This window comes from Vitis riparia, chromosome 19 (assembly GCF_004353265.1).
Source record: "Vitis riparia cultivar Riparia Gloire de Montpellier isolate 1030 chromosome 19, EGFV_Vit.rip_1.0, whole genome shotgun sequence".
Classification (NCBI taxonomy): Eukaryota; Viridiplantae; Streptophyta; class Magnoliopsida; order Vitales; family Vitaceae; genus Vitis; species Vitis riparia.
Window position 1 is genome coordinate 10,484,634 of NC_048449.1, and position 144,179 is coordinate 10,628,812.

Here is a 144,179-nt window from a genome sequence, read left to right on the forward strand (position 1 = left end):
TTTAGGTGGGAGCTATGTGCATATATATATATATATATATATATATATATATATATATATATATATATATATATATATATATATATATATATTCATAAATATTAATTGAAAAGCAAACCATTTACCTAATTCTAGAAATTAAACATGTTTTTGAAAATAATATTATATATATATATATATATAATATTATTTATAAAAAGGATTTTTTACTAATTAAGAGTTTGAGACACTTTCCAATAGTTATCATTGAAGTATGATAGATTATTAATAAAAGATCCCACTTGTTGTGAATCCATGAATCAAGAGCAAGCATAACTCAAAAATTCTAACTTTTAAAAATTTAATTCACTCTTTTAACAATTTCAAGTTCAGACCTTAGTTGAAAAAACTGCCTATGGGAGGATTGAATAAATAGTCCTCATTTTTATGGTCCAATTATTTTTTTCTTTTATAGGTTCTTTGATCAATATTAATATTCAACTAATTTTCTATATTTTGGATATTTTTGGACCACAAATGAATAGGTAGACGTAGACCAACATGGACAAGCAAAACTCATCATAGTCATAGTTATCCATATTTTTGGAGTGTTGTTTGTGAGTGTGTAGACCCCCTTAAGAGAGCAAAGACGATTAGTTTGTTTTTAAGGGATTTTTGTTGGCATGGGAAAGATAATGTCTCGCCACCTGGAGGAGCTGGCGACACCTCGGATGAGTGAGTGGAGGGGCCCCTTTTCTGCTGTGAGGAGACTACATCAGACGAGACAAGAGACGTGGGTAGCCAGGAGAGTGGTTGCAAGCCCATGTTTGCTGATGTGATGAACAGGAAATGGAGGGTTGGCTTGCTAAAGAAGACACCAATAGGGGAAGAAAAGGAAAACCAGGAGGTGAGGGATCGGGTTTTTAGAGAGTTTTGCAGGAGAGAGAGAGCTGGAAGGGAAAGTTTCATTGAGGGGGAAGCGGATGCTGGACCTACAGAGGAGTATATAAGGTTTTCTTCTGATAGTTTGGAGAGAAGAACCTCGAAAGAGCACTTTCCAGGTATGCTACTCATTTATCTCCATTATTCTTCTGTTATTCGCTCCCCTCGGTTCTTAGCTAGGTGTTATTTAGCAGTTTGCGTGTGGATATCATGTGGTTGCTCTCGTTGATTTCTATGGTTGCGTGTGGATATTTGTCTCATTTTTCTTTCAAAAGACTTTTATTATTATTATTATTATGGAAATTGATAAAATATGCTTTCTATTCATTGTTTCTTTCAAAATTGTCGGCATATTCCTCCTCTTTATCTCTTCACAGACTGATTATTTTATTAGTTGACACATTTCATTGCCTAGAAGAAGAGAAATAGGTCTGAGTTTGGAACAGTAAGGTTGTTTGATATCCTACTCCGATGGTGAGAGCAACCAAAGTTAAGAGAAGCACAACGACTGTAAAAAGAGCAAGAGCAAATCAAAAGCAAATTGAAGGCCAATCTCCAGAATGGGTGATCAACATCAATAAGCGTTGTAAAGAAGGGCCTCAGTATGACTGCGGAAAATGGTTGACAATCTATCGAGTCCCAAAGAACATAAGAGAAGTTCATAAAAATGCTTTTGCCCCAAAAATTATATCCATTGGTCCCTTACATTATGGGGACCCAGGGCTAAGGTTCATGGAAGAACACAAGATGCGGTATCTTTTACGCCTTTTAGGATCCAGGACCCCTGAAAATGCAGAACAGGCAGAAGACTTGGTGCCACAAGTTCATCAGGCTATTCTCTTGGAGGATCTTGAAGGAGCCATGAGGGAGTTGGAGCAGAAGACAAGGCAGTGCTACGCAGGAGCTTTTGATATTGACAGCAATGATTTTGTTCAAATGATGGTCATCGATGGTTGCTTTGTGCTTGAACTATTGCGCCTTTACAACAGGTTTGAAAGGGAGGTATGTTTAAATATCAGCACACGATTGATAGTATTGGTTGAAGATTGAGTTTTCCTCTCATCTTTATCATTCTGGGAGAAAACTACTTGTTCGTTGGAAGGCAAGATGGTTGACCCAGCTTGCTTCTCCACAAGGAATTGGATGGATTATTTGACTACGGTGGTGTTTGTTTTTTTTGGTTTTTTACTTAAAGTAATTTGTTTTCAGAATTTAGGTTATTTGTTTTTCTACTTTTTCATGACTTATTATAAACTTTTTACTAAATAGAAAAAACCAAAATATGTAGCTTTTTCTAAATAGAAAAAATAACACATTAGTTTACTTTTTAATACTTAATAGAAATAAAATACTACATAAACAAACGACCTAATATTTAATACTATTAAGTATTAAAGTTTTATTTAGAATTAAGTAAAAAAACAAACACCACCTACTTTCATGTTTATGAATACATTTTCCAATCAATTAAAAACATTTTAATCGATTTCCAGTCCAGGACCCAAATTATCCATCATTCGATTCCTTTGAGGGTAGGAATGGGATGGTCTGATCAAATACCCGGCAGGCAGCAGCATTAAATTGAACCTTTACCCATAGAACTGGGGCCAAACTAACCTTTTTCTTGGTCCATGAGAAAACCACCTTGCTTACAAGAGAATAGGACTTATCCGGAAAATGAATGGATGGAATCAGATTGCAACTAGGTATATCAAGAATGAATTTGAATAACTATTTCATTTGATAGATTGAGGTTTTCCTTAGGGTCATAAGAATACCAAGTCAAATTCATGTTTACCATTAAACATAAAAAATTTCAGAATTTATGCATTTACCAATATATGAATCCATGTATAAAAGAACACAGTTTCATCTGCTTGTATTCTTCTATATATCCAGTCTGCTTGAATGAAGCAATATGAAAAATTCAGTTATCCTCTGTGGAAACTCCAATTTAAAATTGCTAGAGGCTTTGGCTTGGCAGGAGCAGGCTAGTTCATAATTGAATTATTTGGCAGCTCTAGTCTTTAATTTGGAGCAATGAAAATAGAATAAGACGATAGATCGAACTTTTAAATCTTTTGATTCTTATGAGTGTTGTCCATGAGAGAGAACTCCAAAGCTTTGAAAATTAATTTGATATACCTGATTTAGTTCTAGCTTTGAATGCAGAGTGGCAGGATACTAATATCTATTCCCTATTGTATGCCCTATCCTACAGAAAAATGTAGATGACCCCATCTTCACCATCCGCTGGATGCTGCGGACACTTCAGCGTGATTTATTGAAGCTCGAGAATCAGCTGCCTTTCTTTGTTCTTAAAAAGCTATTTGAGCTAACTAGCTTGGCTGAGGATCCACCACTGATTGATCTTGTACTCACATTCTTTGATCCCTTACTGCCAAGGAAAAATATTAAAGGGAATCTGAACCCTGAAGGTGAATTCGATCATATGCTTGAGGTGTTTCGTTCAACCTTCCTTTCATCTGTCAACCAAGATATTACATCTGGATGTGAGCAACTGAAAATCTCTGTCAACGTTCCCCTTGTTCAAGAGAGACAGCTAATTCATAGTGTAACAGAGCCTGAGAAGGCAGGAGTTAAGCTAAAAAAGAGAAAGGACTGTGATTTGCTAGACATCAATTTTCAAGCTGGGGTGTTGAAAATCCCTCCTCTGTACATTGATGATAACACTGCTGTTCTCTTCCTAAACTTTGTGGCCTATGAGCAGTGTGAAGACACTAAACCTTTTTTCACCAATTACTTAATGTTCTTTGACAGCTTAATCAATTCTTCAGCCGACGTCGGGATTCTTCACAAAAATGGGATCATCAATCATGTTTTGGGAAGTGATCAGGATGTAGCCGATCTTTTCAATAAGCTGGGTCGTGAGGTTGTCTATGATTTGGATGAGTGCTACTTGTCTCAACAAATAAAGAGAGTTAATAACTACTGCAAGACATACTATGCTAGCAAATGGCGTGTTTGGTTTACAAACTTGAAACATGACTATTTCAGTAATCCATGGACATTTTTCTCACTTCTTGCGGCCATTGCCCTTTTGTTACTCACCACTGCTCAAACTTATTATACTGTGTATGGTTACTATAGTCCTTCATAGGCACTGCCGTGCAGACTTTTATATCACTTGGGCTTTATTCATTCATTTTTCATGTTTTTCCTTCTACATTTCTTCGCATCTTTTCCTGTTTGGACATTCCATCAATTTCTACTACTTAATTTTGAGAGATCAGTCCATCCAATGAAAATTCCTGGGGAAAACTGTCAGTCCCAATTTTAATAACAAAATCAAATTTAAGAAGAATTAAAGAAAATTCATGTGACTTGGCTGTGCACTTCTGCTCACAATGAAGAGAAGGATTCACTGTTTCTCTAGGAATTGGGTGAAGAAGTTCTACATTTTAACAGGTCAAGAAGCTTCCCCTGCCTCATATCTCTTGTTCAACTGAATTTTTGCTGCTTCTAAGAGTAAATAATATCCTCACCAATATGGTAAGGCCTTTGGCAACTAGGATGTTTGTGTAGCTCTATGAGGTCGCTCCCTCTCTCTCACTATCTTTACTTGCCTGTCTAAGGAATCCTAAAAGACCAATAATTTTGTGGAACTACCACTAAAATGTGTTAAGATGTGTGGAGCCTAATTATTATCCCAGTAGTGTTCACCCTGACACGAATTGACCCTACATAGAGACAGCAAGTGGGTTGCACATGGATTGCATGCGGATTGACGAAATTTTATAAGGGCATTTTAATTTAGGGTATTTTGAAGATTTTACACATGTAATTTGGTTACCCTAATTTTTTTATGTTTAGGGTAGTAGACTAGGAGAGATTGATACAACTAAAAAAGATAGAAAAAAAATAGAGAGAAAAACCTGAAGGGTGAAATGTTTGTGATTCTCTTGTAATTTTCATTTCATTATAGTGAAAATCTATAGTGGATGCAACTGGATGTAGCTCTCACATTGAGAGTGAATCACAATAAATCTCCTATGTTCTTGTGCTTTAATTTTTATATTCATTTATTGTCACTTTCAAAAAATAGGATTAGGGTGTTTAAATCCTAAAAAAATGATCCTTTAGTCATAAACGTCAATCTAGATGACCTTAAAAAAATTCATTACAAGAAATTATAGCATTAAAGACAAACTATTTCATCTTCAAAACTATTAATTTTGTGGCAAAATATCTTTAAGGACCAAAAACTTCGTCTTAGAAATTGTCCCTATAGATATGTCATCCTACATAGTAGGAGACAAAACATTCAAATTTGTTAGGAAAATTCTTTTATGATAAAAAAAAAAACAAAATTGTGGCCAAATATATTCTTCAACAAAAAATTTTATGGTCTAAAGTAATAACTTTCATTGTAAAATAAATTAGTAAATATGGTGTTTAACTATTTGGAGATGTAAGAATTCATTAGGAGACAAAATCATTTTTTCCTTACACTTTTCATGGAGAAAAAAAAAAAAAAAAAAACTTCAACTAGGAAGGACTTTTGTTGCTATTTAAGATTTTCTCAAAAATAAAAAATAAAAAATGAAAACTATTTTTAAAAATGAAAATTGAAAACCTTTTTTACTATTTTTTTATATGAAAATAATTAAAAGAATTAAGTTTCATTTATTGATTATTCTTTTTTAATTTTTTCATTAGTTCTTTTAATAATAAAATAAAAAATATAATATGCTCACAATTAAACAAAGGAATTTCCTAATTGTGTGTGTGTTTTTTTTTATGTGTTGCTATATTTTAATAAATAATTAAATAACTAAATTATATATAAACATATATTACTCTTTTTAATTTTATTTTCTCTATTAGTTCTTTTTTTGTATAGTAGAAAATTCTAATACATCCATAATTAACTAAGTAATAGATTAATTGTGCACGTTTTGATCTATTAAAATAAATTAATTTTTAATTTAAATATGAGATATTATTGCTAAAAAAGAAATAGGATATAATACTGTAATATCAATAGTAAATATTAAAATTTCTTGATGACACACTCATCCCATGCATTTTTTTAATATCGTACATGTTTATTTGATTATCTACCCCACTAATGATGAATAGAAATATAAATTGGGTTCAATTTTCCCCTTTTCCTTGAGCCATGACAATGGAAACATGGTTAACCCACCTATATGCACACATTACATTCTAGGCCTATGGAATTTGTGCATGTGTACATTGTATTTACAATAAGTGTACAAGCTAAATGTACTAACTGTACAAGGGTGTACAAGGTTACCTTCCTTGAAGGAATTCCGTTGATTTTCAAAAACTCGCTCGCTCATTTCCCTTTGCTAAGGATAAGAGACATTCCACAAACACATTTCTTGATGGCACACTCATCCCATGCATTTATTTTTTACCTTATACTTGTTCATTCGATTACCTACCCCACTAATGATTAATAGGAACATAAATTAGGTTCAATTTTTCCTCTTTTCCTTGAGCCATGACAATGGCAACATAGTTAATCCATCCATATGCACACATTGCATTCTAAGTCTATGAAATTTGTGCAAGTTTATAAGGTATTTACACTAAGTGTATAAGGTAAATGTACTAATTGTACAAGGGTGTACAAGGCTACCTTCCTTAAAGGAATTCAGTTGATTTTAAAAAACTCTCTTGCTTATTTCCCTTTGCCAGGGATAAGGGCATTCCATAGACACATTGCTTGATGGCACACTCATCCCATGCAATTTTTTTTTTTTTTTTTTACCTTGAACATGTTCATTCAATTACCTACCCCACTAATGATGAATAGGAATATAAATTAGGTTCAATTTTCCTCATTTTCCCTGAGCCATGACAATGTAGTAAAAATAGAAACTAATAGACTTCTACCAAGAGATGATGCAAACTCATTACTAATATAAATTGATTTATATTATCTAGCCTATAAATTATAAGTTTGTTTGAATTATTTATAGTCTATAAGTACAAGATTCAAGGGTTTGTTTCAACTATTTACATATATAAATACCAAGGATTATTCAAACTTGGAGGCATTGGACAAAAATTCCTAGAGATGATCAATGCCAACCATGAGAGTTCTAGTATTAATGGTGATAATGGTGATGATGTTTGCTATTGTCATGGAATGTTGAAATGAATGTGTGTGTGAATGTGTAGCAGAATGTGTAGATAGCAGATTGATTTATGTGTGTCTAAAACAATGTTTGAATCATTGTAAACACATCATTCATGAACACCACCATTGATTGTACAAATGCCTTCTCAAATTACGTATCCAACAATGTGGGTGGTGCTTGTATAAACATATTCCCTCTCTTCCTATTTTTGGTTTAAATATAATATTCAAACAGTATCAACAATATTTTAAGAGCATAATTTTTTTTTTTTTAAAGAAAAACATACTTTCTCAACTTTGCCTTTAAAATCAACCTTTTAGTTGATGAAATTATTATTATTATTATTATTCAAAAAAGTCTCTTTATGTTTTAGGTGGGAGCTATGTGTATATATATATTCATGAATATTAATTGAAAAGCATACCATTTACCTAATTCTAGAAGTTAAACATGTTCTTGAAAATAAAAAATCATTGAAATTCTATAAAATGATTGAGTTATTTTTTATTTTATTTTTTGGTTTTGCTAATAAAAGTTTTGTTGTCTTATAGTTGATTACTATAAAAAGAAAAAAATCCAAAATAATTTTTGTACTCAAGTTTTGAAAAAAAGAGATGACATAGAATTATTCTAGTAACCTTTTAGTCATTTATAAGATAAAATATTGAAGTATATTTTGTGTTGTTCCAAATAAAGGAAAAGGGCATGAGTTTATGTTTGAGGAATGCAATTTGAACACATATTCTTTCCTTTAGAATTATTTGTAATATTGAATAAGAGAGCTACGAATTGTACTCATTCCTAATCAACAAATTTCATTTATGAAAATGAATTAGTAATAATTTTTGTGTGTTTTACACTTATGATTTTGCATTTTCACCAACAATATATGTGAGGGGTTTTATAGATTTCCTAAGCTTTCATAGTTTATAAAAACCAAAAGATTTTTCAATTTAGCCAATAAAAAAATGTTAGAGAAATGAAACAATGAAAATGATAAGAAGTATGGGTGAACTCCAAAATTTACATAAAATGGTACAATAATGTCAAATCAACTCACTTATGATGGAGTAACAACATTTTTATTTTTATTTTACTCTATCCTTAGACAAGGTTACCCAAAACAAATGTGCAACATGATATAATGATATGCTTATCAAATGGACCTTTAATCCAACAAATATTTATACAGCCTACAATTCTAGTACCATCTACATCAAAGTTCCATAAGTTAATAAGGCTTTCAACTATTGTAAGATTCAATTAGCAATATTCTGAAAGACATCATTGAGATCATTCAAGAGTTAAGTAACTAGTGTAATTTCCTAATTGAAATTTTGAGAATCAAAGAAATTGATTTACCTCTCCTTTGAAATTGATAGATGCCATCTAGTAGTTCACTATCAATTCCGTTGAAGTTGAAACTTTCAATAGTAAAATGAATTAAATTACCCACTAATCTTTGAAATTGACTAACACTATCCATTGGTCCATCAATTTTTGAATTTTCAATTATTATCTGATTAGGCTTCACATCTAATTTTCTTATTTTTATAAAAGGATCTAAAACATAGTTTCACATCATTCACTTTTCATAAATAATAGTGTTATTTAATCATAGATTTTTTTTAACAAATATTTCATAATTACAATTTTGCTAAAAGAAAAGCGTCTAAATTTCTAATTGGTATGTATTATTTTTAGAAGTAGAAGAATTGTATATTATTCTTTGTACAATAAGGAAAGATGTTTGTAGTATATTCATAAACATTTAAGATCATAAGGAAAAAAAACAAAGATATTGGGATGAGCTTATAAAAATTGTATGAAATAGGTTGATGGTGAGGAAAAAAAGTGCAAAAAACTCGGTGTAATTATTCTTACAATTCTTGGTATAGATATTAGGAGGAAAGAAATATGTGATACTTCAATGCTCAATAGTGGTATGTGTATTATCTTTCCTATATACATTCTCTAGTGTATAGTGGATTGATTATTTCTCTAAATCTTGTTAAAAACTCATCAAATTTTTGTGTTAGTTTTTATCATTTTTGTTATAACCCAGACAATTCTCAAAAGTTGAAACATGATACATGAAAAAACCTAATATGGACATCGAACTTCACCTAATCCCAAAATCCAACCACATTTAATAGTCATTGCTTAGTCCTCATTCCATAAGTGATTTCACAAATGGATTATGAGGACTACATGACTAAGGTATGTTATCCTACTCAAAACTAAGAGGAAGCAACCATCCTCTATGTATACCATTGTAGGAGTCATCAAATCATTCTAAAACAATTCCTTGTTATCTGTTAACAAGTGCATATCACATAAGTACTTTTTCTTTCTAATCTTCATGCAATAAAATATTTTAACACTCAATATATGAAATAAAACAACTAATGATTAGATAACATAAAATATATTCATTTTTGAAATTGAAGTAAATGTTTTTTATAGAATACTTCTCAGATTTTAAATCATACTATGGTGTTTTTATAAAATTTATTTTGTACAATGTTTCATCTATGTGTGTATGTATAAATGTATGTATGTATTTGTTTGTGTGTGTATATGTATGTATATGTGTGTGTGTGTCTGTATGTATGTATGTTTGTATGTATATACATTGGATCTCTATCTAAATAGTTGTCAAAATAGTAATTTTATGTTCCATAATTACCTTTTGACTCTTTTAAAAAAAATACCGATGACACTATATTATAAAAATGTGGCTTATGTTTGAATCCAAAAAGAAAAATAATAAATAGTTCCATAGTTTAGTTTTTCCAATTTAATTAAAGCTACAACCTTTTAATATGCTTTGAAAGTATTTGTATATATTTTTTAAATCAATTTATTATTATATGGAAAGAAAAAAATTGTTTTTAATATTGCATGTTAATAAAAGTTATATAACTAGCACGCATTTTGAAAGGTGCATATTAGAAAAGGACTTAAAAATAGAACTCATTCCAAATGATTATAGGAGAGTTTTGATCATAATTTGAATCAAATAAAAGAACAAAATACAAACCAAAAAGGAAATGTATTCTATCACATGTCCTAGTGCTTGAGTAAGTTATTGTCACCATCATATAAATGCATGGCAACCGATTACATTCTCAAAGTAAAATATAAAATTTTTGAACCCATGCATCTTAAATAGTAAAAATTGAAACTAACAACCTTTTACCAAGAGATGATGCTGACTCATTACTAATCCAAATTGAATTATGGTGTAAAGTCTATAAATTATGAGTTTGTTTGAACAACTTTTAGCCTATAATACAAGATTCAAGGGTTTGTTTCAACTGTTCATAGGTATAAATACTAGGGATTATTAAAACAATGAGGCATTGAAAAAAGATTCTTAAAAAGTTTTAATGGCAACCATGAGAGTTCTAGTATTAATGGCAATAGTGGTGATGTTGTTTGCTGCAATCGTGGAATGTCGAAACGAATGTGCGCGTGAATGTGCAGTAGAGTGTGCAGATAGCAGACTAATTTACGTGTGTCTAAAACAATGTTTGAGCCATTGTAGATGCATCATACATGATTACCACCATTGATTGTACAAATGCCTTCGCAAATTACATATGCAACATTGTGGGTGTTGGTATGCACACATTGCCTCTCACTCTCCTCTTTCTTTAGGTTTAAAGATTTAGTCCTTGTTTATAGAAACAATATTTTAAATATATATATATATATATATATATATATATATATATATATATTTTAAATATAATTTCTCAATTTTACTTTTGAAATCAACCTTTTCTTTGATTATTATTATTTTTTTTTTGAAAAAAAAAAAAGCCTCTTTATGATTTAGGTGGGACTTATGTACATACATATTTATGAGTATTAATTAAAAAACATACCATTAACCTAATTTTGGAAATCAAACATGTTCTTGAAAATAAAAAATCATGGAAATTTTGTAAAATGATCGAGTTGATTTTATTTATTTTTTTATCAAAAGTTTTGTTGTCTTCAAGTTGATTTCTATATAAAAAAAAAACATAATGTCTAAATAATTTTCATAATTATGTTTTGAAAAAATGAGATTACATAAAATTATTCGTATAATTTTTAGCAGATTATAAGATTCTTACAATATTGATGTATGTTTCATGTAGGTACCAATAAAGGAGAAGGACGTGAATTTATGCTTGAGGAATGCAATTTTAATATATATTCGTTCGCCTTGAATTATTTGTAATATTGAATAAGAGTGCTATGAATTGTACTCATTAATTCCTAATCAACAAATTTCATTTGTGAAAATGAATTAGTAATATTTTTTTTTGTTGTTAACATTTGTGATTTTGCATTTTAACCAACAATATATATATATATATCTTTCATAGTTTACACAAACCAAAATTTTTGTCAATTTAGCCTATAAAAAGATGCAATAAAAATATTTTTATTAGAGAAATGCACTAAAGAAAATTGTAAGAATTATGGATGAACCCCAAATTTACTTAAAAGAGTAAAATAATGTCAAATCAACTTGCTTGTAGTCAAGGGCCAAATCTCATAATTATCACCATTTAGTTTCTCACCCTTGTTTAGTTATGCTATGATGTATTTAATTGCAGTCAACATATGCAATTACATAGAGATATTGCACAATCTTTTTAATTGGTGCTTCTATGGATATTAGTACTTGCTCTAATTATCTTCTAATATGTAATAACCTTAAATTGCAATAAAAATGAATGTTAACTATGTTCATTTGCAATCAACTCTTATATACAATTTTAATTATTACAAATTAGAAATAATCTATGCAAGTATTTTTAATTTTAGGCCAAAAATTATTTCAATTTCTTTTTAACCTAAAAACTCTCACTCTATGGAATAATATTGTACAACTAGTATGTATCAATAACATATATAAAAGAACTGAAGACATGCATGTCAATAAAAGACATATTTATCAAAAGAATTTTAAAGCGTTTTCGAATATAAAAGCGTTTATATATCAATACGAATTTTACAAAGACATGCATGTTTTTTATTTACTAATTTATGTATCAATAACATGCATGTTTTTTAGCCTATAAATTTTTCTTAAAAGAATTTTAGAAATCGATGCTTTTAAAGGAAAATAACGAATTTTATTTTTCTTTTTCTTACTTAGTAAAAGTTACTATAGGTTTGAAATTATTTTTTTTATTACACTAATTTAAGAATTATTTGTTCAAAATAGCATAGTCTTGTCAAAAATCGGAAAGGCAAGTGAGTGCATGAGTGACGAACACCCAGGTCAAAAGAGGAGACACAGTGACATACGATCGAAATTTTGCAATGACTTAAGCATTTAGCCTAATGTCGTCAGGGCTCAATTATTTGGTCCTCTCTCCCAAGACAGAATTGATTAAGAATGACTGATGAATGAAGGTCTATAAAGCTTTCACATTTCCTAAATTATTTGAGATATAATAATAATATATGATAGTGACATTTAAGGGTCTCCAAAAAGCCCGCGGCCCGTGGCCCGCTTTAGGCCCGGCCCGGCCCGAGCCCGTTTTTGGGCGGGCCGGGCCGCGGGCCTAAGTTTAGGCCGGGCCCGGCCCGTAGGCCCGCCTGTAGGCCCGGCCCGCCCGTAGGCCCGCCCCTTTAAAAAAAAATTACAAAAATAAAAATTATTAAAAAAAATATTCATTTCAAAATTTTATTCATTGAATGTATAATTACATTTGAAAATGTGGGAAAAGTTTACATCACTACAAAATAAATACATCCCAACTAGGTTGGCACCTATTTATTTGTCAATCATCTGTATTTTTCAACCACAAAAAATAAAAATAAAAATATAATATACATTTAGTCATTATTTTCTGGCGGTGATGGCGAACTATCATGCATCCATGAAGATCTTGATAATTTTAAAGATTTCATATCGGCAAGCATCTCTGTTTCTCGAATGGAATCGTACATCCTTTTATCTGCTATTTCCCAATCTTTCACACATATCCTTGCTTTAATAACATCTGGCGCTAAGTTGCATCGTTTTTTACTAACTACTCTTCCACCTGCACTAAAAGCAGCTTCTGATGCAACTGTACTCACAGGAATTGTTAGTACATCACGAGCAATTATAGAAAGCACAGGATATTTGTGTTGATGTGATTTCCACCATATTAAAATATCAAAATCTTCTTGATCTTCAAATAAAATTGTATCAGTATTAAGATATTTATCTAAATTAGATGTATTATTTGGAGAACTATTTGTTGTCTTTTTTCGACTTTTCAACATTTCTAGAGCTCCTTTATAAAAAGATGAGGAGTTTGTAGATGTAGGTGGTAATTTAATAGTATTAATATCATTACCATATTTTTCTTTATAATAGTTATATAAATTATATAATAATGAATTTATTTCATTTTTAATTTCTTCAATTGGTCATTAAAATAAATAACTTTTAACCATTCATCCAAAGCTTCAAATTTCAATCTAGGGTCCACAATTAAAGCAATATAAAAAATTAAAGGTATTTCTCCCCAATATTTTCTAAATTTTTCTATCATTGCAAATATTGTATCATTAAATATTTCAAAACTTAAATATTTTTGAAATACAAGAAAAATATTAGTTATTTGTGTAATAACTCGATTTGAAGTTGGATAATATACACCACAAAAAATGTTTGTTGAAGTATCAAAAATTTCAAAAAGATCTCTTAAAAGATCCGCAATATGTCAATCATAATCATTTAATGCATAAATATCTGCTTCACAATCATTATTAATTAATTGTATTTCATATAATTCGACTACTTTTCTATATTTTGTAATATTTTGTAAAAGTTTATATGTGGAATTCCATCTAATGGCCATATCCAAATTTATATTTTTTCTTTTCATATTTAACATTTTGCAACAATGAAAAAATAATTCATGTTTTGCTTGAGAACTATTAATACTATATGCAATGCCTCTAATTTTTTCCAATGTACTATCAACATTTTTTAATCCATTCTTTACAATTAAATTTAAAATATGTGCACAACAACACACATGAAATATTTTAGCATGATCTTCTTTTACTTGCCAATATAGTTTTAGTCTATGTATTGCTGCATCATTATTAGCAGCATTATCTAATGTTATTGTCAATATTTTATCACGAATGCCTAAATCTATAATTTCATCATTTATTAAAGATGCTATATTTTTACCACTATGTGGAGCATTTATTAATTTAAATGAAATTATTCTTTTATTTAATTTCCATTCATTATCAATGTAGTGAGCAGTTATACATAAAAAACCAGTGTGAGTTAAAGATGTCCAAATATCAGATGTTAAACAAATATTTCCTTCAAAATTTGCAAAAAAAAATTTTAAAATTTCTTTTTGTGTATAAATTTTTTTCATAATATCTCTTTTAACTGTATTTCCAGACCAACCTTTAAATTGAAGATTAATACCTCGTTGAATTGTTCCTACAAAATCATGAGTTTCCATCATATTGAAAGGTTGTTCTGCTCTTATTATATAATCAATCATTTCTTCACGACAGTTAGATTCATCATAAGAAAATGTTTTTAAATTTCCACTTTCATTTTTACCTAATTGCATATAATTTCTAATATCTACATTATTTTTAGTTTTACAATTTTCATGATGTCTTTTTAAATGACTTGTGCCTGCATTTGAGCCACCAGTAAGAAATTTATTACAAATTTTACATTTTGCTTTTATTTCTTTTTTATTATTTTCTAAAATTATTTCTATTCTATAAAAAAATTCCATATATTTGAAGTAAATTTTTTGTTTGATGATATCTCATCACATGGACTAGATGAAGAAGCACTTGTCATATTATAACTATTGATAAAATATTATGCCAAAAATAATAAAGTAATAAATATAAAAAAAAATGTAACAAAAAAATAAAGTAGTAGGGGTGAAGTATGTTACTCAATTAGAGAACCGATGCAGAAATTCCTAGCAAATTTGAACTCTTGGAGCCACCAATGCTTGTTTTGCACCACCAACAATATTGTATAATTTGATGGAAAAATAAAAGAATTTGAAATATTGTAGAATGTGAGAGAAATAGAGAGAGAAATAGAGAGAATTTGATGAAAAAATGAAAAGGAAGAAGATGTATTTATAGGAAGATTTAAAAAAAAAAAAAAAAAAATTGACATGTGACCGTTGGAGCCTCCAACGGTCATATGGGAATAATGGGATGGAGCTAAAGGCTCCAACGGTCATGTGACCGTTGGAGCCTTTAATTTTTTTAAAAAAAATAATATACTGTATTTTTATATAGATATAACTAAGTCCATTAATGAACATAAAAAGTTTGTAGCTTAGTTGGTTAAAGCCTCAAATTTTAACCATGAGGGGAGGGGTTCGAATCCCCCCCTCTCCCTTCCTTTGTTTCATTTTGGCTTTAATAAAAAAGCCCCCCGACCTGGCCCGACCCGTTGACTGGTCATTTGTTATGATAAAAGTGTTAATCATTAAAAGTTACTTCTCATGATAAACACATTATCTTATCTAATAATCAATTGGCTAAAAGCGTGATGAAATTAAACCTCTTTATGTGATTCAACTTACACCAAATCTAAATCACATCAAATCTCAAGGGGCTAATACAATCCCAACTTGCTTGTTGCAAACCTAAAACAAAAAATAGTTTTAATATTATTAAAATCCAAATACAGCTCATGGGATTAAATACCTCAAAAAAATATCTTAGCAAAAATACAACCATCCAACTTATCATCAAAGTGACATTTGAAAGTAATCACAAAAAGAAGGAAAAAAATGTGGTTTATAACTAAATTCCTTTCAACGTAACGATAAAATACAAAGCAATTGTCATGTCTGACTGAGACCTGAGAAGCACAAGCAGACCCCAGGACAAAATCCAATCAACGCAATCTGCTAGATGAAGGACCAATGAGATTAAAGATCCAACCGATTGATCAGTATCATCCAATGAGGTGGGACATCTTACTGTTCATCACGTGGTGTTTTGGCCTTCATGATAGACCACCTAACCATGGCTCCATCCCATTTTGAAAGAATACTGGACCACACATGTTGTGATTTCATTTATCATAGAAAATATATGAAAAGAAATATACGGGTTGATTCATTGTATTCGAATTACGTCCTTTTTTCTCTGTATGAAATCCAAGAAATGGAATCCACAAGTTCTTCCCATGTTTTAAATTTTCATGCCAAAGCCACACATCTTGGTTAGCATCATCTTCAGAAGGAAACAAGAGCAATAAATCCTAGAAAAACGTGGAGAAAATATTTTCAAATCCATAACTAAGAAAGAAAGTTCATCACGTAATTTGATTTGAAGCATTTGAATGGACGATTTTTAAAAGTTCTTTTGAGAAAAAAAAATCCATAATTTTTTAGAGCATTTGATATTTTAAATAAAATTTTGAATCATAAAATTTAAATTTTTTTAATGTGATGTATCCGTCTCGTAAAAAATATGGACACTTGTATTTTTCCTTACATATAAAATTATAGTTGTTTATAAAAATAATTTAAAATACACTTTCTAAATGTAAAATTCAAATAATTCCACATTAATAATTACTTTTAAGTTTATTAATAATATAAATTAAGTTTATTTTTTACACTATTAAAATATTAAGAATGATATTATGAGGGTGTTTGATAAAATTTAATATTTATTACTTAATAATTTAAATCGATTTTAAGTTAAATTATAATTAAGTTATTGATTTAAAATGTATTATTTAATTCTTTTTTTAATTATTAAGGTTGTATAATAAAGTTAACTTAAAATTTATTCTAAATCATCCAATTGATATATTTATTTTTATAAATTATAAAGAAAAAAGAGGTTGAGTAACAATGAAAGACATGAAATAACAAAAAAGATCGTATAGGTACTTAAGATAAATAAGGGTAAAAATATAAAATAAAGATGTTGATTTAAAAATAAAATAATTATTTTTATTTATTATTTAAAATTATTTTAAATTTTAAGTTATACTATTAAGTTACTTTAAGTTATTAAATTAATATTTCAAACATTCACTAATTCTAAGGAATAGAGTCATATAATATGGTATATTGATATCGAAAGAACTTAAATTGTTAATCGAAAGACCATCAATGTATATCAAGTGTAAATTTTGTAATAAAATAATATTAGTAAAATTTGTCATCCATAACCTCTCATAAATTAAGGATATTTTTTAAAATAATTCTAATTGAGAACCATTCTAAAAATAGTTCTGAATTATTCAAGAATTAAATACAAATAATGGTTTATTATATATTTATATACAAAGTAAAAGTTCAATTACTTTGTATATATTTATATACAAAGTAAAAGTTCGATTATATATTTATATACATATTTTTACTAAAAACATTTAAAAAAAAAACATTTTTATTAAAAGCGTTTCGAAGTAAAATCATACTAAAAATATGAATTAGATTTTTTTTTATTTATCATAAATTTATAAAACATGTCTTTGCAATTCTAATTAAAAAAAAAAGGTGAAATAAAAAAAAATAAAAATGATTAGATAGACTATAATTTAGGCAAAATTTATAAAAATAAAAAATATGCTTAAAAAATAGTAAAAAAAAAAAAATTGAAAATATTAAGGAGCGGGCAGCTTTAGAACGAGTGAAGCCGACAAGTGGAGTTGTAATGTATGGCAGGAAGGCAGGTGAAGCCCAAGTGGCAAAGGCCTAATGTTGGACACGTGTCTGACTATAACAGCGAGTCAGTGCATTTACAGCACGTCATCACGTACGGCTAATAGGGTCTCTTCACCAATAATTCTGTGTCAGACAAATACATACTCTCCCTAACATCAAACCCCCCATCTTTCTATATTTCAACCCTAGATAATTTTTCATCCCCGAAACCCTAACTTTCTCGGTGATTTTCATTTTCCCGAGAAAATTGCTTGTACTATGGTTTGATTTGGGGGTCCACCTCATTTTGATTTCTGGTGTACACCGTAGATCGACCCCGGCGTGGTTGGCCTAGCTGTGTGTTGAATCTTTTGGCTGGGTTCGAGCCCCCTCATGGGCAAAAAAATTCAGCACGGTTTTTACTTTGACCGCACAACAAAATATCGGCGAAATTCCTTCTCTCCTATATATCGTGTTGAGGTACGTCGATACATGATATTTCGGCAATCTTGAGTCCAGAAATAAATTAATTAATTAATTTGGAAAGAACACACTTGTGCTTCTTTTTCCAAATCTCAGTGCAATAAAATATTTTTAACACCCATTATGTGAGATAAAACAACCAATGATTAGATCATATAAAATATCTTTGACTCTTTAAAAACAAAAAACCTACATTTGAAACCATATTATAAAAAATGGCTTATGTTTGAATATAAAGAGAAAAAAAGAACATAGTTTCATATTTTAGTTTTTGAATTTAAATTAAAGCTACAACTTTTTAGTGTAATTTAAAACTATGTTTTTTTTTTAATTAAAAAATCATTTTATTATTACATGGAAAGAAAAAGATTATTTTAAAATATGCATGTTAGAAAATGTTAAATAACTAGCATACATTTTCAATATTTTTTTTAAAAAAAAAACATACTTTCTCAATTTTACCTTTAAAATCAACCTTTGATGATTTTTTTTTTTTTTTTTTTTTTTTTTTAAGTCTCTTTATGTTTTAGGTGGGAGCTATGTGCATATATATATATATAATATTATTTATAAAAAGGATTTTTTACTAATCAAGAACAAGCATAACTAAAAAATTCTAACTTTTTAAAATTTAATTCACTCTTTTAACAATTTCAAGCTCAGACCTTAGTTGAAAAAACTGCCTATGGGAGGATTGAATAAGTAGTCCTCATTTTTATGGTCCAATTATTTTTTTCTTTTATAGGTTCTTTGATCAATATTAATATTCAACTAATTTTCTATATTTTGGATATTTTTGGACCACAAATGAATAGGTAGACGTAGACCAACACTGACCAAGCAAAACTCATCATAGTCATAGTTATCCATACTTTTGGAGTGCTGTTTGTGAGTGTTTGGCGTATCAACTTAATAAATTAAAGTGAGTTAATAACTTAATTTAAATCATTAAATAAATTAAGTATGTTTGGCAAAATAATTTAATGGTATGACTTAAAATAAAAAATAACTTTAAGTAATAAGTTCACATCTTCATTTCACATTTTTATTCATATTTACTCTAATTACCTCTATGATTTCCTTTGCTATTCCACGACTTTCACTGTTACTCAATCTCTTTTGTCTTAATTCTAACTTATTAGGATAAATATGTTACTTTGATGATTTAAAATAAGTTTTAAGTGAATTTTATTGAACAACCTTAATACTTAAAGTAAGAATTTAGTAATAAGTTTTAGGTTAACAACTTAAATTATTAAGTAGTAAGTATTAAATTTTACCAAATACTTCATTTGTATCAAACTTATTTGTTTGTGACAATTGTTTGTTGTAGGGTTTGTTTCATGTCTTTTTTTTTTCTTTCTAAGATGGTTTCCTTTTCCTTGTTTCTTTTTCTTTTTCTTTTTCTTTTTTATCTTTTTTAATTGCCTCTTTGGGATATTTGATTACATGCATTTTTGGGTGCAATTTCTTGTGTTGTTCATTAGTGGGCTTCTTTATTATGTACAACTGTGAAGTCCAGTAGTGACTATAATAGTCTTTATCCTTGCCTTTTTGTGAGCTATTATTTCAGAACAATTCTCCAAAATTTGGGACCAGACCCAGAGATATTCCGTACGATGAATGGTGTTTGTTTTCTGTACCTTCGAAAAATTTATTTATTCTCACATGGGACAGGGTGGCTTCTGATGACGACTTCTTGCATATCTGTGCTTGCGTTGCACGTGCTTCTGTCCAACAGTGTCCTAATTATATTGCAGGTTGATCCTTGTGCCCCTTAGTAGCTGACTTTGGAGGGAATCCGGAATATCCTAAGATTTACTTCATGGAGCAGTAGAAGGCGGCTACTGTGCACTTGGGCTATCCGCAGACTTTGATGCTAGTCTTCCAAAAATCACTGTTAGTTTATTGTCCTTTATAATTTGTGAAGTTGAAAATCTAGCAATTAACCACCATCGATTAACATAGAGCCTCAGAACTAATACAATTTATAATGTTAATTACCCAAAAAAAAGGGCCATTTGCGGATGTAGTTAGACCTAGCTCATTTATGCAGAATATTGCAACTAAGGCATCAACAGTTGTGTTGGAGCTCTTAGCAATAAGATGGAGGTTCTAGCCTTCCTTTTAATGAAAAAATGAGACAGCATTATCAAAAATCAATTCAACCCCATATGGAATAGTGTAGAATTAATAATGATTTGATATTGGGTGTTCATCAGTCTAATAAATGGAGATGGATTTAGGATACTTATGATGTTGGCCTGACTAATTAATTTGCTAGTTTGCTTTCTTAATGAATTCAGACCTTTATTAAGAGAATTGCAATCTCCGTTACTCGGAACATCCAAAGAGAGAAACAAGGTCTAATTGAAGAACAAGAAAGGTACAACTTATTAATAGGCCGGGCATGATCCATGCTAAACCTCACATGATGGAGCAATTAGGTTCATCTGCATAGCCCATGCTAGCAATAAAAACATGTTGGCTTTGACAACAATTCTTCGGATCTGGCTTCGGATCTGGCTTTGGCTTTGGCTTTGGCTTTTCATCACCGCCCTTTTCCTTTACTTCTTCCACGCTTACAAGAGTCGCATACCCAAGCTTCTTCCTCAGACAGCAGGTCAAGCTAGCTGAATCAACTCCGTCTCCAATCACCACAACCCGATCCTTTTCAGCTCCTTCTATAGCCACAGAGATCACACCTGTCACATAATCACAAAAGCCCAAAAATGGATCGACTGGGACTATGAATAAATGATTTGAAATAACAAGGCTTTATACTTTCTGTGAACTTCTTGTGGAAAGAAAAATAGTGTTGAAATGTGTATCATACCTTCTTCAACTGCAGCAATCTTCATGGCTTTGGTTCTGCATTTGTCACAGTTCATTTGCACTTTCACAATTATCTTTTGCTACACCATCACACAAGGAACATATCCAAATCTGTTATAGCTATAATTTCATATGCTTCTTTTTGGATCCAGTTAGAACAGATTAAGCTACACAATAAACAAAAAGCATCAATGGAGTTCCAGATCAAAAGGCTCACCTTCATGTTTTGAACTAGGCGAACACAAGGCAACTTTTTTGAATCTCTGACTGAATCTCTGTGAACTTAATGGGCAATGATGCAGAAGGGGAAGACGGACTTCCTCTTATATATGAGAGTTTCAGGGCAAACTTCTTCTGTTTTACTTCGAATACAGCCAGATCTATTCATACTAACTTTTGAGATTTAGACAGTGAATCTGACCATCTCAACACTGCAGTTCTATAGACCAAGTCAATATTCATCCAGCATGTGCAAGTAATTTTCAAGGCTGTTATGTGGTATGTTCTTACCTGATTAATTTAGTCCCCGCCAGCTTGCAATTCATGAAAATTCAATGCCCACCAGTGACTTTTATCAAGAAAATCAAACTTACAAGAAGCAAAATTAGAGCACTGTAATTTTTTATATATATAATAATTGGGATATGATTTTATTTAATTTTTTATATTATTTTGTGATTTTAATCATGAAGGTTAAAATCACAAAATAATTAAAGCACTCGAAGGTATGTCTTGAATCATGAGGCCAAGTCTAATTATCCAATATTATTTTAATTAGCAATAATTTGAAGTTGATTGGGGTTAACCTGGATAGTAAAAGAGCCAATTGGGATATGATTTTTATTTAATTTTTTATATTATTTTGTGATATAATTATTATTAATTAAAAAGAAAACACAAAGCCCCGTTTGATTAACCCTCTGAAAGGAAAAGATTTAATATATTATTATATTAGTTGAAGAAATAATTCAAAAGCTTTACATTGAAACATGGACAAAGCATGGTGATGCTGGGTACTCCACTTAGAGTGGCTGCAATTCAAGCCTTTCAAAAGTGATGATGAGAAAAATGGAATTGCAAGATTTCTTGTCTCCCAATGATGGTGTATTTGAAAGGAGAGATGGAGTGTGTTCTTTTGAAAGATTTCAGAGCCACATATGTATGGACCCATTATACCCCCATACATATGCTCATTATCCCACCACCTTTTCTCTCCCCTCATGTCACTAATCCATCATCTGCATCCTTTTCCATCATGTAAACCCATTTCCTTCCCTTCATTATGTCACCATGTTCATCCTCTTCCATCTTTAATCCCATGCATGCATGGTCTCCCCATATCACCGGTCCGTGCCATATGCATCCATGGCTGCCAAACCATTGCTTCATACCCACCTCGACCCATCCAACACCCACGACTGTAGCTGTTACCCATGTCCCATACTAACCACATGCATGCATTCCCATTCATTCTATCACCACTTCGTTTGTTCACACCCATCACTGTACTCTCTCTCGGACCCCCTCCATTCACGTATTTAGCTTATCGTCCCTTTCATATTTACATCATCTCACACCCATATCCACACATGCACTCATCATCTCGCATTCTCTCTCTAAACCCCACCATATACCCATTTCATGTTAATGCCCTTAAACCCATTCTATGTTTGCTACCTTGTCTCACTAGTTTTTCATACCCATCCTTCCTAACCTTCATGCTTATCCTTCTGCAACCTCCGACCCATGGCTTTGTGGTCCTTGACATGGAAATCATTGCCAAACTCACTGGAATTCGCCCGGGCAGCTGCAAAGCAAGCAAAGTTGTCCTCGAAGCCGCCAGCGGCGAAGCGCCTCCGCCATCACCGGAATCTCGAGGAACTTGCTTCTCAAAACTCTCCTCTGCTCCTAGTATTCAGCCATGAGAAGGATGCACCTGATGCATGGGGAGATAATATTGACTCGATGGGTCTGGGGTTCTCAAGTTCCTCAGCGCAGTAGAGGGCGTGCTCTAGGAGTCATGTTTCAAGACTCTAATGTGTTTTTGTTGTTGGTGGAGTAATGATCCTCCAAGGGCAGTGAATTTGTGCTGAAGGTATCGGGATCCGGAGAGGAAATCTGTTCATTGCAGCTTGATTCATTATAAGATGATAAATGGATGCTTAATCTGGACGCCGAGAAGTCGGAACAGATTGAATAATCTGATAGAATGGGTGTAGATTGGAAAGATGAAGCTGAATTCCTTAGTCTACTGCTCACGCACGCAGGCACAGATGCTGCGTTCCGAAGCTTGAAGAAGAATTGTTGATCGACATGAGCATGCATCTCGTGTCTGAGAAGGAAAATGTTGGTTTCAATCCTTTTCAACTTGCAATGCTGAAGATGGTCGAGGAGATACCTTTGCTGAGTGATGACATAGTAGAATTCAAGGATTCAAACATGGAAATTAAAACGCTGTTCTCTGAGCTAGAGTCCAGCATCTTACGAGTTGTTTGCTCATGGACAAGATACAGAGATTCGATTATAACATTGAGCGGTCTGCAAGTCGATAATTGGCTATTGAAGCTCTTGAGAGGATGGCACAAGGACACTGGCCAGCACTTGAGCGGAAGGCTTGTAAAGGTAACAGGGGATGTTGTTGCCATCCAATTGTCAAAATGGTGAGGAAGGCAAAATCTGATCGTGGGACCCACTCTCTTTCTCTCATGGGATGCATGGCCACCTTTGGTGAGCCATTCTTGAAGCAAATGGATATTTCATTTCCTAATTTCTCCATTTCTACTTCCAAAAATTGATTTTCAAAAATCTGATTTTCAAGTAGTTTTCATTTACTCTTTAACCTTTTCATTATTTTACTTTTATTATTTCATTTATCATTTTATTTTAATTTATTTTACTTATTTTATTTTTATTATTTTTGGTAATCTTAAAGTCAAAAAAATCGTTTTTTAATAAAATTTGCTTCCACTTTCTATTCGGTAAGCAATTTTCAAGTCCTTCATGATCTTTTAAAATGTTTTAAAAATAAGCAAAGATTAATTCCCGTAATTCCGAGTGATGGAATTTACGGAATTAATTCATGCAAAAATCGAACGGGCTTTGGTGGGGGCCCCACATATATGATTTTGTGACTGATTGACCGTTTGGTTGATTTATTTGCCATGCGTGTTTGATTTATTCTGTTCCTTGACATGCGTATAAGTATATGTACATATTCATTGTTCACTGATCCTGCTTCATGATAGCGCATTTGTCACTGGAGGTCCAAGTACGCACTCATTCTCATTTTGATTATTCTCTATGCATGTTTAGATTCTCACATGTGCATGATCACTCTAAGTATTCATTGATTCCCTCATCAATTGTCATGATTGCTTCATTTTATTAGTAGAGACCCGACTTTAGGGACTTAAAGGGGTGCTACGGTCTTTACCGTACCTTCCCGATAAGTAACCTGACTCTCGAACCCGATCTGGTTTTTCACAGGCTGCCTTTTCCAAAATAAGGAGTCACACTTAGGGTTTTTCTTTCTTATTTTGTTTACCCTTTAAAAATAAAACAAAAATAAGTGGCGACTCCAAGTCATTTTTCAAACAATAAATAAAATCAATTTTTCAAACAAAAAGTGAGTTTCGCCATCGAGTGGGAAACGCATGAGCCGAAATGCGGGGTCCACAGAGTGTTTGGTATATCAACTTAATAAATTAAAGTGAGTTAATAACTTAATTTAAATCATTAAATAAATTAAGTATGTTTGGTAAAATAACTTAATGGTATGACTTAAAATAAAAAATAACTTTAAATAATAAGTTTACATCTTCATTTCACATTTTTACTCACATTTACCCTAATTACCTCTATGATTTCCTTTGCTATTCCACGACTTCCACTGTTACTCAATCTCTTTTGTCTTAATTCTAAATTATTAGGATAAATATGTTACTTTGATGATTTAAAATAAGTTTTAAGTGAATTTTATTGAACAACCTTAATACTTAAAATAAGAATTAAATAATAAGTTTTAGGTTAACAACTTAAATTATTAAGTAGTAAGTATTAAGTTTTATCAAATACCTCATTTGTATCAAACTTATTTATTTATGACAATTGTTTGTTGTAGGGTTTGTTTCATGTCTTTTTTTTTTCTTTCTAAGATGGTTTCCTTTTCCTTGTTTCTTTTTCTTTTTCTTTTTCTTTTTTATCTTTTTTAATTGCCTCTTTGGGTTATTTGATTACATGCATTTTTGGGTGCAATTTCTTGTGTTGTTCATTAGTGGGCTTCTTTATTATGTACAACTGTAAAGTCCAGTAGTGAGTATAGTAGTCTTTATCCTTGCCTTTTTGTGAGCTATTATTTCAGAACAATTCTCCAAATTTTGGGACCAGACCCAGAGATATTCCGTACGATGTATGGTGTTTGTTTTCTGTACCTTCGAAAAATTTATTTATTCTCACATGGGACAGGGTGGCTTCTGATGACGACTTCTTGCATGTATCACTGTGCTTGCGTTGCAGCAAAGTCAGATTCGTATTGAATTTCAAAACTGAAAAACGAATGGACTTTTCTCCCAGAAGCTGCCATCACACTATCGTGGGTTTAAAAGACTCCATGCACATGGCTGCTAGCTACGACCTAATTAATTGTAGTTAAAAATTTCTTCTTTTCACACGGTATTTAAACTGTAGAACTTTGGAATTGCATTTAAGAATTCAAATGAGATCCTTCTAATATGCTGTATTAACCTAGTCAACTGTTTATCGTGCGCCACGAAAGCACGTGCTTCTGTCCAACAGTGTCCTAATTATATTGCAGGTTGATCCTTGTGCCCCTTAGTAGCTGACTTTGGAGGGAATCCGGAATATCCTAAGATTTACTTAATGGAGCGGCAGAAGGCGGCTACTGGTGCACTTGGGCTATCCGCAGACTTTGATGCTAGTCTTCCAAAAATCACTGTTGGTTTATTGTCCTTTATAAATTGTGAAGTTGAAAATCTAGCAATTAACCACCATCGATTAACATAGAGCCTCAGAACTAATACAATTTATAATGTTAATTACCCAAAAAAAAGGGCCATTTGCGGATGTAGTTAGACCTAGCTCATTTATGCAGAATATTGCTACAAAGGCATCACCAGTTGTCTTGGAGCTCTTAGCAATTAGATGGAGGTTCTAGCCTTCCTTTTAATGAAAAAATGAGACAGCATTATCAAAAATCAATTCAACCCCATATGGAATAGTGTAGAATTAATAATGATTTGATGTTGGGTGTTCATCAGTCTAATAAATGGAGATGGATTTAGGATACTTATGATGTTGGCCTGACTAATTAATTTGCTAGTTTGCTTTGTTAATGAAGTCAGACCTTTGTTAAGAGAATTGCAATCTCCGTTACTCGGAACATCCAAAGAGAGAAACAAGGTCTAATTGAAGAACAAGAAAGGTACAACTTATTAATAGGCCGGGCATGATCCATGCTAAACCTCACATGATGGAGCAATTAGGTTCATCTGCATAGCCCATGCTAGCAATAAAAACCTGTTGGCTTTGACAACAAGTCTTCGGATCTGGCTTTGGCTTTGGCTTTTCCTTTACTTCTTCCACGCTTACAAGAGTCGCATACCCAAGCTTCTTCCTCAGACAGCAGGTCAAGCTAGCTGAATCAACTCCGTCTCCAATCACCACAACCCGATCCTTTTCAGCTCCTTCTATAGCCACTGAGATCACACCTGTTACATAATCACAAAAGCCCAAAAATGGATCGACTGGGACTATGAATAAATGATTTGAAATAACAAGGCTTTATACTTTCTGTGAACTTCTTGTGGAAAGAAAAATAGTGTTGAAATGTGTATCATACCTTCTTCAACTGCAGCAATCTTCATGGCTTTGGTTCTGCATTTGTCACAGTTCATTTGCACTCTCACAATTATCTTTTGCTACACCATCACACAAGGAACATATCCAAATCTGTTATAGCTATAGTTTCATATGCTTCTTTTTGGATCCAGCTAGAACAGATTAAGCTACACAATAAACAAAAAGCATCAATGGAGTTCCAGATCAAAAGGCTCACCTTCATGTTTTGTACTAGGCGAACACAAGGCAACCTTTTTGAATCTCTGACTGAATCTCTGTGAACTTAATTGGCAATGATGCAGAAGGGGAAGACTGACTTCCTCTTATATATGAGAGTTTCAGGGCAAACTTCTTCTGTTTAACTTCGAATACAGCCAGATCTATTCATAATAACTTTTGAGATTTAGACAGTGAATCTGACCATCTCAACACTGCAGTTCTTTAGACAAAGTCAATATTCATCCAGCATGTGCAAGTAATTTTCAAGGCTGTTTTGTGGTATGTTCTTACCTGATTAATTTAGTCCCCGCCAGCTTGCAATTCATGAAAATTCAATGCCCACCAGTGACTTTTATCAAGAAAATCAAACTTACAAGAAGCAAAATTAGACTCGGTGACTTTTTTAAAGTTTTTTAACACTTAAAATTTTTTATCATTTAAATCTTAGAAATGTTGAAAATATTTTCTAAAATCAAAATACCAAACGTACTCTTCATTGAATTTCTTTAACAATTGTATATTTCTGCAAATCATATTGTACACTTATGCAGCAAATTGTCTCGGGCTATGTTTGATTTATAGAAAATTTAAGAGAAAAATGCAAGAGAAAGAAAATAAATAAATAAATAAATAAAAAAGAAAAAAATGAAAGAAAATAAAAAATAAATTTAAAGTTAATAAATTATTTTTATATGTTACTCAAAACTTATTTAATTTATTTTAATTTTTCTATATAAAGAATAAATAATTTGAAAATATATAAATTTTTAACTAATTTTAATTATATTCGATCTTCTTTCCTACTTTTCATAATAAAACAAAATATGAGAAAATCATTTTACTTTAATTTTTTTTTTCTTAATTTCTTTGATACTTTCAAAACCCAAAGATAACCAAGTTTTACATTTTTTCTTCAGTCAATTTTTTTTTTTTTAAAAAATAAGTAATAAGTAAAAGAAAAATTAAAAACAAACATTTAAAACATTCTGAAAGCAAATTGTATTCGGTATTAAACTAAAAAAACAAGCATCATATCAATCTTCTCTTTTATTAGTTGTATGTTGACAAGGCTACTCTTCTTTTCATGATTTTAATTAGTTTAATATATGCTTTTAGAAATACTAATGGGTGGGTTGATGGAGTTGTTAAAAGACACTTAAGGTGAGGTGCTTCTAGAAAAAACGGATCGACTTATGTTTTTAAAAACCGATGAAAACAACTCCTACTTGTTTTCTAAATTTTTTTTCTATTTCACTTTGTTTTTAAAAATTGTTTCTAGAGAACAACAACCAAGTAGTGTTAAATTTTTTAAAACAGTTTTTTGTTTTTAAAAATTGAAAATTATTTTTAAACCACACGACCAAACAGGCTCTACATGACGCAAATTTACTATTTAATTTTAGTAGTTAAAAGATTCTTATTTTTGACAAAGAAAGGAAAAGTAGAGAATAGTCTTAGAACTTTAAGATGATTCAGAATTAGGGATGATGAAATGGAATCGGTCTTGATATGTATGAAGAACATCAACATTAAATTTGAAAATATTAACAAATAATTGCAAACAATAATGTAGAAATATGAGACAAACAAATGGTTATAGTTTTGTGACTTAGATTCTTTTTCGTCTGACTTGAAAAGCTCGCGGTGCTATATATATGATGAAACTAAAATTATGAGACTTTTTGGGAGGTTTGTGGTGGTAGCAAAGGGGTCGGGCCTATGTAGGGGCTTGCCCTTGCAGTATATACATGTGTATATGTGTGATGATATATAGTCTTAAGGTTATGATAATTATGCTTTTATCATAGTCACCCTAAAATCTCCCCTCTTGTACCAATTTTTAACATAGTGGATCATCTTCTCCTCTTCCTATAATGTTTTTTTGTGTAGGGTTTTTCACATAAATATATATATATATATATATATATATATATATATATATATATATATATTATTGCCTATTCTCATTTGCACTTTGACAATTATCCTCTGCTGCACCATCATGCAAGGAACATATCCAAATCTGTTATAGCTATAATTTCATATGCTTCTTTTTGGATCCAGCTAGAACAGCTTAAGCTACACAATAAACAAAAAGCATCAATGGAGTTCCAGATCAAAAGGCTCACCTTCATGTTTTTCACTAGGCGAACACAAGGCAGCCTTTTTGAGTCTCTGACTGAATCTCTATCAACTCAATTGGCAATGATGAAGAAGGGGAAGAGACTGACTTCCTAAATATGAGAGGTTCAGGGCAAAATTCTTCTGTTTGACTTTGAATACAACCAGATCTATACAATAATAACTACTGAGATTAGATGAATTGAATTTAACCATGTCAACGCTGCGGTCTATAGACCAAGTCAAATATTAATCCAGCATGCAGCATGTGCAAGGAATTTTTAAGCCAATTATTGGTATGTTCTTGATTTTCAGCGCCAGCTTGCAATTCATGAAAACTCAATGGCCAATGACTTTTATCAAGAAAATCAAACTTACTAGAACCTAAATTAATTGAACTTCTTTAACTACCAAAATCTTTTGCATATTTCTGCAATCCATCTTCTACATTTGTAGAGCGGATTCCTTTTTTATTTTCGGAAAATTTAAGGAAAAGAAAATAAAGAAGAAAACAATAAGTAAAATAAAAAATAGATTTAAAGTTGATAAATTATTTTTATATATTATTTTAAATTCATTTCATTTATTTTAATTTTCCCACATAAAAAAATATTTTGAAAATATATAAATTTAACTAATTTTAGTTTTATTTAATCTTTTTTTCTATTTTTAATTTGATAATAAAAGATGAAAAAATCATTTCCTTTAATATTTTTTTCTTAATTCCTTTAATATTTTCAAGAACCAACAAAAACCTTAGCAAACCTTTTGATGTCTCCAAAAGAGTTTCACATCTTACTAGTAATTTCTTAAATCTCTAGATGCGCATTTTCATGTAGAGCACAACGGAGCACAGCTGCATTTCGACTGAGGTATGGCAACAGAGAACCAATCAACATATGAACCTCCAAATGTTGTGCTTTACTACAGAGCCTACTAGAAAGCACTGTTTTTTTTTTTTTTTTTTTTTTTTTTTTTTTTTTTACTTAAATCTAAATAGAAATTAATTTAACTTAATTTTATATACATATATAAATATTAAGTTATTTATTTATTTAATATTTTATTTTTATTAAACATTAAGCATTAATAAGATGACAGTCATGTTAAGATTATGTGTAGACCCCCATATGGGCTCGTTTTCATTTTATTTTCTGCAGCCCATTCTTTGTGGAGGGCTCTCAGCAAGCCACATGTCGCGCCTCCTTGGTGGCTGGTAGGGAATCAGGTAGTGGAGTTAAGGGACCAATCAGAATTGGACACCTGTAAAAGAGATTCTGGAAAAAACCTGTAGGCCGTTATTTGGGAGGTGGTGTTTTCGTTGCTGCAGAGGAGGAATGGAGGAGAGAGAGGATATTCTGGCAGAGAGGAGGAGGTGCGTTTGGAGACGGGTGCTGGGCAGGACATATTTTCGGCAGAAGATTCTTTCTTGAGGGGCAAGTTGAGACGAGGAGGAGATAGGTGCGTTTTGGGACGTGTTGCTCTGGAGAAATTTTGAGGGTGAGTTTCTTTCTTGGCCGCAAGAGAGCCAGACGGGGAGGGGAGATTCTTTCTGGAAGGACAAGCTAGAGGTTAGAGAGGGAAGAAGCAGACTAGTTTCCTGGAGATAGCTGAGAGGGAAAACAAGAAGAGAGGTGAGAGCATGGTTCAAAGTCACGGTATCGGTCATTGACTCGGAGGGTCCCGAGGCGTATCGGTTTGGTATCTGACGATACGTAAAATAAGCTAATTAGAAAATTCAAAAAATTATAAAAAAAATTATGTAAATCATCAGAAAAATATATACAATTAAATAAACTCAAAAAATTAATAAAATAAAATTGTATTACATTTAACATTATTTAAATAGTTATAAAAGTATTTGCTCAAAGTTATTTATAATAATGCTAATAAAAGTAAATATATCGGTGTAGACCCCCTTTAGTGGTGAGGACCCGGGGGGTTGGTTTTTTTTTTGGGAATTTTCATTATCTTGTTGGAGGGGTAGGGGACCCCAACAGAGTTTGGATGTCGTTTGCATGAGACGTACAGATGGAGAGGGGCAGAGATACCGGCCGTGCTAGTGGTCAGAGAGCCCATCCTTGCTTACGAGGGGAGCAGTGGAGCCGAGGATGGCTTGCTGAGGAAGATACAAACAAAGGGGGCAGGAGACTAGAGTGGGGGATATAGTTTTTTTGGAGAAAAGAAAAGAAAAACAGAGCAGCTAGGAAGGCACCGGGAGGTCGCATGGGAAGGAGAGGATATCTTGCTTCCCAAACAGCTTGTAAGTTGTTTATTATTCCATTAGAAGATTAATATTGATACAACTTTTTTTTTTTTTTTATTAGTCTCTGGTTTCTGCTTTGTAATGATGCATGTTGTGTGATTGTGAATTTAGTTTCATCCTTCCAATCAGTTATTGTTAGTTTACTCTTCGGTTTGGAGCTTGTTATGCTTGTGCCAGAATTTTAAGCCCAAAGCTTCCGAGCCTAAACCTAAAGCAGCTGCCAAGCCCAAAGGTTGCTGGAAAAATGCATGCAAACCAGTCCACCCCTCCTATACCCATATTCTCTCACTAGCTTTTGCTCCTCATCCCACCATTCATGATCCTTGTCTTCATACCCACTAAACTCCTCTAACCCATTTTGTCTGATCACACCACCACATCTATTATCCCACCTTGCCGGCCAAGCCCATTATTCATGATATTTATTTTCTCTCTTTACACCTTTATTTCCCATTATTTCTCTCCAAGCACCGAGTCCACCATTTGCACCATCATCCTGATTGCCACTAACGCCCTTACCCAAAATGTTGTCAACTCCGCCATCGTCGCCGTCGCATCCCTCTCCATCGCGTCGCCGGTGGTGGAGGCTCCTTGGCTGAAGACGACACCCAAGTGAAAAACCAGCTTTGCTGGAGATTGAAGGCAGGCTTGGGTCGTTTGGGCTTATGGACCTGGGCTCCCTTTTTAATTTAATGAATGATGGAGATGGAGGTGGGCTGGGCTTCTTTTAATTTAATGAGCTTATGGACATGGGCTTCTTTTAATGAATGGACTTGGGCTTGATGGAGATGGAGCCCAAGGTTTCTTTTAATGAATGGACACGGGCTTGATGGAGATGAGCCCAAGGTTTCTTTTAATGAATGGACGTGGGCTTGATGGAGATGGAGCCCAAGGCTTCTTTTAATGAATGGACATGGGCTTGATGGAGATGAGCCCAAGGCTTCTTTTAATGAAAGGACATGGGTTTGGGCTTATGGGTTAGGCTTATGATAGAGATGGAACCCAACGCCGTTTCAAAACCTTATTATTATTATTATTATTTCAAAATCTTATCATTATTATCATTATTATGATTATTATTATTATTAATTCAACTTTTAAAATATTACTCTTATTATTGTTATTAATTCAACTTTTAAAAATATTATTATTATCATTATTATTAATTCAACTTTTAAAAATATTACTCTTATTATTGTTATTAATTCAACTTTCAAAATATTATTATTATCATTATTATTAATTCAACTTTTAAAATATTACTCTTATTATTATTATTAATTCAACTTTTAAAATATTATTATTATTATTATTATTAATTCAACTTTTAAAATATTACTCTTATTATTATTATTAATTCAACTTTTAAAATATTATTATTAATTCAACTTTTAAAATATTATTCTTATTATTATTATTAATTCAACTTGCAAAATCTTGTTGTCATTATTATTATTATTATTATCTCAAAACCTTATTGTTATTGTTATTATTATTATTATTATTATTGTCATTATTGTTATCACCCTAAGCCCTTCTAATTCCAAAGCTCTTTCAATCCCTTTTGTTTATCCATATTATTATGATCATTTATTGTTGTTGTTATTATTATTATTATTATTATTATTAAAAATCTATACTCTCTCTCAGTTCAATTTCTTAATATTATTATTATCGTTATTATTATTGTTATTATTAAAAATTTGTATCATCGCAATTTAATTTTCTAAAGTTCATTTCTTATTATTATTAAAAATCTATATTCTAGCAATTCAATTTCCTGAAGTTCATTTATTATTACTATTATTATTATTATTATTATTATCATCATCGTTATTATTATAATTATTATTAATAAAAATCTATACTCTCGCAGTTCAATTTCCTAAATTTCATTCCTTATTATTATTATTATTACAAATTCAACTTTCAAAACCTACATCCTTGCAGTTTAATTCCCTAAAGTTCATTTCTCATTTTCTTTGGCAAATTCCATTTTAATTATTGAAGCTATAATCTTTTAAATTTAATTCCCAAAGCCCCAATTTTCATAACTTAGTTTTCCTTAAAAATCCCGAACTTTCAAATAATTCATCGAAATCCCAATTTCTTTCAAATTTAATTTCTAAAATTCTCATTCTTACATCTACTTCCTAAGAATCCAATTTTCAAATAATCTTTAACACTCCAATTTTCAAAATAACCTCCAAGACTTCAATTCTCAAATGAATTTCAAAAATCCTGTTTTCCTTCGAACAATTTTAATTTCCATTTGATGATGCATGTGATATGTTTCGTGCTCTATATTGTGCACTAACCCCATTTTTATGATAGCGCATTGCTCGTTCGTGGCCCAGGTACGCATCTACTCCCATTCTGGTCATTCTCTATTGCGTGCTTTGATTCCCATATGCGTTTAATCGATTTGAGTACCCATTGATTTCCTATTGATTGCCACGTCAGCTTCATTTTATTAGTAGAGACCCGACTTTAGGGACTTAGAGGGGTGCTATGGTCTTTTACCGTACCTTCCCGATAAGTAACCTGACCCCCGAGTCCGATTCAGTTTTTCGTAGATCACCTTTTCCAAAATAAGGAGTCGCACTTAGGGTTTTCTTTCTTATTTTGTTTACCCTTTCAAAAATAAATAAAAAATAAGTGGCGACTCCAAGTCATTTTCTTAATAAAAAAAAAACCATTTTTCAAATTAAAATCGAGCTCACCATCGAGTGGGAAACGCATGAGCCGAAATGCGGGGTCCACAATTGGTCTTGAAATATACTTGAAGTCAACTATAATCAATATGACCTTTAGAGGTAAGATCTATAGATAGGGTGCATAAATAAAACAAAATTATCAATTTAGACTAATACATCAATATAATTATTATTTTAAGCAATTACTTAAATTATCAATCTCCTTCCGAGGTAATATTAATACATTATTCTTATATGATTCTTTAAGCAAATTTTAATTTAATTTATATATATATATATATATATATATATATATATATATATATATATATATATATAATTAATTTTAATTATATTTGATTTTTTTATATTTTTATAAAAAATCATGCATGAAAATTTTATTTTTCTTAATATATTTTTGAAGAAATCATTTTTTTTCCATAAGCTTAAAACACCAATTATTTATTTATTTATTTATTTATACAGAAATACATGGACCACAGACTTTCATGAATTGAACTTGGGCTGGGCCTAATTTGGTGGGCTGAACCCGTAAAAAAATTTCATGGTGCTGAGCCACATAGGATCACCAATCCTTAGCCTCAAGACCTATGTTCTCCTATCTTGCCCTCCACTGAAAGCAGAAAGTGCGATTTGCAGAGAGTGAAACCGCCATGGCTACCTCTCTCTTCTCTTATCTTGACCTCCACCGTGGACGCTCACGACGTTGGTTCCGTCGATGGTGCCGTTAAATCCTCTTTCCTTCATTGCACAAAGCTCTTCTTTGCTCCCAAACTCGGAAGGAAGGTTGTCTAGTCGGCGTTCAGTCACCGTTGCGGCACCAGCAACGCACCAAAGATGAAAAATCTTCACTCCTGATTTCTCTGAAAATGTTGATTCTTGTTGTGATGGGTTTCGGAATCTGTTGAATTTTTTTTTTTTCCGAGTCGACCGAGTTAACTTGGAATATCGGTCGAGTCATCCGAGTCCAATCAATTCAAGGCTGAGTTTAGGCATAAAATGTATCTGGTATCGGACTAGTCGCGGTCGGCGTCGAGGCGGATACGACTCGGCCGAGTCGTACCAGACTCGGCCGATATTTTGAACCCTGGGTGAGAGTTTGTAGCTCTCTGGGAACCAAGTGATTTTGCTAAAAGGGTGACATTCAGGTTTGATCATCTCCCGCTTTAGGTTTTTTACTTTTACAATCATACTTTACTCATTGTTGAGGTTTGAATGCTTGTTTTTTTTTACTACCTAAGATGTTAAGCTTGTTTTTCATTTCTGTTTGCCTGATCTCTGTTTCTTCCCCCATTGCCAGAGCTCATTGCAGAGCCAACTGGGGCTCACCCGATGTCATTTGTGAAGGCGCACGAGTATCTATGCACCTGAAATCATCAAGGGTGAAGGTCATGGCAGTGCAGCGGACTGGTGGACCTTTGGAATTTTTTAATATGAGCTACTCTTTGGTAAGACTCCTTTTTAAAGGATTCGGGACTCTGAACCCCTTGCAAGACTTTCAGTTGCTACACAATGCTACCTTTTGCAACAATGGATAATAGCAAGACGCCAATGTGGAAGGGCTTATCAGCATGACGCGCTTCTCAGTCGTGATTCGGCCATCAGGTCGCATTTCTTGGTACTTCTAGAACGGAAACGAAAGTCATCTATAGTTAGTCCTTGTAGACAGGAGGGCTTCATCATAGTGTTTGAATTTTGATGATGGGTTGAATAATCTGTTTGCATTGTGTAGCTCTGTTGCTAGGGACCTCTTTTATTCCTCAGAAAGTGATTGGGAATTATACAAAATATGTGAAGCGGAAGTGTCTGCATCGGGTCTTCAGGTCTGCGTTTCAGGTCCTTGCTACACAGGCAATGTTTCAAGCAATGGAAGCTGAACACTCTAGATTCATCTCATCTACTGCTGCCCTGAACTGGGTCTTGAAGAATGGTCTTGGACATTTATTGTAGGTGTATCTACACAGCAAGTCTTGCATCCGCTTTTGATACCAAACTAAAGTGGGTAACCTTGGTGGAATTTCAGCAAAGACACAGATCCGAATGGTTGACGGTTCAAGTTAAAATCCATTTGAGAACGAGAACAAAGACTTTGATGTCACCCATCCTATTACAGCAGAGGAAGCGGTGTCGAAGGTCAATTCATCATCGCATGGAAATTGGCTAAGGTGATATTACCAGGAGTTCTGGGTTTGAAGATACAACATGAAATTTTGATTCACCTTTGGCTTCTGGAAGTTATGGAGCCCAGACAAGTGCTCCTCATAATGGGTACGTCAATGGGGTGGTGAAACATGTGGATGGACAACTCATATAGAAAGCTCAAGTGATTCAATTGAAAATTGACTATTGACACAGAAAACATAGTGATACTCCGAGATTCACACCTATATGGTCTGCATTCTCCATTTTTTTCATTTATGCATGGACTGCATGGCCACCTTTGACCCAAGTGCTATTTCCCATTTTACCATCTTGGACTTTTTAAAATATTTTTCTAAATATTTTCCTTCAAATAAATTTCTGGGTTATATTTTCTAAATAGTACCAACTCTAAGTCTTTTTTTCATCCTTAGAGTTTTCAAGTCTTAAAAGCCCCATTTTCAATAAAATTTTGCTACTATTTTTCTTTTTGGCAAGTAACTTTCATAACTCCTCTGATTTTTTTAAATTGTTTTAAAATAAGCAAGAATTAATTATGTAATTCCAAGTGATGGAATTTATGGAATTAATTCATAAAAAAATAAATTGGACTATGGTGGGGCCCGACATCAAATAAATTTTCTTTAAAATAAAAATGGATTTGAATGAAATGTCATGCATACTATTGGTGGTTATTCATCTTGTTTGGTGATATGAATGACATATTTTATATTCATTAATTGTGCACTAACCCCGTTTCTTGATAGCGCATGGTGGCTCGTTGTCCAGGTACGCATCTTTTCCCATTCTGGTCATTCTCTATGCATGTTTTGATTCTCATATGGGCATGATAGTTCCTGATATTCATTGATTTCCTCATCAATTGTCATGTTAGCTTCATTTTATTAGTAAAGACTCGTTCTTAAGGATTTAGAGGGGTGCTACGGTCTTTACTGTACCTTCCTGATGAGTAACCTGACCCCGAACCCAATCCGGTTTCTCACAGACCACTTTTTCCAAAATAAGAAGTCACACTAAGGGTTTTTCTTTCTTATTTTGTTTACCCTTTTAAAAATAAAACAAAAATAAATGCGCGACTCCAAGTCATTTTCTAATAAATAAAATCATTTTTGCAAATAAAAATCGAGCTCGCCATCAAGTGGAAAACGCATGAGTCAAAATGTGGGGTCCACATTATGTTTTGCCGCTTAAATGTACTTTGTCTAGCTGATTATTCTTCCATAATTAGGGTGCATTAGGTGGTCCACTTTAATTGAGGCTTTAAGCTTATCCAAGGTACCCAAAATTAATGTTATCCCACTACTGTCTACTTAAGCCTTGGGTCACGTTATTATGGTGTAGATCCCAAAATTTGTCCCAATTTTATTTTTATATTAATTTTGAGCTTAATTTTAAATCTCGATTATATGTGTTATTTTAGGCCCACTCACCCTTTAATTTTTTGTCTTTATTAATTTATAAATTATTATATTTTTATATTTTATTTTATTTAATTTATTATTATCATTATTATTATGTTTATTTTATTATTTTATTATTATTATATTTTTATATTATTATTTTATTTTTTCTCTCTCATCTCTCTTCCTTTTTTCTTCCCCATCTACCTTCACCTACTCACTCCTTCTCTCTCTCCTTCCACCCCACCGGCCACCATTAAAAATCTCTTATTATTTTATTTTATTTTTTATTCTCTTTTCATTTTCCCCCCATTTTCCCTCCATTTTCCCCATTTTCCCTTCCCACGCGGGGACCCCTCTATTCTCCTTCCCCCAACTCTCCAGCCCTTTTCTCTGCCGAAGACACCCACACGACTGGATTTTTTTTTGGTCAGCTCCCTATGTTTTTTTTCTTCTTTTTTCTCTCCCCAAGAGAACACACCCGACGACCATCTCTCCAGCTCCGTTCTTCCATTTATTTTTTATTTTTTTCCCTTCCCAACAGCACATGCTGACCCATTCTTTCCTCCCATCTCTTCTTCCCTCCAACTCATTTCTTCCATTTTCATTTTCATTTATTCATTTCTATTATTATTATTTTCTCTTTCCCTCCTTAAACTCTCACACTACCGGCGGCGTGACGCCGATGCCTTTTCCGGCACCCCCTTCATCCCCATTTCCTCTCATTTTATTTATTTATTTTTATTTATCTTTATTCTATTTTATTTTTGTTTCCAAAAAGCTATCCATTGCCGCCGGCAAGGTCACCGGCCGGCGAGCCCCAGTTGGCCGACGATCTCCTCCATTTTTCTCTCATCTCTCACTTTCCCTAATCACTCATTTTCCCTTATTATTATTATTATTATTATTATTATTATTATTATTATTATTATTATTATTATTTTTATTGTTATTATTTTATTTTATTTTATTTTCATAGTAATTGTTGTTTGTAAAATTTGAATTGTTGAATTAATATGAAATTTAGGGTTAATTTGTTGTTGGTAGATTAATATGTAATTTGGTTTAATTTATTGTTAGTGAATTAATGTGAAATTTGTTAATTTGGGTTTGTGGGTATATTGCATTTGGTGATTAATTTGGGATATTTGGATTATGTCAATTGCATACTGTTTATTTGGACTTGAGCTTATTGTTAATTTATTATTTATTTGGGCTCGTTGGATTGAGCTTAATACATTATTACCTTTGGCTATATATATTATTAATGTGAGCTTGTTAATTGGATATTTGTTTGGACTTGAAATATTATTTCTTTTGATCATGTATATTTTTTTTATGTGGGTTTGTTAATTGATGTGAATTTTGGGGCCCATAATGTAAGTGAGATTTGTTGGATTATTTGAATATTTTATATGGGCTAGGCCAATTTGAATTATTTAATTTGGACATGGGACAATTGTGGTGTATATTAAATTAAGCTTAGATTATGGAATATTAAATTTAGGCTTAGTAAAATTTATTTTAATTTATCCAATTTTAGGTTTGGTTGATTGTGTTTGTATTTTTGGTTATTAATTTGGATGTTTTAGGTAAAGACCTATAGTAATTTGAACTTATTTTAATTGACAAAATTTATGAGACTAATTTGAAGTTGGAATTTGGGTTTTAATATTTGTTTGGGATTTTGTATATCTCTGGATATTTACATTTGTGCTATTCTTGTTTTTGCATGGACCCACTTTGCAATCTTGTTGGCTAAGTACGAATTGATGACACGTGGTGCTTGTTGTAAGTTTATTTGAGTACATATTTCATTTCCCACTTTTATTTGATTTTATTTTTATTAGTTCGTGTAAATATTCGTTCGTATGTATTTATTGAATGTGTACAAAATTGAACATCAAACAAACTATAAATTTTGTTTAAATGAGAGGAAGAATTCAGTAAATATGTTTTGATAAAATAATAATTTAAAATTATTATTTTTAATAAAAGAAAGTTTTTTTTTTCATTATTTATAAAAATTCAAAAAAAATGCGTTTAGAAAAATCCAAAAAAAATTGTTTTTAATAGAATTCGAAAAATTGTTTTTAATAACATTGTCCAAAAATTTCTTTGTTTAATAAAAATTGTCCATTTTTTTTTTGTAATTAAAGTTGTCCCAAAAATTAATTTTTAATAAAATTGTCTATATATATATATATATATATATATATATATATATATATATATATATATATTCAAACAATTTTTTTTCCTTAATTAAAATGGGATTAAAAGTGTTTTTCAAAAATAGAGGATTTAAATCTTTGTTTTTCTTTTTTAATTAAATTTTTTTTTGTAAATAAAGTTATATCATTTTAAATAATTTGTAAAAATCACTTCTTCTTTTTTTAATAAAAATGAATCTAAATACTTTTGTAAATAAAATTGTAAAAATTTATTATTTTCTAGTAAAAATAATTTTTGTACCCAAATTAAAATTTTGTAATAAATTCTTTTGATACAACAAATGTAAATAGTTTTTTTTTTTGAAAATTGAATACAAATAAAATTGGGAAATAAACTAATTCTTTTTGTAAGTAAATAAATTGAAATTACTAATTCAAAATCATTTTTAATAAATTATAGTTGAAATTTCTTTAAAACTTTTTTTTAATATCTTTTATTTATTTAATTCAATAAATCATTTTGCATAATTCTCTTATTATTTATTTTGTGTATTTTTTGTAATTAGATTTCATCATTGTTTTAGTGTATATTGATTACCATCATGACTTGTACATTGATTATTTTTCTTGGTATCCATAATTGATTAATTAATTGTCACAATTCCCTTAATTCGTTTAGTAGAGGTCATATGTATACGGGCTTAGAGGGGTGCTACAGCTCACCGCCATACCTTCCCAATGAGTAACCTGACCCCCAGACTCAGACTTGGTTTTTCACAGACTTATTTTTCCTTCAGGAGTCACACTTAGGGTTTTTTTTTTTTTTTCTTATTTTGTTTTTCCCTTTTAAAAAATAAAACAAAAATAAGTCATTTTCTAATAAATAAAATCATTTTAAAATAAAATTGAGTTCGCCATCGAGTGGAAGTGCATGAGCAGAAATACGGGGTCCACATATGGCTTTTTTAATATTCTTTAAGCCAACTGTTTCACCTATCTTAACCCCTTTTTGTCGTCTTCATACCAATCAAGTTCATGGAATGGTTGAAAAATGCCAATACTTCCCCTTGGACTAGACTCTAAATCATATGGTCGAAAAAGCCATTCAGGGGACCCAAATGACCTTCCAGTTGAAAATTTGAAGGGGTAATTATATTTTGGACCTAATTGGGCTAAAAAATGAAACTTTGGTTCATATAAGTTCATCATTTAAGCTTAAGATTAAGAGAAAGTGTGAAAATTGGGAAGGAGTATAAGAATTTTATATTTCTGAAAATGACCAATGTTGATTATGAAAAAAGAGAGTAGAAAATCATTAATTTAAATTTTATTGCTTTTGTTAACCTCAATAAAATTCAATATAATTTAGTGATTTGGAAAAAAATACACAATTTTCCAAAAAAATAAAATAAATTATTATTATTATTATTTAAAAATCAAACATCTTAGAAAATATGTATTTTTGAAATTGTGTATATAAAAAATAACTAAAAATATGTCAATTTTTTTTAAATGATATATTTTTAGAATATATTTTTTAAAACATTAGTTTTCTAAAAATAATAAATTTTTAGAATAATTATTAAAAAAAATTAAAATAAAAAAGTTTGTTAAATATTATGGTAGAAAATAGTTTTAAAGAGTATATCGGTCTTCATATTTTATATCATTTCCATCAATTATATAATTTATAATAATAAAGGTTAATTTTTGGCCTAGGTCAATAACACAATTGTGACAATTGAAAATTAAAATCATGGTAGACAGGACAGGTGAACATTTAGTATGGCGTTGCAAAAGTTGCCATCCACCACCATAAAGGTTAATTTATTTAACGTGGTGCCGTTTGAGAAAGTGCATTGATGTGGAGATTGGTACGACAGGAAGGAGTGAAGCCTTATTCACTGCTGATGCTGGGTGGTCGGGTCACGGATGTTATTCACCTGAAACTGAAAGGGAGGTCTGTCTCCTAACTCACATTATCACACCTGCCCTCTTCCCTCTCCTCTTTCCCAATTCCCAACCCAGATACCCAATATGGTGTCCGGTTTTTTTACCAAGATATTCGTTTTTGAAACAATTTTCCAATGCAAACGAACCAAGACCTATTTTCCAAATAAAAATATTTTGTTTAATATGGTGGTTTTTGAAACAAATTTTTGTTTGCAAAGTCAATTTTATTTTTTATCTATTCATTGTATTAATAATTGTTCATTAAAATATTATTTGAAAAACGCTTAAAGAACATCTCAAATTTATTTTCAAAATTCATCATGGTTTTAAAAATAATTCCTGAAAAGCCATTTTCAATATAAAAATTATCATGCATATTTTTATAGTTAAAAATCATAATTCATTTTTTTTTAAAAGATATCTCGGGTAAGCATATATGAGATTAACCTATATGATTTATCCGATATAATAATTGGTACAAAAATTAAAAATAATTTTTTTTTTAAATATTAGACATAATATATTTTTATTTTAAAAAATGTGAAGTATCAGAAAAGAATAAAAAAAATAGTATTATAAAATATGTTAAAATATTATATTCCACCTCTCTTAAGTCTTTACCAACAATCATTGTGGATGCCCAAAATAGTCCACTTTATTATTATTTATTATTTTTATTTTTTGTGCTTTTAATTCTCATATCATATTCAAATATGTTGTCGTTTGAATACTTGGGGAGGTCGCTTCTCTCATTCTTAAAGTCTATGCATCAGAATTTGAAATTTGATTCCATTGTTTTACTTTTAATAAAGTAAAAATATGAGTCATGGATGTATTAGGCAAAAATTTCGCTTGAGGGGAGGAGAGGGATAGGGGAAAGTGGTACATGAGGGCAATGCCATTAAACTATCATTTCAACACAAATTAATTATTCTATATATATATTATTTTAATTTGAAAATTAATAATTAAAAAGATTAAGCACAGTGTAGCTCTCTGGCCCTGGCTATGTCCACGGCCTGACCGGGCTCTCCAACGCTGCCGCCAATGCTTGGTCTATGGTGATGATTTCTGGCTCCTGCAACTTCCAGGAGTTTGATAAGGTGGCCATCGTCGAGCCTTTCTCCAAGTTCTGTGCAAAAGTCACTGATATTTCCCAGATACCTAAGAGCCTTTTTAAAGTCCTGATCAAGCTCTTTCTGGTCGGCCCGATGGTTGTTACTTGGATCTTCCAAATGATATTTTCCACCATACTGTTTCTCAATCCGAGGTCGAGAGTCTGTCGGATGTTGCTGAGGACAAAGCCACAATTGTGTCATCCAATAATTGTTGTTCTTTTCTATTTTCCATAATAAAACAAGAGAAAATCATCTTAACCATACACTAAATACAAAAAATATGAGATTTTGGAATTTTACCATTTTCTTTTTAATTTTGGTGTAAAATGAGAAAAAGTATTGTCTATTCATGCACTCCAATAGTGCTTTCAAATTTGTTTCACAATTACCCTAAAAAATAAAGGACAAACTACAAACCAATTTAATACCACATGTTAACAAGTACACGTGTCATTTATTTTTATTATTTTTCTCACATCAACATATTTCCCTTACCACTCGTCATGTTTCCTTTTTTTTTTTTCCTCTTCTGCCACCATAATCCATTGTCACCTATTATAGTTTTTATTATTCATTTTTTTCCCTTTATATTGTTTTTAATATGCTCGTGTATTTTCTCATTAAACTTCTTTAATCTTAATTTATTTTTACTCTCTAATTTGTCTATATTTATTGATTTTAATTATTTTTTTGACATACTAAACTTAAAATGATAATATATAATAAATAATTAATATAACAAATTAAATAAAGACAAAATATATAATGGACAAAAATGAAAGTATTATCCCACAAATAATAATGATTTTAAATATTAATTATAATAATACATTTTATAAATTAAGTTTTAAATTTAAAAATTCCATTTTATTATTTAGAAGTTTATAATATAAGATTTTTTATATTAATACTAAACAAAAGATTTATTTATTTTGTAAATTCTATCGCATGTAAAATTAAAAATATCATTGTAATACTATTTTATTATTTACATTATTTTTCTTTTAATTTTCATTTTAAATTTATCATATAAAAATCACAATAAGTGATAGTGCTTTTATCATTTTTCTTATAATTTTAAATTGTTGTGGATCTAAACTTTTTTTTGGTTAATCTTTAATTTTTAATTAAAATAAAATATAAAAGAAAATATATTTTTCATAAAAAAATTGTATTTTACCTTTTATATTAATTTCATAAAAAATAGGCACATCCTTAAAAAAAAAAAAAAAGGTAAATTAATGTTTAGGAGAACCGGAAAAACTATCATACTTATCATGGTGTATATATTCCTTTGGGACCCTCGATAAGTAATTGGAGGTCTTTGCTCACCCCAAAAAGAACTTTGGGATCATAGGTATATCCATTCTTAGAGGGGACCCCAATTTTCATTTTCATGGTTCATATATTCCTTTGGGGACCCTTGAGAAAGAATTAGAGGTTATTCCCCACTCTAAAATGGACATTGGAACCCAAGGTACATCCTAAAGACAATTTGGTACATCATTTATAAAATTTGGTATATATTTAATAAAATTTGGCATATCCTTAAAAATTTTTTGTACATCCAATCCATGAGCTACCAGGACCTCTATATTATTACCCGTGGTTTGTTTATTTCTTTAGGGACCTTTAGGAAGTAATTAGAGGTCGTTCCCGACTCCGAAACGAACTTTGGAACCCTAGGTATATCTTTAAGGAAATTTGGTGCATTGTTAAGAAATTTTGGTACATCCAATCCTCGGGCTATCGAGACCCCTATCTATCTTCCCATGGTCCATATTATCCTTTGAGAATCCTTAGGTAGTGATTGAAGGTCATTCCCCACATCAAAACAAGATTTGGCACTTTTGGTACATCCTTTACAAAATTTGGTACATCCTTAAAAATATTTGGTACATGCTTGAGCTATTGAAACCTCTATCTTATTACCCATGGTTTGTTTATTCCTTTAAGGATCTCTGGGAAGTGATTGGAGATCATTCCCTACTTCGAAATGGACTTTGGAACCCTAGGTACATCATTGAGAAAATTTGATACATCAAATCCTTGAGCTAATGGAACACTTATCTCCATTTCCATAGTCCATTTTTTTCCTTTGGAGACCCTTAGGAAGTTATTGAAGGTCGTTCCCCACCTCATAATGGACTTTGGAAACATTGGTACATCATTTACAAAATTTGGTACATTCTTCACAAAATTTGGTACATTATGGATGTATCAAATTTTGTGAAGGATGTACCAAAGGTTCCAAAGTGCATTCCAAGGTGGGGATTGGCCCCCAATCACTTCCTTATGGGTTCCAAAATGAAATCATGTACCATCCATGTTCAAATGGGGGACCTGAAAACAATAGGATCGGATGAACCAAATTTAATGAAGGATGTACCAAATTTTGTGGAGGATGTACCAAGCGTTTCAAAGTGTGTTCCAAGGTGGGGATCGGCCCCTAATAACTTCCTTATGGGTTCCAAAATGAAATCATGGATCATTCATGTTTAGATGGTGGTCTCGGAAACAATAGGATCGGATGTACCAAATTTAATGAAGGATGTACCAAATTTTGTGAAGGATGTACCAAGGGTTTCAAAGTGCATTCCGAGGTGGGGTTTGGCCCCCAATCACTCCCTTATGGGTTCCAAAATGAAATCATGAACCATCCATGTTCAGATGGGGGACTCAGAAGCAATAAGATCGGATGTACCAAATTTAATGAAAGATGTACAAAATTTTGTGAAGGATGTACTAAATTTTGTAAACGATGTACCAAGGGTTCCAAAGTGCATTCCGAGGTGGGGATCGACCCCCAATTATTTCCTTATGGGTTCCAAAATGAAATCATGGACCATCCATGTTCAAATGGGGGTCCCGAAAGCAATAGGATCGGATGTACCAAATTTTGTGAAGGATGTACCAAGGGTTCCAAAGTGTGTTCCGAGGTAGGGATCAGTGCCCAATCACTTCCTTATGGGTTCCAAAATGAAATCATGGACCATCCATGTTCAGATGGGGGACCCGTAAACAATAGGATCAGATGTACCAAATTTAATGAAGGATGTACCAAATTTTATGAAGGATGTACCAAATGTTCTAAAGTGCGTTTCGAGGTAGGGATCAACCCCGAATCACTTCCTTATGGGTTTCAAAATGAAATCATTGACCATCTATGTTCAGATGGGGGTCTCAGAAACAATAAGATCGGATGTACCAAATTTAATGAAGGATGTACCAAATTTTGTGAAGGATGTACCAAGGGTTCCAAAGTGCGTTCCGAGGTGGCAATGGGCCCCCAATCACTTCCTTATGGGTTCCAAAATGAAATCATGGACCATCTATGTTCAGATGGGGGACCCGGAAACAATAGGATCGGATGTACCAAATTTAATGAAGGGTGCACCCCTACTTTGCCTTTTGCATGTAGCATAGTAATATAATGTCATTCACACATAGGCATGCCTTTCAAATGGAAGGTGCGCCCCTAGATTGCCTTTTGCACATAACATACCAAACTAATGTTATTGTATAAAAAAAGTTCCTTTGATTCTAAGGGTATAATGTAAATGTTCGAATGTCTTCCCAAGGTATTAATGGGTCAACCTCCCTTTTACTGACTCCTCACATAACACGTATCAAATCCCCACCTCAACGATTTGGCACATTCTTCACAAAATTTGGTACACCCTTCATTAAATTTGGCACATCCAATCCTATCGCTTTTGAGACCACCATCTGAACATGAATGATCCATGATTTCATTTTGAAACCCATAAGGAAGTTATTGGGGGCCAATCCCCACCTCGGAACGCACTTTGGAACCCTTGGTACATCCTTTATAAAATTTGGTATATCATTCACAAAATTTGGTACATCCTTCATTAAATTTGGTACATCTGATCCTATCGCTTTTGGGACCCCCATTCAAACATGGATGGTCCATAATTTCATTTTGGAACCCATAAGGAAGTGTTTGGGGGCCAATCCCCACCTTGGAACGCACTTTGGAACCTTTGGTACATCCTTCACAAAATTTGGCACATCCGATCCTATCGCTTTCGGGACCCCCATCTGAACATGGATGGTCTATAATTTCATTTAGAAACCCATAAGAAAGTGATTGGGGGTCAATCCCCATCCCAGAACGCACTTTGGAACCCTTGGTACATCCTTCACAAAATTTGGTACATCCTTCATTAAATTTAGTGCATCCGATCTTATCACTTCCGGGATCCCCATCTGAACATGGATTGTCCATAATTTCATTTAGAAACCCATAAGAAAGTGATTGGGGGCCGATCCCCACCTCGGAACGTACCTTGGAACCCTTGGTATGTCATTCCCAAAATTTGGTACATCCGATCCTATTGCTTGTGGGACCCCTATCTGAACATGGCTGGTCCATGATTTTATTTTGGAACCCATAAGGAAGTTTTTGGAGGCCGATCCTCACCTTGAAATGCACTTTGGAACCCTTGGGACATCTTTCACAAAATTTGGTACATCTTTCATTAAATTTGGCACATCTGGTCCTATCGCTTCTGGGACCCACATCTAAAAATGGATGGTTCATAATTTCATTTAGAAACCCATAAGGAAGTGTTTGGGGGCCGATCTCCACCTCAGAACATGCTTTGGAACCCTTGGTACATCCTTCACAAAATTTAGTACATCCTTCATTAAATTTGGTACATCTAATCTTATTGTTTCCATGACCCCCATTTGAACATGGATGGTCTGTGATTTCATTTTGGAACCCATAAGGAAGTTATTGGGGGCTGATCCCTACCTCAGAACGCACTTTCGAATGCTTGGTACATCATTCACAAAATTTGGTTCATCATTCATTAAATTTGGTGCATCTGATCCTATTGTTTTCGGGTCCCCCATTTGAACATGGATTGTCCATGATTTCATTTTGGAACCCATAAGAAAGTGATTGGGGGTCGATCCCCACCGCGGAATGCACTCTGGAATTCTTGGTACATTCTTCACAAAATTTGGTACATCTTTCATTAAATTTGGTACATCCGATGTTTTTGCTTTCGGGACCCCCATCTAAACATGGATGGTCCATGATTTCATTTTGGAACCTAGAAGGAAGTGATTGGAGGCCGATCCCCACCTTGGAACTCATTTTGGAACCCTTGGTACATCCTTCACAAAATTTGGTACATCCTTCTATTGCTTTCGGGTTCCCTATTTGAACATGGATGGTCCATGATTTCATTTTGGAACCCATAAGGAAGTGATTAAGGACCGATCCCCACCTCTTAACGTAGTTTGGAACGCTTGGTACATCTTTCACAAAATTTGGTACATCCTTCATTAAATTTGGTACATCCCATCCTATTGTTTCCGGGACCCCCATCTGAACATGGATGGTCTATGATTTCATTTTGGAAGCCATAAGGAAGTGATTTGGGGCCGATCCCCACCTCGGAACGCACTTTGGAACCCTTGGTACACCCTTCCCAAAATTTGGTACATCGTTCATTAAATTTGGTACATTCAATCCTATTGTTTCCGGGACCCCTATCTGAACATGGATGGTCCATGATTTCATTTTGGAAGCCATAAGGAAATGATTGGGGACCGATCCCCACCTCATAACGCACTTTGGAACGCTTGGTACATCCTTCATTAAATTTGGTACATCTGATCCTATTGTTTTCGGGTCCCTCATTTGAACATGGATGGTACATGATTTCATTTTGGAACCCATAAGGAAGTGATTGGGGGTCGATCCCCACCTTGGAATGCACTTGGGAACTCTTGGTACATCGTTCACAAAATTTGGTACATCCTTCATAATGTACCAAATTTTGTGAAGGATGTATCAAATTTTGTAAATGATGTACCAAATTTTGTAAATGAGGTACCCAATTTTTTAAATGATGTACCAATGTTGCCAAAGTCCGTTATGAGGTTGGGAATGACCTTCAATAACTTCTTGAGAGTCTCCAAAGGAAGAAATGGACTATGGAAATGGAGATAAGTGTTCCGTTAGCTCAAGGATTGGATGTATCAAATTTTCTCAATGATGTACCTAGGGTTCCAAAGTCCATTTTAGTGTAGGAAACAATCTCCAATCACTTCCCAAAGATCCCTAAAGAAATAAAAGGACCATGGGTAATAAGATAGTGGTTTCAATAGCTCAAGTATGTACCAAATATTTTTAAGGATGTACCAAATTTTGTAAAGGATGTACCAAGAGTGCCAAAGTTCGTTCCGATGTGGAGAATGACCTTCAATCACTACCTAAGGGTCCTCAAAGCACTACAAGAAAAAAGGTCATTGTTGACATATATTATCTTGACTTAAGGTGATATGTGTCAATATTGCCTAATTAAATGAACAACTATGACATATACAACTTGTTTAAACCAATAATGACATATATAAAATTTTGTTCAATTCTTTCATGACTTATATAATAGAATCTTGACAGATAATTTATAAGTCAATGTATAGTTAGTATCTTCATATGTCAAGGTACTTATATAATGTGGCTAGCTTGACATAAAATCAAAAGTCAAGGTATGATTTTAAACATATATGCCATTTTAATTCTAGTAAAATGATCTTAAATGACCTATGGATTATAAGTCAAGATATCATGTTATAATTACCTGTCAAGGTTCCCTGTGGTATTTACAAAGAACACTCCTCATTTTCTCAAAACCCGATATTCATTTTGAGAGCTTAGGGTTTGAAACTTTTTGCTCTAAACCAAGGATGAAAATATCGATAATTATGAATATATCAATACTTCGATTTTATAGATATATAAAAAATATGGGAAAAATATCGGTGGATATTTTTTCACAAATATCGGTGGAGCGAAAATTATTTAAAATTTATAGGAATGCTTGGAAAAACTCCAAAAAATGATAAAATAAGTAAGAATTCATATTTTAAAGTTATTTTGTAAATATAATTGATATAAATATGATAAAAAACAAAAACATCAGTAGACAGGGATATATCGATAAATTCGATATTTGAATTTTAAGAATAATAAATATGAATTTTGGAAGTGTATAAAGTTAGAATTGAGTTAAGAAATATTTGATTTTATTGAATAAAAATAATTTATATATAAATATAATACATATGACATTGCAATAGTCTTAGTATCAAAATGAAGATTGATGTGGTTCCACCATATTGTTAGATGAAGGGAGCCCATCTTGTTGAAGACAATATTTATTTTAAAAATTTTAAAATGTTTTTATTAAAACACTTTTTATTACATTTTAAATGAAAAATTAAATTAATTTATATAAAATATTTTATTTGAGATTTAATTTCTAAAATTTTATTAAAAATATGTGGTAACAACTTTTTCTATTAATATTAATTTATTTAAATAATTAAGATTATTAATAATTTATTTTATCAAATTAATTTTAATTCATAAAATATCGTCCATAAAAACGGAAATTTCAATGTGATTTAATCAAAATAAAGATGGGTAACTAATAATTATTTATATAGAGAGAGGAAAATTGTTCTCATTTTTTATTATTTTTTAATTATTTTTATCTCTACTAATTATAAAAATCAAAAGGGCCACTGCTTCTCTCACTTGGGGCCTGAGGCTTCAAGAAGCCATTTTCTAAAGTTGCTCTCGAGACGAGAGAATCCGCCTTTCTCTACGACTCTCAATCCTCGTAGGTACTAATCTAATCATGTTATTATTGTTTTTTTTTCTTGCAACCCCAGTTTGATTCCCAAGAAAATCAATCCCCCATTCGATTTTTGGGAAAATTCATCCTTGTTTGATTTTCGAGAAAATCCATGCAAAACCCCTAAGGAAAACCACAAAAATTGATTTGTTTTTTTTTTGCTCCCTGTGTTTTCTCTTTGCAAAACCCCCATTTGATTCCCAAGAAAATCCATCCCCCATTTGATTTCCGGGAAAGTTCATCCTCATTTGATTTCCAAGAAAATCCATGCAAAACCCCTAAGGAAAACCAAAAAAATTGCATTTTTTTTTTGCTCCCTGTGTTTTCTCTTTGCAAAACCCCCATGTGATTCCTAAGAAAATCCTTTCCCCATTCGATTTATGGGAAAATTCATCATCGTTTGATTTTCGATAAAATCCATGTAAAACCCCCAAGGAAAACAAAAAAAAAATTACTTTTTTTTTTTTTGCTCCCTGTGTTTTCTCTTTGCAAAACCCCCGTTTGATTCCCAAGAAAATCCATCCTCCATTCGATTTACAAGAAAATTCATCCTCGTTTGATTTCCGAGAAAATCCATGCAAAACCCCCAAGGAAAACCAAAAAAAATTGTTTTTTTTTTTTTTTTTTTGCTCCTTGTGTTTTTTGGATCTGTTCTAGGGGTCTTTTTGCTTTTGTGCCATTGGATTTAAATTTCACGAACCCCAAATCCACGATTTTTGAGCCAGGCTGAAAAACACAACTTTTGCCTGCAAATCATGATTAGATTACCAAATAGCATCTTATGTTTTTTTAAAAAAAAAAAAAATTGGACAGATTTTGTATCCTATGCGTGGGCTGGACTGGTAGGAAATATTGGGAAATTTCTTGAAAAATCGGTAAAAATACCGATAAATACATGTTTGTTGGGTTTCAAATCAAATGAGTTCTTCTTCCCTAGGCACTTAATTTTGTGGCTTTGAATGGGTCTTTGCCTCTTTCAATCGATTAAATGAAGGTGTGGAAATGGTAATATTTCATCTTTTTATTTGTTCTTATTAGTTAAATTCTAATAATCTATTTTCCTCTTTTGGTCATGTAGAACATCATTGAATCAAGATTATGTTGATTTTGGTTTCACCTACATTAACCTTGAGATCAGAAACCTCAAATTTTCCACATATTAGATCTTTAGTTATTGGGTACGTTCTAGTTTGCTTTGTGATTTATTGAAGAAAGAGTGTGGATTGTGTGATGGTTGAAATATTTAGTTATTGGGTTTTTTGGTTCTAAGTCTCAAATGGACTTGTCAAGTTGTAAGCCTTTGAGATTCTTTGGCTACCATTTGAATTCTAGACATGCAAATGTGTTGCTCTGGTTTTTGGTTTTTAGAGTTGTTTTGCTCCCCACATTCTTTGGCTTTGGTGGGGTTGTTCAGAACAACTTTTTGGTGATCAACAATAGTTCATTATCCTTAAATTCCAAGCTCCAAATGTGGAAAGACAAGTTCTTGGAGGTTCCTTAGATTTTATAAGGATAAGTTCTTTTTGTATAGAAAAATAATTAAAAAAAAAACCTTAAATGAGTAGTTTTAGATGAAACCAATATAGTTTGCATTTACATAAATTTGGAGTTGTTTTAGTTCTTGCTAAATTTGTTCATTTATTTTTCCTATCCTCATTCAATATGATGTCATATTTATTTTTTTTCATGTACCTTTCTATAGAGATTGGTAAACTATAGTTAGTTGTGTTGTCATTTTTTTCTTGGTCTTTCTAAGCAACCAAATGAAGCATTTGTGCATGATTTGTAGGTTATCTTTGACTTGTATAGTTTGATGGAAACCTTGGACATTTCAGGGAAAGTGTTAGGTTAAAAAATCATAATAATGATCTAAATAGTTAAATATCTTGGTTGAAGTTGGATCAAAACAATAAATTCATTAGGTTAAAATGATTTATGTTTTAGGTTTTGCTCCTAGGTTTAGCCTTCATATGTTTTTGCTATATCAACATTTTAATATTTGAGAGTTCGTTTGTTTACCTGTGTTATTAAGAAATAATCTATTATTGTCTAATAAAGGTGTAGTGTCTAGCTTGCTATTAAAATTCTTCATAAAGCTTGATATTTGATTGCTCCCCATTATACATTTTTCTTTTTAATTTGTTAATATGCTCTATATTTTTTGCTACAGATTCAAAGTTTGGGTGTTGAAAATTTAAGGTTTTCCTATAAAGTAATGCTTCAAGATGGAGGCAAGAGACTTGGTTGTAGATATATACATGAACAACTTAATTTAAGTTTATGTATATTGTCTTATAGTATGTTTTTAATTTCGTTGTATATTATATGAGTTTCTTCTATATAGAGAAATTGGGGACAACTTTAAACAAGTTCATTGATTTGTGCTTTAATTAATAATTAAATACATGTTAAATATGTTTTGATTATATATAAAATCATGATAATTTGATTGTCATTATCATTCTTAAATAATATCAAATTGATTATACATGGCAATAGGTTCAATTTTTCATATTAAAAAATAATTTTAAATTTTTTGAGGGGAACCTTGACAGTTGTACTTATTCCCTACATTGACATATATAAGCCAATTAGGATATCTATAAAATCTAACATTGACATATGTATCTAAAAGCCTTGATATATGTGGGGTTAATCATGACATATATGATACCTAACCTTGACATTTGTTGGACTAATCTTAACAAAAGAGTGAGTTAACATTGACATAAGATTAAGTAATCTTGATATAAGTTGAATCCAACCTTAACATATATGAAAGAAATATTGACATATCATATACTAATAAGATTTCATCATTTGTAAAAATAGAGAAAATCTTAACATATGTATATGTCAAGTTACCTTTAAACTTTTCTTGTCACTGGCATAGATAACATATATGAACAATAACCTACCTTCACAGATATACCTTACATTGACAGTGAAAAACTGTCAACGAGGACTTTTTTTCTTGTAGTGAAGGATAATATGGACCATGGGAAGATAGATAGGGGCCTCGATAGCCCAAGGATTAGATGTACCAAAATTTCTTAACAATGTACCAAATTTCCTTAAGGATGTACCTAGGGTTCAAAAGTTTGTTTCGGAGTAAGGAACGACCTCTAATTACTTCCTAAAGATCCTTAAAGAAATAAACGAACCACGGGTAATAATATAGAGGTCTTGGTAGCTCATGGATTGGATGTACAAAATTGTTTCAAGGATATGCCAAATTTTATGAATTATGTACCAAACTTTATAAATGATTTACCAAATTGTCTTTAGGATGTACCTTGGGTTCCAATGTCCGTTTTAGGGTGGGGAATAACCTCTAATTCTTTCTCAAGGGTCTCCAAAGGAATATATGAACCATGGAAATGAAAATAGGGGTCTTGGTTCCTCTAAGAATGGATATACCTAGGATCCCAAAGTTCTTTTTGGGGTGGGCAATTGAGGGTCCCAAAGGAATATATACACCATGATAATTATGATAGTGTTTCCGGTTCTCCTAAGCATTAATTTACCTATTATTTTTAAGGATGTACCTATTTTTTATGAAATTAATATATAAAGTTAAATACAATTTTTTATGAAAAATATGTTTTCTTTTATATTTTATTTTAATTCAAAATTAAAGATTTTAACAAAAAAAAATTAGATCTATTTAAAATCATAAGAAAAATGATAAAAACACCATCACTTATTGTGATTTTGATATGATAAATTTAAAATGAAAATTAAAAGAAAAATAATGTAAATAATAAAATAGTGTTACAATGATATTTTTACTTTTACATGTGATGGAATTTACAAAATAAATAAATCTTTTGTTTAGTATTAATATAAAAAATCTTATATCATAAACTTCTAAATAATAAAATGAAAATTTTAAATTTAAACCTTAATTTATAAAATGTATTATTATAATTAATATTTAAAATCATTACTATTTGTGGGATAATATTTTCATTTTTGTCCATTATATATATATTTTTTATTTAATTTGTTATATTAATTATTTATTATATATTATCATTTTAAGTTTAATATGTCAAAAAAATAATTAAAATCAATAAATATAGACAAATTAGAGAGTAAAAATAAATTAAAATTAAAGAAGTTTTATGAGAAAATGCATGAGCATATTAAAAAGAATATAAAAGAAAAAAAATAATAAAAATTATAATAGGTGACAATGGATTATGGTGGCAGAAGAGGAAAAAAAAAAGAAAAAAGAAAAAAGAAAAAATTGGAAACGTAACAAGTGGTAAGGGAGATATATTGATGTGAGAAAAATAATAAAAATAAATGACACATGTACTTGTTAACAGGTGGAATTAAATTGGTGTGTACTTTATCCTTTACTTTTGAGGGTAATTGTGAAACAAATTTGAAAGCATTAGGAGTGCATGAATAAGCAATATTTTTTTCCCATTTTACACCAAAATTAAAAAGAAATAAGTAAAGTTCCAAAATCTCATATTTTTTGTAGTTGGTGTATGGTTAGATGATTTCCCCCCTTTTTTTTTCTTTCTAAGATGGTTTCCTTTTCCTTGTTTCTTTTTCTTTTTCTTTTTCTTTTTCTTTCTTTTTTTGGTTTATTTGATTACATGCATTTTTAGGTGCGATTTCTTGTGTAGATGCTGTAGGTTGTTCATTAGTGGGCTTCTTTATTATGTACAACTGTAAAGTCCAGTAGTGAGTAGAATAGTCTTTATCCTGGCCTTTTTGTGAGCTATTATTTCAGAACAATTCTCCAAAATTTGGGACCAGACCCAGAGATATTTCGTACTATGAATGGTGTTTGTCTTCTGTGCCTTCGAAAAATTTATTTATTCTCACATGGGACAGGGTGGCTTCTGATGACTACTTCTTGCATATATCACTGTGCTTGCGTTGCAGCAAAGTTAGATTCGTATTGAATTTCAAAAGTTGAAAACGAATGGACTTTTCACCCAGAAGCTGCCATCACACTATCGTGAGTTTAAAAGACTCCATGCACATGGCTGAAGGAGTAGAAGGCAGCTACTGGTGCACTTGGGCTATCCACAGACTTTGATGCTAATCTTCCAAAAATCACTGTTAGGTGGTGTTTGTTTTTTTAGCTTTTTACTGAAAACCATTTAGTTTTAGAATTTAGGTTGTTTGTTTTTTTTTACTTTTTCATGATTTATTATAAACATTTTACTAAATAGAAAAAGCCAAAATATGTAACTTTTTCTAAATAGAAAAAATAACATATTGATTTTTTTTTTTTTTACTTTTTAATACTTAATAGAAATAAAATACTACAAAACAACCTAATATTTAATACTATTAAGTATTAAGGTTCTATTTAGAATTAAGTAAAAAAAACAAACACCACCTTAGTTTATTGTCCTTTATATTTTGTGAAGTTGAAAATCTAGCAATTAACCACCATCGATTAACATAGAGCCTCATAACTAATACAATTTATAATTTTAATTACCCAAAAAAAGGGCCATTTGCAGATGTAGTTAGACCTAGCTCATTTATGCAGAATATTGCTACAAAGGCATCAACAGTTGTCTTGGAGCTCTTAGCAATAAGATGGAGGTTCTAGTCTTCCTTTTAGTGAAAGAATGAGACAGCATTATCAAATTAAAAATCAATTTAACCCCATATAGTAGTCTTCCCACAATGGTTATAAACCATTATTTTCTTGTATCTTTTGGAATAGTGTAGAATTAATAATGATTTGATATTGGGTGTTCATCAGTCTAATATATGGAGATGGATTTAGGATACTTATGATGTTGGCCTGACTAATTAATTTGCTAGTTTGCTTTGTTAATGAATTCAGCCCTTTGTTAAGAGAATAGCAATCTCTGTTACTCGGAACATCCTAAGAGAGAAACAAGGTCTAATTGAAGAACAAGAAAGGTACAACTTATTAATAGGCCGGGCATGATCCATGCTAAACCTCACATGATGGAGCAATTAGGTTCATCTGCATAGCCCATGCTAGCAATTAAAACCTGTTGGCTTTGACAAGTAGTCTTCGGAGCTGGCTTCGGATCTGGCTTTGGCTTTTCCTTTACTTCTTCCACGCTTACAATAGTCGCATACCCAAGCTTCTTCCCCAGACAGTGGGTCAAGCTAGCTGAATCAACTCCGTCTCCAATCACCACAACCCGATCTTTTTCTGCTCCTTCTATAGCCACTGAGATCACACCTGTCACATAATCACAAAAGCCCAAAAATGGATCGACTGGGACAATGATTAAATGATTTGAAATAACAAGGCTTTATACTTTCTGTGAACTTCTTGTTGAGAGAAGAAAAATATTGTTGAAATGTGTATCATACCTTCTTTAACTGCAGCAATCTTCATGGCTTCGGTTCTGCATTTGTCACAGTTCATTTGCACTTTCACAATTATCTTTTGCTACACCATCACACAAGGAACATATCCAAATCTGTTATAGCTATAATTTCATATGCTTCTTTTTGGATCCAGCTAGAACAGATTAAGCTACACAATAAACAAAAAGCATCAATGGAGTTCCAGATCAAAAGGCTCACCTTCATGTTTTGCACTAGGCGAACACAAGGCAACTTTTTTGAATCTCTGACTGAGTCTCTGTGAACTTAATTGGCAATGATGCAGAAGGGGAAGACTGACTTCCTCTTATATATGAGAGTTTCAGGGCAAACTTCTTCTGTTTAACTTCGAATACAGCCAGATCTATTCATAATAACTTTTGAGATTTAGACAGTGTATCTGACCATCTCAACACTGCAGTTCTATAGACTAAGTCAATATTCATCCAGCATGTGCAAGTAATTTTCAAGGCTGTTTTGTGGTATGTTCTTACCTGATTAACTTATTCCCCGCCTGCTTGCAATTCATGAAAATTCAATGCCCACAGTAACTTTTATCAAGAAAATCAAACTTACTAGAAGCTAAATTAGAGTTGGTGATTTTAAAAAGTGTTTTTAAGATTTTTAACACTTAAAAATTTTTATCATTTAAATCTTAGAAATGTTGAAAACATTTTCTAAAATCAATACCAAACGTACTCTTCATTGAATTTCTTTAACAATTGTATATTTGTGCAATCCATATTGTACATTTATGCAGCAAATTGTCTCAGGCTATGTTTGATTTCTAGAAAATTTAAGAGAAAAATGCAAGAGAAAGAAAAATAAAATAAAATAAAAAATAAATTTAAAGTTAATAAATTATTTTTATATATTACTCAAAACTTATTTAATTTATTTTAATTTTTCTATATAAAGAATAAATAATTTGAAAATATATAAATTTTTAACTAATTTGAATTATATTCGATCTTCTTTCCTATTTTTCATAATAAAACAAAATATGAGAAAATCATTTTACTTTAATTTTTTTTCTTAATTTCTTTGATACTTTCAAAGCCCAAAGATAACCAAGTTTTACATTTTTTCTTCAGTCATTAAAAAAAAAAAAGTAATAAGTAAAAGAAAAATTAAAAACAAACATTTAAAGCATTTTGAAAGCAAATTGTATTCGGTATTAAACTAAAAAAACAAGCATCATATTAATCTTCTCTTTTATTAGTTGTATGTTGACAAGGCTACTCTTCTTTATGATTTTAATTAGTTTAATATATACTTTTAGAAATACTAATAAGTGGGTTGATGGAGTTGTTAAAGACACTTAAGGTGAGGTGCTTCTAGAAAAAACGGACTTATGTTTTTCTTTTGTTTTTAAAAACCGATGAAAACAACTCCTACTTGTTTTCTAAAATTTTTTCTCTATTTCACTTTGTTTTTAAAAATTGTTTCTAGAGAACAACAACCAAGTAGTGTTAAATTTTTTAAAACAATTTTTTGTTTTAAAAATTGACAATTGTTTTTAAACCACACGACCAAACAGGCTCTACATGACGCAAATTTACTATTTAATTTTAGTAGTTAAAAGATTCTTATTTTTGACAAAGAAAGGAAAAGTAGAGAATAGTCTTAGAACTTTAAGGTGATTCACAATTAGGGATGATGAAATGGAATCAGTCTTGATATGTATGAAGAACATCAACATTAAATTTGAAAATATTAACAAATAATTGCAAACAATAATGTAGAAATATGAGACAAACAAATGGTTAGAGTTTTGTGACTTAGATTCTTTTTCGTCTGACCTGAAAAACTCGCGGTGCTATATATATGATGAAACTAAAATTATGAGACTTTTTAGGGGGTTTGTGGTGGTCGCAAAGGGGTTGGGCCTATGCAGGGGCTTGCCCTTGCGAAAAAATGTATATATGTGATGACGTATAATCTTAAGGTTATGATAATTATACTTCTATCATAGTCGCTCTAAACTCTCCCCACTTGTACCAATTTTTAACATAGTAGAGCATCTTCTCCTCTTCCTATAGTGTTTTTTGTCTAGGGTTTTCCACATAAATCTATATATATATATATATATATGTGAAACCAAGGTTTGGTTAATCTTGATTTTGATGATAACAAAACAAGGTTTAGAACTAATGATCATATTTCAAGTGTGATTAGGCAAGACAACTTCCAAAGTGGCAATCCAAAGACAAATCAAGCCAAGGAGAAATCATGAAGAAGAAGACCACCTCAAAGAGAAGAGTTTTTGAAGACCAAAGCTTCTTAGGATCTCTTTGTAAGGTTGTTGGTGTACTAGGACTTTCATGCATTTCATTATTTATTTATGCACCAAAATCATCCAAGAGTAATATTGTTTTAAATATCTTAAGAATTGGATGATTTCATGTTTTCAACTAAAATCTTGTGTTAAATGATTTTCAAACTTATGTTAAAAGGTTTTAAGTTGAAAAAGATTGAGTGTTGAGTCAAAAAAATGGCTCAACCGGTCGACCGGTTGTGCTCGTCTGGTCGAGGACCAGTTGAGGGAGGCCAAAAACTTTCTCTCTCTCCCAGTGGCCTTCTCTTCCTGGTCAAGGTTGAACCTCAACTGGTTGAGGTCCGGTCGAGGACCGATTGAGGCCCAACGGTCACTTTCCCTAACATCTAGTCAACCGGTCGACCCCTAGCTCGACCGGTCGAACCCCCAACGGCTAGTATGACTTTTTTCTTCTATAAAAAGGCTCCAAACTTCATTGTTTCATAAGCTAAAACCTTCCCAAATCTTTCTTGATTATATTTGAGCCTTGGAAGAGTATTTTTGAGTGCACCATCATTCCAAAACTTGCATATCTTTAGTGCACCATTCAATCCTAGTTTCTCTTGTATCATTTGAGCTTAAAGTTCTTGTGCTAGGATTTTTGAGAGATCATTTTATTTGTAAATCTTTGAGAGGAATTTTCTCAAGTGAGGGGTATCACTTGAAAGATTGTTCAAGAGTGGGATAACTCTTGAGAAGTGTAAAGGGTGCTTGGAGCCAAAAGTCCAAGAGGGTGAATTGAAACCATAATCCAATTGTAAAGAGATTGGAAGCTTGGTTGAAGCTTCAAGATAGTGGAATTCTCACTCGGTTAGGAGGTTAAGGAGAGTGGACGTAGGCAAGGAAGTGTCAAACCACTATAAACTTTCGTGTTTGCACTCTCTCTTCCCTAACTCTTTTAAATTATATGCAATTGTGTTTATTTTGTTTATTATATATTTGCATATAATTGTCTCTTATTTTTTTTTATTGCCTATTCTCATTTGCACTTTGACAATTATCCTCTGCTGCACCATCATGCAAGGAACATATCCAAATTTGTTATAGCTATAATTTCATATGCTTCTTTTTGGATCCAGTTAGAACAGCTTAAGCTACACAATAAACAAAAAGCATCAATGGAGTTCCAGATCAAAAGGCTCACCCTTCATGTTTTTCACTAGGTGAACAGAACTCAATTGGCAATAATGAAGAAGGAGAAGAAACTGACTTCCTAAATATGAGAGGTTCAGGGCAAAATTCTTCTGTTTGACTTCAAATACAACCAGATCTATACAATAATAACTACTGAGATTAGATAAATTGTATTTAACCATCTCAACGTTGCGGTTCTATAGACCATAAGTCAAATATTAATCCAGCATGCAGCATGTGCAAGGAATTTTTTAGCCTATTATTGGTATGTTCTTACTTGATTTTCGGCACCAGCTTGCAATTCATGAAAACTCAATGGCCAATGACTTTTATCAAGAATGTGAAGATATGCAGAATTGCAAATGAAAATAGAGGAGAAAATAGAGGAGCACTTGAATGTGTATTGAAGTAGAAATTCTCCTTACATTCAGATGAAATAAAAATGTACAAGTGAGGTCTATTTATACACTTGAAATGGATCAATAAAGTTGTTAAGTATTGACAACTGGCATAACTAATTTAACTGACATTAGTTAGATGAATTCTGTTTGGCTACTTGTGATTTTAACTCTAATTCATCTATCAGATTTTGGATATTCCAACCCCCCCCCCCCCCCCCCCCCCCCTTCTCTCCCCCCCTCCCTCAAGATGAGAATGAATGTTTATCATTCCCATTTTGCTAATAAGATGATGAAAATTGAGACATCTGAGAGGTTTGGTCAATATATCTGCCAATTGATGCTTGGAAGGAATGTGGATTATTTTGATCAAACCCTCTTGCAATTTCTCTCTAACTAGATGGCAATCGAGCTGTATATGTTTTGTTCTTTCGTGGTGTACTGGGTCTATTTCTGAAGCAGGTTTGCTGTCAATATATAGCAGTGCTGGTTAAGGATGCTTAACATTCAAATCAGCCAACAAATAAACCAACCATTGAAGCTCACAAGTTGTAGTAGCTAAAGCTCTGTATCTAGCTTCTGCCGAGGACCTACTTATAGTAGGTTGCTTATTTGATTTCCAAGATATAAGAGAGTCTCCTATGAAAACTGTGAAACCAGTAACACTTCGCCTAGTGTCAATGCCTTTAAATGTAGATCAGATGAAGCCTTTAGGAATAAACCTTAACCTGGTGTTGCCTTAATGTATCGAAGAACTCTTTCTGCAGCTTGTAAATGTGTTGAATGAGGATTAGACATAAACTGGCTGAGAGCTTGTACTGCATATGCCAAGTCAGGTCTAGTGATTGTTAATTAAAGGAGTCTGCCAATGAGTCTTCTGTATGATGCAGGATCAGACAATAAAGGACTTGAATCATTGGCAGTAAGTTTTAAACTTGATTCCATAGGAAAACCAACTGGTTTAGAGCAAGAGAAACCACTATCTTTCAATACATCCAGAGCATACTTTCGTTGAGACAACACAATACCTTTTGGTGATCTGGCTACTTTAATGCCTAAAAAATATTTAGTTCACCTAAATCTTTTATAGTAAAAGATTCATGGAGAAACTTTTTCACAACATCTATTTCCTTGAGATCATTTGAAGCTATTATAACATCATCAACATAGATTAATAGAGTAATGAAACTAGTTGATGTTTGTCTGATAAAAAGGCTTGAATCTGTCTTTGCTTGACTGAAACCAAACTTGAGTAAAGATGAAGACAACTTTGAGTACCATTGCCTCGAAGCTTGTCTCAAACCATATAAACTCTTTTTGAGTTTACAAACTTGAGGGTCATTTGGTGTTGAAAAACCTAGTGGCAATTGCATGTAGACCTCCTCATTTAAGTCTCCATGTAAGAAGGCATTATTCACATCAAGTTGATGTAAATACCATTGTTTAGCTGCTGCAATAGCAAGAAACACTCTAACTGTTGTCATCTTTGCAACAAGAGAGTATTTGTCAAAAAAATCAAGCCCCTCTTGTTGAGTGTAGCCCTTGGCTACAAGCCTGGCTTTGTACCTTTCTACACTTCCATCCGCCTTAAATTTCACTCGATATACCCACTTACAACCTATAGCAATTTTGTTTGGAGGTAAAATTGCAAGATCCCAAGTTTTATTATGCTCAAGAGCTTTTATTTCATCAGTCATGGCAGTTTGCCAATGAGGAATTGAGACAGCTTGTTTGTAAGTTTTTGGTTCAAAAGTGGATGAAATAACAGAAATGAAAGCTTTGTGTTTGGAGGATAATCTGGAATCAAATAAAAAAGAGAATATGCAGTAGGGCTTACCAGATGAGGAGTAGCTTGAAAGTGCTTGAGTTGCTGAATCAATCTTAGTCATATTACCACAATAGTAATTCTGCAAGTATTTAGGTAAATGCTTAGTTCTTTCAGACCTTCTAAGACTATTAGCATCATTGTTTGCATGAATTGTATTTTCAGGAATTGAAGGTTCAATAACAGAGGTTGGATCAATAGAATTTGTAGAACCAGAATTTATAGAAACTGAGTTGTTTGGTTTGCAGGATTTGGATTCATATATTTGGGGAAAATCTGGAAAAACAAAAGGTTTGTGAATTGTGTCTGGAATAGAGGGAAATGTAGATTCATGAAAAAGTACATTCCGAGAAACAAAAGTTTTGAGAGTTGTTAAGTCAAGAACTTTGTATCCTTTAATATTTGGTGGATAACCAAGAAAAATACATTTTGTTGCTTTTGGTTGGAATTTGCCTTGATTGTTTGTGATTGTACTAGAAAAGCATAAACAACCGAAGACTTTGAAGTAATTGTAGTTAGGTGGCTTTTGAAACAATAATTGATATGGTGTTTGATTATTTAGAATGGATGATGAAGTACGATTTATCAGATGTGTGGCTGTTAATACACAATCTGTCCAATAGGATAAGGGTAATTTTGACTGAAACATGAGAGATCTAGCTACATTCAATAGGTGTTGATGTTTTCTTTCAACCCTTACATTTTGTTCAGGTGTTTCAACACATGATAATTGATGAATAATGCCATGTTCTTGATAGAAAGTAGGCATATTAAATTCTTGACCATTATCTGATCTAAGAATTTGAATATTAGTGTTGAAATGAGTGTGAACATAAGCTAGAAAGTTGGTAAGTATAGCTTGAGTTTCTGTTTTGGTTTTCATTAAGAATAACCAAGTGAATCTTGTGAAATCATCAACAATAGTTAGAAAGAATCTGTAACCAGAATATGAAGGAATGGAAAAAGGCCCCCAAATGTCAATGTGAACCAATTGAAAGGCTTTATTTAATTGACTATTTGATATAGGAAATGGTAGCTTTTTCTGCTTAGCTAATGGACAGATCTCACAAACTTTGTTATGAATAGCCTTTACAGAAGAATCAGAACTATTTATGAGTTGTATTTTTGCATTTGGAATATGGCCTAAACGAAAATGCCATAGATCAGAATTAACAGTACAAGACTCAACTAAAGAACTAGAAGGTAAACCAATTGAACTAGAAAGCATTTCTTTATTTGTTTGAGCAGATAATTGTTGAAGATGGCATAGACCAGACTGAACTTCAGCAAGCCCAATCATCCTCCATTTACTGAGGTCCTGTAAGTTACATTTGGATTGAAGAAAAAATAATCCAATTGAATTATCTTTAGTTAATCTTGATGCAGAAACAAGATTGATATTGAAAGATGGAACATAAAGAGCATTGTGTAAAGTAATATCAGGTGAGAATTTTACAGATCCAGTGAAGATAATTGGAACTGTTTGTCCATTTGGTAAATGAACTTTGGAAGATGTTTTAGGTAAAACAATCGAGTCAAATAGAAGGGGAGAACAGATCATATGATCTGTTGCTCCTGTATCAAGAATCCAAGTAAACTGGTTCTTTGATGAAGAAATTGTATTGCAGAAAAAGGAATTACCTGAGGTGGATGCAACATTGGAAGTTGCATTAGAATTTGTGTTTGAGTTGGAAAGGCTATTTGCTAGAGTAAGCAGATTTTGGATTTGTTCTTGAGAAAAAATCATGTTGGAATTACTTGAATTTTGCTCCAAAACATTAGTATATATTATTTGCAGTGGGCAATCTTTGAAAATTTTTTGTTGCAATTGGTGTAGAGTTGAATCTTTTTCCTCTTGGTCCTTTCCATCCAGGAGGATATCCAATTAGCTGAAAACATTTATCAACTAAGTGACCTGAATAACCACAATGAGAGCAGATTGCATCAGACTTTCCTTTCTGCTTTGTGAATTGAGTATTACTTGTTGAAACGGTTCTTGATGATTGTTCAGCAACCATTGCTTGTGAATCAATGGAAATGCCAATTGCATTAGTTAATGATCTTTGACTCTGTTATTGTAAAAGTAGGGAGAAAACTCTGCTCATAGATGGTAAAGGAGATTGCAGTAGCAATTGACTTCTAATTGCTGAATAAGAATTGTGAAGCCCCACAAGAAATTTCATTACATAGTCTGATTGCTGTCTATCAGTCAAGTCCTTCAAAATATTACATGAACAACGATTAAGGTTCCCACATCTGCAACCGGGAATAGGACGGTAGCTAATGTATTCATCCCATAAAGCCTTGAATTCACTGAAATATGCAGTGATAGATTTCGAATTTTGAGAAATGGAACTTAAGGATTTTTCCAGGGAGAAAACCCTTGGTCCATCACTTCTAAGATATCTGATTTTCAGCTCCTCCCAGATATCAAAAGCATTTGTGAAATAGAGAAGACTACCACAGATTTCTTTGGCAATTGAATTCATTAGCCAAGATAGGACAAGATTATTGGCTCTTAGCCAAGCAACACGAAGATGAGGATCATTAGTGATCGGTTGAACCAGAGAACCATCAACAAATGCAATTTTATTTTTCACTGTTAGAGCAATTGACATAGATCGACTCCATGCAATATAATTCTCACCAGTGAATATCTCGAAAACCAGAAGTGCACCAGGATTATCAGATGGATGTAAGTAATAGCAGCTGGATGAATCATCCGAAAGATTCTGTATAGGTCCATTTGATGAATGAGAGTTAGCCATAGAAGCATTTTCTTTCTCAGTCATTGTGAAGTAACAATCGACCAGGCTAGATGAAGAAGAATCAAGAAAGATCAAGAGCAGTGGAAAATATCAAGCTCTGATACCATGTGAAGATATGCAGAATTGCAAAGAAAAACAGAGGAGAAAACAGAGGAGCACTTGAACGTGTAGTGAAGTAGAAATTCTCCTTACATTCAGATGAAATAAAAATGTACAAGTGAGGTCTATTTATACACTTGAAATGGATCAATAAAGCTGTTAAGTATTGACAACTGGCATAACTAATTTAAATGACATTAGTTAGATGAATTATGTTTGGCTACTTGTGATTTTAACTCTAATTCATCTATCAGATTTTGGATATTCCAACAAAGAAAATCAAACTTACAAGAACCTAAATTAATTGAACTTTTTTAACTACCAAAATCTTATGCATATTTCTGCAATCCATCTTCTACATTTCTAGAGCGGATTCTCTTTTGATTTTCGGAAAATTTAAGGAAAAGAAAATAAAGAAGAAAATAATAAGGAAAGTAAAAAATAGATTTAAAATTGATAAATTATTTTTATATATTATTTTAAATTCATTTCATTTATTTTAATTTTCCCACATAAAAAATAAATATTTTGAAAATATATAAAATTTTTAACTAATTTTAGTTTTATTTAATCTTTTTTCTATTTTTGATAGTAAAAGATGAAAAAGATCATTTCCTTTAATATTTTTTTCTTAATTCCTTTAATACTTTCAAGAACCAATAAAAACCTTAGCATACCTTTTGATGTCTCCAAAAGAGTTTCACATCTTACTAGTAATTTCTTAAATCTCTAGATGCGCATTTTCATGTAGAGAAAAATGGAGAACAGAAAAGGCTGCATTTCGACTGAGGAATGACAACAGAGAACCAATCAACGTATGAACCTCCAAATATTGTGTTTTACTACAGAGCCTACTAGAAAGCACTGTTTTTTTTTTTTTTACTTAAATCTAAATAAAAATTGATTTAACTTAATTTTATATACATATACAAATATTAAGTTATTTATTTATTTAATATTTTATTTTCATTAAACATTAAGCATTAAGCATTAATAAGATGAGAGTCATGTTAAGATTATGTTTTGCCGGTTAAATGTGCTTTGTCTAGCTGATTTTTCTTCCATAATTGGGGTACATTGGGTGGTCCACTTTGATTGAGGCTTTAAGCTTATCCGAGGTACCCAAAATTAATGCTATCCCACTCCTGTCTACTCAAGCCTTGGGCCACGTTATTATGGCTTTTTTGATATTCTTCAAGGCAACTGTTTCACCTATCTTATTTTTGTCGTCTTCATACACATTGGGTTCATGGAAAGGTTGAAAAGGCCGATCAATCATCTGAGTCAAATGACTTCTCCTTGGACTAGGCTCTAAATCATATGGTCGAAAAAGCCATTTAGGGACCCAAATGACCTTCGTTTTAGATCCAATTGGACTTAAAAATGAAACTTTAGTTCATATAAATTTATCATTTAATATCAAGATCTAAAAAAATGTGAAAATTGAGAAGAAGTATAAGAATTTTTTATTTTTACGAAAATAATCTTTGCTGACTATGAAAAAAAAGAGTAGAAAATCATTAATTTAAATTTTATTTCTTTTGTAAACCTCAATAAAATTCAATATAATTCAGTGATTTGTAAAAAAATGCACAATTTTTCAAAAAAATAAAAATAAATTATTATTATTATTATTTAAAAATCAAAGATCTTGGAAAATATATATTTTTAAAATTGTATATATAAAAAATAAATAAAAATATGTCAAATTTTTTTTTTAAATGATATATTTTTAGAATATATTTTTTAAAACATTAGTTTTCTAAAAATAATAAAATTTTAAAATAATTATTTAGGTGGTCCACTTTGATTGAGGCTTTAAGCTTATCCGAGGTACCCAAAATTAATGCTATCCCACTCCTGTCTACTCAAGCCTTGGGCCACGTTATTATGGCTTTTTTGATATTCTTCAAGGCAACTGTTTCACCTATCTTATTTTTGTCGTCTTCATACATATTGGGTTCATGGAAAGGTTGAAAAGGCCGATCAATCATTTGAGTCAAATGACTTCTCCTTGGACTAGGCTCTAAATCATATGGTCGAAAAAGCCATTTAGGGACCCAAATGACCTTCGTTTTAGATCCAATTGGACTTAAAAATGAAACTTTAGTTCATATAAATTTATCATTTAATATCAAGATCTAAAAAAATGTGAAAATTGAGAAGAAGTATAAGAATTTTTTATTTTTGCGAAAATAATCTTTGCTGACTATGAAAAAAAGAGAGTAGAAAATCATTAATTTAAATTTTATTTCTTTTGTAAACCTCAATAAAATTCAATATAATTTAGTGATTTATAAAAAAATGCACAATTTTTCAAAAAAATAAAAATAAATTATTATTATTATTATTTAAAAATCAAAGATTTTGGAAAATATATATTTTTAAAATTGTATATATAAAAAATAAATAAAAATATGTCAATTTTTTTTTTAAATGATATATTTTTAGAATATATTTTTTAAAACATTAGTTTTCTAAAAATAATAAAATTTTAAAATAATTATTTAGGTGGTCCACTTTGATTGAGGCTTTAAGATTATCCGAGGTACCCAAAATTAATGCTATCCCACTCCTGTCTACTCAAGCCTTGGGCCACGTTATTATGGCTTTTTTAATATTCTTCAAGGCAACTGTTTCACGGGCTTCTTTAACTTTTACGGTCATTTTAAAAAATAATTCTTAAAACATGGTACTTTGCAAAATAATTCTTAAAATATGACCCTTTGAAAAATAATTCCAAATCTACGGCACTTTTTGTTACTTTAAAAGGTGTTTCTTGAAGAGACACCTTCTATATTTTTCATATCAATCGTAAATGTTAAAAAAAAAAAATTGAATTTACACTAAAGGTGTCTCTTCAAGACACACCTTCCATAATTTCATAAAATTGAATTTACATTGAAGGTGTATTTTCAATAGACACCTTTCACAATTTTTATATCAATAATACACGTTAAAAAAATTTGAATTTACATTAAAAGTGTCTCTTCAAGAGACACCTTTTATAATTCTATAAAATTAAATTTATATTAAAAGTGTCTTTTAAATAGACATTTTTCACAGTTTTCGTATCAGTTTCATAATAAAAAAATTGAATTTATACTAAAGATGTCTTCTTAAGACACATTTTCTATAATTTCACAAAATTAAATTGTATCAATGATCCATTAAAATAATTGAATTTATACTAAAAGTGTATTTTCAAAAGACACATTCCACAATTTCATAAAATTAAATTTATATTAAAAGGTTTTCCTTTAAGAGATATTTTTAGTATAAATTTAATTTTTTTTATAGATGACTAATATAAAAATTGTGGAAAGTGTTTCTTCAAAAGACACATTTAGTATAAATTTAATTTTGTGGAATTGTATAAACTCTTTCAATGTAAATTCAATTTTTTTCACTGTGTGATTGATATGAAAATTATCAATGATGTTTCTTCTAGAAACACCTTTAGTATTAATTTGATTTTATGGTATTATGGAAATTATATTTCTTTAGTATAAATTCAATTTTTTTTAACGTGTATGACTAATAAAAAAAAATAGAAAAATGTCTTTTGAAGAGACACCTTTAATATAAATTCAATTTCATAAAATTATGGAAGGTGTCTTTTCAAGAGACACCTTTAGTGTAAATTCAATTTTTTTTTTAATATTTATAGTTGATATAAAAAATATAAAAAGTGTCTCTTCAAGAAACACATTTCAAAGTGGCAAAAAGTGCTGTAGATTTGGAATTATTGTTTAAAGTACCATATGTTAAGAATTATTTTGAAAAGTACCATTTTTTAGGAATTATTTTCTAAAATAGCCGTAAAAGTTAAAAAAGCCCACTGTTTCACCTATCTTATTTTTGTCGTCTTCATACATATTGGGTTCATGGAAAGGTTGAAAAGGCCGATCAATCATTTGAGTCAAATGACTTCTCCTTGGACTAGGCTCTAAATCATATGGTCGAAAAAGCCATTTAGGGACCCAAATGACCTTCGTTTTAGATCCGATTGGACTTAAAAATGAAACTTTAGTTCATATAAATTTATCATTTAATATCAAGATCTAAAAAAGTGTGAAAATTGGAAAGAAGTATAAAAAAATTTTATCTTTTCGAAAATGACCTTTACTGACTATGAAAAAAAAATGTAGAAAATTATTAATTTAAATTTTATTTTTTTTGTAAACCTCAATAAAATTTAATATAATTTAGTAATTTAGAAAAAAAATACACCATTTTCCAAAAAAATAAAATAAATTATTATTATTATTATTATTTAAAAATCAAACATCTTAGAAAATATATATATTTTAAATTGTGTATATAAAAAATAACTAAAAATATGTCAAATTTAGTTTTTAAAATGGTATATTTTTAGAATATATTTTTTAAAACATTAATTTTCTAAAAATAATAAATTTTTAGAATAATTATTAAAAAGAAATTTAAAATAAAAAAGTTTGTTAAATATTATGATAAAAAATAGTTTTAAAGAGTATATCGATATTTATATTTTATATCCTCCCATCAATTATATAACTTATAATAATAAAGCTTAATTCTTGGGTCAGGTCCATAACACAATTCTCCCAATTGAAAATTGAAATCATGATAGACAGGTGAACATTTAGTATGGCGTGGCAGAAGTTGCCATCCACCACCATAAAGGTTAATTTATTTTACGTGGTGCCGTTTGCGAAAGGGCATTGATGTGGAGATTGGTACGACGCGAAGGAGTGGAGCCTTATTCACTGCTGATGCTGGGTGGTCGGGTCACGGATGTTATTCACCTGAAACTCAAAGGGAGGTCTCCTAACTCACATTATCACACCTGCCCTCTTCCCTCTCCTCTTTCCCAATTCCCAACCCAGACAGACCTATTTTCCAAATAAAAATATTTTGTTTAATATGGTGGTTTTTGAAACAAAATTTTTGTTTGTAAAGTCAATTTTATTTTTTATCAATTCATTGTATTAATAATTGTTCATTAAAATATTATTTGAAAAACGCTTAAAAAACATCTCAAATTTATTTCCAAAATTCATCATGGTTTTAAAAATAATTCCTGAAAAGCTATTTTCAATATAAAAATTATCATGCATATTTTTATAGTTAAAAATCATAATTCTTTTTTTTTTTTTTTAAAGATATCTCGGGTAAGCATATATGAGATTAACCAAGTTGAATATGATTTATCCGATATAATAATTGGTACAAAAATTAAAAATAATTTTTTTTTTAATATTAGACATAATATATTTTTATTTAAAAAATATGAAATATCATAAAAGAATAAAAAAATATTGTTATAAAATATATTAAAATATTATATTCCACCTCTCTTAAGTCTTTACCAACAATCATTGTGGATGCCCAAAATAGTCCACTTTATTATTATTTATAAGTTTTATTTTTTGTGTTTTTAATTCTCATATCATATTCAAATATGTTGTCGTTTGAATACTTGGGGAGGTCGCTTCTGTTACAAATAAAGAAAAGAAATAATAATGTTTCTGCTGAAACAAGTAAAAGGAGAACTGACTAAATATTGATCGTCTATATTATTCAACCAAAAGGAACTTCCTTTATATAAGCTTATATATAAAAAAATAAAAGCAAGAAAATAGGCACTACATATCGTGCCAAAACTAACACCTATAGACTAGGAAAATAATAAACTAACTTGTTGAACACAACAAGTTCCCAAAAGACTAGGACAAAAGCTAGCAAACAACTTTTTCTCAACAAACTCTCCCTTAAACTGATGTGTTCAATCATACAGTTTAAAATACGCAGAATTCTCCCTCAAGTTGAATCTTCTAGAGTGGAAACTCCAAGTAACATCCTCAGCTTCAAGAAGGCAGCCAATTTAAGGGGTTTAGTAAAAATATCAGCAACTTGGTTTTCACTTCTACAGTAGACAAGATCAATAACTCCATCATTGTTGAGTTCTCTTAAAAAATAATACTTCACGTCAATATGCTTGCTTCTTCCATGTAGCACGGGATTTTTGGAGAGTTTGATGGTTGAGTTGTTGTCACAAAAAATTGTAGTAGCTCCCACTTGCTTGAGATGGAGCTCTTCAAGAATTTTCCTCATCCAGATAGCTTGACAAGCACAAGCTGTTGCTGCAACAAATTCAGCTTCAATGGTGGACAAAGTGACAATCGGTTGCTTCTTAGATGACCAATAAACAGCCCCTGTACCCAGCATAAAAACATAACCCGAAGTGCTCCTCCTATTATCTTGATCTCCTGCATAATCGCTGTCAGTAAACCCAATCAAATTTGACCTTTTACCCTTCTTGTAGAACAACCCAAAATCTTTAGTTCCTTGCAAGTAACGACAGATTCTCTTGGTAGCTAAAAAATGCAACTTTGTTGGATTCTCCATATATATGCTAATTAGACTCACTGAGTGCATTATGTCTGGTCTTGTTGCAATTAAATACATCAAACTACCCACAATTTGCTTATAGATTATGCTGTCCATTTTTTTTTCCTCCGTGATCTTTGTTAAGCTTCAAGCCAAACTGAGTTGGTGTACTAACAGGATTACAATCCTTCATCTGAAACCTATTCAAAATTTCTTGCACATATTTCTTTTGAGAAATAAAAATTCCAGTATCAGACTGCACCACTTCAATGCCAAGAAAATAATGCATCATACCAAGATCAAACATTTCAAATTCAACCATCATAGACTTCTTAAACCTCTCAAACATGACACTATCATTGCCAGTAAATATAAGATCATCTACGTATAAGCAAACAATGAGCATTTTCCCTCCATTACTAACTTTGACAAAAAGTGTATGCTCATATGGACATTTTTGAAAACCTTTTTTCAAAAAATAAGCCTCAATGTGACTATACCAAGCCCGTGGGGCTTGTTTTAATCCATAAAGAGCTTTTTTTTAATCTATACACTTTATGCTCATTTTTAACCTTAATATAACCAGGAGGTTGATCAACAAATACCTGTTCCTCCAAGTTTCCATGCAAAAATGCTGATATGACATCTAACTGGAAGATAGGCCATGAATTCTGTGCTGCCAACACGATCACCAATCTGATTGTATCATGCCTTGCAACTGGAGCAAAAACTTCTTTATAGTCCACTCCAAACTCTTGCTTGTATCATTTAGCCACCAAGCGCGCCTTGTACTTGTCAACTTCACCATTCTCTTTCAACTTTGTCTTGTAAACCCACTTTACACCGATTGTTTTGTGTCCTTTTGGAAGTTCAAATAACTCTCAAGTATCATTTCTTTCGATGGCTGCAATTTCAGCATCCATGGCCTTCCGCTATTTTGATTCTTTGACAGCACTTTCGAAAGTTGTAGGGTCACAATCTGAAAATAGAGCAAAATGAGTGAGTGGGTCTTCAGATTGATCAATTCCAGTTACCTCATAATCTGACATCCATGTTGGCCGCTTTCGAACACGATGAGAACTTGAACCAACTGTTGCTTCAACCTGTTCATCAAATTCTGGTGTTGTTGGTGAAGTTTCAACAGTAGTTGGAGCTTCATTTGGTAGAATTTCAGCTGCTGGAATTCGTTGTTGTAGGGGCTGTTGTCTTTCTTCTTCATTTTCACCATCAAAATCAGCTTGTATTTGCTGTTTGGTAGTGTTGTCATCCCATTTCCAAAAACTTCCTTCATAAAAAATTATGTCACGACTTATGAAAATTTTCTTGGTGATAGGATTGTACAATTTGTATGCTTTTGACATCTCACTAACACCAAGAAAAATGCATTTTTCTCCCTCGTCATCAAATTTTTTTCTTTTTTGATCTGGAATATGAGCATATGCCATGCAACCAAAGATTCTGAAGTGGTTGACACTTGGTTTGCGTCCATTCCATCCTTCTTCAGGTGTCACGTTTTGAACAACTAGAGTGGGACTTCTGTTCAAAATGTGAATGCTTCAGATGACTGCTTTAGGCCAAAAATTTCTTGGGATATGACCCTTTGACAGAATAGTCTGCACCATGTTTAGAATTGTACGGTTCTTCCTTTCTGAAACACCATTTTGCTGTGGCGAATATGCTGTTGTAAGTTGCTTTTGAATACCATGGTTCTCGCAAAAATTTACAAATTCTTGTGAGGTGTATTCTCCACCACGATCACTGCGGAAAATCTTAATAGGTTTGCCTACTTCTTTTTCGACCAGCATCTTAAAGCTTTTGAAAGCTGAAAAAGCTTCAGATTTCTCCTGCAAAAAATAAACCCAAGTTTTCCGACTATAATCATCAATGAACGTTATAAAGTAACGTTTACCACCATTGGATGTTGGATTAATGGGTCCGCATATATCAGAGTGAACTAGCTCCAACACCTTATTCGCTCTCCATGATTTTCCTTTAGGAAATTGATATCAATGTTGTTTACCAACAACACATTCTTCACAAATTTGAGGAGTCTGAATTGGTGGAAGTCCAGTCACCATTTTCTTCTGTTGTAGCGTCTTTAGACCACCAAAATTCAGATGTTCGTAATGAAAATGCCACAACCATCCCTCATCCATCAATTTCGCAGAGAAACAATTCTGAGTAGTGTTGTCTAGATACAGCGGGAACATCCTATTTGTAGTCATGTTGACTTGAGCAATTAAGCCTAATTTCTCATCTTGGATGCGAAAAACTCCATCTTTAATAAAAATCTCGTATCCCTTCTCTTGAAGTTGACTAACACTAAGCAAGTTGGTTTTTAAATCTGGAACAAAAAAGACATTAGAAATAATATTTTTCTTTGGAGTGAATTCGTACACTTCCTTTGCCCATGACAGAGACTTTGGAGTTGTCACCAAAAGTTACAGAGTTTCGAAATGTTTCATCCAAGTCCGAGAACGCTGACTTGTCCCCACACATATGATTACTACAGCCAGTATCTATATACCACAAGTTCAGATGGGTGCCTTGATTCGCATGACACGCCATTAAAAGAGACATCTCTTCTTCCTTTTTCTACAAAGTTAGTTCTTTCTTCACCTTGTTTATTCATATTAGTTCGGCATTCAAACTTGTAGTGACCATACCTATGACATCTGTAGCACTCCACATTGGACTTGTCTGTTGACCTTGATTTATATGTAGTTGAGTAGTTGCCACCTTGTCCTCTTCCTTGAAATCGGTTGTCTTGATGTTGGTGTTGATTTCCACGATCATAGTTTCCTCTGCCTCTGCCTCGACTTCTACCTTGTCCTCTATCTCCTCTTGTCGCCAAGTGATTTTCTGTTGAGGCCTTCAAAGCTTGCTCCTCTTTCTCCTGCTGGTTAAATTTACGCTCATGAACCAACAAAGAACTTTGTAATTCATCAATTGAAAGTTCATCAATATCATGAGATTCTTCTATTGAGCAAACAACAAAATTAAATGCTGGTGTCATGGATTGAAGAATCTTCTCTACTATGGTCACGTCCTCTGTCTTGTCCCCATAGATCCACATCTTGTTCACGATCGCCATTGTTCGAGAGAAATAATCTGTAACTGATTCTCCCGATCTCATTCGAAGTGTTTCGAACTCCGTGCGAAGTGCTTGAAGCTGCTGCCGCTTTGCCCTTGCAGAACCTTGGTACTTCTTCTTCATGGAATCCCAAATATGATTCGAAGTGTCTTTGCAAAGAATGGTTTCCAAGATTGAGCGATCAATTGCTTGGAAAAGATAATTCTTTGCCTTGAGATCTTTCAACTGCTGCCCGTCTAGCTCCGTTCTTTGTGCTTGTGTCATTGTCGCATTATCTGTTGGTTCCGTAATTCCTTCAGAGACGACATGCCAATACTCCTTAGATCTTAGAAAGTTCTCCATTAACATGTTCCAATGATCATAATGACCATCAAAACGTAGAATGGCTGGCTGCACAAAAGTTTCAGAGGCCATTGTTCTTTTCTACTGCTGCTGCAAAAAAAAAGAGACTAAGAGAAATAAAAATGAAGCTGCTGCTGTACAACTCTATCTCACACACTTCTTTTTGTTTTGTTTGGCACTCTCAACTTTACTTTTCTCACTCTCTCTTTACCATGCTCTGATACCACTGTTACAGATAAAGAAAAGAAATAATAATGTTTCTGTTGAAACAAGTAAAAGGAGAACTGACTAAATATTGATCGTCTATATTATTCAACCAAAAGGAACTGCCTTTATATAGGCTTATATATAACAAATAAAAGCAAGAAAATAGGCACTACATATAGTGCCAAAACTAACACCTACAGATTAGGAAAATAATAAACTAACTTGTTGAACACAACAAGTTCCCAAAAGACTAGGACAAAAGCTAGCAAACAACTTTTTCTCAACAGCTTCTATCATTCTTAAAGTCTATGCATCAGAATTTGAAATTTGATTCCATTGTTTTACTTTTAATAAAGTAAAAATATGAGTCATGGATGTATTGGGCAAAAATTTCGCTTGAAGGGAGGAGAGGGATAAGGGGAAGGTGGTACCTGAGGGCAATGCCATTAAACTATCATTTCAATACAAATTAATTATTCTCTATATATATTATTTTAATTTGAAAATTAATAATTAAAAAGATTAAGCACATTGTAGCTCTCTGGCCCTGGCTGTGTCCACGGCCTGGCCGGGCTCTCCAACGCCATCGCCAACGCTTGGTCTATGGTGATGATTTCTGGCTCCTGCAACTTCCAGGAGCTTGATAAGGTGGCCGCCGTCGAGCCTTTCTCCAAGTTCTATGCAAAAGCCACTGATATTTCCCAGATACCTAAGAACCTTTTTAAAGTCCTAGATCAAGCTCTTTCTGGTCGGCCCGGTGGTTGTTACTTGGATCTTCCAAATGATATTCTCCACCAAACTGTTTCTCAATCCGAGGCCAATAGTATAACGGATGCTACTGAGGACAAAGCCACAATTGTGTCATCCAATAATTGTTGTTCTTTTTTATTTTTCATAATAAAACAGGGGAAAATCATCTGACCATACACCAGCTATAAAAAATATGAGATTTTGGAATTTTACTTTTTTCTTTTTAATTTTGGTGTAAAATGGGAAAAAATATTGTCTATTCATGCACTCCAATAGTTCTTTCAAATTTGTTCCACAATTACCCTCAAAAGTAAAGGACAAAGTACAACCAATTTAATACCATATGTTAACAAGTACACGTGTCATTTATTTTTATTATTTTTCTCACATCAATATATCTCTCTTACCACTTGTCACGTTTCCAATTTTTTTTTTCCCCTCCTGCCACCATAATCCATTGTCACCTATTATAGTTTTTATTATTCATTTTTTCCCTTATATTGTTTTTAATATACTCGTGTATTTTCTCATTAAACTTCTTTAATCTTAATTTATTTTTACTCTCTAATTTGTCTATATTTATTGATTTTAATTATTTTTTTGACATACTAAACTTAAAATGATAATATATAATAAATAATTAATATAACAAATTAAATAAAGACAAAATATATAATGGACAAAAATGAAAGTATTATCCCATAAATAATAATGATTTTAAATATTAATTATAATAATACATTTTATAAATTAAGGTTTAAATTTAAAAATTCCATTTTATTATTTAGAAGTTTATGATATAAGATTTTTTATATTAATACTAAACAAAAGATTTATTTATTTTGTAAATTCTATCACATGTAAAAGTAAAAATATCATTGTAATACTATTTTATTATTTACATTATTTTTCTTTAATTTTCATTTTAAATTTATCATATCAAAATCACAATAAGTGATGGTGCTTTTATCATTTTTCTTATAATTTTAAATTGTTGTGGATCTAAACTTATTTTTGGTTAATCTTTAATTTTTAATTAAAATAAAATATTTTTTTCATAAAAAATTGTATTTAACCTTTTATATTAATTTCATAAAAAATAGGTACATCCTTAAAAAAATAGATAAATTAATGCTTAGGAGAATCGGAAAAACTATCATACTTATCATGGTGTATATATTCCTTTGGGACCCTCGATAAGTAATTGGAAGTCTTTGCCCACCCCAAAAAGAACTTTGGGATCATAAGTATATCCATTCTTAGAGGAACCAAGACCCCTATTTTCATTTTCATGGTTCATATACTCCTTTGGGGACCCTTGAGAAAGAATTAGAGGTTATTCCCCACTTTAAAACAGACATTGGAACCCAAGGTACACCCTAAAGACAATTTAATACATCATTTATAAAATTTGGTATATATTTCATAAAATTTGGCACATCCTTAAAAAAATTTTGTACATCCAATCCATGAGCTACCAAGACCTCTATATTATTATCTATGGTTCATTTATTACTTTAAGGATTTTTAGGAAGTAATTAGAGGTCGTTCCCTACTCTGAAACGAACTTTGGAACCTTAGGTATATCCTTAAGGAAATTTGGTGCATCGTTAAGAAATTTTGGTACATCCAATCCTCGGGCTATCGAGACCCCTATCTATTTTCCCATGATCCATATTATCCTTTGAGGATCCTTAGGTAGTGATTGAAGGTCATTCCCCACATTAAAACGAACTTTGGCACTTTTGGTACATCCTTTACAAAATTTGGTACATCCTTAAAAATATTTGGTACATACTTGAGCTATTGAAACCTCTACCTTATTACCCATGGTTTGTTTTTTCCTTTAGGGATCTTTGGGAAGTGATTAGAGATCGTTCCCTACTCCGAAATGGACTTTGGAACCCTAGGTACATCATTGAGAAAATTTGATACATCAAATCCTTGAGCTAACGGAACACTTATCTCCATTTTCGTAGTCCATTTTTTCCTTTGGAGACCCTCAGAAAGTTATTGAAGGTCGTTCCCCACCTCATAATGGACTTTGGAAACATTGGTACATCATTTACAAAATTTCGTACATCATTTACAAAATTTGGTATATCCTTCACAAAATTTGGTACATCCTTCATAATGTACCAAATTTTGTGAAAGATGTACCAAGGGTTCCAAAGTGCATTCCAAGGTGGGGATCGACCCCCAATTATTTCCTTATGGGTTCCAAAATGAAATCATGTACCATCCATGTTCAAATGGGGGTCCCGAAAGCGATAGGATCGGATGTACCAAATTTAATGAAGGATGTACCAAATTTTGTGAAGGATGTACCAAGCGTTCCAAAGTGCATTTCGAGGTGGGGATCGGTCCCCAATAACTTCCTTATGGGTTCCAAAATGAAATCATGGATCATTCATGTTCAAATGGTAGTCCCGGAAACAATAGGATCGGATGTACCAAATTTTGTGAAGGATTTACCAAGCGTTCCAAAGTGCATTTCGAGGTGGGGATCGGCCCCTAATAACTTCCTTATGGGTTCCAAAATGAAATCATGGATCATTCATGTTCAAATGGTGGTCCCAGAAACAATAGGATCGGATGTACCAAATTTAATGAAGGATGTACCAAATTTTGTGAATGATGTACCAAGCGTTCCAAAGTGCGTTTTGAGGTTGGGATCAACCCCCAATCATTTCCTTATGGGTTCAAAAACGAAATCATGAACCATCCATGTTCAGATGGGGGACCCGGAAGCAATGGGATCACATGTACCAAATTTAATGAAAGATGTACAAAATTTTGTGAAGAATGTACCAAATTTTGTGAATGATGTACCAAGGGTTCTAAAGTGCGTTCCATAGAGCATTTCGAGGTGGGGATCGACCCCCAGTCATTTCCTTATGGGTTCCAAAATGAAATCATGGACCATCCATGTTCAGATGGGGGTCTTGCGTTCCAAGGTGGGGATCAGCCCCCAATAACTTCCTTATGGGTTCCAAAATGAAATCATGGACCATCCATGTTCAGATGGGGGACCCGTAAACAATAGGATCAAATGTACCAAATTTAATGAAGGATGTATCAAATTTTGTGAAGGATGTACCAAACGTTCCAAAGTGCGTTCCGAAGTAGGGATCAACCCCCAATGACTTCCTTATGGGTTCCAAAATGAAATCATGGACCATTCATGTTCAGATGGGGGTCTCAGAAATAATAAGAATGGATGTACCAAATTTAATGAAGGATGTACCAAATTTTGTGAAGGATGTACCAAGGGTTCCAAAGTGAGTTTTGAGGTGGCAATTGGCCCCCAATCACTTCCTTATGGGTTCCAAAATGAAATCATGGACCATCCATGTTCAGATGGGGGACCCGGAAACAACAGGATCGGATGCACCAAATTTAATGACGGGTGCACCCCTACTTTGCCTTTTGCATGTAGCATAGTAATATAATGTCATTCACACATAGGCATGCCTTTCAAATGGAAGGTGCGCCCCTAGATTGCCTTCTGCACATAACATACCAAACTACTGTTATTGCATAAAAAAAATTCCATTGATTCTAAGGGTACAATGTAAAAGTTCGAATGTCTTCCCAAGGTGTTAATGGGTCAACCTCCCTTTTACCGACTCCTCACATAACACGAATCAAATCCCACCTCAATGATTTGGCACATCTTTCACAAAATTTGGTATATCATTCATTCAATTTGGTACATCCAATCCTATCGCTTCCGGCACCACCATCTGAACATGAATGATCCATGATTTCATTTTGGAACCTATAAGGAAGTTATTGGGGGCCGATTCCCACCTCAGAACGCACTTTGGAACCCTTGGTACATCTTTTACAAAATTTGGTAGATCATTCACAAAATTTAGTACACCCTTCATTAAATTTGGTACATCTGATCCTATCACTTCCAGGACCCTCATTCGAATATGGATGGTCCATAATTTCATTTTGGAACCCATATGGAAGTCTTTGGAGGTCGATCCCCACCTCGGAATGCACTTTGGACCCTTGGTACATCCTTCACAAAATTTGGTACATCCAATTCTATCGCTTCCTGGACCCCCATCTAAACATGGATTGTCCATAATTTCATTTAGAAACCCATAAAAAAGTGATTGGAGGCCGATCCCCACCTCGGAATGCACTTTGGAACCCTTGGTACTTCCTTTCCAAAATTTGGAACATCATTAACAAAATTTGGTACATCGGATCCAATTGCTTATGGGACCCATATCTAAACATGGATGGTCCATGATTTCATTTTAAAACCCATAAGGAATTTTTTGGGGGCCGATCCCCACCTCGGAACGCACTTTGGAACCCTTGGTACATCCTTCACAAAATTTGGTACATCCTTCATTAAATTTGGTACATCCAATCTTATCACTTCTGGGACCCCCATCTGAACATGGATGGTCCATAATTTCATTTACAAACCCATAAGAAAGTGATTGGGGACCGATCCCCACCTCGAAACGCACCTTTGAACCCTTGGTACATCCTTCCCAAATTTGGTACATCCTTAACAAAATTTGGTACATCCGATCCTATTGCTTATGAGACCCACATCTGAACATGGATGGTCCATGATTTCATTTTGAAACCCATAAGGAAGTTTTTGGGGGCTGATCCCCACCTCGGAACGCACTTTGAAACCCTTGGTACATCTTTCACAAAATTTGGTACATCCTTCATTAAATTTGGTACATCCGATCCTATCGCTTTTGGGACCCCCATCTGAACATGGATGGTCCATAATTTCATTTAGAAACCCATAAGAAAGTGATTGGGGGCCAATCCCCACCTCGGAAAGCACTTTGGAACCCTTGGTACATCCTTCACAAAATCTGGTACATCCTTCATTAAATTTGGTACATTTGATCCTATCGCTTCCGAGTCCCCCATTCGAACATGGATGGTCCATAATTTCATTTTGGAACCCATAAGGAAGTGTTTGGGGGCCAATCCCCACCTCGGAATGCACTTTGGAACCTTTGGTACATCCTTCACAAAATTTTGTACATCCGATCTTATCGCTTTCGGGACCCCCATCTGAACATGGATGGTCCATAATTTCATTTAGAAACCTATAAGAAAGTGATTGGGGGTCAATCCCTACCCAGAACGCACTTTGGAACCCTTGATACATTCTTCACAAAATTTGGTACATCCTTCAATAAATTTGGCACATCTTTTATTAAATTTGATACATCCGATCTTATTACTTCCGGGAACCCATTCTGAACATGGATTGTCCATAATTTCATTTAGAAACCCATAAGAAAGTGATTAGGGGCTGATCCCCACCTTGGAACGCACCTTGGAACCCTTGGTACGTCATTCCCAAAATTTGGTACATCCGATCCTATTGCTTATGGGACCTCTATCTGAACATGGATGGTCCATGATTTTATTTTAGAACCCATAAGGAAGTTTTTGGGGGCCGATCCCCACCTTGAAATGCACTTTGGAACCCTTGGTACATCTTTCATTAAATTTGGTACATTTGGTCCTGTCGCTTTTGGGACCCCCATTTGAAAATGGATGGTCCATAATTTCATTTAGAAACCCATAAGGAAGTGTTTGGGGGCCGATCTCCACCTCAGAACATACTTTGGAACCCTTGGTGCATCTTTCATAAAATTTAGTACATCCTTAATTAAATTTGGTACATCTGATCCTATCACTTCTAGGACCCCAATCTGAACATGGGTAGCATATAATTTCATTTAGAAGCCCATAAGAAAGTGATTGGGGGCTGATCCCCACCTTGGAATGCACTTTGGAACCCTTGGTACATCCTTCACAAAATCTGATACATCCTTCATGAAATTTGGTAAATCTGATCCTATCAGTTCTGGGACCCCCATTCGAACATGGATGGTCCATAATTTCATTTTGGAACCCAAAAGGAAGTGTTTGGGGACCGATCCCTACCTCGGAAAGCACTTTGGAACATTTGGTACATCCTTCACAAATTTTGGTACATCCGATCCTATTGCTTTTAGGAGCCCCATTTGAACATGGATGGTCCATAATTTTAGTTAGAAACCCATAAGAATGTGACTGGGGGTCAATCCCCATCTCGGAACACACTTTGGAACCCTTGGTACATCCTTCACAAAATTTGGTACATTTTTCATTAAATTTGGTACATCCGATCTTATCACTTCCAGGATCCCATCTGAACATGGATTGTCCATAATTTCATTTAGAAACCCATAAGAAAGTGATTAGGGGCTGATCCTCACCTCGGAACGCACTTTGGAACCCTTGGTACGTCATTCCTAAAATTTGGTACATCATTAACAAAATTTGGTACATCCGATCCTATTGCTTATGGGACCCCTATCTGAATATGGATGGTCCATGATTTCATTTTGGAACCCACAAGGAAGTTTTTGAGGGCTGATCCCCACCCCGAAACGCACTTTGGAACCCTTGGTACATCCTTTACAAAATTTGGTACATCATTCATTAAATTTGGTATATCCAATTCTATCGCTTTCGGGACCCCCATTTGAACATGGATGGCCCGTAATTTCATTTAGAAACCCATAAGTAAGTGTTTGGGGGCTGATCCCCATCTTGGAACGCACTTTGGAACCCTTGGTACATCTTTCACAAAATTTAGTACATCCTTCATTAAATTTGGTACATCCGATGTTATTATTTCCAAGACCCCCATCTGAACATGGATGGTCCATGATTTCATTTTGGAACCCATAAGGAAGTGATTGGGGGTTGATCCCTACCTCAAAACGTACTTTGGAACGCTTGGTACATCATTCACAAAATTTGGTACATCCTTTATTAAATTTGGTACATCTGATCCTATTGTTTTCAGGTCCCCCATCTGAACATGGATGACCCATGATTTTAATTTAGAACCCATAAGGAAGTGATTGGGGGTTGATCCCTACCTCAGAACGTACTTTGGAACGCTTGGTACATCCTTCACAAAATTTGGTACATCCTTCATTAAATTTGGTACATCCGATACTATTACTTTCGCCACCCCCATTTGAACATGGATGGTCCATGATTTCTTTTTGGAATCCATAAGGAAGTTATTGGGGGTCGATCCCCACCTCGGAACGCACTTTAGAGCCGTTGGTACATTGTTCACAAAATTTGGTACGTTATTCATAAAATTTGGTAGATCCTTCATTAAATTTGGTACATCCGATCCTATTGCTTTCGGGACCCCCATCTGAACATGGATGGTCCATAATTTTATTTTGGAACCCATAAGGAAGTGAGTGGGGGCCAATCCTCACGTTGGAATGCACTTTGGAACCCTTGGTACATCCTTCACAAAATTTGGTACATCCTTCATTAAATTTGGTACATCTGATCTTATTGTTTCCATGACCCCCATTTGAACATGAATGGTCCGTGATTTCATTTTGGAACCCATAAGGAAGTTATTGGGGGCTGATCCCTACCTCAGAAAGCACTTTCGAATGCTTGGTACATCCTTCACAAAATTTGGTACATTCTTCATTAAATTTGGTATATTCGATCCTATAATTTTCGGGTCCCCCATCTGAACATGGGTGGTCCATGATTTCATTTTGGAACCCATAAGGAAGTGATTGGGGATCGATCCCTACCTTGGAACTCACTTTGGAACTCTTGGTACATCCTTCATAAAATTTGGTACATCTTTTATAAATTGGTATATTCAATGCTTTTGCTTTCGGGACCCTCATCTAAACATGGATGGTCCATGATTTCATTTTGGAACCCAGAAGAAAGTGATTGGGGGCCGATCCTCACCTTGGAACGCATTTTGGAACCCTTGGTACATCCTTCACAAAATTTGGTACATCCTTCTATTGCTTCCGGGTTCCCCATCCAAACATGGATGGTCTATGATTTCATTTTGGAACCTATAAGGAAGTGATTGGGGCCCGATCCCCACCTCGTAACGCAGTTTGGAATGCTTGGTACATCCTTCACAAAATTTGGTACATCCTTCATCAAATTTGGTACATCTGATCTTATTGTTTCCGGGACCCCCATCTGAACATGGATGGTTCATGATTTCATTTTGGAAGCCATAAGAAAGTGATTTGGGGCCGATCCCCACCTTAGAACGCACTTTGGAACCTTTGGTACACCCTTTATAAAATTTGGTACACCCTTCATTAAATTTGGTACATCCAATCCTATTGTTTCCAGGACTCCTATCTGAACATGAATAGTCCATGATTTCATTTTGGAAGCTATAAGGAAATGATTGGGGGCCGATCCCCACCTTGTAACACACTTTGGAACACTTGGTACATCCTTAATAAAATTTGGTACATCCGATCCTATTGTTTTCGAGTCCCCCATTTGAACATGGATGGTACATGATTTCATTTTGGAACCCATAAGGAAGTGATTGGGGGCCGATCCCCACCTTGGAATGCACTTTGGAACTCTTGGTACATCGTTCACAAATTTTGGTACATCCTTCATAATGTACCAAATTTTGTAAAGGATGTACCAAATTTTGTAAATGATGTACCCAATTTTGTAAATGATGTACCAATGTTGCCAAAGTCTGTTATGAGGTTGGGAATGACCTTCAATAACTTCCTGAGAGTCTCCAAAGGAAGAAATGGACTATGAAAATGGAGATAAGTGTTCCGTTAGCTCAAGGATTGGATGTGTCAAATTTTCTCAATGATGTACTTAGGGTTCCAAAGTCCATTTCGGTGTAGGGAATGATCTCCAATCACTTCCCAAAGATCCCTAAAGGAATAAACGGACCATGGGTAATAAGATAGAGGTTTCAATAGCTCAAATATGTACCAAATATTTTTAAGGATGTACCAAATTTTGTAAAGGATGTACGAAGAGTGTCAAAGTTCTTTCCGATGTGGGGAATGACCTTCAATCACTACCTAAGGGTCCTCAAAGCACTACAAGACAAAAGGTCATTTTTTGTAGATATTATCTTGACTTAAGGTGATATGTGTCAATATTGCCTATTTAAATGAACAACTATGACATATATAACTTGTTTAAACCAATAATGACATATATAAAATTTTGTTGAATTCTTTCATGACTTATATAATAGAATGTTGACAGATAATTTATAAGTCAATGTATAGTTAGTATGTTCATATGTCAAGGTACTTATATAATGTGGCTAGCTTGACATAAAGTCAAAAGTCAAGGTACGATTTTAAACATGTATGCCATTTTAATTGTAGTAAAATGATCTTAAATGACCTATGGATTATAAGTCAAGATATCATGTTATAATTACCTATCAAGGTTCCCTATGGTATTTACAAAGAACACTCCTCATTTTCTCAAAACCCGATATTCATTTTGAGAGCTTAGGGTTTCAAACTTTTTGCTCTAAACCAAGGATGAAAATGTCAGTAATTACGAATATATCAATACTTCGATTTTATAGATATATCAGAAATATCGAAAAAATATCGATGGAGCAAAAATTATTTAAAATTTATAGGAATGCTTGGAAAAACTCCAAAAAATGATAAAATAAGTAAGAATTCATATTTTAAAGTTATTTTTTAAATATAATTGATATAAATATGATCGAAAACAAAAACATCGGTAGACAGAGATATATCAATAAATTCGATATTTGAATTTTAAGAGTAATAAATATGAATTTTGGAAGTGTATAAAGTTAGAATTGAGTTAAGAAATATTGATTTTATTGAATAAAAATAATTTATATATAAATATAATACATATGACATTGCAATAGTCTTAGTACCAAAATGAAGATTGATGTGGTTCCACCATATTGTTAGATGAAGGGAGTCCATTTTGTTGAAGACAATATTTATTTTCAAAAATTTTAAAATATTTTTATTAAACATGTTTATTATATTTTAAATGAAAAATTAAATTAATTTATATAAAATATTTTATTTGAGATTTAATTTCTAAAATTTTATTAAAAATATGGGTAACAACTTTTTCTATTAATATTAATTTATTAAATAATTAAGATTATTAATAATTTATTTTATCAAATTAATTTTAATTCATAAAATATCATCCATAAAAATAGAAATTTTAGTGTGATTTAATCAAAATAAGGATGGATAACTAATAATTATTTATATAGAGAAAGGAAAATTGTTCTCATGATTTGTTTCATTTTTTATTTATTTTTATTTCTACTAACTATAAAAATCAAAAGGGCCACCGCTTCTCTCACTTGGGGCCTCGGGCATCAAGAAGCCCTTTTCTAAAGTTGCTCTCCAGACGAGAGAATCCGCCCTTCTCTACGACTCTCAATCCTCGTTGGTACTAATCTAATCATGTTATCATTGTTTTTTTTTTTTTTTTTGCAACCCCCGTTTGATTCCCAAGAAAATCCATCCTTCATTCGATTTCCGGGAAAATTCATCCTTGTTTGATTTTCAAGAAAATCCATGCAAAACCCCCAAGGAAAACCACAAAAATTGCTTTTTTTTTTTTTTTTTTTTGCTCCCTGTGTTTTCTCTTTGCAAAACCCCCATTTGATTCCCAAGAAAATCCATCCCCCATTCGATTTCTGGGAAAGTTCATCCTCGTTTGATTTTTAAGAAAATCCATGCAAAACCCCTAAGGAAAACAAAAAAAATTGCATTTTTTTTGCTCCCTATGTTTTCTCTTTGCAAAACCCCCGTTTGATTCCCAAGAAAATCCATCCCCCGTTCGATTTCCAAGAAAATTCATCCTCATTTGATTTCCGAGAAAATCCATGCAAAACCCCCAAAGAAAAACAAAAAAAATGTTTTGTTTTTTTTTTTGCTCCTTGTGTTTTTTGGATATGTTCTAGGGGTCTATTTGCTTTTGTGCCATTGGATTTCAATTTCATGAACCCCAAATCCACGATTTTTGAGCCAGGCTTAAAAACATAACTTTTGCATGCAAATCATGATCAGATTACCAAATAACATCTTATGTTTTTTTTTTTTTTTTTTTTTTTAATAAAAAAATGGATAGATTTTGTATCCTATGCGTGGGCTGGACTAGTAGGAAATATTGAGAAATTTCTTGAAAAATCGGTAAAAATACCGATAAATACATGCTTGTTGGGTTTCAAATCAAATGGGTTCTTCTTCTTTAGGCACTTAATTTTGTGGCTTTGAATGGTTCTTGCTCTTTCAATTGATTAAATGAAGGTATGGAAATGTAATATTTATCTTTTTATTTGTTTTGTTAGTTAAATTCTAATAATCTATTTTCCTCTTTTGGTCATGTAGAACATCATTGAATCAAGATTATGTTGATTTTGGTTTCACCTACATTAAACTTGAGATCAGAAACCTCAAATTTTCCACATATTAGATCTTTAGTTACTGGGTACATTCTGGTTTGCTTTGTGATTTATTGAAGAAAAAGTGTGGATTGTGTGATGGTTGAAATATTTAGTTATTGGGTTTTTTGGTTCTGAGTCTCAAATGGACTTGTCAAGTTGTAAGCATTTGAGATTCTTTGGCTGCCATTTGAATTCTAGACATGCATATGTGTTGCTTTGGTTTTTAGAGTTGTTTTGCTCCCCACATTCTTTAGCTTTGGTGGGGTTGTTCAGAACAGCTTTTTGGTGATCAACAACAGTTCATTGTCCTCAAATTCCAAGCTCCAAATATGGAAAGACAAGTTCTTGGAGGTTCCTTAGATTTTATAAAAATAAGTTCTTTTTGTATAGAAAAATAATTAAAAAAAAACCTTAAATGAGTAGTTTTAGAGGAAACTAGGTATAGTTTGCATTTACATAAATTTGGAGTTGTTTTAGTTCTTGCTAAATTTGTTCATTTATTTTTCCTATCCTCATTCAATAAGATGTCATATTTATTTTTTTCATGTACCTTTTTGTAGAGCTTGGTAAACTATAGTTGGTTGTGTTGTCATTTTTTTCTTGGTCTTTCTAAGCAACCAAATGAAGTATTTGTGCATGATTTGTAGGCTATCTTTGACTTGTATAGTTTGATGGAAACCTTGGACATTTCAAGGAAAGTGTTAGGTTAAAAAATCATAATAATGATCTAAATAGTTAAATATCTTGGTTGAAGTTGGATCAAAACAATAACTTCATTAGGTTAAAATGATTTATGTTTTAGGTTTTGCTCCTAGGTTTAGCCTCCATATGTTTTTGCTATATCAATATTTTAATATTTGAGAGTTGGTTTGTTTACCTGTGTTATTAAGAAATAATCTATTATTGTCTAATAAAGGTGTAGTGGCTAGCTTGCTATTAAAATTCTTCATAAAGCTTGATATTTGATTGCTCCTCATTATACATTTTTTTTTTAATTTGCTAATATGCTCTATATTTTTTGCTACAGATTCAAAGTTTGGGTGTTGGAAATTTAAGGCTTTCCTATAAAGTAATGCTTTAAGATGGAGGCAAGAGACTTGGTTGTAGATATATAAATGAGCAACTTAATTTAAGTTTATGTATATTGTCTTATAGTGTGTTTTTAATTTCGTTGTATATTACATGAGTTTCTTCTATATAGAGAAATTGGGGACAACTTTAAACAAGTTCATTGATTTATGCTTTAATTAATAATTAAATGCATATTAAATATTTTTTTATTATATATAAAATCATTGATAATTTGATTCTCATTATCATTCTTAAATAATATCAAATTGATTATACATGGCAATAGGTTCAATTTTTCATAAAAAAATAATTTTAAAATTTTTCGAGGGGAACCTTGACAGTTGTACTTATCCCTACATTGACATATATAAGCCAATTATGATATATGTATAAAATCTAACCTTGACATATGTATCTAAAAGCCTTGATATATGTGGGGTTAATCATGAAATATATGATACCTAACCTTGAAGGATAATATGGACCATGGGAAGATAGATAGGGGTCTCGATAGCCCGAGGATTGGATGTACCAAAATTTCTTAATGATGCACCAAATTTCCTTAAGGATATACCTAAGGTTCCAAAGTTTGTTTCGGAGTAGAGAACGACCTCTAATTACTTCCTAAAGATCCTTAAAGAAATAAACGAACAACGGGTAATAGTATAGAGGTCTTGGTAGCTCATGGATTGGATGTACAAAATTGTTTTAAGGATATGCCAAATTTTATGAATTATATGCCAAACTTTATAAATGATTTACCAAATTGTCTTTAGGATGTACCTTGGGTTCCAATGTTCGTTTTTGGGTGGGGAATAACCTCTAATTCTTTCTCAAGGGTCCCCAAAGGAATATATGAACCATGGAAATGAAAATAGGGGTCTTGGTTCCTCTAAGAATGGATATACCTAGGATCCCAAAGTTCTTTTTGGGGTGGGTAATCGAGGGTCCCAAAGGAATATATACACCATGATAAGTATGACAGTGTTTTCAGTTCTCATAAGCATTAATTTACCTATTATTTTTAAGGATGTACCTATTTTTTATGAAATTAATATAAAAAGTTAAGCACAATTTTTTATGAAAAATATATTTTCTTTTATATTTTATTTTAATTAAAAATTAAAGATTTTAACAAAAAAAAAGTTAGATCCACAATCAGTTTAAAATCATAAGAAAAATGATAAAAACACCATCACTTATTGAGATTTTGATATGATAAATTTAAAATGAAAATTAAAAGAAAAATAATGTAAATAATAAAATAGTGTTACAATGATATTTTTACTTTTACATGTGATGAAATTTACAAAATAAATAAATCTTTTGGTTAGTATTAATATAAAAAATCTTATATCATAAACTTCTAAATAATAAAATGGAAATTTTAAATTTAAACCTTAATTTATAAAATGTATTATTATAATTAATATTTAAAATCATTACTATTTGTGGGATAATATTTTCATTTTTGTCCATTATATTTTTTTTTATTTAATTTGTTATATTAATTATTTATTATATATTATCATTTTAAGTTTAATATGTCAAAAAAATAATTAAAATCAATAAATATAGACAAATTAGAGAGTAAAAATTAATTAAAATTAAAGAAGTTTTATGAGAAAATGCACGAGCATATTAAAAAGAATATAAAAGAAAAAAATAAAAAAAATAATTAAAAATATGATAGGTGACAATGGATTATGGTGGCAGAAGAGGAAAAAAAAAAAAGTGGAAACGTGACAAGTGGTAAGGGAGATATATTGATATGAGAAAAATAATAAAAATAAATGACACATGTACTTGTTAATAGGTGGTATTAAATCGGTGTGTATTTTGTCCTTTACTTTTAAGGGTAATTGTGAAACAAATTTGAAAGCATTACTGGAGTGCATGAATAAACAATATTTTTTCCCATTTTACACCAAAATTAAAAAGAAATAAGTAAAGTTCCAAAATCTCATATTTTTTGTAGTTGGTGTATGGTAGATGATTTCCCCCCCTTTTTTTTTCTTTCTAAGATGGTTTCCTTTTCCTTGTTTCTTTTTCTTTTTCTTTCTTTTTTCGGTTTATTTGATTACATGCATTTTTGGGTGCGATTTCTTGTGTAGATGCTGTAGGTTGTTCATTAGTGGGCTTCTTTATTATATACGATTGTAAAGTCTAGTAGTGAGTATAATAGTCTTTATCCTTGCCTTTTTGTGAGCTATTATTTCAGAACAATTCTCCAAAATTTGGGACCAGACCCAGAGATATTTCGTACTATGAATGGTGTTTGTCTTCTGTGCCTTCGAAAAATTTATTTATTCTCACATGGGACAGGGTGGCTTCTGATGACTACTTCTTGCATATATCACTGTGCTTGCGTTGCAGCAAAGTTAGATTCGTATTGAATTTCAAAAGTTAAAAACGAATGGACTTTTTACCCAGAAGCTGCCATCACACTATCGTGAGTTTAAAAGACTCCATGCACATGGCTGATAGCTTGTACCTAAGGAAGGGACGAACTAATTAATTTTAGTTAAAAATTAAAGGTCTAAACGCTGTGTTCGGAATTGACCTACAAAAGTTCTTCTTTTCACACGGTATTTAAACTCTAGAATTTTGGAATTGCATTTAAGAATTCAAATGAGATCCTTCTATTAACCTAATCGTGCACCAGGAAAGCACGTGCTTCTGTCCAACAGTATCCTAATTATATTGCATGTTGATCCTTGTGCCCCTTAGTAGCTGACTTTGGAGGGAATCCGGAATATCCTAAGATTTATTTAGAGTGCGTTTGATAGTGATTTTAAGAAGTGTTTTCAACATTTATAATAATTGAAAATTTTTATTCTTCAAGTATTAAAAATGTTAGAACATTTCCTATGATCATTGCTAAACTCACTCTTAATGGAGGGGCAAAAGGCAGCTACTGGTGCACTTGGGCTATCTGTAGACTTTGATGCTAATCTTCCAAAAATCACTGTTTGTTTATTGTCCTTTATATTTTGTGAAGTTGAAAATCTAGCAATTAACCACCATCGATTAACATAGAGCCTCAGAACTAATACAATTTATAATTTTAATTACCCAAAAAAAAGGGCCATTTGCAGATGTAGTTAGACCTAGCTCATTTATGCAGAATATTGCTACAAAGGCATCAACAGTTGTCTTGGAGCTCTTAGCAATAAGATGGAGGTTCTTGCCTTCCTTTTAGTGAAAGAATGAGACAGCATTATCAAATTAAAAATCAATTTAACCCCATATAGTAGTCTTCCCACAATGGTTATAAACCATTATTTTCTTGTATCTATTGGAATAGTGTCGAAAAATGATTTGATATGGAGATGGATTTAGGATAGTTATGATGTTGGCCTGGCCAATTAATTTGCTAGTTTGCATTGTTAATGAATTCAGCCCTTGGTTAAGAGAATTGCAATCTCTGTTACACGGAACATCCAATGAGAGAAACAAGGTCTAATTGAAGAACAAGAAAGCTACAACTTATTAATAGGCCGGGCATGATCCATGCTAAACCTCACATGATGGAGCAATTAGGTTCATCTGCATAGCCCATGCTAGCAATTAAAACCTGTTGGCTTTGACAACAAGTCTTCGGAGCTGGCTTCGGATCAGGCTTTGGCTTTTCATCACCTTTGCCCTTGTCAACTTTTTCCTTTACTTCTTCCACGCTTACAAGAGTCGCATACCCAAGCTTCTCCCTCAGACGGAGGGTCAAGCAAGCTGAATCAACTCCGTCTCCAATCACCACAACCCGATCTTTTTCTGCTCCTTCTATAGCCACTGAGATCACACCTGTCACATAATCACAAAAGCCCAAAAATCGATCGACTGGGACTATGAATAAATGATTTGAAATAACAAGACTTTATACTTTCTGTGAACTTCTTGTTGAAAGAAGAAAAATAGTGTTGAAATGTGTATCATACCTTCTTCAACTGCAGCAATCTTCATGGCTTTGGTTCTGCTTTTGTCACAGTTCATTTGCACTTTCACAATTATCTTTTGCTACACCATCACACAAGGAACATATCCAAATCTGTTATAGCTATAATTTCATATGCTTCTTTTTGGATCCAGCTAGAACAGATTAAGCGACACAATAAACAAAAAGCATCAATGGAGTTCCAGATCAAAAGGCTCACCTTCATGTTTTGCACTAGGCGAACACAAGGCAACTTTTTTGAATCTCTGACTGAATCTCTGTGAACTTAATTGGCAATGATGCAGAAGGGGAAGACTGACTTCCTCTTATATATGAGAGTTTCAGGGCAAACTTCTTCTGTTTAACTTCGAATACTGCCAGATCTATTCATAATAACTTTTGAGATTTAGACAGTGAATCTGACCATCTCAACACTGCAGTTCTATAGACTAAGTCAATATTCATCCAGCATGTGCAAGTAATTTTCAAGGCTGTTTTGTGGTATGTTCTTACCTGATTAACTTATTCCCCGCCAGCTTGCAATTCATGAAAATTCAATGCCCACCAGTAACTTTTATCAAGAAAATCAAACTTACTAGAAGCTAAATTAGAGTTGGTGATTTAAAAAAGTGTTTTTAAGATTTTTAACACTTAAAATTTTTTATCATTTAAATCTTAGAAATGTTGAAAATATTTTCTAAAATCAATACCAAACGTACTCTTCATTGAATTTCTTTAACAATTGTATATTTCTGCAATCCATATTGTACATTTATGCAGCAAATTGTCTCAGGCTATGTTTGATTTCTAGAAAATTTAAGAGAAAAATGCAAGAGAAAGAAAAAAAAAATTTAAAGTTAATAAATTATTTTTATATATTACTCAAAACTTATTTAATTTATTTTAATTTTTCTATATAAAGAATAAATAATTTGAAAATATATAAATTTTTAGCTAATTTGAATTATATTTGATCTTCTTTCCTATTTTTCATAATAAAACAAAATATGAGAAAATCATTTTACTTTAATTTTTTTTCTTAATTTCTTTGATACTTTCAAAACCCAAAGATAACCAAGTTTTACATGTTTTCTTCGGTCATTTAAAAGAAAAAAAAGCAATAAGTAAAAGAAAAATTAAAAACAAACATTTAAAGCATTCTGAAAGCAAATTGTATTCGGTATTAAACTAAAAAAACAAGCATCATATTAATCTTCTCTTTTATTAGTTGTATATTGACAAGGCTTCTCTTCTTTTCATGATTTTAATTAGTTTAATATATACTTTTAGAAATACTAATAAGTGGGTTGATGGAGTTGTTAAAAGACACTTAAGGTGAGGTGCTTCTAGAAAAAACGGACTTATGTTTTTCTTTTGTTTTTAAAAACCGATGAAAACAACTCCTACTTGTTTTCTAAATTTTTTTTCTCTATTTCACTTTGTTTTTAAAAATTGTTTCTAGAGAACAACAACCAAGTAGTGTTAAATTTTTTAAAACAGTTTTTTGTTTTAAAAATTGAAAATTGTTTTTAAACCACACGACCAAACAGGCTCTACATGACACAAATTTACTATTTAATTTTAGTTGTTAAAAGATTCTTATTTTTGACAAAGAAAGGAAAAGTAGAGAATAGTCTTAGAACTTTAAGGTGATTCACAATTAGGGATGATGAAATGGAATTAGTCTTGATATGTATGAAGAACATCAACATTAAATTTGAAAATATTAACAAATTAATAATTGCAAACAATAATGTAGAAATATGAGACAAACAAATGGTTAGAGTTTTGTGACTTAGATTCTTTTTCATCTGACCTGAAAAGCTCGCGGTGCTATATATATGATGAAACTAATATTATGAGACTTTTTGGGGGGTTTGTGGTGGTCGCAAAGGGGTCGGGCCTATGCAGGGGCTTGCCCTTGCGAAAAAATGTATATATGTGATGATGTATAATCTTAAGTTTATGATAATTATACTTCTATCATAGTCGCTCTAAACTCTCCCCTCTTGTACCAATTTTTAACATAGTGGATCATCTTCTCCTCTTCCTGTAGTGTTTTTCATCTAGGGTTTTCCACATAAATATATATATATATATATATATATATATATTATATATAATATATATATATATATATATATATATATATATATATTATGCTATTCTCATTTGCACTTTGACAATTATCCTCTGCTGCACCATCATGCAAGGAACATATCCAAATCTGTTATAGCTATAATTTCATATGCTTCTTTTTGGATCCAATTAGAACAACTTAAGCTACACAATAAACAAAAAGCATCAATGGAGTTCCAGATCAAAAGGCTCACCCTTCATGTTTTTCACTAGGCGAATAGAACTCAATTGGTAATGATGAAGAAGGAGAAGAGACTGACTTCCTAAATATGAGAGGTTCAAGGCAAAATTCTTCTGTTTGACTTCGAATACAACCAGATCTATACAATAATAACTACTGAGATTAGATAAATTGTATTTAACCATCTCAACGCTGCGGTTCTATAGACCATAAGTCAAATATTAATCTAGCATGCAGCATGTGCAAGGAATTTTTAAGCCTATTATTGGTATGTTCTTACTTGATTTTCGGCACCAGCTTGCAATTCATGAAAACTCAATGGCCAATGACTTTTATCAAGAATGTGAAGATATGCAGAATTGCAAATGAAAATAGAGGAGAAAAAAGAAGAGCACTTGAACGTGTATTGAAGCAGAAATTCTCCTTACATTCAGATGAAATAAAAATGTACAAGTGAGGTCTATTTATACACTTGAAATGGATCAATAAAGCTGTTAAGTATTGACAATTGGCATAACTAATTTAACTGACATTAGTTAGATGAATTCTGTTTGGCTACTTGTGATTTTAACTCTAATTCATCTATCAGATTTTGGATATTCCAACCACCCCCCTCCCCCCTCTTCCCCTCAAGATGAGAATGAATGTTTATCATTCCCATCTTGCTGATAAGATGATGAAAATTGAGACATTTGAGAGGTTTGGTCAATATATCTGTCAGTTGATGCTTGGAAGGAATGTGGATTATTTTGATCAAACCCTCTTGTAATTTCTCTGTAACTAGATGGCAATCGAGCTGTATATGTTTTGTTCTTTCGTGGTGTACGAGGACCTACTTACAGTAGGTTGCTTATTTGATTTCCAAGATATAAGAGAGTCTCCTATGAAAACTGTGAAACCAGTAACACTTCGCCTAGTGTCAATGCAGCCACCCCAATCACTATTAGAATATGCCTTTAAATGTAGATCAGATGAAGCCTTTAGGAATAAACCTTAACTTGGTGTTGCCTTAATGTATCGAAGAACTCTTTCTGTAGCTTGTAAATGTGTTGAATGAGGATTAGACATAAACTAGCTGAGAGCTTGTACTGCATATGCCAAGTCAGGTCTAGTGATTGTTAAGTAAAGGAGTCTGCCAATGAGTCTTTTGTATGATGCAAGATCAGATAATAAAGGACTTGAATCATTGGCAGTAAGTTTTAAACTTGATTCCATAGGAAAACCAACTGGTTTAGAGCCAGAGGAACCACTATCTTTCAATACATCCAGAGCATACTTTCGTTGAGACAACACAATACTTTTTGTTGATCTGGCTACTTCAATGCCTAAAAAATATTTCAATTCACCTAAATCTTTTATAGTAAAAGATTCATGGAGAAACTTTTTCACAACATCTATTTCCTTGAGATCATTTGAAGCTATTATAACATCATCAACATAGATTAATAGAGCAATGAAACTAGTTGATGTTTGTTGATAAAAGGCTTGAATCTGTCTTTGCTTGACTGAAACCAAACTTGAGTAAAGATGAAGACAACTTTGAGTACCACTGCCTCGAAGCTTGTCTCAAACCATATAAACTTTTTTTTGAGTTTACAAACCTGAGGGTCATTTGGTGTTGAAAAACCTAGTGGCAATATCATGTAGACCTCCTCATTTAAGTCTCCATGTAAGAAGGCATTATTCACATCAAGTTGATGTAAATACCATTGTTTAGCTGCTGCAATAGCAAGAAACACTCTAACTGTTGTCATCTTTGCAACAGGAGAGTATGTGTCAAAAAAATCAAGCCCCTCTTGTTGAGTGTAGCCTTTGGCTACAAGCCTGGCTTTGTACCTTTCTACACTTCCATTCGCCTTAAATTTCACTCAATATACCCACTTACAACCTATAGCAATTTTGTTTGGAGGTAAAATTGCAAGATCCCAAGTTTTATTATGCTCAAGAGCTTTTATTTCATCAGTCATGGTAGTTTGCCAATGAGGAATTTAGACAGCTTGTTTGTAAGTTTTTGGTTCAAAAGTGGATGAAATAACAGAAATGAAAGCTTTGTATTTGGAGGATAATCTGGAATCAGATAAAAAAAAGAATATGCAGTAGGGCTTACCAGATGAGGAGTAGCTTGAAGGTGCTTGAGTTGCTGAATCAATCTTAGTCATATTACCACAATAGTAATTCTGCAAGTATTTAGGTAAATGCTTAGTTCTTTCAGACCTTCTAAGACTATTAGCATCATTGTCTGCACGAATTGTATTTTCAGGAATTGAAGGTTCAATAACAGAGGTTGGATCAATAGAATTTGTAGAACCAAAATTTATAGAAACTAAGTTGTTTGGTTTGCAGGATTTGGATTCATATATTTGGGGAAAATCTGGAAAAACAATAGGTTTGTGAATTGTTTCTAGAATAGAGGGAAATGTAGATTCATGAAAAAGTACATTCTGAGAAACAAAAGTTTTGAGAGTTGTTAAGTCAAGAACTTTGTATCCTTTAATATTTGGTGGATAACCAAGAAAAATACATTTTGTTGCTCTTGGCTGGAATTTGCCTCGATTGTTTGTGATTGTACTAGCAAAGCATAAACAACCGAAGACTTTGAAGTAATTGTAGTTAGGTGGCTTTTGAAACAATAATTGATATGGTGTTTGATTATTTAGAATGGATGATGAAGTATGATTTATTAGATGTGTGGCTGTTAATACTCAATCTGTCCAATAGGATAAGGGTAATTTTGATTGAAACATGAGAGATCTAGCTACATTCAATAGGTGTTGATGTTTTCTTTCAACCCTTACATTTTGTTCAGGTGTTTCAACACATGATAATTGATGAATAATGCCATGTTCTTGATAGAAAGTAGGCATATTAAATTCTTGACCATTATCTGATCTAAGAGTTTGAATATTAGTGTTGAAATGAGTGTGAACATAAGCTAGAAAGTTGGTAAGTATAGCTCGAGTTTCTGTTTTTGTTTTCATTAAGAATAACCAAGTGAATCTTGTGAAATCATCAACAATAGTTAGAAAGAATCTGTAACCAGAATATGAAGGAATGGAAAAAGGCCCCCAAATGTCAATGTGAACCAATTGAAAGGCTTTATTTGATTGACTATTTGATATAGGAAATGGTAGCTTTTTCTGCTTAGCTAATGGAGAGATCTCACAAACTTTGTTATGAATAACCTTTACAGAAGAATCAGAACTATTTATGAGTTGTATTTTTGCATTTGGAATATGGCCTAAACGAAAATGCCATAGATCAGAATTAACAGTACAAGACTCAACTAAAGAACTAGAAGGTAAACCAATTGAACTAGAAAGCATTTCTTTATTTGTTTGAGCAGATAATTGTTGAAGATGGCATGACACAGACCAAATTGAACTTCAGCAAGCCCAATCATCCTCCATTTGCTGAGGTCCTGTAAGATACATTTGGATTGAAGAAAAAATAATCCAATTAAATTATCTTTAGTTAATCTTGATGTAGAAACAAGATTGATATTGAAAGATGGAACATAAAGAGCATTGTGTATAGTAATATCAGGTGAGAATTTTATAGATCCAGTGAAGATAATTGGAACTATTTTTCCATTTGGTAAATGAACTTTGGAAGATGTTTTAGGTAAAACAATTGAGTCAAATAGAAGGAGAGAATAGATCATATGATCTGTTGCTCTTGTATCAAGGATCCAAGTAAACTGGTTCTTTGATGAAGAAACTGTATTGCAGAAGAAGGAATTACCTAAGGTGGATGCAACATTGGAAGTTGCATTAGAATTTGTGTTTGAGTTGGAAAGGCTATTTGCTAGAGTAAGTAGATTTTGGATTTGTTCTTGAGAAAAAATCATGTTGGAATTACTTGAATTTTGCTCCAAAACATTAGCATTATTTGTAGTGGGCAATCTTTGAAATTTTTTTTGCTGCAGTTGGTGTAGAGTTGAATCTTTTTCCTCTTGGTCCTTTCCATCCAGGAGGATATCCAATTAGCTGAAAACATTTATCAACTAAGTGACCCGAATAACCACAATGAGAGCAGATTGCATCAGACTTTCCTTTCTGCTTTGTGAATTGAGTATTACTTGTTGAAACGGTTCTTGATGATTGTTCAACAACCATTGCTTGTGAATCAATGGAAATGCCAATTGCATTAGTTAATGATCTTTGACTCTCTTCTTGTAAAAGTAAGGAGAAAACTCTGCTCATAGATGGTAAGGAGATTGCAGTAGCAATTGACTTCTAATTGCTGAATAAGAATCGTGAAGCCCCATAAGAAATTTCATTACATAGTCTGATTGCTGTCTATCAGTCAAGTCCTTCAAAATATTACATGAACAATGATTAAGGTTCCCACATCTGCAACTTGGAATAGGACGGTAGCTAATGTATTCATCCTATAAAGCCTTGAATTCACTGAAATATTCAGTGATAGATTTCGAATTTTGAGAAATGGAACTTAAGGATTTTTCCAGGGAGAAAACCCTTGATCCATCACTTCTGAGATATCTGATTTTCAGCTCCTCCCAGATATCAAAAGCATTTGTGAAATAGAGAAGACTACCACGGATTTCTTTGGCAATTGAATTCATTAGCCAAGACAGGACAAGATTATTAGCTCTTAGCCAAGCAACACGAAGATGAGGATCATTAGTGATCGGTTGAAGCAGAGAACCATCAACAAATGCAATTTTATTTTTCACTATTAGAGCAATTGACATAGATTGACTCCATGAAATATAATTCTCACCAGTGAATATCTCGGAAACCAGAAGTGCACCAGGATTATCAAATGAATGTAAGTAATAGCAGCTGGATGAATCATCCGAAAGATTCTGTACAGGTCCATGTGATGAATGAGAGTTAGCCATAGAAGCATTTTCTTTCTCAGTCATTGTGAAGTAACAATCGACCAGGAAAGATGAAGAAGAATCAAGAAAGATCAAGAGCAGCGGAAAATATCAAGCTCTGATACCATGTGAAGATATGCAGAATTGCAAAGGAAAACAGAGGAGCACTTGAACGTGTATTGAAGTAGAAATTCTCCTTATATTCAGATGAAATAAAAATGTACAAGTGAGGTTTATTTATACACTTGAAATGGATCAATAAAGCTGTTAAGTATTGACAACTGGCATAACTAATTTAACTGACATTAGTTAGATGAATTCTGTTTGGCTACTTGTGATTTTAACTCTAATTCATCTATCAGATTTTGGATATTCCAACAAAGAAAATCAAACTTACAAGAACCTAAATTAATTGAACTTTTTTAACTACCAAAATCTTATGCATATTTCTGCAATCCATCTTCTACATTTCTAGAGCGGATTCTCTTTTGATTTTCTGAAAATTTAAGGAAAAGAAAATAAAGAAGAAAATAATAAGGAAAGTAAAAAATAGATTTAAAATTGATAAATTATTTTTATATATTATTTTAAATTCATTTCATTTATTTTAATTTTCCCACATAAAAAATAAATATTTTGAAAATATATAAAATTTTTAACTAATTTTAGTTTTATTTAATCTTTTTTCTATTTTTGATAGTAAAAGATGAAAAAAAATCATTTCCTTTAATATTTTTTTCTTAATTCCTTTAATACTTTCAAGAACCAATAAAAACCTTAGCATACCTTTTGATGTCTCCAAAAGAGTTTCACATCTTACTAGTAATTTCTTAAATCTCTAGATGCGCATTTTCATGTAGAGAAAAATGGAGAACAGAAAAGGCTGCATTTCGACTGAGGAATGGCAATAGAGAACCAATCAACATATGAACCTCCAAATGTTGTGTTTTACTACAGAGCCTACTAGAAAGCACTGTTTTTTTTTTTTTTTTACTTAAATCTAAATAAAAATTAATTTAACTTAATTTTATATACATATATAAATATTAAGTTATTTATTTATTTAATATTTTATTTTCATTGAACATTAAGGATTAATAAGATGAGAGTTAAGATTATGTTTTGCCGGTTAAATGTGCTTTGTCTAGCTGATTTTTCTTCCAGGGGTATATTAGGTGGTCCACTTTGATTGAGGCTTTAAGCTTATCCGATAGGTACCCAAAATTAATGCTATCCCACTCCTGTCTACTCAAGCCTTGGGCCACGTTATTATGGCGCTTTTTTTAATATTCTTCAAGTCAACTGTTTCACCTATCTTATTTTTGTCGTCTTCATACATATTGGGTTCATGGAAAGGTTGAAAAGGCCAATCAATCATTTGAGTCAAATGACTTCCCCTTGGACTAGGCTCCAAATCATATGGTCGAAAAAGCCATTTAGGGACCCAAATGACCCTCGTTTTAGATCCAATTGGGCTCAAAAATGAAACTTTGGTTAATATAAGTTTATCATTTAAGCTCAAGATCTAAAAAAAAAAAATGTAAAAATTGAAAAAAAGTATAATTTTTTTTTTTATCTTTCTGAAAATGATCTTTGCTAACTATAAAAAAAAAAAAAGTAAAAAATCATTAATTTAAATTTTATCTCTTTTGTAAACCTCAATAAAATTTAATATAATTTAGTGATTTGTAAAAAAATACATAATTTTTTTAAAAAATAAAAATAAATTATTATTATTATTATTTAAAAATCAAACATCTTGAAAAATATATATTTTTAAAATTGTATATATAAAAATAAATAAAAATATGTCAATTTTTTTTTTAAATGATATATTTTTAGAATATATTTTTTAAAACATTAGTTTTCTCAAAATAATAAATTTTTAGAATAATTATTAAAAAAATTAAAATAAAAAGTTTGTTAAATATTATGGTAGAAAATAGTTTTAAAGAGTATATCGGTCTTCATATTTTATATCATTCTCATCAATTATATAATTTATAATAATAAAGGTTAATTTTTGGCCTAGGTCAATAACACAATTGTGACAATTGAAAATTAAAATCATGGTAGACAGGACAGGTGAACATTTAGTATGGCGTTGCAAAAGTTGCCATCCACCACCATAAAGGTTAATTTATTTAACGTGGTGCCGTTTGAGAAAGTGCATTGATGTGGAGATTGGTACGACAGGAAGGAGTGAAGCCTTATTCACTGCTGATGCTGGGTGGTCGGGTCACGGATGTTATTCACCTGAAACTGAAAGGGAGGTCTGTCTCCTAACTCACAGTATCACACCTGCCCTCTTCCCTCTCCTCTTTCCCAATTCCCAACCCAGATACCCAATATGGTGTCCGGTTTTTTTACCAAGATATTCGTTTTTGAAACAATTTTCCAATGCAAACGAACCAAGACCTATTTTCCAAATAAAAATATTTTGTTTAATATGGTGGTTTTTGAAACAAATTTTTGTTTGCAAAGTCAATTTTATTTTTTATCTATTCATTGTATTAATAATTGTTCATTAAAATATTATTTGAAAAACGCTTAAAGAACATCTCAAATTTATTTTTAAAATTCATCATGGTTTTAAAAATAATTCCTGAAAAGCTATTTTCAATATAAAAATTATCATGCATATTTTTATAGTTAAAAATCATAATTTTTTTTTTTAAAGATATCTTGGGTAGGCATAAATGAGATTAACCTAGTTGAATATGATTTATCCGATATAATAATTGGTACAAAAATTAAAAATAATTTTTTTTTTAAATATTAGGCATAATATATTTTTATTTTAAAAATATGAAATATCAGAAAAGAATAAAAAAAATATTGTTATAAAATATGTTAAAATATTATATTCCACCTCTCTTAAGTCTTTACCAACAATCATTGTGGATGCCCAAAATAGTCCACTTTATTATTATTTATTATTTTTATTTTTTGTGCTTTTAATTCTCATATCATATTCAAATATGTTGTCGTTTGAATACTTGGGGAGGTCGCTTCTCTCATTCTTAAAGTCTATGCATCAGAATTTGAAATTTGATTCCATTGTTTTACTTTTAATAAAGTAAAAATATGAGTCATGGATGTATTAGGCAAAAATTTCGCTTGAGGGGAGGAGAGGGATAGGGGAAAGTGGTACATGAGGGCAATGCCATTAAACTATCATTTCAACACAAATTAATTATTCTATATATATATTATTTTAATTTGAAAATTAATAATTAAAAAGATTGAGCACATCGTAGCTCTCTGGCCCTGGCTATGTCCACGGCTTGGCCTGGCTCTCCAATGCTGCTGCCAACGCTTGGCCTATGGTGATGATTTCTGGCTCCTGCAACTTCCAGGAGCTTGATAAGGTGGCCGTCGTTGAGCCTTTCTCCAAGTTCTGTGCAAAAGCCACTGATATTTCCCAGATACCTAAGAGCCTTTTTAAAGTCCTGGATCAAGCTCTTTTTGGTCGGCCCGGTGGTTGTTACTTGGATCTTCCAAATGATATTCTCCACCAAACTGTTTCTCAACCCGAGGTCGAGAGTCTGTCGGATGCTGCTGAGGACAAAGCCACAATTGTGTCATCCAATAATTGTTGTTCTTTTTTATTTTTCATAATAAAACAAGGAAAAATCATCTAACCATACACTGACTACAAAAAATATGAGATTTTGGAATTTTACTTTTTTCTTTTTAATTTTGGTGTAAAATGGGAAAAAAATATTGTCTATTTATGTCACTACAAAGAAAAAGATATATGGTGACATTTATAATAAGTCACTATAAACATAGGGTATCACTACAACATAGTGTCACCTTATCCATTGACACCATAGAGGGTATCAATTGGTAATGTATTTGGAAGCGACACCAAAGCAGATAAATGGTGACACATTTAGAAGCGACACCATATATTTTTAGTGATACTTAATTTGATATAGAGTTGTATGAGATATATAAGGTGTCATATTAAATGCATCATCTTTGAGTTATGGTGTCACGTTAAATGTATCACCTTTAATTTATGGTGTCACATCATTGTAAATGATTATGCAAGATATTGTTGCTTTTTGTTGATTAGTTTGTAGATTTTTGTAATGCTTATTAATAAATAAGACCAACCTGTGTAAATTGTCCATAAATATAATAATCATATTACATTTAACTTATATTTTCATAATGCTTATGAATTAACTTGTAACACATCACATCATCCAATAATATTTGTATATCAAATATTCACAAAATGATAGTACATTAAACCCACCAAAACTAAAAGAGAAAAGTGAATACACATTAAAACATGATTTAGAAATGTTAAGCTTCCCAACATTCATGTATACCTGCATTTCATATGCATAAAATCGGCTAACCATAAAATGACACAAGAGTTGCATCCAAAAACCCAAAATTCTCAATTCCAAATAAAGTAACGTACGCACTCCAATAGTGCTTTCAAATTTGTTCCACAATTACCCTCAAAAGTAAAGGACAAAGTACAAACCAATTTAATACCACATGTTAACAAGTACACGTGTTATTTATTTTTATTATTTTTCTCACATCAATATATCTCTCTTACCACTTGTCACATTTCCAATTTTTTTCCCTCTTCTGTCACCATAATCCATTGTCACCTATTATAGTTTTTATTATGCATTTTTTTTTCTTTTATATTGTTTTTAATATGCTCGTGTATTTTCTCATTAAACTTCTTTAATCTTAATTTATTTTTACTCTCTAATTTGTCTATATTTATTTATTTTAATTATTTTTTTGACATACTAAACTTAAAATGATAATATATAATAAATAATTAATATAATAAATTAAATAAAGACAAAATATATAATGGACAAAAATGAAAGTATTATCCCACAAATAATAATGATTTTAAATATTAATTATAATAATACATTTTATAAATTAAGGTTTAAATTTAAAATTTCCATTTTATTATTTAGAAGTTTATGATATAAGATTTTTTATATTAATACTAAACAAAAGATTTATTTATTTTGTAAATTCTATCACATGTAAAAGTAAAAATATCATTGTAATACTATTTTATTATTTACATTATTTTTCTTTTCATTTTCATTTTAAATTTATCATATCAAAATCACAATAAGTGATGGTGCTTTTATCATTTTTCTTATAATTTTAAATTGTTGTGGATCTAAACTTTTTTTTGGTTCATCTTTAATTTTTAATTAAAATAAAATATAAAAGAAAAAACTATTTGTGGGATAAATAAGTGATGGTATTTAACCTTTTATATTAATTTTATAAAAAATAGGTACATCCATAAAAGAAATAGGTAAATTAATGCTTAGGAGAATCGGAAAAACTATCATACTTATCATGGTGTATATATTCCTTTGGGACCCTCGATAAGTAATTGGAGGTCTTTGCCCACCCCAAAAAGAACTTTGGGATCATAGGTATATCCATTCTTAGAGGAACCAAGACCCCTATTTTCATTTTCATGGTTCATATATTCCTTTGAGGACCCTTGAGAAAGAATTAGAGGTTATTCCCCACTCAAAACAGACATTGGAACCCAAGGTACATCATAAAGAGAATTTGGTACATTATTTATAAAATTTGGTACATATTTCATAAAATTTGGCACATTCTTAAAATTTTTTGTACATCCAATCCATTAGCTACCAGGACCCCTATATTATTACCCGTGGTTCGTTTATTTCTTTAGGGATCTTTAGGAAGTAATTAGAGGTCGTTCCCTACTCCGAAACGAACTTTGGAACCTTAGGTATATCCTTAAGGAAATTTGGTGCATTGTTAAGAAATTTTGGTAAATCCAATCCTTGGGCTATCGAGATCCCTATCTATCTTCCCATGATCCATATTATCCTTTGAGGATCCTTAGGTAGTGATTGAAGGTCATTCCCCACATCAAAACGAACTTTGGCACTTTTGGTACATCCTTTACAAAATTTGGTACATCCTTAAAAATATTTGGCACATACTTGAGCTATTGAAACCTCTATCTTATTACCCATGGTCTATTTATTCCTTTAGGGATCTTTGGGAAGTGATTGGAGATCGTTCCCTACTCCGAAATGGACTTTGGAACCCTAGGTACATCATCGAGAAAATTTGATACATCAAATCCTTGAGCTAACAGAACACTTATCTCCATTTCCATAGTCCTTTTTTCCTTTGGAGACCCTCAGGAAGTTATTGAAGGTCGTTCCCCACCTCATAATGGACTTTGGAAACATTGGTACATCATTTACAAAATTTGGTACATCCTTTACAAAATTTGGTATATCCTTCACAAAATTTGGTACATCCTTCACAAAATTTGGTATATTATGAAGAATGTACCAAATTTTGTGAAGGATGTACCAAGGGTTCCAAAGTGCATTCCAAGGTGGGGATCAGCCCCCAATCACTTCCTTATGGGTTCCAAAATGAAATCATGTACCAGCCATGTTCAAATGGGGGACCCGGAAACAATAGAATCGGATGTACCAAATTTAATGAAGGATGTACCAAATTTTGTGAAGGATGTACCAAGCGTTCCAAAGTGCATTTCGAGGTGGGGATCAGCCCCCAATAACTTCCTTATGGGTTCCAAAATGAAATCATGGATCATTCATGTTCAAATGGTGGTCCCGGAAACAATAGGATCGGATGTACCAAATTTAATGAAGGATGTACCAAATTTTGTGAAGGATGTACCAAGGGTTCCAAAGTGCGTTCCGAGGTGGGGATCAACCCCCAATCACTTCCTTATGGGTTCAAAAACGAAATCATGAACCATCCATGTTTAGATGGGAGACCCGGAAGCAATAAGATCACATGTACCAAATTTAATGAAAGATGTACAAAATTTTGTGAAGAATGTACGAAATTTTGTGAAGGATGTACCAAGGGTTCCAAAGTGCGTTCCAAAGTGCATTTCGAGGTGGGGATCGACCCCCAGTCATTTCCTTATGGGTTCCAAAATGAAATCATGGACCATCCATGTTTAGAGGGGGGTCATGCGTTCCGAGGTGGGGATCAGCCCCCAATCACTTCCTTATGGGTTCCAAAATGAAATCATGGACCATCCATGTTCAGATGGGGGACCCGTAAACAATAGGATCAAATGTACCAAATTTAATGAAGGATGTACCAAATTTTGTGAAGGATGTACCAAACGTTCCAAAGTGCGTTCTGAGGTAGGGATCAACCCCCAATCACTTCCTTATGGGTTTCAAAATGAAATCATGGACCATCCATGTTCAAATGGGGGTTTCAGAAACAAGAAGATCAGATGTACCAAATTTAATGAAGGATGTACCAAATTTTGTGAAGGATGTACCAAGGGTTCCAAAGTGCGTTTCGAGGTGGCAATCGGCCCCCAATCACTTCCTTATGGGTCCAAAATGAAATCATGGACCATCCATGTTCAGATGGGGGACCCGGAAACAATAGGATCGGATGTACCAAATTTAATGAATGGTGCACCCCTACTTTGCTTTCTGTATGTAGCATAGTAATATAATCTCATTCACACATAGGCATGCCTTTCAAATGGAAGGTACACCCCTAGATTGCCTTCTACAAATAACATACCAAACTAATGTTATTGTATAAAAAAAATTCCATTGATTCTAAGGGTACAATGTAAATGTTCAAATGTCTTCCCAAGGTGTTAAAGGGTCAACCTTCCTTTTACCGACTCCTCACATAACACGAATCAAATCCCCACCTCAATGATTTGGCACATCCTTCACAAAATTTGATACATCATTCATTAAATTTGGTACATCCAATCCTATCGCTTCCGGGATCACAATCTGAGCATGAATGATCCATGATTTCATTTTAGAACCCATAAGGAAGTTATTAGGGGCCGATCCCCACCTCAGAATGCACTTTGGAACCCTTGGTACATCATTTACAAAATTTGGTACATCATTCACAAAATTTAGTACACCCTTCATTAAATTTGGTACATCTGATCCTATCGCTTCCAGGACCCCCATTCGAACATGGATGGTCCATAATTTCATTTTGAAACCCATATGGAAGTGTTTGGAGGTCAATCCCCACCTCGAAACGCACTTTGAACCCTTGGTACATCCTTCACAAAATTTGGTACATCCAATCCTATCTCTTCTGGGACCCCATCTAAACATGGATTGTCCATAATTTCATTTAGAAACCCATAAGAAAGTGATTGGAGGTCGATCCCCACCTCAGAACGCACTTTGGAACCCTTGGTACCTCCTTCCCAAAATTTGGAACATCCTTAACAAAATTTGATACATTCGATCCTATTGCTTATGGGACCCATATCTGAACATGGATGGTCCCTGATTTCATTTTGAAACCCATAAGGATGTGTTTGGGGGCCAATCCCCACCTCGGAATGCACTTTGGAACCCTTGGTACATCCTTCACAAAATTTGGTACATCCTTCATTAAATTTGGTACATCTAATCTTATCACTTTTGGGACCCCCATCTAAACATGGATGGTCCATAATTTCATTTAAAAACCCATAAGAAAGTGATTAGGGACCGATCCCCACCTTGGAATGCACCTTGGAACCCTTAGTACATCCTTCCCAAAATTTGGTACATCCGATCCTATTGCTTATGGGACCCACATCTGAACATGGATGGTCAATGATTTCATTTCGAAACCCATAAGGAAGTTTTTGGGGGCTGATCCTCACCTCGGAACGCACTTTGGAACCCTTGGTACATCTGATCCTATTGCTTTCGGGACCCCCATCTGAATATGGATGGTCCATAATTTCATTTAGAAACCCATAAGAAAGTGATCGGGGGCCAATCCCCACCTCGGAAAGCACTTTTGAACCCTTGGTACATCCTTCACAAAATCTGATACATCTTTCATTAAATTTGGTACATCCGATCCTATTGCTTTTGAAACCCCCATCTGAACATGGATGGTCTATAATCATTTAGAAACCCATAAGAAAGTGATTGGGGGCCGATCCCTACCTTGGAAAGCACTTTGGAACCCTTGGTACATCCTTCACAAAATCTGGTGCATCCTTCACAAAATTTGGTACATCCAATCTTATCACTTATGGGACCCCCATCTGAACATGGATGGTCCATAATTTCATTTACAAACCCATAAGAAAGTGATTGGGGATCGATCCCCACCTCAAAACGCACCTTGGAACCCTTGGTACATCCTTCCCAAAATTTGGTACACCCTTAACAAACTTTGGTACATCCGATCCTATTGCTTATGGGACCCCTATCTAAACATGAATGGTCCATGATTTCATTTAGGAACCCACAAGGAAGTTTTTGAGGGCCGATCCCCACCTCGAAATGCACTTTGGAACCCTTGGTACATCATTTACAAAAATTAGTACATCTGATCCTATCGCTTTCGGGACCCCCATCTGAACATGGATGGTCCATAATTTCATTAGAAACCCATAAGGAAGTGTTTGGGAGTCAATCCTCACCTTGGAACGCACTTTGGAACCCTTCGTACATCCTTCAAAAAATTTAGTACATCCTTCATTAAATTTGGTACATCCGATCTTATTATTTCCAAGACCCCCATCTGAACATGGATGGTCCATGATTTCATTTTGGAACCCATAAGGAAGTGATTGGGGGTTGATTCCTACCTTAGAACGCACTTTGGAACGCTTGGTACATCATTCAAAAAATTTGGTACATCCTTCATTAAATTTGGTACATTCGATCCTATTGTTTTCGGGTCCCCCATCTGAACATGGATGACCTATGATTTTAATTTAGAACCCATAAGGAAGTGATTGGGGGTTGATCCCCACCTCGGAACGAACTTTGGAACTCGTGGTACATCCTTCATTAAATTTGGTTGTGGACCCGTATTTTTCACGTGCGTTCCCACTCGATCGGCGAGACTCGCTTTTTATTTGTGAAAAATTAATTTTACAAAAGTTGGAGCCGCCACTTATTTTATTTTTATTTTAAAGGGAAAATAAAACAAGAAAGAAAAAACCCTATAAATGTGACTCCATAATTTTTGGAAAAAACATGTCTTTGAAAAACCCGAGTCTAAGTTTGGGGATCAGGTTACTTATTGGGAAGGTACCTCTAGGAGGTAGCACCCCTCTAAGCCCTAAAGAGGTCTCTACTGACTAAATTGAGGGAAGTGTGGCGATTAATTGATTAATTGAGGATACCTGGGTTGACTAAGGTGATTACAAAAAAATGGCATATCTAACAAGAAAATCTTATTATAAGAGTCAAAGTGCGTACCTGAACGGCTTCTCAAGCGCCATCATAAAACATAAAAGTTAGTGTAGAAATATATCACACAACATGTGTTTTATCCAAGATAATAAAACAAGCATCAAATATACATCAAGGCAATCAAGCATGTCATTAAGCAAGTGCATGGTACACAAAGACATGGATATTCATGGAATTTCGAAAGTGGAGAGATGGAGAGCGTACCTGGATAGCAAGCTAATACTCCTCTATGGGAAACAAAGTTAGCTCAATAACTAATTCAAAATAATCTCATATATAACACAAAGAGGGAGCACAATCAATCAATTTATCAAACAGACACTATCGAAGAGAATATCATGAATGTCGAGCCCCCCTCCAATGCCCTAATTGATTTTGCATGAGTTGATTCCATAAATTCCATGACTTGGAATTATGGAGTTTTGTTCATGCTTGTGTAAAATCAAGAAGATCAAGAAAATGGTTGAAAGTCAAAGAAAATAGTGAAAGTGCATGCTGAGAGGAAAAATGGCAGCAGGGGATTATTAAAGATGGATTTTTTAATGCTGAGAATATTTAGTTGAAAAATGATTCAAAAATTCAATTTAAAAACAATAAATTCCCAATCAAAGAAGTAAATAGAGGAGGAGGTGGAACGTCGACTGGATAGAATTTCGGATGTGAGATATCCGGAGAGGGTGGAACGTTGGCCGGACATTCCGGATGTGAGATATCCGGAGAAGGTGGAATGGCGGCGGGACAGAATTCCGAATGTGAGACATCCGGATGAGATGGAATGGCGGTGGGACAGAATTCCGGATGTGAGACATCCGGATGAGGTGGAATGGCGACGGGACAGAATTCCGAATGTGAGACATCCTGATGAGGTGGAATGGCGGCGGGACAGAATTCCGGATGTGAGACATCCGGATGAGATGGAATGGTGGTGGGACAGAATTCCGGATGTGAGACATCCGGATGAGATGGAATGGCGACGAGACAAAATTCCGGATGTGAGACATCCGAACGAGCTGGAATGACGGCTGGACAGAATTCCGGATGTGAGACATCCGGACGAGATGGAATGGCGGCTGGACAGAATTCCGGATGTGAGACATCCGGATGAGATGGAATGGCGGCGGGACAAAATTCCGGATGTGAGATATCCGGAGGAGGTGGAATGGCGGTGGGACAGAATTTCGGACATGAGATATCCAGAGAAGGCGGAGTAGAAGATGTTGATTAGTAAGCATAAATAACCCCACTTCAAGTATTAATCCATGGGTTAAGAGCGGAGGGAACTATGCAGAATAGGATTTAAACGAAAAAAAAAAACCGAGCGTGATAACATTCAACTATGGAGTTCTATATTTCCAAAAAACATCAATGACACATAAAATAATCAAAATCGAAACAAGGTGGAGTAGTAAACAACCAATCCCAGCATAACAACTTGTGGCTCTTTCCGTCCACACCAAACGACAAGACATTGAATATTTCTGAATGACCAAAATGGAGAAATCAAATATGGGTCAGAACACCCAGAGTAACCAAAAGCATACCTAGACAAAGTCGGCTGCAATTGCTCCTCTTCCACCCTCGTGCACTTTTCTGCCCTTGACAATCAAAGAATCCCCCCTATTTTTCTTCCTCTCTCACGTATATATATCAGTCTTCCCCAAAGAACCCTCCCAAATCTGCTGGAGGAAAATCTCCTCATTTCTTCCTTTTTTAAACCTACTTTCCTTTCTTATTTTCTTCTCCTTTTCTAACCGATTCCCCCATAGAAATAATATATGTGCTATCCTTCTAAAAAAACAAAATCTCATTTTTTCAAAATTCTATTGATTCTCATTCCAAATAGATGGCGGCCCATTTCCTCATGCCCAAAAGCCAAGAAATATGATTTAGAAAACTTGTAATAAGATCAAATAAAAATGATAAAGAAATCAATATAAGTCACACAAGTCATGTAGGCCATGCAATCATGCAACCATTTAAGAGAGTGATTTTAAAAAAGTGCTAAAGTGGACCTAAGTGAACTAAACCCAATGAAGTTTCTAAGTGGGCCTAAGGCGTTCAGGAAAGTGTCTAAGTCTAAATTAGAGCTGCCGAGGTCATAATAAGGGGTTAGGCAATCCCTCAATCAGAGTCTCCGAGGTGGTTCAAGAAAGGTAAGTAATGTCAGTAGATGTGGGCCACCAAAGAGCTATTATAAAGTATCGAATAAGTATCTAATAAGACATGTGCTAGGAGGACAAAATTGAGGATCTACATTGGTACATCCGATGCTATTGCTTTTGCGACCCCCATTTGAACATGGATGGTCCATGATTTTTTTTTTGGAACCCATAAGGAAGTGATTGGGGGTCGATCCCCACCTCGGAACGCACTTTGGAGCTGTTGGTACATCGTTCACAAAATTTGGTACATCCGATCCTATTGCTTCCGGGACCCCCTTCTGAACATGGATGATCCATAATTTCATTTCGGAACCCATAAGGAAGTGATTGGGGGCCGATCCTCACGTCAGAACGCACTTTGGAACCCTTGGTACATTCTTCACAAAATTTGGTACATCCTTCATTAAATTTGGTACATCTGATCTTATTGTTTCCATGACCCCCATCTGAATATGGATGGTCTGTGATTTCAATTTGGAACCCATAAGGAAGTGATTGGGGGTTGATCCCCACCTCGGAACGCACTTTGGAACCCTTGGTACATCCTTCACAAAATTTGGTACATCCTTCATTAAATTTGGTTCATCCGATCCTATTATTTTTGGGACCACCATTTGAACATGAATGATCCATGATTTCATTTTGGAACCCATAAGGAAGTGATTGGGGGCCAATCCTCACGTCGGAACGCACTTTGGAACCCTTGGTACATCCTTCACAAAATTTGGTACATCCTTCATTAAATTTGGTACATCTGATCTTATTGTTTCCATGACCCCCATTTAAACATTGATGGTCTGTGATTTCATTTTGGAACCCATAAGGAAGTGATTGGGGGTTGATCCCCACCTTGGAATGCACTTTGGAACCCTTGGTACATCCTTCATTAAATTTGGTACATCCGATACTATTGCTTTCGTGACCCCCATTTGAACATGGATGGTCCATGATTTCTTTTTGGAACCCATAAGGAATTATTGGGGGTCGATCCCCACCTCAGAACGCACTTTAGAGTCGTTGGTACATCCTTCACAAAATTTGGTAAATCCGATCCTATTGCTTCTGGGACCCCCATCTGAACATGGATGATCCATAATTTCATTTTGGAACCCATAAGGAAGTGATTAGGGGCCGATCCTCACGTCAGAACGCACTTTAGAACCTTTGGTACATTCTTCACAAAATTTGGTACATCTGATCTTATTGTTTCCATGACCCCCATTTGAACATGGGTGGTCTGTGATTTCATTTTGGAACCCATAAGGAAGTTATTAGGAGTCGATCCCTACCTCAGAACGCACTTTCTAATGCTTGGTACATCCTTCACAAAATTTGCTACATCCTTCATTAAATTTGGTACATTCGATCCTATTGTTTTATGGTCCTCCATCTGAACATGGATGGTTCATGATTTCATTTTAGAACCTATAAGGAAGTGATTGGGGATCAATCCTGACCTCGGAACACACTTTGGAACCCTTGGTACATCCTTCACAAAATTTGGTACATCTTTCATTAAATTTGGTACATCCGATGCGTTTGCTTTCGGGACCCCCATCTAAACATGGATGGTCCATGATTTCATTTTGGAACCCAGAAGGAAGTGATTGGGGGCCGATCCTCACCTTGGAACACATTTTGGAACCCTTGGTACATCCTTCACAAAATTTGCTACATTCTTCTATTGCTTCTGGGTTCCCCATCTGAACATGGATGGTCCATGATTTTATTTTGGAACTTATAAGGAAGTGACTGGGGGCCAATCCCCACCTCGTAAGACAGTTTGGAACGCTTGGTACATCCTTCACAAAATTTGGTAAATCTTTCATTAAATTTGGTACATCTGATCCTATTGTTTTCGGGACCCCCATCTAAACATGGATGGTTCATGATTTCATTTTGGAAGCCATAAGAAAGTGATTTGGGGCCGATCCCCACCTCAGAATGCATTTTGGAACCCTTGGTACACCTTTTACAAAATTTGGTACATTCTTCATTAAATTTGGTACATTCGATCCTATTGTTTCCGGGACCCCTATCTGAACATGGATAGTCCATGATTTCATTTTGGAAGCTATAAGGAAATGATTGGGGGCCGATCCCTACCTCGTAACACACTTTGGAATGCTTGGTACATCCTTCATAAAATTTGGTACATTCGATCCTATTGTTTCCGAGTCCCCCATTTGAACATGGATGGTATATGATTTCATTTTGGAACCCATAAAGAAGTGATTGGGGGTCGATCCCCACCTTGGAAGGCACTTTGGAACTCTTGGTACATCGTTCACAAAATTTGGTACATCCTTCATAATGCACCAAATTTTGTAAAGGATGTACCAAATTTTGTAAATGATGTACCCAATTTTGTAAATGATGTACCAATGTTGCCAAAGTCCGTTTTGAGGTTGGAAATGACCTTCAATAACTTCCTAAGAGTCTCCAAAGGAAGAAATGGACTATGGAAATGGAAATAAGTGTTCCGTGAGCTCAAGGATTGGATGTATCAAATTTTCTCAATGATGTACTTAGGGTTCCAAAGTCCATTTTAGTGTAGGGAACGATCTCCAATCACTTCCCAAAGATCCCTAAAGAAATAAACGGATCATGGGTAATAAGATAGAGGTTTCAATAGCTCAAGTATGTACCCAATGTTTTTAAGGATGTACCAAATTTTGTAAAGGATGTACGAAGAGTGCCAAAGTTCGTTCCGATGTGGGGAATGACCTTCAATCACTACCTAAGGGTCCTCAAAGCACTACAAGGAAAAAATGTCATTTTTTGTAGATGTTATCTTGACTTAAGTTGATATGTGTCAATATTGCCTATTTAAATGAACAACTATGACATATACAACTTGTTTAAACCAATAATGATATATATAAAATTTTATTGAATTCTTTCATGACTTATATAATAGAATGTTGACAGATAGTTTATAAGTCAATGTATAGTTAGTATGTTCATATTCAAGGTACTTATATAATGTGGCTAGCTTTACATAAAGTCAAAAGTCAAGGTACGATTTTAAACATATATGCCATTTTAATTCTAGTAAAATGATCTTAAATGACCTATGGATTATAAGTCAAGATATCATGTTATAATTACCTGTCAAGGTTCCCTATGGTATTTATAAAGAACACTCCTCATTTTTTCAAAACCCGATATTCATTTTGAGAGCTTAGGGTTTGAAACTTTTTGCTCGAAACCAAGGATGAAAATGTCGGTAATTACGAAATTATCAATACTTCGATTTTATAGATATATCAGAAATGTTGAAAAAATATCGGTGGAGCGAAAATTATTTAAAATTTATAGGAATGCTTGGAAAAACTCCAAAAAATGATAAAATAAGTAAGAATTCATATTTTAAAGTTATTTTGTAAATATAATTGATATAAATATGATCGAAAACAAAAACATCGGTAGACAGAGATATATCAATAAATTCGATATTTGAATTTTAAGAGCAATAAATATGAATTTTGGAAGTGTATAAAGTTAGAATTGAGTTAAGAAATATTTGATTTTATTGAATAAAAATAATTTATATATAAATATAATACATATGACATTGCAATAGTCTTAGTACCAAAATAAAGATTGATGTGGTTCCATCATATTGTTAGATGAAGGGAGCCCATCTTGTTGAAGACAATATTTATTTTAAAAATTTTAAAATATTTTTATTAAAACACGTTTTATTACATTTTAAATGAAAAATTAAATTAATTTATATAAAATATTTTATTTGAGATTTAATTTCTAAAATTTTATTAAAAATATGTGGTAACAACTTTTTCTATTAATATTAATTTAGTTAAATAATTAATATTATTAATAATTTATTTTACCAAATTAATTTTAATTCATAAAATATCGTCCATAAAAACAGAAATTTCAATGTGATTTAATCAAAATAAAGATGGGTAACTAATAATTATTTATATAGAGAGAGGAAAATTGTTCTCATGATTTGTTTCATTTTTTTTATTTTATCTCTACTAACTATAAAAATCAAAAGGGCCACCGCTTCTCTCACTCGGGGCCTCGGGCATCAAGAAGCCCTTTTCTAAAGCTACTCTCCAGACGAGAGAATCCGCCCTTCTCTACGACTCTCAATCCTCGTAGGTACTAATCTAATCATGTTATTATTGTTTTTTTTTTGCAACCCCCGTTTGATTCCCAAGAAAATCCATTCCCCATTCGATTTCCAGGAAAATTCATTTTTGTTCGATTTCCGAGAAAATCCATGCAAAACCCCTAAGGAAAACCACAAAAATTGTTTTTTTTTTTTTTTTGCTCCCTGTGTTTTCTCTTTGCAAAACCCCCATTTGATTCCCAAGAAAATCCATCCCCCATTCAATTTCCGGGAAAGTTTATCCTCGTTTGATTTTCGAGAAAATCCATGCAAAACCCCCAAGGAAAACAAAAAAAATTGCATTTTTTTTGCTCCCTATGTTTTCTCTTTGCAAAACCTCCATTTGATTCCCAAGAAAATCCTTCCCCCATTCAATTTATGGGAAATTCATCATCGTTTGATTTCCGAGAAAATCCATGTAAAACCCCCAAGGAAAACAAAAAAATTTGCTTTTTTTTTTTTTTTTTTTTGCTCCTTGTGTTTTCTCTTTGCAAAACCCCCATTTGATTCCCAAGAAAATCCATCCCCCATTCGATTTTTGAGAAAATTCATCCTCGTTTGATTTCCAATCCATGCAAAACCCTCAAAGAAAACCAATTTTTTTTTTTATTATTATTATTTTTTTTTTGCTCTTTGTGTTTTTTGGATATGTTCTAGGGGTCTCTTTGCTTTTGTGCCATTGGATTTAAATTTCACGTACCCCAAATCCACGATTTTTGAGACAAGCTTAAAAACACAACTTTTCCCTGCAAATCATGATCAGATTACCAAATAGCATCTTATGTTGTTTTTTTTTAAAAAAAAAAAAATTGGATAGATTTTGTATCCTATGCGCGAGCTGGACTGGTAGGAAATATTGGGAAATTTCTTGAAAAATTGGTAAAAATACTGATAAATACGTGCTTGTTGGGTTTCAAATCAAATGAGTTCTTCTTCCCTAGGCACTTAATTTTGTGGCTTTGAATGGGTCTTTGCCTCTTTCAATCGATTAAATGAAGGTATGGAAATGGTAATATTTCATCTTTTTATTTGTTCTTGTTAGTTAAATTCTAATAATCTATTTTCCTCTTTTGGTCATGTAGAACATCATTGAATCAAGATTATGTTGATTTTGGTTTCACCTACATTAAACTTGAGATCAGAAACCTCAAATTTTCCACATATTAGATCTTTAGTTACTGGGTACGTTCTGGTTTGCTTTGTGATTTATTGAAGAAAAAGTGTGGATTGTGTGATGGTTGAAATATTTAGTTATTGGGTTTTTTGGTTCTAAGTCTCAAATGGACTTGTCAAGTTGTAAGCATTTGAGATTCTTTTGCTGCCATTTGAATTGTAGACATGCAAATGTGTTGCTTTGGTTTTTAGAGTTGTTTTGCTCCCCACATTCTTTGGCTTTGGTGGGGTTGTTCAGAACAACTTTTTGGTGATCAACAACAATTCATTGTCCTCAAATTCCAAGCTCCAAATGTGGAAAGACAAGTTCTTAGAGGTTCCGTAGATTTTATAAGAATAAGTTCTTTTTGTATAGAAAAATAATTAAAAAAAAACCTTAAATGAGTAGTTTTAGATGAAACCAGGTATAGTTTGCATTTACATAAATTTGAAGTTGTTTTAGTTCTTCCTAAATTTGTTCATTTATTTTTCCTGTCCTCATTCAATAAGATGTCATATTTATTTTTTTTTCATGTACCTTTCTATAGAGCTTGGTAAACTATAGTTGGTTGTGTTGTCATTTTTTTCTTGGTCTTTCTAAGCAACCAAATGAAGCATTTGTGCATGATTTGTAGGCTATCTTTGACTTGTATAGTTTGATGGAAACCTTGGACATTTCAGGGAAAGTGTTAGGTTAAAAAATCATAATAATGATCTAAATAGTTAAATATCTTGGTTGAAGTTGGATCAAAACAATAACTTCATTAGGTTAAAATGGTTTATGTTTTAGGTTTTGCTCCTAGGTTTAGCCTCCATATGTTTTTGCTATATCAATATTTTAATATTTGAGAGTTGGTTTGTTTACCTGTGTTATTAAGAAATAATCTATTATTGTCTAATAAAGGTGTAGTGGCTAGCTTGCTATTAAAATTCTTCATAAAGCTTGATATTTGATTGCTTCTCATTATACATTTTTCTTTTTAATTTGCTAATATGCTCTATATTTTTTTGCTACAGATTCAAAGTTTGGGTGTTGGAAATTTAAGGTTTTCCTATAAAGTAATGCTTTAAGATGGAGGCAAGAGACTTGGTTGTAGATATATACATGAGCAACTTAATTTAAGTTTATGTATATTATCTTATAGTGTGTTTTTAATTTCGTTGTATATTATATCAGTTTCTTCTATATAGAGAAATTGGGGACAACTTTAAACAAGTTCATTGATTTATGCTTTAATTAATAATTAAATGCATATTAAATATGCTTTGATTATATATAAAATCATGATAATTTGATTCTCATTATCATTCTTAAATAATATCAAATTGATTATACATGGCAACAGGTTCAATTTTTCATAAAAAAATAATTTTAAAATTTTTTGAGGGGAACCTTGATAGTTGTACTTATTCCCTACATTGACATATATAAGCCAATTATGATATATATATAAAATCTAACCTTGACATATGTATCTAAAAGCCTTGATATATGTGGGGTTAATCATGACATATATGATACCTAACCTTGACATTTGTTGGACTAATCTTAACAAAAGAGTGAGTTAACATTGACATAAGATTAAGTAATCTTGATATAAGTTGAATCCAACCTTAACATATATGAAAGAAACATTGACATATCATATACTAATAAGATTTCATCATTTGTAAAAATAGAGAAAATCTTAACATATGTATAGTATATGTCAAGTTACCTTTAAACTTTTCTTGTCATTAGCATAGATAACATATATGAACAATAACCTACCTTCACAGATATACCTTACATTGACAGTGAAAAACTGTCAACGAAGGCTTTTTTTCTTATAGTGAAGGATAATATGGACCATGGGAAGATAGATAGGGGTCTCGATAAGCCGAGGATTGGATGTACCAAAATTTCTTAACGATGCACCAAATTTCCTTAAGGATATACCTAAGGTTCCAAAGTTCGTTTTGGAGTAGAGAACGACCTCTAATTACTTCCTAAAGATCCCTAAAGAAATAAACGAACCACGGGTAATAATATAGAGGTCTTGGTAGCTCATGGATTGGATGTACAAAATTGTTTTAAGGATATGCCAAATTTTATGAATTATGTACCAAACTTTATAAATGATTTACCAAATTGTCATTAGGATGTACCTTGGGTTCCAATGTCCATTTTAGGGTGGGGAATGACCTCTAATTCTTTCTTAAGGGTCCCTAAAGGAATATATGAACCATGAAAATGAAAATAGGGGTCTTGGTTCCTCTAAGAATGGATATACCTAGGATCCCAAAGTTCTTTTTGGGGTGCGTAATCGAGGGTCCCAAAGGAATATATACACCATGATAAGTATGATAGTGTTTCCGGTTCTCCTAAGCATTAATTTACCTATTATTTTTAAGGATGTACCTATTTTTTTATGAAATTAATATAAAAAGTTAAGCACAATTTTTTATGAAAAATATATTTTCTTTTATATTTTATTTTAATTAAAAATTAAAGATTTTAACAAAAAAAAAAAGTTAGATCCACAATCAGTTTAAAATCATAAGAAAAATGATAAAAACACCATCACTTATTGTGATTTTGATATGATAAATTTAAAATGAAAATTAAAAGAAAAATAATGTAAATAATAAAATAGTGTTACAATGATATTTTACTTTTACATGTGATGGAATTTACAAAATAAATAAATCTTTTGTTTAGCATTAATATAAAAAATCTTATATCATAAACTTCTAAATAATAAAATGGAATTTTTAAATTTAAACCTTAATTTATAAAATGTATTATTATAATTAATATTTAAAATCATTACTATTTGTGGGATAATATTTTCATTTTTGTCCATTATATATTTTGTTTTTATTTAATTTGTTATATTAATTATTTATTATATATTATCATTTTAAGTTTAATATGTCAAAAAAATAATTAAAATCAATAAATATAGACAAATTAGAGAGTAAAAATAAATTAAAATTAAAGAAGTTTTATGAGAAAATGCACGAGCATATTAAAAAGAATATAAAAGAAAAAAAGAAAAATAATAATTAAAAATATAATAGGTGACAATGGATTATGGTGGTAGAAGAGAAAAAAAAATGAAAAAAAAAAAGAAAAAAGAAAAAAGTGGAAGCGTGACAAGTGGTAAGGGAGATATATTGATATGAGAAAAATAATAAAAATAAATGACACATGTACTTGTTAATAGGTGGTATTAAATTGATGTGTATTTTGTCCTTTACTTTTAAGGGTATTTGTAAAACAAATTTAAAAGCATTATTGGAGTGCAAGAATAAACAATATTTTTTCCCATTTTACACCAAAATTAAAAAGAAATAAGTAAAGTTCCAAAATCTCATATTTCTTGTAGTTGGTGTATGGTTAGATGATTTCCCTTTTTTTTTTTTCTTTCTAAGATGGTTTCCTTTTCCTTGTTTCTTTTTCTTTTTCTTTCTTTTTTAATTGCCTCTTTGGTTTATTTGATTACATGCATTTTTGGGTGCAATTTCTTGTGTAGATGCTGTAGGTTGTTCATTAGTGGGCTTCTTTATTATATACGATTGTAAAGTCCAGTAGTGAGTATAATAGTCTTTATCCTTGCCTTTTTGTGAGCTATTACTTCAGAACAATTCTCCAAAATTTGGGACGAACTAATTAATTTTAGTTAAAAATTAGGTCTAAACGCTGTGTTCGAAATTGACCTACAAAAGTTCTTTTCACACGGTATTTAAACTCTAGAATTTTGGAATTGCATTTAAGAATTCAAATGAGATCCTTCTATTAACCTAATTGTGCACCAGGAAAGCACGTGCTTCTGTCCAACAGTATCCTAATTATATTGCATGTTGATCCTTGTGCCCCTTAGTAGCTAACTTTGGAGGGAATCCGGAATATCCTAAGATTTATTTAGAGTGCGTTTGATAGTGATTTTAGGAAGTGTTTTCAACATTTATAATAATTGGAAATTTTTATTCTTCAAGTATTAAAAATGTTAGAACACTTCCTATAATCATTGCTAAACTCACTCTTAATGGAGGGGCAAAAGGCAGCTATTGGTGCACTTGGGCTATCCGTAGACTTTGATGCTAATCTTCCAAAAATCACTGTTAGTTTATTGTCCTTTATATTTTGTGAAGTTGAAAATCTAGCAATTAACCACCATCGATTAACATAGAGCCTCAGAACTAATACAATTTATAATTTTAATTACCCAAAAAAAAGGGCCATGCCATTTGCAGATGTAGTTAGACCTAGCTCATTTATGCAGAATATTGCTACAAAGGCATCAACAGTTGTCTTGGAGCTCTTAGCAATAAGATGGAGGTTCTTGCCTTCCTTTTAGTGAAAGAATGAGACAGCATTATCAAATTAAAAATCAATTTAACCCCATATAGTAGTCTTCCCACAATGGTTATAAACCATTATTTTCTTGTATCTTTTGGAATAGTGTAAAATAATGATTTGATATTGGGTGTTCATTAGTCTAATATATGGAGATGGATTTAGGATAGTTATGATCGATGTTGGCCTGGCTAATTAATTTGCTAGTTTGCTTTGTTAATGAATTCAACCTTTTGTTAAGAGAATTGCAATCTCTGTTACACGGAACATCTAATGAGAGAAACAAGGTCTAATTGAAGAACAAGAAAGGTACAACTTATTAATAGGCCGGGCATGATCCATGCTAAACCTCACATGATGGAGCAATTAGGTTCATCTGCATAGCCCATGCTAGCAATTAAAACCTGTTGGCTTTGACAACAAGTCTTCGGAGCTGGCTTCGGATTAGGCTTTGGCTTTTCATCACCTTTGCCCTTGTCAACTTTTTCCTTTACTTCTTACACGCTTACAAGAGTCGCATACCCAAGCTTCTTCCTCAAAAAGTGGGTCAAGCTAGCTGAATCAACTCCGTCTCCAATCACCACAACCCGATCTTTTTCTGCTCCTTCTATAGCCACTGATATCACACTTGTCACATAATCACAGAAGCCCAAAAATCGATCGACTGGGACTATGAATAAATGATTTGAAATAACAAGGCTTTATACTTTCTGTGAACTTCTTGTGGAAAGAAGAAAAATAGTGTTGAAATGTGTATCATACCTTCTCCAACTGCAGCAATCTTCATGGCTTTGGTTCTGCATTTGTCACAGTTCATTTGCACTTTCACAATTATCTTTTGCTACACCATCACACAAGGAACATATCCAAATATGTTATAGCTATAATTTCATATGCTTCTTTTTGGATCCAACTAGAACAGATTAAGCTACACAATAAACAAAAAGCATCAATGGAGTTCCAGATCAAAAGGCTCACCTTCATGTTTTGTAATAGGCGAACACAAGGCAACTTTTTTGAATCTCTGACTGAATCTCGGTGAACTTAATTGGCAATGATGCAGAAGGGGAAGACTGACTTCCTCTTATATATGAGAGTTTCAGGGCAAACTTCTTCTGTTTAACTTCGAATATAGCCAGATCTATTCATAATAACTTTTGAGATTTAGACAGTGTATCTGACCATCTCAACACTGCAGTTCTATAGACAAAGTCAATATTCATCCAGCATGTGCAAGTAATTTTCTAGGCTGTGAGTGGTATGTCCTTACTTGATTAATTTATTCCCCGCCAGCTTGCAATTCATGAAAACTCAATGCCCAACAGTGACTTTTATCAAGAAAATCAAACTTACTAGAAGCTAAATTAGAGCCCGGTTCAAAGTCGCTGTATCGGTCATTGACTCGGAGGGTCGTGGGCATATCAGTCTCGGTGTCTCGATTTGTAGGGAATTAAACCGAATTCCCAACCCGTGAGAAACAAAAATTAGAGAAAACAAACGCCAAAGAAAAACAATCACACGCACAAGACAGTATTTACGTGGTTCGGCAATTTGCCTACATCCACGGAGTTGCAGGGATATCACTATTATCAGGGAAGAATACAGAGTACAACATGGCAGCTACAATATTCTCTCTCTATATATAACATGGCAACCACACCATACTAAAAAACCCTAATTAAAAAAGGTGGTTCCACAATGGGCTAAACGGGCCTAACAGGCCTCAATAAATCTCCCATTAAAAAGCCATGCAATATTATTTGGGTCAGGTCGTCAAACCGGATCAAACAAAACTAGGCTCCACAAAGCCCAACAAATCTCCCACTTGGAGACTAGTCCAATCACCAACATCAAACCGCTATCCTTCAAGAAACAATCCCTCATCCCTACAACTCATCCTCCTGTCCTCAAGCTAGAAGACTAATTGAAGCTGCGCATAGCTTCAACTTCTCAATAGTGACACCCTTAGTCAACATGTCTGCAGGGTTCTTAGATCCACAAATCTTCTCAAGTATTACCAGTTTATCTTCAACAAGATAACGGATAAAGTGGTATTTTGTTTGTATATGTTTCGACTTTGAATGAAAAGCCGAATTTTTGGCAAGAAAAATTGCACTCTGACTGTCACTGTGTAGAATGCCCATCTCCTGCTTCTTACCCAATTCATCTAAGAAACCATGTAGCCAAATCATCTCCTTTCCAGCTTCAGTTGCTGTAACATACTCAGCTTCTGTAGTAGACAAAGTAACAATCTTTTGTAGATTTGAAGTCCATGATATAGCTGTACCACCTAGAGTAAAAACAAGCCCAGTAGTACTCTTTCTACTATCAACATCACCAGCAAAATCAGCATCTACATAACCCTGCAGTTTCAAACTAGCACCTGTGAAGCAAAGACATGTATCTAATGAACCCTTCAGATATCTTAAAATCCACTTGACTGCCTCCCAATGCTGCTTTCCAGGCCTACTCATGAATCTGCTCACAACTCCCACTGCATGTGCAATGTCTGGCCTTGTACACACCATAGCATACATCAAGCTGCCAATAGCTGAGGCATAGGGCACCTTGCTCATATGGTCCCTTTCTTCTTCTGTCTTCGGTGACTGTTCTTTGCTTAGTTTGAAATGACTCCCTAAGGGTGTGCTCACTGGTTTAGCTTCATTCATGTTGAACCTGCTGAGAACTTTCTTCACATACTCTGACTGTGAAAGCTTCAATGTACCATTAGCCTTGTCTCTAATGATTCTCATACCAAGGATTTGCTTTGCAGCTCCCAAATCCTTCATTGCAAATTGTTTGGACAATTGCTTCTTCAGATTATTAATCTCCTTAATGTCAAACCCTGCAATAAGCATATCATCCACATACAACAGTAATATGATGTAAGAATTGTTAAAAGACTTAACATAGCAACAATGATCAGCTTCACATCTCTTGAACCCAATTCTATGCATAAAACTGTCAAACTTCTTGTACCACTGTCTAGGAGCTTGTTTAAGGCCATACAAGCTCTTTCTTAGTTTGCAGACTAGATTCTCTTATCCCTGAACAATGAACCCTTCTGGCTGAATCATGTAAAGGTCTTCCTCCAAGTCACCATGAAGGAATGCTGTCTTCACATCTAACTGCTCAAGATGTAAGTTTTCTACAGCCACCATTCCAAGTACAAGTCTAATTGTTGACATCTTCACAATTGGAGAAAATATCTCTGTGTAGTCAATGCCCTCCTTCTGCTGGAACCCTTTAACAACTAATCTGGCCTTGTAACGTTTTCTACCATCATGCTCATTCTTTATTCTGTATACCCACTTGTTGTGCAAAGCCTTCTTTCCTACTGGCAATTCAGTCAGTTCCCATGTCTGATTCCCCAACAGGGAATCCATCTCATCCTTCATGGCTAACTCCCACTTGCTTGAATTCTCATCTTGCAAGGCTTCATCATAACACTCTGGCTCACCACCATCAGTCAACAGGAGATAATTTAAAACAGGTGAATAACGCTGCGGAGGTCTAATGTTCCTGGAAGATCTGCGAACTTCAACTACAGGTGTACTCAGATCTACCTGTGAATTTACATTCTCCTTATCTTCACCCCCCTTCTGGACAGTACTTTCAGTCAATTTATCTAAGTTGACAAACTCAGATTTCTTTTGATCTATCTCTGTAACATCTGACACTACAGTTGACCTGTCCTTGTACATAACTTGTTCATTAAATATCACATTTTTACTTCTGATGATTTTCCTGTTTTGTTCATCCCAAAACCTATAACCAAATTTCTCATCACCATAGCCAATGAAAAAACATATTTTTGACTTTGCATCAAGTTTACTACGAGCATCAGAATCAATATGAACATAAGATACATAACCAAAAACTTTTAAATGTGAAAACTTCACCTCTTTACCGCTCCAAACCTCCTCAGGAAGTCTGAACTCCATGGGAACTGATGGTCCTCTGTTTATCAAGTAAGCTGTAGTGCTAACAGCATCAGCCCAAAAAGTTTTTGGTAGTCCAGCATGCAACCTCATACTTCTAGCACGCTCATTGAGAGTTCTGTTCATGCGCTCAGCCACACCATTCTGCTGTGGTGTCCCAGGAATGGTTTTCTCCATCCTAATTCCCTGTGCAGCACAATACTCACTGAACCCTCCATCTATGTACTCTCCTCCATTATCTGACCTCAAACATTTTATTTTCAAACTTGTTTCTGTCTCAACCATAGCCTTCCACTTCTTAAAAGTTTCAAATACATCAGATTTATTTTTCAGAAAATAAACCCATACCTTTCTACTTGAGTCATCAATAAAAGTGATGTAGTACCTTGAACCTCCTAGGGATGCAACCGGAGAAGGCCCCCATAAATTAGTGTGTACTAGTTCCAATTTTTCAGCCTTCGGTGTCCTGCCAGTTTTCAAGAATCTCACATTTTTTTGCTTTCCTAAGATGCAACTTTCACACATGTCAAAATCAATGGACTTCAATTCTGGTAATTTTCCTTTTGACAGCAACATCTTCATCCCTTTCTCACTCATGTGACCAAGTCTGCGATGCCATAGGCTTGTATCAGTGCTTGCATCAGCAACTGCAATTGTGTCTCTTGGACATGATGTCATATACAGAGTACCAGTCTTCTTTCTACGAGCCAATACCCTAGCTCCCTTTGTAACCTTCCAAGTACCACCAACAAATAGTATTGCATGTCCTTCATCATCAAGTTGTCCAACAGAAATCAGATTCCTCCTCAGGTTAGGAATATGTCGAACCTTCTCCAGTAACCAAACAGACCCATTGGGCAAAGATATCCGGACGTCTCCCAGACCCACAACATCCAAGGTTGAACCATCAGCCAAATACACCTTACCAAAATCACCTGCTACATAATTTTGTATGATTTCTCGGTGTGGAGTGGTATGAAACGAAGCTCCTGAATCCAAAACCCAATCATCAAGTGGACTGTCTACTGCAAGAAGTAATGCATCCTGTACCTCTTCTGTTACAGTATTAGCAGAATCATCTTCATTCTTCTTCTTAGGGCTTTTGCATTGCCTTTTAAAGTGACCTGTTTTCCCACAATTCCAGCATTGTACTTGTTGGCCTAATCTAGATTTGCTTCTGTTCCGATTAGAATTTCTGGAATTTGATTTACTCTGATTTGAATTTCTGTTATTACCTCTACCTCTTGTCTCAAGGTTTAGGGCAGAACCAAATCCTGAGGTTTCACCTGCATCTCTTCGGCAAATCTCCTCAGCCAGAATTAAATCTCGTATATCATTGTACTTGAGCTTTTCCTTTCCTGTAGAATTGCTTACTGCCACCCTCATTGCCTCCCAACTGTTTAGCAAAGAAGCCAAGACGATCAGAGCACGAATCTCATCATCAAAATCAATTTCTACAGACGACAATTGATTTGTGATTGTATTAAATTCATTCAAATGTTGTGCTATTGATGCATTCTCTGCCATCTTCAAATTAAACAATTTCTTCATCAGATGCACCTTATTGTTTGCGGACGGCTTTTCATACATACCGGACAAAGCCTTCATCAAATTTGCTGTGGTCTTCTCCTTTACAACATTATGTGCAACAGACCTAGACAGAGTTAACCTAATAACTCCTAGAACCTGTCTGTCAAGAAGCGCCCATTCCTCAGCCTTCATACTCTCAGGTTTTGTCCCCAAAAGAGGTAGATGCAATTTCCTCCCATAGAGATAATCTTCAATCTGCATCCTCCAATACGCAAAGTCTGTGCCATCAAACTTTTCTATTCCAGACGCCTTTCCTGCTTCCTCTGCCATTGCTCCTACTCAAACCTAACCCTAGGCTCTGATACCAGTTGTAGGGAATTAAACCGAATTCCCAACCCGTGAGAAACAAAAATTAGAGAAAACAAACGCCAAAGAAAAACAATCACACGCACAAGACAATATTTATGTGGTTCGGCAATTTGCCTATATCCACGGAGTTGCAGGGATATCACTATTATCAGGGAAGAATACAGAGTACAACATGACGGCTACAATATTCTCTCTCTATATATAACATGGCAACCCCACCATACTAAAAAACCCTAATTACAAAAGGTGGTTCCACAATGGGCTAAACGGGCCCAACAGGCCTCAATAAATCTCCCATTAAAAAGCCATGCAATATTATTTGGGTCAGGTCGTCAAACCGGATCAAACAAAACTAGGCTCCACAAAGCCCAACACGATTCGGTATCGGACTATACACAAAATAAAATAATTAGAAATTTGAAAAAATTATAATAATTTTATATAAATTAAAAAAATAGATATAATTGAAGAAGTTGAAAAATTCAATAAAACAATTTTTTTTTTCACATTTAGCTCAAAATTATTTGTGATAATATTAAAAATTGAGGATTTAATTCTCACCTTGCCATATAAATACTTTAATTTATCATTAAACCTCATCCATACCTTTCATATCATTTTACTTTAGCAAATCAGGACCTAATTCTCCTAATATGTTACTATTAAATCATATCTCATAAATTCATATAAAAAGCATTTTTTACTTTACTAATTTGAGCTTCTCCCACTCTCGCACGCCACCATTGCTGTCAAGAGTCAAGACCCATAACACCACCTGCAATTGCAAATTTGCAACCGTGCAAGACCCAACACAGGAAAAGGAGCAATCTGACTATGAGAGGGTTGTCTTGTTGATGTCGCCAATGAAAGATTCAGTCCACTTGATGAGTCACCACCGCCAACACCAAAGCTCCACCCTCCGGTAATGCTCAATTTTGAGGAAAATCAGGTAAGTAAATCCTAAATCATGGTCTCATCCTTCGGTGGTTTCTCCACTTATTTCCAAACGGGTCATGGGTTGGGTTTTTTCTTCTTCGTCTTCTTTGATCTTCTCATTGATGATTTAAAATTTTAGAATAGGTGTTTGCTTTTGAAAGGGCAATCTCTGATTTTTTATATTCTCTACAACCTAATCGAGTCAATCGAGTTAACTCGGAAACTCAGACGAATCAGTCGAGTCTTACCGATTCTTAGCCGAGTTCGTGCATAATACCGTATCTAGTATCGGTCTCGTTGCGGCAGGTGTCGAGGCGGATATGACTCGACCGAATTGTACAGGACTCGGCCAATACTTTGAACCCTGTGTTTGACAGTGATTTTAGGAAGTGTTTTAAAGTTTTTTTACACTTAAAATTTTTATCATTCAAATGTTAGAAATGTTAAAAACATTTTCTAGAATTACTACCAAATTTAACAACCAAAATATTTTGTATATTTTTGCAATCCATATTGTACATTTATACAGCAAAATGTCTCGAGCTATGTTTGATTTCAAGAAAATTTAAGAGAAAAAAGAAAAAGAAAAAAGTGAAAGAAAGTAAAAAATAGATTTAAAGTTAATAAATTATATATATATATTACTCAAAACTCATTTCATTAATTTTAATTTTTCTATATAAGGAATAAATAATTTGAAAATATATAAATTTTTAACTAATTTTAATTATATTCAATCTTCTTTCCTATTTTTCATAATAAAACAATATATGAGAAAATAATTTTCTTCAATATTTTTTTTTTAAATTTCTTTGATACTTTCAAAAGCTAAAGATAACCAAGTTTTACATTTTTTTTTTTCAGTCAAAATTTTTTAAAAAATAAGTAATAAGTAAAAGAAAAATTAAAAACAAACATTTAAAGTATTCTGAAAGCAAATTGTATTTGGTATTAAACTAAAAAAACATGCATCATATTAATCTTCTCTTTTATTAGTTGTATGTTGACAAGGCTACCCTTCTTTTCATGATTTGAATTAGTTTAATATATACTTTTAGAAACACTAATGGGTGGGCTGATGGAGTGGTTAAAAGAAACTTAAGGTGAGGTGGTTCTAGAAAAAACGGGCCTATGTTTTTCTTTTGTTTTTAAAAACTGATGAAAACAACTCCTACTTGTTTTCTAAAATTTTTTCTCTATTTCACCTTATTTTTAAAAATTGTTTCTAGAGAACAATGACCAAGTAGTGTTAAATTTTTTAAAACAGTGTTACATTTTTTAAAACAAAGTTTTCCATTTTTTAAAATTGAAAATTGTTTTTAAATCATACGACCAAATAGACTCTAAATAACGCAAACTTACTATTTAATTTTAGTAGATCAAAGATTCTTATTTTTGACCGATAAAGGAAAAGTAGAGAATAGTCTTAGAACTTTAAGATGATTCAGAATTAAGGATGATGAAATGGAATCAGTCTTGATATGTATGAAGAACATCAACATTAAATTTGAAAATATTAACAAATAATTGCAAACAATAATGTAGAAATATGAGACAAACAAATTGTTAGAGTTTGGTGACTTAAATTCTTTTTCATCTTACCCGAAAAGCTTGCGGTGCGATATATACGATGAAACTAAAATTATGAGACTTTTTCGGGGGTTTGTGGTGGTAGCAAAGGGGTCGGGCCTATGCGGGGGCTTGCCCTTGTGGTATATACTATCAAGGAAACTGATAATTTCAAACAAGTGCCAACTCAAGTCTAGTTGTCACCATGAACATTACCAGATTTTGTGTCTTCCATGATTATAGGATCAGTTTCCTATCTTTGTAAATATTGCTTTTAATTGTGATTGTAAATTTACTTTTCTGTTACATAATTTTGAATGCCTAAAATTAGGCCTCTCGGGTTGTATAAAGATATAGAATATGAATAGAAAGAAGTGTGAATTCTCTTTTATGGTATTAGAGTAGAGCCAAACCTCTAACGAGTATCTTTCCTTTCTTGCTTCCTGCAACATGGCTGCGATCTCTACATCTACCACTGATTCACCTATCATCACCATCAATGCTGCCACCACTATCAACGAAAAACTCACCCCCTCTACCTTCCCTTAGTGAAGGGCTCAATTTGAAGCCTTTCTCATTGGCTATGATCTCATCGACTTTGTCACGGGTGTAAAAAAATGCCCTGCCATTGATACAACAAATTCTGCTACCTCTAAAGCCGCGAACATCCAGTGGGAGTGGATTTACCACTCACCCCCTCTACCTCCCCTTAGTGGAGGGCTCAATTTGAAGCCTTGCTTATTGGCTATGATCTCATCGACTTTGTCACAGGTGTAAAAAAATGCCCTGCCATTGATGCAACAAATTCTACTGCCTCAAAATCCACTCCCACTGGGTTCGCCAAGATAAACTTATCCTCCACACCATCCTTGCTTCCGCCTCCATCACTATTACCCCTCTTCTTGTTGCTTACAAAACATCCCATAAGGCTTGGACAACACTTAACCGTTTATACGCGAGAAAATCATGGACGCGTGCGATGCAGCTCAAGGAAGATTTGACCTTGAGCACTTGTGGAAATCGTACTGTCATTGAGTTCCTTCACGGAATCAAAGTGATTGTCGATGAACTCGCAATCATTGATCATTCGATTTTGGATGATGATTTAACCCTCTACATTCTCAATGGATTGGGTCTTGAATTTAGAGAAATTGTGGCACCCATTCGTTCTCGTGAGACCTCTCTGAAATTTGAGGAAATTCATGATCTTCTTGTACGTCATGAGAGTTACCTCTGACGACTGGAAAATCAATCGGCAACAACATTTGTTCCCACAGCTCATTACTCTCATCGGCAAGGAGGTGCTTCTAGACAACATAAACCGAGTCCTAAGTCTTCCTTCAACAAGACTCGCAGCAACAATGGGCACCACAAAAATGGGCCCTCCAATTCAGGCCACAGGAAATTTAAACCGAAATGCCAATGGTGTGATCAAATGGGCTATACAACCAAAAATTGCCCAAAAATGTCTTCCGCTGACTTCACTGCAAATTGTGTAGCATCCTTTTAAGGAAAAAATCACAAGTGACTAGTTGACTCGACGACATCTCACAATATGACAACCGACCTCTCTAATCTGTCGATTAATTCTGAATATGATGGTACTGATGAGGTGGTAATTGGTGATGGATTAGGTTTGCTTGTGTCTCATATTGATTCATTATCTCTTGCATCGTCTAATCCTGTCTTTCATTTACGTGATACCCTTTGTGTTCCCAAAATTCAAAAAAAATCTTATTTCCATTCACCACTTTACCAAGCATAATAATGTTTACCTTGAATTTCATCTTACTTATTTTTTTGGCGAAGGATCAGGTTGCGGGGGTGATACGACTCAAAAGCAAATGTGAAGATGGAGTGTACCCATTTTCGGAGCATCTACCACCAAACTCCAAAAATGTCATTGCATATGTTCATGAACGTACTATACTCGATGGATGACACAAACGACTTGGTCATCCATCGTCAAAATTGGTCAACCATTTAATTCATGTTTTTTCTTTACCCACCAATAAAAATGGCCATTTATCTCTTTGTACTTCATGTTCTCAAAATAAAGCTCATTGCCAAACTTTTAATACTCATGGTCTTACTAGCACTGCTCCCATGGAATTGATTTACACGGATGTTTGGGGTCCATCTCATGATATTAGTATTGATGGTTCAAAATATTATGTTATTTTTGTTGACCACTATACAAGTACATTTGGCTCTATCCCATGACTCATAAATCAAATGTTCAAACAATTTTTTTGCAATTTTGAAATCTTGTGGAAAATAAGCTTAACACAAAAATAAAAAGTCTCTACTCCGATAATGGTGGGGAATATATTGGCCTCAAATCCTATCTTTCAGTTCATGGGATTAGTCATTACACAACCGCTCCACACACTCCACAACAAAATGGTATGTCTGAAAGACGACATCGCCATCTAGTCGAGACTGGTCTCACCTTACTCATGGATGCTCACATGCCTCTCTTAATTGGCCATATGCGTTTCAAACTGCTACCTATCTTATAAATCAAATGCCCACCTCGACTTTGACCAATCAATCTCCGTTTGAAAAATTGTTCAAACAAATTCCAAATTATCTCAAGCTCAAACAATTTGGCTGCTTATGTTATCTATTAACTATGCCTTATAATAAACACAAACTTAAGCCCAAGGCCCAACCATGCACATTCGTCGGTTGCAGCCTCTCCCAAAATGCATATCTATGTTTTGAGCCCACTACTCGAAAGCTTTTCACTTCTCAGTATCTCATATTTCACGAAGGTACTCTCACTTTTTCAAGCCCTAAAAATCTTGGCTCTATTTCATCTGCTGCCGAAGACCCGTCTATCACGATCTCGTTGTCGCAACTCCTCTTGGTTCCATGCAGCACTACTGAATCTTTGAACGTGGGTACTGAAGTCTCGCCACCACTTGAGAATGGGTCATCCCCTGCACCGACTCCTCTCTAGGTAAGTACTCTCTCTTCTTCTCCCTTGATTTTGAGCCTACTACCTTAAGTAGAAGTGCATGACCCTGTTGTCTCTAATAATGAAGTGCGAACCCACCAAAAGACTACCCGATCCATGAATGATATCTATAAGCCAAAAAAATTGTTTCTTGTCACTAAACACCCTCTTCCATTCTCCTTGGAACCCACTAGTGTTACTGAAGCACTCACTGATTCCCGATGGCATGACGTCATGTTTTCTAAATTGACTGCATTAATGCGTCACAATACATGGTAACTCGTACCACCTTCGAATGATTGTAATATTGGTGGCTATAAGTGGGTGTTTCAGATTAAGAGACATGATGATGGATTTGTTGATCGATTCAAGGCCAGACTTGTGGCCAAAGGATTCAATCAAAGACCAGGACTAAATTACAAAGAAACATTCAGTCCTGTCATCAAACCGGTCACAATACGCACTATCTTAACTCTTACTATTATGCAAGGTTGGACTCTAAGGCAATTAAACGTCAATAATGTCTTTCTTCATGGGCATCTCACAAAAAAAGCATATATGAAGCAACCACCTAGCTTCAACAGTCCGAAAAAACCAGATCATGTTTGCTGCCTTACAAAGGCAATCTATGAACTAAAACAAGCACCCCGTACTTGGTACTCTGCTCTCAAACAGGCACTGTTAGAATTTGGTTTCATCAATGCTAAATCCAACTCTTCTCTATTTGTGTTTCATGATGGTTCCATACTTGCCTATTGCTTAGTTTATGTCGATGATTTGATTCTCACTGGCAACAATTTAACTTTTGTTGCAAGCATTATTGATCAACTTGGACAAAAATTCTCCATCAAAGACTTGGGGTCTCTACATTTTTTTCTCGGTGTTGAGGTCATTCCTACCAAAGGCGGCCTGTTTCTAACTCAGCATAAGTATATCTGAGATGTCCTTGCCAAGACAAGTATGGATGGAGCTAAGAATGTCACAACTCCTCTCTCTACATCGGTTTCTTTACAATTGGCAGATGGTTTGCCATCCGTTGATTCAACCGAATATCGTAGAGTGATTGGAGCATTGCAATACTTGTCCTTAACTCGACCTGATATAAGCTTTGCTGTCAACAAACTCTCACAATTTATGCCTTGCCCCACACAAACTCATTGGACAACACCTAAAAGACTGATGTGATACCTGAAAAACACTATTTTTCATGGCATTAATATCAGAAAAACCTTAAGCCCAACACTCATATGCTTCTCAGATGCTTATTAGGCTGGCAGCTTGGATGATAGAAAATCAACTTCAGCTTATGTCCTCTTCCTTGGTCACACACCCATTTCATGGAGCTCTAAAAAGCAACGTGCAATTCCACGGTCATCAACTGAAGATGGGTATAAGTCTTTAGCAACGGCTGCAGCAGAGTCCATGTGGCTGCTATCTCTATTCCAAGAAATGAAGTTTACATTACCACAACCACCTCTATTCTTGTGTGATAATTTGGGTGCAACCCAGCTAAGTTTTAATCTTGTTCAGCATTCAAGGATGAAACATATCCAGATAGACATTCACTTTGTGCGAGATTTGGTTGGAAAAAAAAAATCTTAATGTTTGGCATGTTCACACTAATGACTAGCTCGCTGATTTACTCACCACTTTCCAGACAAATGACAGACTATATATGGGACAAGATTGGACTATTTGATGGTAGCCCGTTCTTGCGGGGGCATATCAAGGAAACTGATAATTTCAAACAAGTGCTAACTCAAGTCTAGCTGCCAACTCAAGTCTAGTTGTCACCATGAACATTACCAGATTTTGTGTCTTCCATGATTATAGGATTAGTTTCCTATCTTTGTAAATATTGCTTTTAATTGTGATTGTAAATTTACTTTTCTGTTACATATTTTTTAATGCCTAAAATTAGGCCTCTCGGGTTGTATAAAGATATAGAATATGAATAGAAAGAAGTGTGAATTCTCTTTTTTATACATGTGTCTATGTGTGATGATGTATAGTCTTAAGGTTATGATAATTATGCTTCTACCATAGTCGCTTTAAACTCTCCCCTCTTATACCAATTTTAACATAGTGGATCTTCTTCTTCTTTTCCTGTAGTTTTTTTGGTCTAGGGTTTTCCACATAAATCTATATACTCTTGTTTTATTTTTTCTTATTGCCTATTCTCATTTGCACTTTGAAAATTATCTTTTGTTGTACCATCATGCAAGGAATGTATCCAAATATGTTATAACTATAATTTCATATGCTTCTTTTTGGATCTAGCTAGAACAACTTAAGCTACACAATAAACAAAAAACATCAATGGAGTTCCATATCAAAAGGCTCACATTCGTGTTTTTCACTAGGCGAACACAAGACAACCATTTTGAGTCTTTGACTGAATCTCTATCAACTCAATTGGCAATGATGAAGAAAGGGAAGAGATTGACTTCTTAAATATAAGAGTTTCAGGGCAAAATTCTTCTATTTGACTTCGAATACAACCAGATCTATACAATAATAACTACTGAGATTAGATGAAGTGCATTTAACCATCTCAACGCTGCGATTCTATAAACCAAGTCAAATATTAATCCAGCATACAACATGTGCAAGGAATTTTTTAAGCCAATTATTGGTATGTTCTTACTTGATTTATTCCACGCCAGCTTGCAATTCCTGAAAACTCAATGGTCAATGACTTTTATCAAGAAAATCAAACTTACCAGAACTTAAATTAATTGAACTTCTTTAACTACCAAAATCTTTTGCATATTTCTACAATCCATCTTGTACATTTATAGAGAGAATTCTCTTTTGATTTTTGGGAAATTAAAGGAAAAGAAAATAAAGAAGAAAAGAATAAGGAAAGTAAAAAATTGATTTAAAGTTGATAAATTATTTTTATATATTATTTCAAATTCATTTCATTTATTTTAATTTTCCCACATAAAAAATAAATATTTTGTAAATATATAAAAATTTTAACTAATTTTAGTTATATTTAATCTGCTTTTCTATTTTTCCTAGTAAAAGATGAAAAAATCATTTCCTTTACTATTTTTTTCTTAATTCCTTTAATACTTTCAAGAACCAACAAAAACCTTAGCAAGCCTTTTGTGTCTCCAAAAGAGTTTTACATCTTACTAGCAATTTCTTAAATGTTTAGATGATCATTTTCATGTAGAGCAAAATAGAGCACAGAAAAGGCTGCATTTCGATTGAGGAATGGCAACAGAGAACCAATCAACATATGAACCTCCAAATGTTGTGTTTTACTACAGAACCTAGTTGAAAGCAATGGTTTTTTTTTTTTTTTTTTACTTAAATCTAAATAAAAATTAATTTAACTTAATTTTATATACAACTAAATAGTATTAAATATTAAGTTAATTATTTATTTATTATTTTATTTCTATTAAACATTAAATATTAATAAGATGAGAGTCATGTTAAGATTATGTTTTGACTGTTTCAAAAAGCTATTTTTAGCATTTAACAAAAAGTCAAATATTTTGGTTTTTTCCATTCAATACAATATTTAAAAAAAATTAAAAATAAATTGTAAGAGCAAATTGTATTCAACATTAAGTTAAAAAACAAGCACCACCTCAATATCCTCATTTATTAGTTGCATGCTGATGAGGCTACTCTCATTTTCATGATTTTAGTTGTGATATATATTTTTAGAAATACTAATGGGTGGCCTGATGGGTAAGCTGCTTATAGCATTTGGTTTCAAAAATTTTCAAATAGATTTTATTGGTGTTGTAAAAATAGGTAAATGACACAAACTTACTATGTAATTTTAGTGCTTATAAGATTCTTATCTTTGACAGAGAGGAAAAACAAAAGATAATATCATAACTTTAAGATGCTTTAGAAGTAGGAATGATTAAATGGATCTTAAGAATTGTAAAGGTCGTCAATGCACGGATAGTCAATTGATTTCTTTTATTTTCATTCATTTTTTTTCATGTATATATGGAAATGTAATATGGGTAATAACATATTTGTATGCTCTAATTTAGGATGTAAACCGATCTTTGTATTGTGCATATATTTCTTTCTTTTTCATTCAATATACACACTTTTATTTTCATGGTATCAGAGCAACCACATTCTTGAACCTTTGTTTCTTTCTCAAAAACAACAATGATCCTTCTTTCTTTTAGCCAACATACATGGAAGAAGAAAAGATACCCAAACAACCTAAAACTCAACGAAGCCTAATGTCAACAAATCTGAAAATCTAAATGATCCTTTTTACTTTCATCAGTACTTCAATCAACTAAGACTCGTACTCATCACATAACTATTGAATGAAGAAAATTATAGCACCTGAAATCGTGTCATGCTCCTGATTCTTATCATCAAGAATAAACAAAGCTTCATCAAAGGTTCCATTCAACAACCACTAGCAACTTCGACACCCTAGAACTCCAACAATGGTGGCGCTGCAATAATCTCGTAAAAGAGTGACTTTTCTATTCAATCTCTCAAAATATTGGAGTAAGCAATAGTGTTAAGCTTTTCCATGTTAAAGAAGCCATTCATGATTGTAATGTTGGTATTTAAGGGTATGGAAACAAATGACTACCCCAAAAGACACAAACAAATAACATAATTAATAAGAAGAAAAACATATCGGTTGAGGCGTGATAAACAATGTCCTTGAAATAGATCCATCCTCCTCGAAGACGAACTCAATGCACTAGGGTACCAATGGTCTACCTCAAAGATACAACAGCTAGATCTCGTCTTGGGTGTACTCTGTAAGCTAGATGTGTACAACTTGGGTTTTGAAAAAATTCCTTTAGATAGATGTATGAAAAGACTCTTTGAAAAACTTTCTAAAAAAATTCTCTGAAAAAATTGGTATTCGTGTATTGAAAATGAGGGGCCAATTTCTTGACCGAACTTCTCTATTGTACCAAAATACTTAGCTTTTTTACATAGCAACTCTGGTCAAGAAAAAAACTAGAGAAAGAGTCACTACAGCTTTTGTAGTATTCCTGGTATCGTCCTTAAGGATTGGCTTATGGAAATTGTCAATACTAGAATAAATGAATTGCTTTTGTTTAAATCCTAAAGTGAAAAACAATAGGTGAATAATGTGAAACTAAGTAAAAGAAATTAAATTAATAAAAAAAATGAATATTGATTTTAAATTCAATTGATTCAAGTTTGGGGTTTTCCACAATCCAACCTAGGGTATAGAAATTAGAGAAAACAAGGGTCTTTTAAGTAATATGATCTTAGGGTTTTGGGATCCTTGCCTGCTCGCGATCAAGTTGAGTTCTATAACTCAAAATTGCATCTAAAACCTAATTTTTCCTTTTTAAAACAGATTCCTAAACCATCAAATGAATGAGATTGATTACCAATTTAAGATTTGACTTTTTAACCCTTCCTACTCCTTATAGCTTTGTTTAGGGGCAAATAACGGTAGGGAAGACAAGGATAACTAATGATCAAGAATTATTAAGAATCACTAGTATCAAGTAATAACCTATCGTAGCATTCCCTAAACAAACTCACAAGGATAGGATTAAAAAATGATAAATTGTCACCCAACCAATAATTAATCTCATTGTTATAATAATTTACCCATTGTCCCTATAAGTTTCCTAACCCTTAGGTTTTCATGCTTCAAGCCCCAAGTTGGCTCTTAGCCTCTCATGGGGGTAATGTCACATTCACAATCCATAATAGGGTAAAAATCCATAATTTGAATCAAAAGAAACTAAAACCAATATATTTAATAAAGAAGAAAAAGAAAACAAACCAAAGTTCTCGTCTTTTTCCACCTTCAATGTCAAACTCTCTAGAAAAAATCCAAGATCCCTAAAACCTAGAATTGAGAAATTTTATATAATATCATCAATTACCTAACATGTGGCACACTCTCATTGGCCACTTATTACAAAATAATTTCCTAAAAATGATTAAAAAAATAATAAAATGGTGATTTCTAGTCGTGTGGGGTCCACTTAGGACGGATAGAGTGCCCTAGATGCAATTCTCGAGGTAGAGGAGGTGAAACATCAAAGTGGCAGTGGGTGAATTCGAAATTGGTGTCATTTTGAAGTGGATTTCGAATGCATAAGTTGAATTTCGAAATCATTTTGAAATGACCCTCCAACTTGGTCTAGTTGTCTTCAAATGGCCATAACTTCTTCATTTCAGCTCTGATTTACACACCGTTTGAAGAGGTGGACTCCTAACTTCTTGAGATTCAAAATGATATATAGTATGTATACAATGAACTCCAGAAAGTGCTCTAAATTTTTTTTCAAAGTCAGAGTATATAATGCCATCAGATTTTTGAGTTTTAAATTTCCATGCAACTGAATCTTGCTTCATGCCTCATTCCCATGTTTTCTTGCCTTCTTTCTTACTCCATAATGGTCATTTTTCATCTTCCAAACTCATGATATCCTCGTCTTGCCTTTCCTTACGGTCCATGAGTCTTGACTCACTTATTTCCTCATTTAGTCCTTTCTTGATCTTTCAAAATCTAAAGTGATTCAACTTGCATCATTTTCTTCCCTTGAACCAGAGATAAGTCTCCAAAGTACAAATTAAACTCATGGCTAGGGTCTTAGCATCGATTTAGGTCAAGTTGGGTGATTTGAATGTCCTTTAGTGCATAAATCATATCAAATATGTGCCATTAGAGCACATATTTTGGCTTCAATCACCGACCTGCTTTTATAGGCTACTAATATAGTCCTAATGAGACTCTATTTGTAATCAGAACATGACTCAAAGTGGAAGGGATTCTACTTATAAATGGGAGTCCACTAGCACAATCCCAATAGGACTCTTCCAAAAAATATAAGACTAATAGAATAAAATAAAATAAAATAAAATAAAAATAATTCCCAATAGGATTCTTCCCAAAAAATATAAGACTAATAGAATAAAATAAAAATAAATAGTATTTACACTCTTCCTACAATCCCCCACAGAGTGTAAACATGATTTATTTTATTTTATTTTTTGAGGAAAAAAAAATTCAATGCATCAGTATTGGTGCCCAAAGACTATGAACTAGTCTTAGGACAAATAAGTACTAAATCACAAAACACGGTGAAAATAAATTTCTATGAACTAGTGTTTCTTGATGTAACTCAAGGGATTTTTATCCACATTGGTTTTCTCAACTACACTACGAGCTATACAAAACCGGTTGGCACAAATAGGTCATGCACCCTGCCTGGATATTCATGAGAGCTCTAGAGAACCTGCCTAAGTTCTCATAAGAAGCAGCTCTAGAGAACCTGTCTAAGTTCTCATAGGAAGCAGCCCCACCTCTACTCTCATATAGGTGAATCCATCAAGTATGTTATGCATTTAAACATACCATCCATAAGGAATATGATATTCATTAAGAGTAAACACTCAACCTTAATCAATGCATAATACGCTCTATCTACACCATAGGGATAGACTCTCATACAATTAGAGTTGATAGAGCACCTCAAGTAAACAAGTGATTTGTTATTACCCATATGAACCTACTTCATGGAATTTCCATTCTAATAGGTTGGGTTACCACCACTCTTTACTTCTATAATAAGAATAAGCCCCATCTCTCTCGATGTTTCTTATTTAGTGGTTTGGTCAAAAGATCGGCCAAATTCAACTCTGACCTCACAAATTCTAGGGATATAACCCCTGTTTCAAGCAGCTATTGTACAATATTGTGCCTTAGGCATATATGCTTGTTCGTCCCATTAAATATTTTACTTTTAGCCTTAGCAATTACAACTTGTTTATCACAACGCATAGACATAGACGGGATTGGTCTCGTCCATAAAGGGATATATCTACTAAGATGTTTCTAAGCCACTCAGCCTCAAAACTTGCCTTTCTAAGGCAATAAACTCAGCCTCCATAGTAGACCGAGTAATGCAAGTTTGCTTGACAAACTTCCAAGAAACTGCACTTCCATCAAGGACGAAAACATATCCATTAGTGGATTTCATCTCATTTGAATCCAAGATCCAATTTGCATCACTAAATCCTTCAAGGACAATTGGAAATCCACTAAAGCACAAATCATAGTTAATGGTGCCTCTCAAATACTTAAGGAATCTATGAACAACAATCTAATGGTCCTGATTACGACTTTGGGTGTACCGATTCAATCTACCTACTGCATAAGCAATGTCAGGTTTGGTACAATTCATTAAGTACATTAGGTTCCCTATGATATGAGCATGCTCTATTTGGGCAACACTATATTCTTTATTTTTCTTCAGCTGTGAGCTAGGATCATAAGGAGTTGACACTAGTTTACAATCAAAGTGTTCAAAATTCCTTAGGATCTTTTCAACATAGTGCTCTTGAGAAAGTTTAAGCCCATTAGGTGTTCTAGTTATTTTAATTCCTAGAATCACCTCTTCCTCTCCTAGGTCTTTCATATCAAACTTAGAACCTAGGAATTTCTTGGTCTCACACACAACCTTTAGGCTAGTTCCAAAGATCAACATGTCATCAACATAAAGGCAGATGACTAAATATGTGTTATCCTCATACTTGTTGTAGATACACTTATCAACATCATTAATGGAATAACCATTAGTTACTAACACATGATCAAACTTGTTGTGCCATTGTTTGGGAGCTTGTTTTAACCCATATAGTGATTTAACCAACTTACACACTTTTTTCTCTTTCCTTGGAACTACACAACCCTTAGGTTGTTCCATATAAATTTCCTCTTCCAAATTCCCATTCAAGAATGGAGTCTTAACATCCATTTGGTATATCACCAAATTATGAATGGAAGCTAGAGTGATCAATACTCTAATTGATGCTATTCTAGTCACAAGAGCAAAGGTGTCAAAGTAATCTACATCATTCCTTTGTTTAAAGCCTTTGGCAACTAAGTGAGCTTTATACTTCTCTATGGACCCATCTTGTTTTAACTTTCTTTTAAAGATCCACTTACAAGTAATAGTCTTTGCACCAGGAGGTAAATCTACTAACTCCCATGTATCATACATGATTGATTCGATTTCAATGTTAATGGTCTCTTTCCAAAATGGTGCATCAGAAGAAGTTATAGCTTCTTTGTAAGATCTAAGGTCCTCATCTGTTAGGAAGGTCTAGTAACCATCTCCAAGGTTTGTTTCTTTCCTATCTTTTTTACTCCTTCTAGGTCCAAATTTAGAAGGTTCAATAGACTTGTCTCTGCTTGTTTTCTGAACTTCTTGTTCACCATTTAGTTTCATAGGAAAGATGTTTTCAAAGAAATCTACATTCTTTGTTTCTATTATAGTATTGACATCTATAAGACTATTTTCTGACTTAGTAACAAGAAACCTATATGTCGCACTATTCTCAGCATAGCCAATGAACATTGCATCAAAGGTTTTAGGACCTAGTTTTTGTTTTTTAGGTTCAAGGAGAAGAACTTTAGCTAAACACCTCCACACTTTCAGGTATGCTATATTAGGTGCATAACCCTTCCACAACTCATAAGGAGTTTTACCAATTTTCTTGTAAGGTATTCTATTTTGAATATGACATGCGGATAGGATAGCTTTCCCTCACAAATTCAAGGGTGCTCCTGAACTTACCAACATTGCTTTCATCATTTCTTTTAAGGTCCTATTTTTTCTTTCTGGTACTCCATTAGACTCAGGGGAATAAGGAGGAGTAGTTTCGTGAATGATCCCATGATCTTCACAAAAAAAATTAAAGGGGTTAGACTCATACTCTCCTCCCCTATCAGTTTTAAGCCTTTTAATTTTCTTACTTAGTTGATTTTCCACTTCGTTTTTGTACTTGATGAAAGCATATTTTGCTTCATCTTTGTTTCTTAAAAGATATACCCTTGTATACCTTGAGTAGTCATCTATGAAAGTTATGTAGAATTGTTTACCACCCCTAGTCATTGTATTTTTTAGGTCTCCTAAGTCACTGTGTATTAAACTTAGTAGATTTGATTCCCTTTCAACTGATTTGCAAGATTTCTTTGTGGTTTTAGATTCTACACAAGATTCACATTTTCTATGGTTTTCTAAGGATAGTTTAAGGATTAAACTCAATTCAACCATTTTCTTCATATATGAAAAGTTCACATGTCCTAGTCTACCATGCCAAATATCACAAGAATCAACTATGTAAGCAGAAGAAGAAGATGCATTATTATTAATAATATCATAAATATTCAACATAAATAACCCTTATTACAATAGCCTTTTCCCACAAATGCATCATTCTTGGTTAAAACTATTTTATCAGAGTCAAATAAGATCCTCACTCCTGCTTTCCCAAGCAGAGATACTGACACCAAGTTCCAATGGATATTTGTCACATTAAGAACATCATTGAAGACAAGCACTTTTCTAGAGGTTAGATTGAGGAGAACTTTTCTTTTTCTAATCACTAGAGTAGATCTAGAATCACCCATGAACACTTGTTCATCTCCTTCCTTTACAGTGGTATAGGAAGTAAATGCACTTCTATTCCCACAGATGTGCCTGGTAGCCCCAGAGTCTACCACCCAGTCCTTCATATTGGTGACCATGCTCACCTCAGAGGAGATTACTGTTGTGATCACCTCCGGCTCTGCCAAATTGCCTTTGAATTGGACTTCTTAATTCTCTTCATGTGGCGACATTGAGTTGCATGGTGTCCAGACTTGCCATAGACAAAGCAATTACCCCGTGTTTTAATAGTTGAGTTCTGGACAATGTTTGATGCATTGGGCTTAGTCCTAGAGTTTTGTTTCCTAAACCTATTGTTTTTGGGTTTAGGTTTTTCTTCTACTACATTAGCCTTAGAAGACAATTCCTTAGCTTTCTCAACATTGTCCCTATTTCAGTTTTGTTCCTCAATCCTAATATGGATTATGACATCCTCTAGGGACATTTGTTTCCTTTTATGTTTCATGTTATTTTTGTGGTCTTTCCAAGACTCTAGAAGAGTCTCTACTAAATAACCAAC

General features: G+C 33.0%; 7 protein-coding genes and 1 long non-coding RNA gene across 11 annotated transcripts; 1 reads left to right on the plus strand and 7 right to left on the minus strand.

Moving 5' to 3' along the window:
• Positions 1–650: 650 nt before the first annotated feature.
• On the plus strand, positions 651–4,110 carry LOC117908685 (UPF0481 protein At3g47200-like). 4 transcript variants are annotated; one of them, XM_034822359.1, is made up of 3 exons: positions 651–1,040; positions 1,316–1,923; positions 3,143–4,110. In XM_034822359.1, exons 2-3 carry the CDS (start codon positions 1,393–1,395, stop codon positions 4,040–4,042), a joined length of 1,431 nt encoding a protein of 476 aa, XP_034678250.1. In that variant the 5' UTR covers positions 651–1,040; positions 1,316–1,392; the 3' UTR covers positions 4,043–4,110. The 4 variants fall into 4 exon arrangements, with proteins under 4 accessions (XP_034678250.1, XP_034678251.1, XP_034678252.1 ...); XM_034822360.1 differs by having other exon boundaries at positions 1,337–1,923; XM_034822361.1 differs by having other exon boundaries at positions 1,340–1,923.
• A 16,422-nt stretch (positions 4,111–20,532) lies between these two features.
• LOC117909370 (heavy metal-associated isoprenylated plant protein 47-like) lies at positions 20,533–21,448 on the minus strand. Its single transcript, XM_034823389.1, has 3 exons — positions 21,276–21,448; positions 21,060–21,138; positions 20,533–20,928 (listed from the first exon to the last, which is right to left on the minus strand). Exons 1-3 carry the CDS (start codon positions 21,279–21,281, stop codon positions 20,651–20,653), a joined length of 363 nt encoding a protein of 120 aa, XP_034679280.1. The 5' UTR covers positions 21,282–21,448; the 3' UTR covers positions 20,533–20,650.
• A 4,977-nt stretch (positions 21,449–26,425) lies between these two features.
• LOC117909371 (heavy metal-associated isoprenylated plant protein 47-like) lies at positions 26,426–27,327 on the minus strand. Its single transcript, XM_034823390.1, has 3 exons — positions 27,132–27,327; positions 26,916–26,994; positions 26,426–26,784 (listed from the first exon to the last, which is right to left on the minus strand). Exons 1-3 carry the CDS (start codon positions 27,135–27,137, stop codon positions 26,540–26,542), a joined length of 330 nt encoding a protein of 109 aa, XP_034679281.1. The 5' UTR covers positions 27,138–27,327; the 3' UTR covers positions 26,426–26,539.
• A 29,270-nt stretch (positions 27,328–56,597) lies between these two features.
• LOC117909459 (heavy metal-associated isoprenylated plant protein 47-like) lies at positions 56,598–57,452 on the minus strand. Its single transcript, XM_034823504.1, has 3 exons — positions 57,277–57,452; positions 57,061–57,139; positions 56,598–56,926 (listed from the first exon to the last, which is right to left on the minus strand). Exons 1-3 carry the CDS (start codon positions 57,280–57,282, stop codon positions 56,676–56,678), a joined length of 336 nt encoding a protein of 111 aa, XP_034679395.1. The 5' UTR covers positions 57,283–57,452; the 3' UTR covers positions 56,598–56,675.
• A 17,045-nt stretch (positions 57,453–74,497) lies between these two features.
• Positions 74,498–75,212, minus strand: LOC117908181. Its single transcript, XM_034821832.1, has one exon. It carries the CDS (start codon positions 75,206–75,208, stop codon positions 74,498–74,500), a length of 711 nt encoding a protein of 236 aa, XP_034677723.1. The 5' UTR covers positions 75,209–75,212.
• A 16,957-nt stretch (positions 75,213–92,169) lies between these two features.
• On the minus strand, positions 92,170–93,070 carry LOC117909538 (heavy metal-associated isoprenylated plant protein 47-like). Its single transcript, XM_034823576.1, has 3 exons — positions 92,912–93,070; positions 92,696–92,774; positions 92,170–92,561 (listed from the first exon to the last, which is right to left on the minus strand). The coding sequence occupies exons 1-3, from the start codon at positions 92,915–92,917 to the stop codon at positions 92,284–92,286; spliced, it is 363 nt and encodes a 120-aa protein (XP_034679467.1). The 5' UTR covers positions 92,918–93,070; the 3' UTR covers positions 92,170–92,283.
• Positions 93,071–99,401: 6,331 nt separating this feature from the next.
• On the minus strand, positions 99,402–99,899 carry LOC117908182. Its single transcript, XM_034821833.1, has one exon. It carries the CDS (start codon positions 99,897–99,899, stop codon positions 99,402–99,404), a length of 498 nt encoding a protein of 165 aa, XP_034677724.1.
• Positions 99,900–122,678: 22,779 nt separating this feature from the next.
• On the minus strand, positions 122,679–122,947 carry LOC117908762. Its single transcript, XR_004650248.1, has 2 exons — positions 122,889–122,947; positions 122,679–122,751 (listed from the first exon to the last, which is right to left on the minus strand). It is a non-coding gene; the product is annotated as an uncharacterized LOC117908762 (long non-coding RNA).
• Between the last annotated feature and the right edge of the window lie 21,232 nt (positions 122,948–144,179).

Coding starts and splice junctions, on each gene's coding strand:
- LOC117908685 (XM_034822357.1), top strand. CDS start 1,393: ATGGTGAGAGCAACCAAAGTTAAGAGAAGCACAACGACTGTAAAAAGA. Junction 1,924..3,142: donor ACAACAGGTTTGAAAGGGAG/GTATGTTTAAAT, acceptor CCTATCCTACAG/AAAAATGTAGATGACCCCAT.
- LOC117909370 (XM_034823389.1), bottom strand. Junction 20,929..21,059: donor GATTGCTGCAGTTGAAGAAG/GTATGATACACA, acceptor ATTATGTGACAG/GTGTGATCTCTGTGGCTATA.
- LOC117909371 (XM_034823390.1), bottom strand. Junction 26,785..26,915: donor GATTGCTGCAGTTGAAGAAG/GTATGATACACA, acceptor ATTATGTAACAG/GTGTGATCTCAGTGGCTATA.
- LOC117909459 (XM_034823504.1), bottom strand. Junction 56,927..57,060: donor GATTGCTGCAGTTAAAGAAG/GTATGATACACA, acceptor ATTATGTGACAG/GTGTGATCTCAGTGGCTATA.
- LOC117908181 (XM_034821832.1), bottom strand. CDS start 75,208: ATGAAGAAGAAGTACCAAGGTTCTGCAAGGGCAAAGCGGCAGCAGCTT.
- LOC117909538 (XM_034823576.1), bottom strand. Junction 92,562..92,695: donor GATTGCTGCAGTTGAAGAAG/GTATGATACACA, acceptor ATTATGTGACAG/GTGTGATCTCAGTGGCTATA.
- LOC117908182 (XM_034821833.1), bottom strand. CDS start 99,899: ATGACTGAGAAAGAAAATGCTTCTATGGCTAACTCTCATTCATCACAT.